The sequence below is a fragment of the Thermobia domestica genome, chromosome 3, assembly GCF_964235325.1.
Source record: "Thermobia domestica chromosome 3, izTheDome1.hap1.1, whole genome shotgun sequence".
Classification (NCBI taxonomy): domain Eukaryota; kingdom Metazoa; phylum Arthropoda; class Insecta; order Zygentoma; family Lepismatidae; genus Thermobia; species Thermobia domestica.
In genome coordinates, this window is record NC_137456.1 from 176,885,537 (window position 1) to 177,029,715 (window position 144,179).

Genomic DNA, 144,179 nt, shown 5'->3' on the forward strand with positions numbered 1-144,179 from the left:
AAAATTGAAACATCATTTGACCACATCTAAGGTTTTCTCAGGTACATCTCCCTTAATTCAAAATGACTTAATACAAAGTGTCGGTGCAGTTATGGTTGAAGAAATTAAATCTCAAATCAAAACAAGTCGTTTCGTATCTATTATGATCGATGAAACATCAGATGTCACCAATCTATCCCAGTTATCTACTGTGTTGCGTTACAGTCACAACAATAACGTTGTTGAAAGATTTTTAGGGTTTAGTGACGTTAGTTCTGATCGTAGTGCTGCAGCATTAACAAATCTAATTATGAAAGTGTTAGAACAGTTTGAGTGCAAAAATAAACTGATCGCACAAACTTACGACGGGGCTGCAGTGTTAGCAGGTGACATAAGTGGGGTCCAGAGGCGGGTAAGGGAAATTGTTCCGGAGGCGATTTTTATACATTGTTACGCGCATAAGCTAAATCTTGTGTTGTCACAATCCGTTTCCTTTATTAGTGCTTGTCGCATATTCTTCGTTACGATTAATGGAATTGCTGCATTTTTCTCTTCTTCAACAAAAAGAACTAATATGTTGGACACATTTGTTAAGAAAAGATTCCCACGACTTGCAGCTACGAGATGGAACTTTTCCAGCCGATCAGTGCAAACTATTGCTAACTGCAAAGATCAGCTCCAGGAACTATTAGAAGCCATCTTAGAATCTCCTGGGGATTGGGATAGTATTACCGTACAAGAGGCAGACGGATTTCTTGCAAAGTTAAATGACTTTCAGTTTAATTTTCTTCTAAATTTGTTTCAAGACATATACACTTTCACCGATGTAGTGTTTAATATCTTACAGTCCAAGTCTTTAGACATTGCGTATTGTTCAAAAGAAATACTGACACTGAAGGAGAGACTGTCATCAAAACGCAACAATGGTTTTGAAGAAGTTTGGCGCGACACCTTACTATCTAATGATCCGCCGACAAAACGCCGAAAACAAGCCAATCCCTTATCAGTAGAGGAGGAATTCAAGAGGCTTTATTGTGAAATATATGACACCATAATATTGCAGCTGCAGCACCGTTTTGATTCACTGCCAGAAATGTCTTTTTTGGAACTTCTTGATTGTTCTAAATTTTCAAAATTTTCAAAAGATTTTCCAGAACAACAGTTTGTGCAATTGGAGAAAATGTACGCAAAGTTCTTTGATTTTGTACGATTGAAAGCCGAGCTTAAGGGTGTCTATAATTCTGATCATTTTGTGGGAAGGAGTTTGGGAGATATTTACAACTTCTTAGTTTCAAATGGTCTACAGACTGGCCTTCAAGAACTTAACAAACTGTGCGAATTAATTAGAGTTATACCTTCAACTACATCATCAGTGGAACGTTCATTTTCGGCCTTGAAACGCATAAAAACATTCCAGAGAAATTCTCAAGGACAAGAACGTCTTTCGGCTTTGGCGATGATGTCTATAGAGAAAGATCTTCTAATAGAAATGAAAAGCAAAGATTCATTCTTTGACAAAGTCACCGAGGAATTTTGCAAGAAGACCAGAAGAGTGGATTTTCTTTTCAAGTAATTGGTGAGTATTATCATAATTCTAATTATTTTCTGATAGTCTACTCTTTTTGAACATGCTATATTTACAGAGAATGGTGGGTACAAGAGTAACGCAAAAGAGCATTGAACCCCCTTCTTTTCCCAAACATTTTTTTTTTTAAGTATTAATTCCGCATTACTATTAGGATGCGCTTATAGATGTGCACACCAATGTAACAAACAAACTTTGGAGTTATATACATGCTTGAGAAACCGCTGGAACGTAGCGAGGAACATATATAAGAAAGTATCCATTAGTTTCGTAAGTTTCTGGGAGAGAGGGACAAGAGGAAATGCAATGACGACTGGGACTTCATTACAGTTTTACATGGGCGATTGGAGCATCCACATTCTTTTTGCTCTTCTGTCAAACGAAACAGAGAGAGAGGGAGAGAAAAAAAGCACAATGTGCCTGCCTGCTCGAAGGTGTCCCTCTTTGAGAAAGGGGATGATTGTCCTCGCTGACAATCTTCCTCATGTCCTCATTCACATTTGCCAACTTATTTGGTTTACCACTGTCTCTGTTTTTTTTTTTTTTTTTTTTTTAAAGAGCTTAAATTGGAGAAGCAAATTCAGCACAGCATTGGACTGATTATTGGGTGGATTATATTAACCCTTGAATTGATTATATTATTCCTTAGTTGTGTTTCCGAGTGAATAGTGTGTATTTTCAAATCGTTCAATAGCTACCTAGTAAGAATATATATGAACTACGTTATTTTATTAGCGGGAGAGGAAGTGCAAGCATTTTAAAGCATAAAAGTGATTTTGAAAACTAGTTAGAAATTGACGGTGGAACATTCGTTTCTCGAACAGTGTACTGTTTGCACTTGAACAAAATATATTTCTTTTCATCATTCAATATTGTGTCCCCCGTGAATGAGTGGTTACGCTCGTCGCCTTGTAATCAAGGGGTCCCGTGTTCGATTCCCGGTGGAGACACAAGTGGTTCGGATCCCACGTTAAGCTGTTGGTCCCATCCTTAGGACGTCATCATCATCCTATGGAAGGCAATGGAAAAACACCATGGGACCTTCGGGTCAAAGACTTGCCTTCGGGCAGAACACCAATCATCATCATCATGATACTGAAACAGATGTAAAGTTTGTTCTACGCCGCAAGGTAGAATGTTCCACCATAAAGGAGTGCTGGAGCGTTTTACAAATAATAATAATAATAATAATAATAATAATAATAATAATAATAATAATAATAATAATAATAATAATAATAATAATAATAATAATAATATCATTATTATTATTATTATTATTATTATTATTATTATTATTATTATTATATAGTGGTAGTAGAAGTAGTGGTATTGGAACATTGCATGCCCAACCTCAAAACTCAGGATACGCCACTGGTTTCCATTCCTTCACTTCATAATGTTTGTCATCAGCTCGGCTATCCCATAAACATAAAAAACATTGGTACTTCGTGTAACCGCACTGCAGTCCTAATAAAATACCAACTACCTTGAGATCACAACATATTTGCCAACAATGGTCCTTGTAATTTATAAGATTTAGCAAAGTTGACATGGTGTCATAGGATTCCTTAATCTTCACTGAGCGCGCAAGTGGTATAGAAGGTTTTTTATTTCCATTATGTAAAAGGACAGCTTTAAGGCTGACCTTTGACGCGTCGATAAATAACCTCCATTCTTCTGGAACGTAAGGAATTCCTAGCTCCGCCATCAACCCATTTATATCCGTACATACGCACACATTATCTTGCATTGAGAAATAGCTCGAAAATTGAACATGCCTTTTCCTGTACACTAATATGTTCGTTTCTCCATCCAATAAGTTCCACTGCTGAAGCCTTGATCCCAGAAGTTCCGCCTCTTGTTTTGTCAGGTGCAAATCACAGACTAGGTCATTAAGTTCACATTGCCGGATGAAATGTGGCTCGCGAACACAGTCAGGGATGAACGTTGGATCCTTGGATGTACATGTTGATGTCGATGGTTCATCAAGGTCATGATCATCATCAGAGTCTTTTGGCCATATCTCTTCCCAGTTGGTAGGGGGCTCGGGAAGTGGAAGTTCATCCCCGTGCGGAATAGGTCTAATTGCGGATTTAACGTTGGGATAACTTATTGTGTATTTGCTTTTTTTAGAATGTCCCTTAACTACTGTGAGACAAAAATAACAATCATCCAGATGGTTGGTGGGTTCTCTCCACACCATTGGTACAGCAAATTTCATGAACCTCCGTTTCCCTTTGGCCCATGCATGTAAAGTGACGTAGCACGACGCACAAATTATGTTGGGTGCCCAAGTTTTGTCCTGATCTCCCACACGACATCCGAAATATATATAATATGCTAGTTTCACCGATGGCGTAATGGATCTACACTGTCCTTTAACTACAAACTGGCCACACACATAACAAAAACTATTTGGTGAGTTAACACACGAACGCCGTCCTCTTGACGCCATTGTACTGATCACAAACTAAACTTCTGGACTTAGTTGGGTATAATGCCGTTAAGATCAAACATGAAAGCACTCTTAGCAGCAAAGACAACTTTGAAAGTGAAGTAGTGTTAAACCACACGTCAATATAAAAATGTACAAAACTCCCTCACCAGGTGTCAAGAACACAAGAAAGAAAGAAATGCGCGGGGGGAGGAGGGAAACGATACCATAGTGGAAAATTCAGACTGCATTAGTTCATTGTTGTCAACAATGAGTCTGTATTCCATTCTTTCTTTCTTTTGCATTCTGTTACATTTGATAACAAATATTGATAACCATTTCATGAACAAAACGAAAAAACTTGGAGAATTGTATATATATATATATATTAAGATATACATATACTGTACGTTTAAAAAAAATATACGTTGGAAGTACATTCTATTTTTATACACGTTTCTAATTTACAGAGAGCAATACAAGTGTGTTGTTGACTATTGTAAATATTCATTTTTATGTCTGTGTTTGTAGTAATAAAGCAAATCGTTTTTACCCCAACTCAGGAGATCTGAAAGCATTACTATCAGGTGCAATAAACAATGCACACAGTATACTTACAAATATATTTATTTCTCTAGAAAGAACAAAGCGATTTTTACGAAACTTTTAGGGTTTATTAAATATAAATCAAGGTATACTAGGTATAATTTCTATTTACTATATGTAAGGGGACAGGAGCTAGGGGAATAAAATATCTGAAAAAGGGAAATTTTTGAGGGAATTTCCCGAAAATCCTCTGTTACGGGAAAACTGTACGTGATGGAGAGAAACCGAGTGCATATTCGAATTCAGCACAAAAAGTTCCTTTAAGATCAGGTGATTTTTTTCATGTAACAAACAAAAAGTTTAAATTTGTTAACTAGTGTTATCAACACAATATGAGGATCCCCATTTGATGTACCGGCTAGTAAATTTGACTTTGGTTCTTGTGGTCCCGAGTTCGATTCTCTGTGGGAGGGGGGGGTAAAGTTGAACGAACGAAGTGGTTCGGATTCTACTATAATTAGTAACTCCACTTCTCATTTAGCCGCCCCAGCATAATCATGGGACATCAAACTAAAACAAACCAAACCAAAAATGAACACAATATGTATTACTAACTGTAACTCCTTGAATACTTGCATATAGCTATATGGTAGGGAAGGTCCTTGAATAATTGCATATAGCTATATCGATCGAGTTTTAAGTGGTCGGTGGTCAAACTAGCAGTTTTACTTAATCTAAAGTCTACATCAGGCCTAAGGCATAGGTCGGTCAAGATGGAGTTCCACATCGCCATTTTAAAAAATAATTTATACCAGAGTGTTGTACTAGTTTTGTACTGTTTTGTACCAACAATAAAAAGTTTTGTAACAGTCCCAAAATGTCCCAAATTCCACATTCTAATGCGGAACACTAAAGTCAAGTTGGAGTTCCACATAACCCGATTTCTTTCAAAATCGTCTCATTAGATACAGAAAGTTTTGTACTGTTTTGTACCAACAACAGAAAGGTTTGTACCTGTCCCAAAATGTGCCAAATTTCATATTCTAATGTGAAACACCAACAGCCATATCAGTTTTCTAAATAAGTATTTACAAATGAAAGTTGTACCAGAGTTTTGTACTAGTGTTGTACTGTTTTGTACCAACAATAAAAAGTTTTGTACCAGTCCCAAAATGTACCAAATTTTAGATTTTAGTGTGGAACTCCAACTTGACCTCTGAGTTCTACATTCGCCAATTTGCATCGAAGTGGCATCATTACATAAAGAAAGTTTTGTACTATTTTGCACTAACTATAAAACATTTTGTACCTGTCCGAAAATGTCACAAATTCAAACTTATAATTTAGAACGCATAAACAAATATGTCCCATAAACACATATATCAATGATAATGGTCTCATTAGATAAAGTAAGTTTTGTACTGTTTTGTACCAACAATAAAAAGTTTTGTACCTTTCCCCACATGTCCCAAATTCCATCTTCTAATGCGGAACACTAAAGTCAAGATGGAGTTTCACATCCCTCGATTTCTTTCGACATAGTCTCATTAGATAAAGAAAGCCTGAATCTGGGACATTTTGGGACTGGTACAAAACTTTTTATTCTTGGTATAAAAGAGTACAAAATTTTATGTAATGACATCACTTTATTGCAAATCGGCAAATGTGGAACTCTGAGGTTAAGTTGGAGTTCCGCACTAAGATCTCAAATTTGGGACATTTTGGGACAGGTACAAAACTTTTTATTGTTGGTACAAAACAGTATACATAGAAAGCTGAGATGACTGTTGGCGTTCTACATTAAAGGATGCAATTCGGGACATTTTGGGACAGATACAAATCTTTCTGTTGTTCATTCAAAACAGTACAAACTAATACAAAATTTCGGTACAACTTTTATTTGTAAATTCTTATTTGGAAAACTGAGATGAGTGTTCACGTCTCACACTAAAAGATGAAATTTGGGACATTTTGGGACAGGTACAAAACTTTTTTATTGTTAGTAGAAAACAGTAGAAAACTTTCTTTATCTAATGAGACGATTTTGAAAGAAATCGGGCTATGTTGAACTCCATCTTGACCTTAACGTTCCGCAATAGAAGATGCAATTTGGACATTTTGGGACATGTAAAACCATTTTCAAATACTAGAAAAGAGTTCAAAACATTCTGGATATAATGAAATATTTCCAGTGAAATAGGTGTGTGTGGAACTAAGAATCGTTTATGCGTTCCAAATTAGAAGGTTTAAAAGTACAAAGTTTTTATTGGTACCACAAAACAGTAGAAAACTAGTACAAAACTCAAATATATTTTTTGTAAATTGCTACGTGGAAAACTGAGATAACTGTTTGCGTTCTACATTAAAAAATGAAATTTGAAACATTTTGGGACAGGTACAAAACGTATAATTTTTGGTACAAAACAGTAGAAAAATTTCTTATTCTAATGAGACTATTTTGAAAGAAATTGGGGTATGTGGAACTCAATCTTGACCTTAGCGTTCCGCATTACAAGATGCAATTTAAGACATTTTGGGAAAGTACGAAACTTATTTTAGATAGTAGATGAAAGTAGATAGGGACTGGTACAAAACAGTACAAAACTTTCTCTATCTAATAACACTACGTTAATGCAAACAGGCAAGTTTCGAACTCATAGGTCTAGTTGGAATTCTGCAGTACAATTTAAAATTTGGGACATTTTGGGACAATTACAAAACTTTTTATTGTTGATACTAGTACTAGTACAAGACTCTAGTGTAACTTTTTGTAAATTAATACGTAAAACAGAGTTGACTGTTGGCGTTCTACATTAAAAAATAAAATTTGTGACATTTTGGGGCAGGTACAAAATTTCTTATTGTTTGTACAAAACAATACAAAACTTTCCTTATCTAATGAGACGATTTTGAAAGAAATCGGGCTAGGTGGAACTCCATTTTGACCTTAGTGTTCCGCATTAGAATGCGGAATTTGAGACATTTAGGGACAGCTACATAACGTTTATTGTTGGTATAAAACAGTACAGATCTTTCTTTATCTAATGAGACCATTATCATTGATATATGTGTTTATGGGACTGAGATTTGTTTTTGTGTCCCAAATTCAAACTTCTAATTTGGGACATTTTGGGACAGGTACAAAATTTTTTATTGTTGGTACAAAACAGTACAAAACTTTCTTTATGTAATGAGGCTACTTTGACGCAAATCGGCGAATGTAGAACTCAGAGGTGAAGTTGGAGTTCCACAGTAAAATCTAAAATTTGGGACATTTTGGGACTGGTACAAAACTTTTTACTGTTGGTACAAAACAGTACAACACTAGTACAAAACTCTGGTACAACTTTTATTGTAAATTCTTATTTAGAAAACTGAGATGGCTGTTGGCGTTTCACATTAGAAGATGAAATTTGGGACATTTTGCGACAGATACAAAACTTTCTATTGTTGGTACAAAACAGTGCAAAACTTTCTTTATCTAATGAGATGATTTTGAAAGAAATAGGGCTATGTGGAACTCCAACTTGACTTTAGTGTTCCGCATTAGAATGTGAAATTTGGGACATTTGAGGACAGGTACAAAACTTTTTATTGTTCGTACAAAACAGTACAAAACTTTTTTTTTATCTAATGAGACCATTACTATTGATATATGTGTTTTTGGGACTGAGATTTGTTTTTGTGTCCCAAATTCAAACTTCTAATTTGGGACTGGTACAAAACTTTTTATTGTTGGTACAAAACAGTACAAAACTTTCTTTATGTAATGAAGCCACTTTGATGCAAATCGGCGAATGTAGAACTCAGAGGTCAAGTTGGAGTTCCACAGTAAAATCTAAACTTTGGGACATTTTGGGACTTGTACAAAACTTTTTATTGTTGGTACAAAACAGTACAACACTAGTACAAAACTCTGGTACAACTTTTATTGTAAATTCTTATTTAGAAAACTGAGATGACTGTTGGCATTTCATATTAGAAGATGAAATTTAGGATATTTTGGGACAGATACAAAACTTTCTATTGTTGGTACAAAACAGTACAAAACTTTCTTTATCTAATGAGACGATTTTGAAAGAAATCGGGTTATGTGGAACTCCAACTTGACTTTAGTGTTCCGCATTAGAATGTGGAATTTGGGACATTTGGGGACAAGTACAAAACTTTTTATTGTTCGTAGAAAACAGTACAAAACTTTCTTTATCTAATGAGATTATTATTATTGATATACCGGTATGTGTTTATGGGACTGAGATTTGTTTTTGTGGCCCAAATTCAAACTTCTAATTTGGGACATTTTGGGACTGGTACAAAACTTTTTATTGTTGGTACAAAAGAGTACAAAACTTTCTTTATGTAATGAAGCCACTTTGATGCAAATCGGCGAATGTAGAACTCAGAGGTCAAGTTGGAGTTCCACACTAAAATCTAAAATTTGGGCCATTTTGGGACTGGTACAAAACTTTTTATTGTTGGTACAAAACAGTACAAAACTAGTACAAAACTCTGGTATAAATTATTTTTTTAAATGGCGATGTGGAACTCCATCTTGACCGACCTCTAAGGCATAGGGCAAACAACTAGTATTACTGAAAATTTATCAGTTATATTTAATTTCAGTTACAATTTGTATTTATATGCATTGCTTTAACGACAACTTTGACATTAACGTTATAAGTAGCCCAAAGACTATGAATAATGTCGTCTTTTGAGAACATTTTTGCAGAATAAAACAAATTACGAGTAAATTTAAAATATTTTGCAGTTTAGCTACTTTATTTGCACTATACTTAGAATAATATTTAGCAATTTATTTAAGTGGGTAACACTGCTTAAAATAATGTAACTGCGACTTGTAATTAAACCACCAAAAACTGTTGTAATTTAATAGAAGCAAAAGAAAGCAACAAACATGATAAAAAATTTAACACAAACATGCCATTTTAAGCAGTATAACAATCACTACTAATAACCGATAATCTCCGAAACGTTCGAAATACCAATTGTAAATGGCATTATGGTCTTTTGGAAGCATCTACATGATAAGACGTGATATGTTAGCACGTTTTCGAAGTAAAGTCTTTAGAAAAATTTAAATTTTCCATTTCTTGTAACTTTATTCCTTCCCTCATTCGAAAAACATTATACCATAATTATACTAGCTATTTGACGCTAAGATGCAATTAATGCGCACTGCATTTTCATACCTTTTGAGTTATTAGAAATCTCCAAAATGCTGATGTTAGTGATTCTGTATTGTCCTTTGTTACACTGAATAATGTATGTGGTATTGTGATTTTATTTAATATCTAAATTAGAAATATGAAATACTTTGCGTGGTGCAATTTGAGAAAATACAATTTTATGTTGCGTTAGCAACACTGCTTGTTTACCTACTGGTATTGCAGAATATCTAGAAGAACTTCCTCTTCAATATTTCACACAACTTGGTACAAAATTTCAGCGTTTTTAATATCGCGGATCCAAGGGGAGGGTTATAGGGTTATATATACTTTCTTTACACTAGATAAAGGGGCAAACTTTGGTTTAGCTCCTAATTGATCATATACTGGATCCGCGTCTCTCTCTCTCTCTCTCTCTCTCTCTCTCTCTCTCTCTGTATAATTGATCATATACTGGATCTTTATATATATAACTTTTACTAGATAAGATAGGGTAAAAATGGATCCAAAATTTAACGAAAGTCGTATAGCAAAAATAATTTTAAAAAATTGACTATTCAATCCTTCATGTTGCAGTAAAATTAAAAGGAAACGAGAAAGTTAAGAATCAATTGTTTTGGCGAGAGAGAGAAAACAGATACAGACAGCTCGAATTACCAATATATGTATATATGTATATATGTATGTCTATGTTTCGTAAGTAATTTTCAATCAATATAAAATTTTAACGTGATGAATGCACGATTAGTTTTCTCGAATGAAGATAGCATTTACCGCTGAGAGCGCAGGAATGAGCTTAATCTATGTTATGCACTGGATATATGCTTATGTAATGCATTACGACCTATGAACTTGTATAAGAAACAGAATGTACTTAAAATTAGACGCGAACTACGCGAAACATCGGACTTTGAATCTAACTTGTCTTGCACTTCTACCGGAGACCACATATAGCAAAGATAAGTGTCGTAGCTCCCACCACAAGTTTCAGGAAGTTTGTGTTATAAAGTGTCAATTAAAGACGAAGATGTGAAACAGTAATAAACCATTTGATCAATTTGAAACAAAATATACTGTAGTAATAATTTACCTATTTTTTAAGATAATGAATGTTATATTCTGTTTTTAAAATGAGTCAAAGCAGAATATATTGGATAATAAATGAGAAGTTGTAAAATTTAATTTCGGTATGATATATCCACTGATGATTGAACCTGGAACGCACGCATGGAAAGTATTAGCGCTAGCAAATTAGCTATGAATCAATTATGAAGCAAAAAATCAGAAGGGAAACGACAAACTGTACAATAATAATATTTTCACAATTTTAGTTTCATACTATTAATTTCAAGTCTTTCGAGACGAGACCGAGACTTGTTCTTCGAAACCGAGACCGAGATCGAGACAAGCATCTGTTGACCGATACGAGACCGAGACCGGGACGGCGACTTTTTACTCGAGACGAGACCAAGACCGAGACAGCTATTTATCTACCGAGACGAGACCGAGACTGTACAAAGTCTCATCTCGTCTCGATACATTCCTAGCTGAATTCAGTGCTAACAATCGTTTTGACCAATTAAATTTACCAAATTGGAATATTCCTTTGTCAGGAAATCAACTCAGTATTTTGCTGTGCCAGGACATTTTACAGGACTGTCATGAAAGGGAATAACATAGATTCCCATTTCTTGCTTCATATCATAATGGAATCGGAGTGTACAGTTCCACTCTCTATCCTCTCTGTTCATGAGAATTTGTTAGTGATAATGATAGTGGATATTTAGTTTAGAGTGTTGTTCAGCAACGAGGCTATATAATAGTGGACCTACAGTTTAACGTGGAATCCAATCCACATGAGCACCCACCGGGAATCGAACCCGGATCTCCCACGCCAAAGGCGCTCCATGAAAATGTACACCGTACCGTAAAAATGAGGGATATTTTACCGGTAGATTGGGGCCATTTACACTTGAAACTGCTTTGGAAAATGTACACTAACTTTGATTGGACGTTTTATACACTGCCATTTCGGAAGAGTTATTTATTGAATTAGTAAAACCGTCTCATTTAGGAAGATATTTTTGTTATGTTTGTATTGATAAACTGAATATTTAGAAGTTATACGAGTATATCTAGACTCGGAGAGACAGGAGAAACAGTAGAAGTCAGAAATTGGCCAAAATGAGATAAATCAAAATTGAAGATCTATGTGTCATGCTCCACCTCCGGTTAACTTGGTACAAGTCAATTCTAAACGTGAGTTGAATAATCACGTCTTGGTACTGTTAGTAGGCCTATAAGTGATTCATGCTTGTACTTGGTGAAATAAAATATCGAATCCTGAAAATCTGTTTTCTGACTTCTACTATTTCTCCCGCGCAGTCTAGATTTACGGAAATATTTTGTATTATGCTTATTATTCTTGAATAAGTACCGTTTTGGAAAGGTCTCTTAAAATAGCACATTCGTAGCGTTTCTTTTTAATGATCACGATTTGTAAAGATGTCTAAAGATGAGAATATTCTATATCTTCAGAAGTCATAATAGATTTCTGGAAGAAGACAGTCTACCTTCATTATTTTGTTTTCCACGAGACGAGACGAGATTAGAAATAACGTTTCCTTGTCACATCTTGAATCTCGAAAAACTTGTTTCGTTTTGATTTGAAATTTAAGTATAAGGTGCCATCAAAAGAAAAGGTCCATTTCAAAATATCCCGAATAAGTGTTACATAGATAATTACTTTGTGCTGTATATACCCACATATGTAAGCGACATTCCTTTAACAGATTACCAGCACTCGCGCATTATTTTCCACTTAGCACAGGAATGTAGAATATGAATCCATCTCTCAGGCAGAATATTTCACCACATTTTTTCTAACGTGTAAATCAAGCTATCAGACAAAACAAAAGTTTCCGATAATCAACTACAGTGCCCGAGAATTATCCTGGCAGTGACGTAGACTTCGCTCTTGTTCAAATGCTATCTATCCCACTGGTTAAAGCAGACGCTTCGTTCAATTTAACGTCCAATCCCAGGAAAGAGAAAATGCGCGAACACAAATACCAACTTAAAAGCACGCTCCGTTCTCTACAACAGGAAAGCGAAAGGAAATGAACCGAAATGGGAGATACGTTTCTGATAAATATACTTCTCATCTTTGTATAACGATAACTGGAGTTCGAGGAGACATAAATGCTACATTTTTTGCTTTTATATTTATATAACTTTCATGAAGAACATGGTTATTTTATATTTGAATTTTATATTATAAATATGTGGAAAATAATTTTAAATGATAGCCATTTATGTTTATTCTGTTCTAACAACACTCAGATTTCAACATGCTACAAACTTTCGTGCTATTAAAGATAGACACAAACATGCTGTGGACGAAATGGAAAGGGAAGTCCAAAGTTTATTTTAAAGAAAGCCCCATGTCTTTACCTATCACGGTTCTTGAGATAGAGGATGATATATATGAACGTGAATGCTGGTCGCGGAAACAGCGTGGGGGTTAGTGAATGTAGCTTCGAAAAATTTAACATTTGCCAATAGGACATAAGACACTTCCAGGAAAACTCACAAATTAAAAAACAAAAGCGAAATTAAATGAACTGTAAAGCGTGTGTTTTCTTTGTGTAGGGCTGTACAGTCTGTGCTGACTGGTGAAAGTTGTCAATCCTTTGTTTTATTATAGTACCTTAAAGAAAGGCAAGTCGTTGCATTGTGATGCAGGAGACATTGTTTTTAATGTTTACAACTTTTCTTGCAGCAAACAATAATAAATCAGACAGTGTTCATGAAACCTCCCGAGCAACATGTGTCAGTGAGACATCCGTGTGGCGAATTGTGAAAGGGAAGGAGTAAAGTCTGGACAACCCGTCGTAACACCCTATAAAGCAAGGCCAAATACACAAAAAAGACAAACAAATTTAGATTCTTTCGATGAAGTAGTAGTTCGTAGAACAATTCACAATCTCTATGCTGAAGGCATTGTTGCCACCTTAAATTGTTGAGCGAACTTAAGAAAAGCATTGACTTCAAAGGTTCTGAGTGTGCATTACAACAAATACTGCGCAAGTTGGGATTTAGGTTAAAAAAAAAATCTACTGGAAATAGAAAACTGCTTTTTAAAACGAAATATATTGTGGTTTGACGACATAAATATAGGGTCTAATCTTATTTTTTTCTTTCTTTGTCGTAACAATGCACATTATATGCTAGTATTATTCAAATACATTGTTATCTAAATTCTCTCTAGTTCGCTACCAGCATTATTTTAAACTGTAGTTACGACGTGACTTGCTAAGCGTTCAGTGTGCCATCTAAGCACTATTTGTGAATTGCGTAAGTTGGTAGCCTTGCAACTGAGAGCGTTGACGTCACTGCCAAGATAGTTCTCGCCGACTGTAAGTATGGACCTGAATCTGAATAATAATAATTTTGAGTGCTCTCTGACCCGACTTCCCTTTTAGAATTAAGACTTCTATTGTGTTTTTATACCATAATCATACTTGATATTCTGATAATGTATGTATCCGAAAAAGGGGTACCCGAATCCAGAACTTCGAATCGGGTATCCGGTTCCGAAATCGAGAATCGACTACCTGGTACCAGAACTGAGGATCTGGTACCGAATACATTATTAGCTAGAGAGGGGCGAACGAGGCGGTTGCCCCGTGCGCTAGTAGCAAAAGGGCGCCGAACGAACAAGAAGAAAGAAGTGTTGTGTGTTGTTTAATGAAAATTTTTATAAAATTTTTATAAAACAATATAGTTGGAAATGAGTAATCGATGCAGCGCCCCGAAAAAGTATTGACGCCATATTAAATCAATATTGTTGTCGGTTTGCAAAGAAATAGATTTGTTAATTTTTTTTTCCTCGCAATTCAGTTTCAATAACAGGCACAACAAGTTTTTACTTATTACTTAAAGAAAGTGTTTATATATGATTTCTTAATGACCATGTCATATACATGCTGCCAAGTAATGACTTATAGTGTACGAGTACGTAGGAGAGTTTTCAAAGTCAGAAACGTTCAAAGTCCGAAATACGTGTTCTGCGTTTTGATGATGATGAGTTTGCTTAGTTAATCACTTTTCTACTTCTGTTCAATCTTTTTTTACTCAATCGAATTAATCATGTCGGTGAGATTGAAGGCATGAAAAGTAAGAAGAGTGAAGAGACACACGCAAGTTGCTTTTTGCGCGGGAATATTAATAATAAAGGTAAACAATTGGAATAATAACATTTTTGAACTTGAAGCAGTTGTAGAATAAAGGCTTAACGGGCCAGAACTTAACCCAACGAATTTCGTCTTTTCAAAATACTGATCACCGCCAGTGATTTTTTTTTTTTTTTATCCCATTGACATATGAAATACTTCCAATTTGAAGGAATTTATTGGGATCATTTCTCCAAGTACTTGTGTCGTCAGGATATGCTTTGTATACACATACGTATCTAGTTGTGTGATATTTTTATCTATCTATCTATCTATCTATCTATCTATCTACACAGAGAAAAATCCGTTCTCCAGACAGCGGTATATTGTATATACAAATATACGGTATCCTCTTGCTTACTATAGAAATCTGTACGGAGCATACGTTATCCGTATGCTACATAGGCACTGTCCTTAGATGTTACATCATGCCGTTGCAGGATGTCTGACATCTAACAGTTTTCCGTATATCACATGCATATACTTGTGTTACCTTCGTCAGCTATATGTTATATACATCCATTTGTATGTGAGATCCTGACCACCTGCATTATTTCATACGGAAAGTACGTATAGATGGAACACTTATGCAGAAAGTATTATAAAACATGCGTTTTCGTTTATATGTCTGCTGTATGTGTGTGTGTGAGAGAGAGAGAAAAAGTGTGTGTTTTGTGTGATTCTAATAGACCTTTCCACGTAGAATTCGAACCTGCAATCAGTTTTTCTCCACCACCCTCAGTTTTCCCGTGACAGAGGGATTTTCCGGAAATTTCCCCTCAAATTTTCCTTATTTTTAAAACCATTTTTATACCTGTAGCTCGGTACCCTTAGGTATATAAACACACAAATTGTATTGTATGTTAGCTTGATTTATATTTAGTAAGCCCTCTAAGTTTCATAAGAATCGCCTTATTCCTTCTAGGAAAATAAACATATTTATATAAAAATATGCTATGTGTACTGTTCATTTTACCACATTCATTAGTGCAGATAAAATCAGATATAACTTCCACGAAAATTACAATATAAGCACGGTTTATACCTCATTGGATTTCAAATAAAACATATTTTCAATGGTGTATATACCGTGTCACCATTTTATGTCTACTTAATAAATAATACAAAAGAAGTGAGTAGTATCTTCTTAATAAATGAACACTTACTTACCTTAACTAAAATGTTTTAGTTGCCGACTTTCTTCTGTGTTTGGCTCTAGGAACCTCTCTTTTGAGTGTCCAACAGTAATCAGCTAGCATTTGTGAACTCCATTGTCCCTGGTATATCTTCTCCATGGAGGAAATGTCCTGTGAAAACGTTCCCCATGCTCATCACAAACAGCACCAAGGTTTTCAGGAAAGAAATCCAGGTGGGAGTCTAGAAAGTGAACTTTAAGGGACATGTTGCAACCTATTTCTTTCAATGATTGCAGGAAATCACTCACAATTTCACGGTAATTTGGGACTTTCTGGTTTCCTAAAAAAAAATCTCTGTTAAACATTTAAATGAACACCAAGCTGCTTTCTCAACCGCAGTTAAGAGATCCTCAAATTTTTGGTCACGAATCAAACATCTTATTTGGGGGCCTACACTATCTGCTATCCGCTATCTGATTTTAGCGTCACTAACCCGAGGAAAGTTTTCCTTGAGGTACCAAAATCCTGCATTACTTTTGTCCATTGCCTTAACAAAGTTTTTGAAGAGTCCCAACTTTATGTGAAGAGGAGATAGAATTATCTTATCAGGGCTCACCAGTGAGGAATAAACAACGTTCTTCTGTCCGGGAGTTAATACACGCTTTGACCATTCCTTCTTGATGTAATGTTCCGCTTTGTTCCTGCTGTCCCATTCGCAGAGGAAACAACAATATTTCACATTACCAAGCTACAAACCCATTAACAAAGAAATGACTTTTAAATCACAGCAAACGGTCCACTTGTATTTCTCATACTGAATTCTTTCTAATACTATTTTGATGTTTTTATAGGTTTCCTTCATATTAGTTTCATAAGCCAATGGCACTGAAGGAGATTTGTTGCCATTGTGCAAAAGGACAGCCTTCAAACTAGTTTTGAAAGAGTCAATAAACAATCTCCACGCTGTACTTATATGTGCATGTCCGAGAGTGTATCCATCACAGCACATACATTATTACAATACACTAAATCATTTTCTTGAGAATAGTAGTTTTGAAACTCTGTATGACGGTTTCGAAAAATACACACTTTAGTGTCACGATGGAGCAGATTCCAGCCTTTAAGTCTAGAAGCAAGAAGTTCTGCCTGTATCTTAGAGAGTTTTAAATCCCGTACGAGGTCATTGAGTTATCAGATGGGGATCCAATGTAGATGTGCTTCCTACATACGTAGGATCATCTTCTTCATTTGGAACTTCAGTAGTTGCCTCAAGTACGTAATCCTCATTTACCGTAAGATGAGCAGGAGGTACTGGTACAAGTCTGCACTGTGTGGAACTGGTCTAATTGCTGATGGCAAATTAGGGTACTATACTGTGTGCTTAGATTTACTGGTTATTCCTTTTATCTGTGTCATACAAAAGTAGCAGTCTGAAGAATGATATTTTGGTTCCCTCCAGATCATCGGTACTGCGAAGTTCATGACTCGTTCACCATTTGCCCACCCAGTCAGACGTTTGACGCAAGTACAACAAATGTAGTGAGGAGCCCAATTCTTATCTTGGTCTCCTACACAGCAACCAAAATATAACTGATAACACTTCCTCACAAATGGAGTAAAACATCGACGTTGCGATTTAAATATCAGCTCCCCACATACATAACAGAAATTGTCGGGGTGATTTACGCACTTCCTCGGCATCTTGTATCCTGTAAGGTATCACACACACATACACACACGAATCTACACTCCATCAATCATGAAGCAGCACAAACGTAACCTAACTCAGTGCATCATCACACAACACAATCTATTCGAACTCCACAATGCACAAACACTTCAATTTACACGCGGACACATCTAAAACACGTCCAGCTTGGACTGTCACTCAACGCTACTAACAGTCATCAGGCTTAGAGATGTAAATGAGCGACCTTTTCAGGCGTACTTTCATTTTCGAAAGTTCGTTTCCGAACTTTTCATAAGCAACTTTTCCCGAACTTTCGTTTTCTTTTATTTACTAATTAGCGACACTCATTTTTATAATAACTTATTCTAAACATAGTGTGATGACTGTGAGCTACCTATGTGTTATACAGTATAGTTATTTGCACCATAATGATACAAGATGAACTGACACATATTGACATTATACATGATATGGATAAACACGTAAAACACATTATTATAACTGAATCAGTGCTTTCCACAAAGAAAAAAAATATTAAATAAAATGATTAATTTTGTATTGGTAATGCGTGAGTTTATGATATAAACTTGTTTGTGCAAGTCAAATTTAAGTTTTCGATTGTCAGCATCATGTAAAATTGAAGATTTCTGCCGAAAACATATTGTTTTATGATATAGGCTTGAAATTTGAAATACATGCTTGTAACGCTCCGTAGCGTCTTTTGAAAAAATGTGAAAATTATGTACTATTAGAAAGAGAAAAAAACTAAAATAAATTTACTTCGATTTTTAATATAGCCATGTTATATACCAAAATGTTTGTAATTTTACAGGGATTTTTTAAATGGACAATTTATGAGCCGAACTTTTCAAGTTTGAACTTTTCATGAAATTTTCCATCCCAAACAGGCTACGTGAGTCATCAATTTTCTTATGCATTGTTGCCAGATCAAAATATTAAAAAGTGACTTCCCACAGAAAGCATGCATGTATTTGTGCTTGTATTTGAGTATCCATCTATGTGCCGACAATAATACGTCAACGTTAGGTTTTTGTGTTTGGCAAAAGTCTTGCATAGTGTATTCTTTATTACCTATAAATAGACACAATAGTTTATATCTCTAGACAGAATAATGCAATTCACATGAAATTAACATTATTTATTAAGTAGAAATAAAACTATGTCTTAGTGCAGTTCCTGTTTCTGTATCACTATATACAAATAGCAAGTTGAGGCAAAAAAATCTTATAAACTACTTTTTGGAGGAAATTTCCAACAAAATCCCTCTAGAAATTCCCTCATACAAACATGGCGACATGGTGTACACATTATTGAAAATATGTTTTATTGGAAGTCCAATGAGGTGTAAACCCTGCTTATATTGTAATTTTCGTGGAAGTTATGTGATTTTATGTGCACTAATGAATATGGTAAAATGAACAGTACACAACATATTTTTATATAAATATGTTTATTTCTCTAGAAAAAATAATGCGATTCTTATGAAACTGAGATGTATTACTAAATATAAATCAAGCTAACATACAATATAATTTGTGTGTTTATATACCTAAGGGTACCCGAGCTAAAGGTACAAAAATGGTAAAAAAAGAAAAGAAAAAGAGGGGAAATTTCCTGAAAATCTCTCTGTCACGGGGAAACTGAGGGTGATGGAGAAAAACTGATTGCAGATTCGAATTCTACGTGGAAAGTTCTTTTGGAATCAGGTATTTTCATTTCTGTGCCAAAATCTTGTTGACTAGTGATATTTTTACCATAAAAGAATCGAAATTAAAGTACTATTTTTGTAATAACATACAGAATAAAATTACAAAGGTTTACAATTATTACTGGAAATTGATGCTGTCACCCGTTTTGAACATTTTAAAAGCAAAAAAGTTTCTATGTGTTGAAATTTCATTTCTTATAGATAGTATGAAACGTAAATTTCCATAACTGTTCTTTAAGTGGGACTGTTTCCCAACCAAAGATAGTTTCTTCAACTTAAACAAAAAGTCCAAAATGAGCCTCTTGAAAACAGCTGTTACACGTAATGATCGCTTTTGATTGTTACAATGGTCTGTCCAAGCAGATTGATAAAAATTCTGCGTAACATAACAAAAGCTGCTTCTCTTATTTGCGAAAAAAAGGCTTGGAGGTGAGTGTAGGGAGCACCGAACTCTACTTCGCTCCGGGCGCCGAAATCTCTAGCTACAGCTCTGATTATTCCCGGAACTCAGATATTTCAGGAACCGGCTCTGGTTATCTCTAAACACGCCACCTGGCTCCTGCAAACGGAGACACCAGACTAATTACGACCCCCGTTTTCATGTTTCTGGCGCAAATTCGTAGCTGACAGCAGCATTCGCAAATCCTTCGAACATAAAGCAGTCAACAGTTTTTTTATTTGCTTTTCGATATCCTGCTTCTAGTTTGATCTGATTGTCATAAATCCTCAAAAGACAAAATCAACGTGGTCAAGACTATATTCATTCGAAATCATGCAGACCTTTGGATATGTAGATAGATATCAAGGCAAGGCAGCACTTGCTGACTGTGAAAATACCCATTCTGATATTTGAATTAGATCTAAGAAATAGTATATATGTTTCTATGTCATATTACATAATCATCCTGCAAGACAACTGCAGAAATATACTCGGACGTTGTCTTCAACAACGGTACTTAAAGTATCCAATAAGAACTCAATTAAAATAAGTCTACTAATTAAAAAATTAAGCATTTCATTTACATATATTGAAGTTAGTATGAGTACTAATTCGTGCTAGCCAATTTAGCTTGAACGTTTTCAAATTTTGACAAGCTTTAAACAAACGGTTAATATATTTAAAGAACGTTGACGGAACAAATATTGAGATTTACAACTAAGAAACTATAAGTAAAATTAAGAAATGACGGAGACAACCTCAATAGAGGATCCATTGTATAACGCTAACAGCTTCTGAAAACTAATTTTCTGTTTTAAAATCTTCACGTTTTTCTAGTTGTTTTATTGAAGAAATCAGAAACTAATTCAAAAATTAGACTAAGCCAAAGGAGAATTGATCATCGACAACTTACTATTATTCCGAGGTTGTTAGGCACTCTTAATAAGTTCTGATGGATTTTGACCCTACGAAGAGGAAGGTGATAACATGAATTAAGAGGGATGCTCATCTCAGAGACAGAATATACTAGGGAACATTGCATCTGCAGTCCTCATAAATTTCCTAGGCAGTTCTGTTTTCTTTCCAGTGAAGCCATTTTTCCAAGAGTGATTTGCGTATCATGAAGTAATTGCATACGACAACGAAACAAGTTGACGAGAAGGTCATTTATGTTTTTCGTTATGTAACAATTTTATAAGCAGAATAGGAGCACGTTGCAGAGCATGTACGCTGTCCATGAAATTACACACCTTTTTAAGGACCACTTCACTTCTTTTGTAATATCAGGGGACATCATGAGTCGCAGTGCTTTCGGTGATTTTTGTTCTAATCACGTGTTTCTTTCTGTTGTTTCTAGTATCATACTGAAGCACTACTTTTCATGTATGGTTCAAGTTTTCACCAATCTATGCCATTTGGGAATGACACAGCATGTGAAACTTCTTCTCGTTCTTAAGATTGCACCCTAGTATTACAGTACGGAAACAGAAGGTTGTTTGTATAGGGCTGATCCGTTTCCATCGGAACAAATTAAAGTTGTTGTTTATCTAAAATATTCCACTCTGCCATCAACGACTATTCTCAATGTGATAGGCACTGGTATGGACGATTTACGACATCACAGTTTTCACTCCAGTACACTTTGCTGCAGTTGTATCAGGAATATATTGCCACACTCCTGCTTGCGGGCTTTCAAGAGAGCAATTACCGCGCAAGCCCGACATGATGAAAAAAAAAACTGTATGAGAGGTTCAAACCATAGTAATTCATGGAACTATTATCTAGTTCTGGACTCTTAAGGGAATATTCCTGAACGGAATAGCATACTATATGTTGGTAGAAGGCTAAAGATCTTCTTGCTATATGACTTGAATCTGAACTATTGCAGTTTCACACGACTGCTCTCGTCACCAAACAATGATGGTATTTTGTCTTTGTAAATCAGAATTTGGACAGGTTCTTGGTAATGAGCAGGCATTTAAAATTTTCTCGACTTTATGAGTCTTGACCTTCCATCTGTGGCAAAAGCCAGTAACAACCATAAAGCCTTTCTAGACTTTTTTTTTTTTTTCATTGACGCTCAAACTTATATAGGTCTTAATTGAACACTTCTGTGGTATAGCTCGAACTTTTCCACAGTCACTTACGTAGGTCCATGCTTAGTTTATTGTCCAAGTTTTAGTGGCCACTATAGTTAGATTGCGTTCATCTAGCCTCTGCCCTTGCTTTTTCGCTCCATGATATGCAGAGGAGTTAAACGCACTCACGTTGACCTTGCGGATAGACTGTAGCGTCAATTTGTGTGGATTCCACCACTCGCTGTTGTTTGGATCATTTGTAACCATTTGATCATAACACTCTGTGTTAATGAATTCCCAAGGTCGCCATATCCCGCATCTTCCTTAGCGAGTTTCAGTGGATGTGATTTCGTTGGTGATGCGGGTTATGAAGTAGGCAGCTGTGCATAACGTTTAATTATAATGCTTACAGTGGCTCGTCATACCACAAAGGCACTATTCTGCTCCCGTCCGTTGTACCTCTATTCTACTATCGGGAAATACTGAAGTTGATATATTTTGATATACAACTTTATTAATATATAACTACCTTTAACTACTTCTATTACCCCTTTTGGATGTACACTGGGAATATTAACTTTTCATGCCTAACGTCAACAATTCTTGAAAGATGCCCCTTTGTGGAAAATTCAGACCAAATAAAACAAGGATAATAGCAAAAAATCTATTACTATAACAGTTAGCCTATTTTAAGTTTTCATTGTTGTTTAGTTAGTAATCATGTAGCTTTTACATTTATCCTTGTTCAGTCAAAACATTTCCTATCAATCTACGACGGACGTGCGGAAAGTAATGCAAAAATGGTCGTAACTCCTAAATTAACTGTTATACATCATTCAAATTGTTCAGTTTAATTAGAGTGGTTCTTCCTCTATACAGGTGTTTCATGTTTTTCCCTTGTAAGTAAGTAATGTATTCCAGACAGCAATAACGTGTTGTTATTAAGTTCTTAACGAGGGGTTAAGCCAGTCGACATCCACAAAAATGCTACAGAATGCGTACAGGAATGACGTCATTGGCAATTACACATGGAAAAACCAGTATTGAAGTAAAATCGCGCAGTGCAAGACCTTGAACTTCGATGACTGAATGGATGAGTTTTTTCGTGCGGGCAGAGGTATCACTATCAGTGAGGTTGCTGGATAAGTGTATGCTTCAACAACTAACACCCGATTTGAAGGAGAGAAGAGTGGATGTCTACTCTGATCTTGAAACGTAGGTATTTTTATAAACCAGAAGTGAGGAATCAGCCTGTAAGAAATTCAAGAGCTATCGATGCGCACCTGAGTTGTTTCTTTTTCAAAGATACTTTGAAAGTTGAGTTCAACGTTGACGCGAGGGCATCGTATTTAATATAATCTGCATTCTATTGAAGAAGAGTTAGTATAATTACCAGAGCGCTTTGATGACCATATTTGCATTACTTTTGGTACGCTCCTCGTATATGTAGGGCTTCCTTTAGGACATATTTCAAACTGAATGATCTGTGACATCACAGTTTACTGCTTCTCTTTTCAGTAAACTACACAGAAAGGGAAAAGAGCACGCATGTAATCTATCGTTGCTAAGACAAAATAGTGATGACAGTCAAAAAGAATATCGATAGAGTAGTCGATCGATGTAGTACATTACATGTGAATTCATGATTTTGTAAGAGTACACTGCTTATTTCATTGTCCTATAACATTCACTCCGCTTCTTTGCTTTAGTGTTCGCCTCTGCTATTTATGTTACTGCCAACGTGTGTTCTTACGTAATATATCGGCCAATTGGAAATGACTGCTCTAGGCTACCGCATTTTTTATAGTGTGTTATTTAATTCGGCCTTGAAGAGACTCGTAGGATGCATTGGAACAACTTCCGACATTGTAGGCTTGTGAATAAATATATTTTAGCGAAAGCGAATTAAAAGTGCCAATGAGAAAGTATGTACTCGTATAACATATTTGCGAGTGAATTTGTCCAAGTAACGTTGCAAAGGAGTAGCCAAATACGTACAATACCGACGACGTATCCGTCGTATCCGTAATCTTATATATATACGACGTATCCGTAATCTTATATACAGGGTGGACCATTTGTCTTGAAACTCCCTTGTAACGTAAGACAAAATAAATCATAAAACACGCTCAAAGTTTGTACGATGCACTTATCGACAAGGAGAAATCGTATAGCATACTTTGTAATACCACTTTCATTAACAGTGTTTTCAATCGAACAAAAGTTATATCGTTTTTTAAATAGCACTAAATGAGACTATCACATATTTCAGATCTATATACTAACATAAATTTACTACGATATATATTATTCAGTGTTACAAACTGAAGATGCTACATAAAAAAAAAAGATTCAACAGCAGTAATAATGAAAATGAGATGAACGATTCAATTTATATACAAAGTACTTTACTGTGATCATGACGTGGTGTGTTTCGAATGAATGAAGAAAAGTTACAAGGAATTCGAAATTTGACTTTTTTCATAAGTTTCTATTTCGAAAAAAGTTCTTATATAAGTATTACATCTAATCATGCAGATAATTTTCAAAAATTATAATGCGTTTACAGCAATTTGATACCTTAAATCATTCTGAAGATATAAAAAGCACGGATAATGATTGATATACTGCTTCAAACGGCATATTTATGGGAAATATTTGTAATGGTAGTGGCTTTCTTTTGATTCTGTAACAATAAAGCAGGCTTCGTCACAGGGTGCGAAACGTTAACTAAGAGAAATTTATTGTCTCGGGAAACAGATCTAGAAGAACTACATCAAAAGACTAAACAATGTTGCCACTTGCAGTATAATTATACCAGACAGAAAAGAGGAATCTATAGTTCTTTTCATTACTCATCAGATAGGAGTCATTAACATATTGCTTCATAGACCTTTCTTGCCAGATAAACCCATTAATGGTACAGAAAATTATAGAGAGTGTAGCAATGCTTTGGTTTTGAATGCATCGTATGAAGTACTTGTAATTATTTAAAATTATCAAAACTTTTAATAATTTTTAATTAAAAGTTCTAATTATTTACATTTAACTTTTTTTTAGTTTGCCTACAATTAACTTGTGATTACATAAATATTAATGTTCCAATCTAAATATGACTATGGCTCGTACCTTAAATAGCGAAACGTTCATTCAGCATCATCACTATTCATTTTCAAATAATTAAATCTAATTAATATACCTTACAGTTTAAGTTGTAATTAAATAGTCACAACTTCTATTGCTGAACTCTAAATATGGTTACAGATTTATTCTATTTCGAAGTAACTAAATTCAAAAATGTAGTTTTCAAATTGCAATTAAATCGTCACAATAGTTTTAAATCTGCAAATTGCCTCCGTGCTAGCGCCATCTATTGTCGTCAAACAGGCAACGCACGGCTAACTTTAACTACTAAGAATTACCATTACTCATAGACTGAGACACTTTCCTTTTACAATAAGGATAAGTCGTAAATAAATGGTTTCTGGTAATGCACAACCACGTTAACATTACAGTTGTTATTGCTTTTGCAACTGCGACAACTGCTTTCTTAACGTGGATTTAGATCACACAAATCAATTAAAGCATTCCAATGCTCGTAGTGTTACATAGATAGAAGTCTGCACGGAAGTAAAATATCGTATACGCTTCCGCAGATAATGAGATAACAAACACTTATCTGCTCTATGACAATTGTGATTTTAAAACTAGTTTTAAACATAACAATTGTAAATACCTTCTTCATATTTTTCTGAATCTTATGATATTAATGAAATTCAAGTTGAAGTTTAAATATGGTCTTTTCTTATTGCAAGTCAACTACATAAACAAAATGGAGTAAATTTATGCAGAAACAAATTGCGAAAGAAATGGAAAACACGTATTTAACCCTCCTCAAAAGCAGATTAATGGGAGGAAAAATGTCAAGTTATTTTAAGTATAGCGTAGCTGACAATTAATTTCAGAGCAAACCGTTTTCTAATAATAATAATAATAATAATAATAATAATAATAATAATAATAATAATAATAATGATAATAATAATAATAATAATAATCATCATCATCATCATCATCATCATCATCTCCATTTCATTACTTGTAACGTTATAAGACATGAGCATCTCTTACAACGAAAATGTGAAATGTAAATAAAATCAAGTGTTCTTCTGAAACAAAAACAAGCCACCCCAAGCTCACATAAAATTACATTGCCACTTTATATGTATGAGTGTTATAGGCCTTTGAGAACAAAGAAAAATCTGGGGAAACACAATTTTACCCTGGTTATTTGCTCCAAAACAGATAACTACATTTCAATACACGAGGTCAATAATTAATATTATTTATAACTACGAATTTTACGACGTACAGTAATCTCGAAAACTTAAAACTGGAAATGGATAAATATAAAGCGAACCTGGTGAATTTTAGTTAAGTGCGATGGCCAGAAAAAGATTAGATAATATCGGGAAATTACACAGTATTCTATATGGGTGGCATTAAAGCTGACAGTGAGAATGATGCCGCAATAGCAGTGAGGAACGAAATAGCAAAAGCGTAACCAAAGGGGAATACTGCACTGGGCGTGCAGAAAATCAGTGGATATTGTGATAATACAATTGTATATGCCAATAAATCGACAATGACAACGAAGTAGAAGCGTTGTAAGACGATATTAATATTATATCAGGAGATAAGAGGTAAGGTCAACGACATAATAGTGGGAGACTTCAACAGGGTAGGGGAAAAGGAACTGCGAGTAAGGTGGACCATTTGGATCAGGTGGAAGAAACGTACTGGGCTAAATGCTTATCGACTTTTGTAAACAACATGATATGGTGGTGACGAATACGTGGTTTAGGAAGAGAAATTCCAATCTGCATATATGGAAAAGTAAACGAGATAAGAAACACTACCAAATCGATTACATTTTCATACAGGAATAGTGTACGAGACGTGAAAACTTTACCGCAAGCAGAGACACTGATTCGGATGTCAACCCTTCAGTGGCTGAAGTGCAAATCTGGCTAAAGTCAATAAAGAAAAATGATAGAAGAAATCGAAAATGGAACTTAGAGCGACTAAAAAGTATGGACAGTGATGTGAGAGGAGAGATTGAAGAAAAATCTGTGCAATGAGCGATATAATAGGCGGAGAAAAGTTTATAGAAAATAGGCGGAGAAAAGTTAAACACAGAGCTTCTCCGTGGCTAAGCGGTTAGCGTACGCGCCTTTGGCGTGGGAGACCCGGGTTCGATTCCCGGCGGGAGCTCATGTGGTTCGGATTCCACGTTAATCAGTAGGTCCACGTCTCATATAGCCTCGCTGCTGAAAGGGACGCTAAACTAAAATCAACTCAACTCAACTCAAAGTTAAACACAAAATCCACAAAACATTGGAAGGATGGATGAAGCACCGAAAAGACGTGGTAATTGAAGCAATGTTTAACAAGAAAATTTAAAAATACACAAGTCGTTATACAATATACTTTAATAATAAATATGTTTTAAATGTTATCATCAGACAATTCGAGAACCTACCGTGACACACAGCTCTATGATAACTTTTAGATAAATTTAAGAAGCATATCAGGACATAAATTTGTGAATAAATTTACAAATCGAAACGAGAAAACCTTTAAGAGAATCTAAAAATGAGGAAGAATTTTTCAAGAATCAAAACAAGACTACGATTTGGCACACACAAAAAAAAAAAAGAAAAAAGAAAAGATAAAAACGAGAAGAGATGAGAAAACTGTACTTCTCTTCTCATCTTGAGGGCAACAATTCTCACGAGACTCCAGAAATTTCTCGTCTCATCTCGGAAACGAGTCGAAGATTGTCTTGCTTCTCGTCATGTTTCGAATTTGGAAATGTATTTTTTGTGTCGTTGTCGTAACGAGAATTGAGAAAAATATAACTTTTTTTCTTAATGTGGGCAACATTGGCTAGGGGAGGAGGGAGTCTTAGCCAAATTAACTGGTTCTAAGGAACATTGCTTTAGATGGTTTGCATAATGAAAATATTGGACTGCTCGAAATTTATATATATTTCGGAAGAAAACAAGCGAAGGAGAAGAAAAGCTGGGTAACATTGAAGCAATTAGTACAGTGAATGCAAATTGATAGAACACTTTAGCAGTGAAGGTTTATTAACAAACTTTTGTTGTATGTATAGGAACTTACGATGAGGCATAAAGTGTCAAATTGCTGAGTAGTGTAGTGTAGTAATATTACAGTTTAAAAGATTTTAATAAACGAAGTATAGTTAGACTATCATAATACTTAAAGCCGCTGGGCCATGGTGGCTTAGTTGTAGAACGTTCATTTCTGGTGCGTGGGGTCCTTGATTCAATCCCAGTCCACGCCAAGATGTGGACGTAACTTCGTGGTGGACAAACTCCGTATGCGTGGGTTTTCTCGGGATTCTGTAGTTCCCCTCCCCCATTTTATTCATTTCACCATTTCATTCATTTCTCATTATGACCGTTTCCATTAGCCTAGCCCTCATAATTGTGGGACGTAAAACTGAAAGAGTTTATTTCATTTTCACTTAAAGCCGCATTTTATCCAATGTGTAAGTCTACTAATATATACTTTTAAATTTTCAATTTGTAGTTTATGTTAATTCCACAATTAAAAATAAGAGGAAAGATTATGTTGATACAAATAGCATGTAATAGTGATTTATTAATAGGTTTTGACTTTACATCCTTGTGTAACATCGATGTTATGAAGCGTACGTGAGCTACGAACTACAAGAGTTGAATTTCTTCTCGTTGGCGGGTGAACGTTAACTGTAAAATATAAGGATCAAAATATACGTAACATGCACGAAGCTAATTAAAATTTAAGTACATTGACGAATAACGAATTAATTAACGGTTTTTGTCTTTGTTGAACGTTACACTACAGTAAATATTCTGTGTTAAGCATACTGATGTTGAGGTACTGGATGCTTAGACCATTATATTGCTCCACGTAGAAAGGTGGATGGTCAGGAGTTTTTGAACAAGACTACTTTATTAATACGAATAATCATCTCAGCATGACCGAAAACGAGAGTCTTAATGAAAATGTATCGAAAATAAAAGTATACCCAGAATGTGTATGGTATGCATGCTCAAAGATGAAGATGGGATGAATATATAAATAAAAGAAAACTTGAACATTAACAAAAAAACTGGATTTTCCAGCGTCTCAGTTCCAGTTCCGTCTCGCTCCAATCATGCTATCCTAAGGTATAACTCGCAAATTTCCTCTACGCCTCCCTTTCCTACTCATGCACTGAACCTTAATTATCAGAGACCGGTAGGATGTCGACCTTGAGATTTTAGTCACATTGGTTTATATTCAGAGGAGTGCGTTTCGCAAATACAAGTTTGCAGTCTGAATCTTGGTTAATAAAGATAATATTTCATTTATGTTGGTAAGAATTTGAAAGCGGAAATAGAGGAAATGCACTTTTGTCTTCCATCTTGTATTAATTGCTGTTCTAGCATTTTTGTGCTTCTACTGCATCAACAGAAACTAAGCATAATGCTGTGTTAGTAAAAAATGCTAATTATGTGTTTAGTGAACATGTCAGTGAACTGAGGAAGACGTTCATGTCAATAGGCAGATGTGGAAATTATACGATTCACTAGTTCCTGATCTTCTGAAAGAAGAGCCACTTCGATTTTCTTTAGTGTAATTGAAATAAATATCCATCAATTTTCTGTGATCATTGAAAAAATAATTCTCTTTTGGATTTGCAGCAAAGTTACGGTAAGTTTATAATTAAATAACTATTCTTAATCCTTTATGTTTTAGGTATAAAAGTATTGAAACAATAAATATATATCAAGGTATATTTAACCTATATCAGAAACCAACAACTTATTCTCTGAAATTTAATGAAGTGCTTCCCAACCAGTGTGTCACACATTTCCAAGCGGTGTGTCGCGAAATTTTAGAATTTAAAAATCATGATGGATTTAATAATTAGTTAAAATGAAATTTGAGACAGACTGTACTATAGCACGGCGAACAAGAGATGGTCTCTGACGTCTCCACGGTGGGACATTGCAGCCCCTACTTTGACACCAGTGTTACCAACCACGATCACTCTGGCTTATACCATTAATTAAATTGCCACTACAGTTGCACCGAAAAAAAACCTTGACACGCAAGTAGTGGCAATGTCACTGCGAGATGTCAGAGACGTTCTCTTACTGGACGCACTTTAGTCAGCGCTTTCACTAACAGCAACAGTGGTCAGTTCTGCATAGGATACTATTTTATAAGAAGTTGTAGTCTCGCCCTGGGCCGCGGTGGCTCAATGGTAGAGCGTTCATCTCTTCCGCTTGAGGTCCCGGGTTCGATCCCAGCCTCCGTCAAGTGAACTTTGTGGTGGACAAACACCGTGTGCGTGGATTTCATCGGAGTTCTCCCGTTTCCTCCCACTTTCTTCATTTTACCATTTCATTTATTTCTCATCATCACCGTCTCCTTTAGCCTAGAACGGTATAATCATGGGACGTAAAACTCAAAAATTTTATTTCATTTTTCATTTCGTTTTAGTTCCTCCCTACATAGCTTAATATATTGTCAAAAAATTAGACAACATATCGCAAAGTCGTGGGCGCCCAGTGAAGTGTATCATCAGTTAAAAAGAAGGCGGGAACCACTGATTTAATGTATAAATGTAGTTGGAGGAAATTATGCTTATTTGTATTTAAAATATTGATTTCTTTTCACTATTAATACATACACCTGAATACATTTAAAGTAATAGCCTATACATACAGGGTGTCTCAAAAGTCCTCTGACATAAGGTAACTCGGTTATTATCAGAGCTACAACAAAATGTAAGAGGGGAAACCGTCTCCAAATATGACGTTTTCAATCTAAAATGAAGGATTTTTTAAAAATCGGACGAGCTGTTTGGGCTGTACACTCTTTATGCGCCCAATGTTAAATGAAAATTAAACGTAGCCATTTACCTGCATCAACAACTTAATTGAAGTTACTGTCTGTTTTCATTTAACATTGAATGCGTAAAGAGTGTATACACCCCAAACGAGTCGTCCGATTTTTTTTAAAAAAAGTCGTTCACTTTAGATTGAAAACATTATATTTGGAAATAATTTTCCCTCTTACATTTTATAGTAACTCTGATAATAACAGAATTACCATGTGTCAGGGGACTTTTGAGATATCCTGTATATTGATACATAGTACTATGACGATACCATGCAGTAATGATTTCAGCGGGAGGCCCGGGCGAGAATTTCTTCCCGGAGCTACGAAATTCTCCCCCGGAGTCATATCTCCAATCGTCATCAATGTAGATTTATATTATTTTCGTAATACTACTTTTGATCTTGCATCGTTTGGCCTAATCCTCGTTTCGCCTAACCAATTATCTTACATTTTTATGGCAGATGAATGATAAGATTTGTGTCCGCCATTTTAGGCGAAATAAGTATCCTCGTTTGGCCTAATCCTCGTTTTGCCTAAAATGGCGGACTATAAAAAAATTTGCGGAAGTAAGACTGGAGGTAAATTTCGAAAGATTATTCCCTACTATATGAAGAACAGAAATATTTTATTTCCCCAAAACTTATTTGTAGTACGAGCATTTGCTTTAGGAAAATGCTTCGACATTTGTATTATGGTTATTTTTCCTTTCCATTTTGAGAACATAAACATTCGATGTACCATTCATTTAAACTTGACGCCCTCACAGCATCTATAGTGGCTATATTTCAGATGAGAAAAAAACAAGTTACGCATACTTTAATCCCTATTATTAATTTCGTTTAAAGGTGAGTGTTTTAGTTTGCAGTTTGTTTCCAAATATCTGATATTGTCAAATGGTACTGCTCAGTAGCGAACCCAGGAATTTATTTCGGGGGGGGGGGGTTCCAAAATAAATATGAAGGTATTTTATATTAAAATTCCTAAAATTGCCCCTAAAATTAGGCTAAATGTTAAAAAAGTCGAAATGTCGGGGGGTCCGGACCCCGTGACCCCCTGCGTACGTTCCTGGTACTGCTAATAAGCATCTTAAAGGAAATATAGTTTGCATGAGTATTACGAATATATGGATTTTATATTTCTGTTTCGTTAATGTGTATGCAGAAGTTATATTATTGTAGGTTTTGCTGGTTTTTCAGAGGATTTCATTCCAGTTTCAATGCTTTTTAAAACTGTTAATCTATTATAAGATATCCTATTGTGATTCTATATTATTTTAATTAATATGAAATTTGAAAACGTTTCGAGCTAGATCTGACAAGAGATATCTAAATTAGCTCATAAAAATGGACAACTGTGATTGAAATGAGTGGTTTGGACAAATCGCTCTACTGATGGCAAGTTGATCTTTGCATAATTCCACAATCCAAATATCTCAATGTGTTACTAGGGGTTTCGGTGGCTCAGTGGTAGAGCGTTCACCTCCAGTGCTTGGGGTCCCTGGTTCGATCCCGTGGACTTTGTGGTGGACAAATACCGTGCTCGTGGGTTTTGTCGGGGTTCTCCCGTTTCCTCCCACTTTCTACATTCCATCGTTTCACTCATCTCTCATCATCACCGTCTTTAGCCTAACCGGCATAAGCGTAGGACGTAAAACTTAAAGATTTCAATGTGTTACTAACAAAGAAAAAATAAATTTGAATTCTAAGTAACCATTAGCAAATAGCTATTAAAAATCTGTTAAGGAAATAAAATTGTATAACCAAAAAATATATATAAGTACTCTTAGACATTCCCTTCAAATATCGTGAGCAGGCATTCGCACAATCACAGATAAGGATTTGTTTACAATTTCCAGTTTTGGCTAATCAGAAGCAAGTATTTGTTTACATCTTTCAGGCGTGTCTATCATGTATTCAAGTAACTGTCCTTTTACTTTTCTATAAATAATCCTTATATTTACGTTTAAATCTTAATTACTGTTCTTAGGATCTATGAAAAAGATTTGTTATATATTGTTATTGTATAGATTGTTATTTAAAATTATATTAAGTTTTAAAAGTAATAGTATCAATTACTGATGATACTATTATTTATTTTCTTATTTGGATGAATGTTTAAATGAATCCCAAGGTAAAGTCCGGGTAGGAAATTTTTTGTCCACGAGCTTTCACGTCGAAAATGACCTGAAACAAGGAGATGCTTTTTCGCCATTATCATTCAACTTTGTTCTGGAATACGCTATAAGGAAAATCAAAGATAGCAGCCAGGGCCTAGAGTTGAACGGTATTCACCAGGTCATGGCATAGGCTGATGATGTAAATTTAATAGGGGATGACAGGAGAACAATAGAAAGAAATGCAGAGATCTTATTAAAAGCTTACTGGAACATGGATTTAGAAGTAAATGCAGAGAAAACTAAATACATGGAAATGCGTCGGGACCGTAATACGGCAAATTATGGATGCCTTAAAATATTAAATAATACTTTTGGTAAAGTGGATAATTTCAAATATCTAAGATCAATATTAACAGAGGAAAATCATATTCACGGAGAAATTAAATGCTGATTAAAAGTAGGGAATTCGTGTTATTATTCAGTTCAAAATCTCTTGTCGTCGCGAATTCTGTCGAGGAATTTGAAGTTTAAAATATATAAAACGAAAATCATGCCTGCTGTTCTATATGGTTGCTAAACATGGTCGCTTACTCTGAGAGAAGAATATAGACTGAAAGTATTTGAGAACAAGATCCTGATATGAATATTCGGACCCAAGAGGAACGGAAATGGGGAATGGCGGAAGCTTCATAACGAGGAACTACATAATTTATACGGTTTATCCAACATTGTTAGGGTCATCAAGTCTAGGAGGCTTAGGTGGGCAGGTCATGTAGCTAGTATGGAAGAAAGTAGAAACGCTTTCAAAGTCTTGACTGGAAGACCAATCGGGAAACGACCATTAGGAAGACCTAGGCGCAGATGGGAGGACAATATTAAGACGAATCTCGCAGAGATTGGAATACAAAGTAGAAACTGGATCCAATTGGCTAAGGATAGAGGTCGGTGGAGAGCTTTTGTGAACGCGGCATTGAACCTCCGGGTTCCATAGGCCATAGAGTTAGTTAGTTTCTTATTTGTTTGCTATGTCGCATTGCATTCATTTAGAATTTTAGATGACTGAAATGCTAAGTTGTGTTTTACTTGTTTACTTTTAATGCAAACTTTATTTTTTAGTTACTCATTTTACATAAAATTTTGGGAAATAAAAGTAACGTTCATTCTGAAAAAATAGGTTTCTCATTTTCCTTTCAACATTTCTGAGAATTCACTATTGAAAATAAGCGTAATATTTTATGTTTTTTCTTTTGGTTTAAATCTCATTTTTATGCTCCAAGGCTGAGAGGCGGTGATGATGACAATGAACGAAACTGGTGGGGTGAAGAAACTGGAAGGAAACGCATGAAGCCCAAGATAACCCTTACACAAAATTTGTAACGTGCACTTGAACATGGTATTTCATTCGATTCAAACATTTGTGTAATTATTTAGTCATATGATGTTCCGTTATAGATTTTTTTGTAGCAAGTGAATTTCACATGATACTGGAATATTTCCCAGTACAGTATTTGCTCAAATCTTAGAAATTCGAATGCAGGAAATGACTACAAAGCTCTTCCACTACTTTTTTTTCAACATTTGTATTTTTTATTGCAAAATATTCTGAAGTACATTATGGTCAGATGTGCAAGAACACATCTGAAAGAAGCTCAAGATAAACAAGTATTCTTTATACTCTAGCAGTTTTTTATACGTCTCTGCTTCATTTATAGTTTTGTCGTCCCAATACATTACAACTTGAATTTTCTCAAAGCACTTAATCAACTAGTTTTTTTTATTTGCATTGGTGAAATTATAACTTTTGAATTCAAATTTTACTCGTTTGACATACTACTGGAACGTCCATAGCATAAGTCTCTGATTAAGATTGCTACGTCTCGGAGATGATGTAAAAATTGAACAAATTTTAATGATACTAGTTAAGGTTAATCCGGAATTGAAGACACACATGATACAATCAAATTTAACTGGTGTGCATAATAACGAATCTAACATTCTTATTGCATAGTAGTGATCTTTTTGTGGCCCGGGCGGACTCACTCTGTCTCTCATACAGATACACATATGTATACACATTATTTTTCTATATATACGGACATGGTAAATACATAAAGGAGTTTTGCTAATCCTAACTGCTTGAAAATATTGACCGCGGGTTAATATAATATCAATATTAATTAAAAAAATTACATTTCTTTCTAGGGAATTTTCTTCTGTAATTTCCCTCTACTTGAATTTCCGTGATTTTTTTTATTGTCCGCCATTTTAGGCATAACGAGGATTAGGCCAAACGAGGATCCTTTTTCGCCTAAAATGGCGGACTGAAATCTTATCATTTATCTGTCATAAAAGTGTCAGATAATTGGTTAGGCGAAACGAGGATTAGGCAAAACGTGGCGACACGACTAATTTTTACCCCCAGCGTATTGAAATCCCCCTCCAGAAGAAATCTGAAATCCTCACTGATACCATGTATCAGCCAATTACTAAAGAACATATAATTAGTATGAAAATTAAAAATCTGTGTTACGCATACTAAATGTTAAAAGACACTTAAAAAATAAGAAGCAATTTCATCTGTTATTGATCCGAGATGTTTACTGCAAACATCAGTAATAAGATAATTTATCCTATCCCTGTCATGCAACACGAATTATGCGAAGTGGTGCTTTTTCAGATTTTGCTTAGGGGGGTAAATCTCCAATATAAGTAAATTTTCATATTTTTCATTAGTATATTATTACTATTATACTATTAACCAGTGTGCGAATTAGATGATCTATATTATGGGGGATAAAATTAGTCCAACAGGACGTAAAATCTGAAGGTGCTATAATTCAAAATAAGACACTAATGCCTTATCTTCCCCCACAAACACACATAAATATGGCATCTGTAATAAATAAGAGATTTATTAATTCAACAAATCTACCTACAATAACTAAGTACACAGTGGTGCTATTCAAATTTTTTAACAACCGGTTCTGTATTATATATATATGGTATTCCATCAGGAAAGGGGGATATTTTGAGAAATGATAGTATGGGTCATGACAAGAATCGGCAATCGATCGAGATATCGGTGAAAAAAACTACCCTATTTCGTACACATTGTTTCCAAGGCGCGTATCTCCGAACTAATGAAGATATCGGAGTCATTCGAAAACAGGTAGATAACACGCGTAATAGGCATTAGGTAAGCATCACATTCGTTACACTCACAGATCTCAGTATGCTGGAATTCAATATTCAAATTTCTATCTGCCAAAGAACAGAGGTGTTTTGACAAGTATGTTTGAACCCCGAGAAAACCCACAAGCACGGTGTTTGTCCACCACAAAGCCCACACGACGCGAGCTGGGATCGAACCAGGGACCCCAAGCACCGGAGGTGAACGCTCTACCACTGAGCCACCGCGCCCCCTAGGCTACAGCGGAGTTGATTCACTATATGCTACGTTATCAAATGAAGTATAAATAGTATATTGAAGTTTTCCAGACAACACTATTCGCGTGGACAGCAAACTGTACAGCGAAAAGGAAGATGGAAAAATGAAGGGTCAACTTTAAAAATCCCGTTCCAGTTGAAGTGCTTCTACAAACACAGACGGATAATGATACGGAGAACTAGTCGTATTAGCAAACGCTGAAACAAATCTTCAATTATGCGCTTACTCACCTTCACTAACATGTCTGCTCACTCGGAGCGCATCCCCAGCGTGTACGTTAACATATAGACACGAGAGAATATATATCAGATTTTGAGTACAGTTTCAAAGTTCATTTCCGTAAACTATAAAAGGCAGTGATTACTATGCTAACTACCACTTCTTAAATGCAACTTCAGAGTTACATACACGCAAACTAAGGTGCGTTGCAAAATGATACGAACGATACCAGATATCGTCATATTATGTGATCGGAGAGGAAACGGAAAATAAAAGTGAGGGTGAATGAAACAGTGTTGTATTTATGTTACACGAATACAGGTACTGTAGAAATATACACGTATTGAGGACAGGACGAAACAAAAACGAAAAATCAGCTCAAGAAAAGTGTTGCAAAATGATACGAACGATGACATGTTTAGTGTAATAACATGTAGCTAGGTCTCTGCTACGAACATAGAGGGCGCTAGACGAGAAGGCAAAATGTATAGCAGACGAATGATAGAAGTGTAGGCTAGTTTACTACGGCGAGGACATCTGTGTGAGGTGACGAGTAAGAGAAGCATAATGGGCCCTGGCAAAGTATTATCTGAGTGCGAAAATTGCCAAATAATGGCATATAAAGAAGAAGGTGTATCTGTTAATGAAATCGCACGTCGAATTGGGCAGTGTGCTTGTGCCCTGAACAATTTTCTTAAACTTGGGATGCGGTATGAAGTAAGGAAACCATCAGGAAGGCCGCGTTAATTAACGCCACAACAACAAAGACAGGTTGTTCGAAAGCTAAGTTGTGCTGGAATATCCCTTACACAGTTTGCACAAGACCCTAACATTCGTGTACATAAATCTACCCTATGAAAACCTTTGAAACGCTGTAATCATATCTCTGATATAAGAAGCATAAGCGTCAGCCACTACTCACCGCGCAGCACAAGGAGCGACGGGTGATCTGGACCAAAATACATGTGACCTGGAAGCAGATCGCGTCGTGTCATCTTCAGTGACGAAAAGAAATTTAATTTGAATGGTCCCGATGGCTGATGATACTATCGACACGACCTGCGGAAGTAGGAGCAGATGTTCTCCAAGCGATAGCAAGGACAGTCGGTAATTATGTGTGGGGAAGGGCTTCGGTTGTTATGGTACAACAAGTCACGAATTTCTTACATCTCATATGACATCAACCACGTACTAAACAGTACTTAAAGACAATTTGTTGTCATTTACCTCGCGAATTGCTGGTCCCGAGTGGATCTTCCAACAGGATAATGCTACTATCCACGTTGTTGGAACTACCAAGGAATGCTTTCGGGAGAAAGACGTGGTTGTACTTGATTGGCCTTTCAATTTCCCAGACCAAAACTCGATGGGAAATCTTTAGGAAATATTGTGTCGCTCAGTGATCGCCATCGGTACCCAGCACAACAATGTTCGTGAGTTGCAAGATGCCATCATCGCTGCATGGAATCAAATTGATGTGACTCTGCTGCAAACGCTGGTAAACATCATGTTTAATCGAGTGTTCAAGCTGGTCTTATACAGTGGCTCATTTATTGTCTATTAGAACTACCTTTTGTATTGCGTTCGTATCATTTTGCAACGGTCATTATCATGTTGTTTTGATTGTTTTTTGTTTTCAATTTGGTTAGCCGTGGAAATGAGTGAACTATCCATGGTATGGAAACATATTCTCCTTATACATCTCTACATATCACGTATTCCATCCGTGACGTGCACTTACTAAAGCTGTGCGACATATTTGGATCGTTCGTATCATTTTGCAACATACCTTACTAGGGAATGAGGACCATGCGCTAACAAAGAATACACTGGAAAATGAAATATAACAAAAATTAAAATAAGATAATAATCGATACAAATGTAGAGGATGAATACATGTCCGACCATCGCCAATTATGGTGGAAGAAGCTATTTGTTTACTTCTTCTTGACCAACCACTAAGAGCATTTATAAATCTATTAGAGCAATTAGTACATTCAAATTCACGAACGACGACGAACCGAAGGGTACGAAGGTATGGTTGCAAGTAACAACCGTATTCATAATAATATAGTTCAACTAAACATCGGTGAAAATATTGGGGATATTAGAAATGATCCAAAACTGAATAGTTTATAGATTTTGAAATACAGATAGAAGATTAAACTTACAAGAAACGACAAAAATCAGTGAAATTTGACGTTATACTAAGCATAGTTTGGGGGGAGGGCGAGCATCCCCGGTAGTGATACTTTAGCTGACTTCTTTAGGGGGAACAAAATGTGATTAAGGGGGAAAATCCCTCATCACCGGTAATTCGCACCCTGCTATTGACTCGTATATTATTGACTTTATATATCGAAAAAGTCTATTTTTCTATTTCCGGAACGCTATAGTGCGCAAAAGTTGCCGTTGTTGTAGACAAGAAAAAACCCAAAAGGAAAAAGTTTTATTTACATATCTTCCGGTCCCGCATCGCCGTTGAAATTTGAAGAATCCGGTAAAAACAGTAAATTTTCAATATTTTTAAAAAACGACTAAAGAATATAGGACGAGAACCCTATACGACATAAAAGTTTCTTCCATTGTGTAAAAATAACCTTGAAATAAATAAACTATATTTATATGTTATCTTCTGGTCACGCATCGCTATCAAAAATTTGCAAAATTTGAGAATTTAACAAAATTTGAGAGATTAACATGTTTTTTCTTCTTCTTAAAACAAGTAAGATAAGAACACTACTCACCACGAGGAGGTGTCTGCACTTGGAGTTCCACTACCAACCAGCTATCCAATGATTAGGGTGTATTATTTACAATTGTATTTACAAATTTATAATTTCACATAATTTGTCCCCTACAAATTTCCCTTTGCCACTTATTTTTTCCATTACTAATAACTTTAAACTCTGATTTATGCGGGGGCAGCGGTGGCACAGTGATAGAGCATTAACCTCTTGTGCATGGGGTTTTTGGTTTGATCCCAGCTCGCGCCAAGTGAGTTTTGTGGTGGACAAGCACCGTGTGTGGGTGGTTTCTTAGGATTTTCCCATATCCTCCCACTTTCTTCACTCCACCATTTGATTCATTTCACATCATCACCGTCTGTTTTTGCCTAACTAGCATGAACGTGGGACGTAATACTTAAAAGATTCCATTTTTTCATTTTTTCTGATTTATGCGAAAATGTAGGCGTGGTTGATCTTGACAAAAGTGTACCTCACTTCCGACTCAAAAGTTCCGTGCCCCGCTAACCTATCCCTATACCTGAGCGCATTACTTCATATTTGGACAAGGTGCAATTCGGATGTTGATCTGTACCCCCAGATATTAAAATTAAACCTAAAAAAACATTTTGGAATCGATAATAAGATATAACCGGATTGATTATGAATACGTAAGTTTTGTTATTTGTGATCGGTAATTTTAGATTAAAATATGTGTCTGTAAATACATAAAACCTCGAATCAACATGTCTAATGCAAAATTCAACTATCTCAGTATTTATAAATGGGTAACTGTGTTTGAAGTAACTGACAAGATAAACATTTAAATATTAAACTATTTCAAACCCTGTTTCAAAGAATGGACGGATTGAGTATAGCCCGTTCCCCCCAGTGATTTTAAACGAATCATAGTAATTCTGACGATTCATATTAGTTCATAATGAATCGGAATCGCTTGTTATAAAGATTTAGGATGTAAATCTTGTGGTAAGGAAGTTTTAGTAGTAGTAGTAGTAGTAGCGGTAGTAGTAGTAGTAGTAGTAGTAGTAGTAGCGGTAGCAGTAGTAATAGTAGTAGTTAGTAGCAATAGTACTAGTAGTAGTAGTAGTAGTAGGAACGGGTTAGAAGCCCCGCAGGGGTAGGTTGGGTTCTGTTCTCGATATAAGTAGTAGTAGTAGTAGTAGTAGCAGCAGCAGTAGTAGTAGTACCGGTAGTAGTTAGTAGCAGCAGTAGTAGTAGTAACAGTAGTAGTAGTAGTGACTTCCAGTTCCGGTGACAAAGAACTGGGGGAGTGGCTATACACAAACCGAATGGACAAGTAATGTGCATATGGATTGGGAATCGATTATGATTTGTAATTATGACTACATCAGACGTTTAATGCTAACTTTGAAAACAGCTTCAAAGGAACCTAATGGAAATGAGTTAATATTAAGAAATATGAATAATGTAATGAAAAGTATTTTACGATTATGTATGTATGGTGAATATTGAAAGATAAGAATAAGAATACTTAATGAATATGTTCAAAGGTAAAGCTATTATTTAGTTAAAGCTGTTAAAAAGTTAGAAGAAACAGGATAAAAGTCAAACATTCATATGTTGTTCTGTATGTACTTGTCTGCATAATCTGATTAATAATGCACAGCTTGATGTAATCACCAGTTATCCATATGTATGTCGAGAACGGCATAATCCTGTACTTCACTGTGGGAGTTTCTTATCAGTACACCGAACCACCAATTTGTTTACAACTTAAACACGTACCTGTGTGAATAGGAATATTACAATCGTCATCGAACAAAAACTACCATAGCAACAAGCGGCTTTGCAATCGATTCAGTGTATCAAGAGATTACATCACACCCGCAACACTGTACCAAAACCGGAAGTGGTTGAAATTTACCAATACTTTCGGTTTCAATGCTGATTTCCATAGAGCAAAAACTGTAAGAAATATGGAGAAGTTCTTTCTTTCCAATCGATTCAGCGTCCCAGACTCCTTGGTTAACCAACTATTCAAGCCGGAAGTAGCAGAAATCAATCATTTCCGGTTCCAACTTTATCACCATAAGACAAAAATAGTAACAGATAGCCATAAGTAGTTTCATGCAGTGGATTGAGCTCTTCAAGTAAACATATCGCCATTCACATCATTACTAAAAACGGAAGTTGTTGAAATTTGTTATTACTTTGGCTGTAATATTGAATTCAGTATAGCAGAAACAGTAGGAGATACCTAGGAGCAGTTTTTGCAATCGAATCAGCGTCCCAAGGATAGGTTTTATCTCCGCTAACCTTACATTCAAACCTGAACTGATAGAAGTCAACTATTTCCGGTTTCAACGTAAATCGCCGTAGAAGAAAAGGGTAATATATAGCGATAAGCGTTTTTTCTAATCGACTCAGCGTCTCAAGACAACATACTATTATTACCGATAACAGTCTGTTCAAACCTGAAGTGGTTGAAATTTACAACTGCACCCGATTATAATACTTATTTCCATAGAGCAGAAACGATAAGATATATTAAAAATCTGTTTTTGACACAGGATTAGCGGCCCGAAAAGTCATTTTGTGTTGAGTTTTATGTATATATTCAAAAAGGAAGTGAAGAAAATATGGGATTTCCGGTTACAACATTGATCGTATAATGGATAAAACGGAAATAGATATAGACAAGCAGCTTCTTGATGTGAATTCAGTACCACAGGAATATTTTTCACCTCTTTTGTAGTTGATCACATCATTTCCAGAAGATGTGATTTTATTCCTCTATTGTAACCGGAAATGATAAATATCAACCAGCTCTTCCGGTTTCAATATTAATGTCTACAGAGCGAAATCAATAAGAAACAGCGAGTAATGAATGGTCTTCTGCTATGAATTCAGCGTCCGAGGAACAGGTTCTATCTTTGATCTTATTTCTATGTTTCAATTGTAGTTATCAGGTACTACTTCAAATTTATGTATTGAATTCGCGTAGTTTCACATAATGAAACGAAACACACTGGGGCATATTTACTTTCGAGCAGCAATAGGAGAGAAGAGAGTATAGTGATCGTGAAAATAGTCGAATTCGAGATATCGTCGGATTTACACGTTTCATGAGTTTTACATATTGAAGAAGTAATTTTTTGATGTTTGTCCGTCTGTTCATCTGATGTACTCATCTACAAGTCATATCGTTAAACACATCTGCATCAAATTTTTAACCTTTAGTTTTTTATGTGATTCTACAGATGCTTTTTATTAAATTTTCTTCCTACATCCTAAAATAAGGGTAGTACACTGAAGGGGAATCTTACAAAAACGTTATTTTCTCAATAACGACTCTAACGACTTTGTTCATCTTTCCTAAATCAATACTTCGTTACCAACCTTATACTATACTATAGTATAACTCGTTCCTCTGGGAAAGAAAATCAGAAAAACTCTTGGAGATGAATTTTTCAAAGACGATTTTCTCAGAAATAACTCAGCCAATTTTGTTCATACTTCATAAATAAATGTTTCACTAACAATCAATATGGTATAAATGATTTACACGCTTACACTTGATCGTGCATTGGGCAATGATATTGCTATTGTTGAGCATGTCTTCTCTTTTGTGCACGCTTGAAATGTTTTCTACACGTTACACGTTCTCTGACATTTTCAGCCCTTTTCTCGTGTATTTATTATAGCAGTGCTTTTTATCTTTTATTCTGACTTTTTCTTGTTTTTTCACTATTTATTGTTATATTTATATATTTTCTTTATTCCTACCATCATTAGTATTTATTGTTATCGTCATATTTTTATTACTTATTGGTATTGTTCTATCTTTACTAATTATTGTTATTGTTACATACTTACTATTTATTGTTGTTATGTATTTGTTATTCTCATATATTTTTCATTTTACCTCTTCTTAAAGTCTTTTTCTTCTCTTGTTTAGCAGTATTTTTGTTATATTTGATATTTTTGTTTTTTAATTTTATTTATGACAGTCGTGTTGGTTGTGACGGGGACAAATAGCCTCGATACTAACGTCCTCATTAAACCACAATCAATCAATCAATTACTGGATTTTCTGTAAAACGATTCCCGACTTAAAACCCGAAGATATTTTTCCGATAAAAATGGTTCTGGTTCTAGAACCGAGACCATAGTTTTGAGAATATACTGTATATAGGTTCTAATTCTGGAACCGCAAGCGGTTTTTTTTTTTTGTTGTTTTTTTTTTTTAAGATGGGTTTCTCGTTTCAGTATGGAAATTATTAACTTTTTTCTGAGAATGTCGGCTCTGTTCTGGAGCTGGAACTCATTTTTACTTTATTTCCAATCACGTTAAAAGTATTATTATATTATTTAATAAGGGCAGGTGTTTAAAAGGGTTCTATGAGGCAGGCTAACGCAAGTAATATCCAAGCCAGAACACCTGAATAGAGGGAAACATAAATCGCCGTGACCTATGCTAAGTTCTCAAGTCTCTCACGTACATCAGTCAATATTAGAGACTCCATATTAAAGTGACTAAATTTTTTGTTCAATCCATCCTCATTCCCATACAGAAATAATTCTTCATAATTATTTTATTAATCTTTATTTTAGTATCAATGAAAAAAAAGTGACTTTGTGACTACCTTACAGAGTTAGCCATTCGTATTGCGTTTCTATCCTTCTGTTCTTCGAATTTTAATAATGCCTACAATTGTGAAATGCAAGCTGGAGCTTTATCTTGAAGCGGCATTATGATCTTTACCCTGAATAAAAAACGTTGAAAAGTTGTACACTGCAAATATCAAAGGGGAGACATAATTTTAAATACCTTGTAATACGATAAATTTAACAGTGTTGCAAACCAATTTATAAAATTGATTAATTTCAATTAATACTTCGTCATATTATTATATATTTCAAGTCTATATATTTAACTAACATTTATTATTCACTGGTCCAAAATAAAAACTCTGTAATATCACAAACAGTAAATCTTGAAGGCTACGCAAGTGGAACGTATAAGTTAATACACATCCACAGTTTTGTAGTGTCAAATACTTTGATCATGACATGACATATTTTGAATAAATAAGATCAAAGACAAGATATTGAAATTTTTATTTTTTTCTTTTTCTTAAACTTTATTTCGAAAAACTGCTTTGCTCTTCAGACCTGATTGTATTTTAATCGACGAAACAAATATTTCTGTATTTCAAGCAATGTAAAAGAAAACCGTTAGATGATTAGTTATCCAGTTAAGAGTACAATTTAGTATCCATCTAATTTACCAAGTGTTGTCACCTAAATGATTCAATTATAAAAATAAGAAATAAACGAGAAACTACATGTCTATTGGAATGGACATTGAGTCTGAAAGGGTTAGTTAAGTATCATTTCGAATCACGTAGACGATTTGCTAAAGGCGTAAAGAACATAACGCTGTTTGCGTTAATTTGATATCCCAAACCGTTCCACAGATATGGAAAACATAGGTACAGATTACTATACTGCTTAAAATGACATATTTGTGAGAAATTTTTATAATACTCGGTGCTTTCCTTAACTTCCATGGCATCGCAGCATTAATTTTTGATAGTCATGATTACAACAAGTTCTCACAGTTGCATAATTTTAAGCAGTATTGCCAACTTCATCTAATTGCTTTGGACGGCATTGTGATTTTTACATTTGTTGTATACAGTCTACCTGATTGGGTGTGATATTTATATAAGCACTTTTTCGAAACGTAATCTTTTGATAAAACTCAAATTTTCAGTCAATTGTGATTTTGTTCTTATTGTATGGGAGTACGCTGGGTTCGTGGTAGAATGTTTATCTCTGTTGCGTGATGTCCCTGGTTCTATCCCCTGCCAAGTAAGTTTGTGGTGGACAACACCGTGTTCATGGGATTTTTCGGGGTACTTCCTTTTCCTCGTACATTCTCATTCTACCAACTATTCCATAATTATTCACTTGTCTAAAGAGCATAATCGTGGGACGTTAAACTGAAAGATTTAATTTCATTTGTTCATATTTATTCGAAATATGTCATATAATGGTCATAGTACTCAACACTTTGAATGTGAACTCAATATTTTGAATGTATATTGCCCTGTCCGCCTTACGTTATTGCTGTTGTATAGGCCTCCAAAATTTGGATATTTGTGACACTGTAAAGTCCTTAGTTTGTAACACTGAATAATAAATATGGTGTGGCAAGTTTTTTGTTAATAATGTAAAATTGAAAATATGGTATATGATAACCTGATGCAGTACCGTTTGAAAAAAGTAAAATTTTACGTTCGTTGGGCAACACTGTAAATCTGGTGGTGTTGCTAAGCATATTAAACAAAATTCCTCTGTCGATATTTGCATTGTACAAACTTTCAGTTTTTTATCTATTAATTTAATAGTTATAAGTTTAAAGGTGTTTCGAGATAAATAACTCATCCTCTATATACGACTTCTTCGTTCTAACACCTAAACTATGTTTCCAACTTAAGGTTTAGTTTATGTAAATATTGTAAATAACAATTCCATGGAATAAAAACTAATCATTATATTTTCAGTACAGTTATGGCCAACACTGTTCATATTTTTACTAAAACATTTCTTAACATTATCTATTAGCTCTTCAAACAATTACAGAATCCATGCTCCCATCTTTTTCCTAGCCTACTTTCTTTCCTATCAAATGATCACTTTTCTTTAATTGTTGATTTTTTTAAAAATATTTTTTCTTCAGAATATATCAGTGATTTCTCGTATTATAATGGTAAAGAAAAGTGAAGAATATTATTATTTCTTAATTAAAAACAAATTGTTTTTAAAAAGTCGAAAATTTTCAAGGCAAAATTGCCATGAAAGAATTTTCCTTCTTTTCTTTTTAAGCAGAATCTGTTTTACGGAGGTATTGCCTCTCTATCTGTGATCTATATTGGCACGGTAGAAAGAAACAAACATGCCAGAACAAACAGAAAGTAAAGAAAATGATAGAGAGTGGCGGTGAGGACTTTGCTGTTCTTGGATTATATAAAGGTGTGACTGTATAAGCTGCACATATCGGTGATTAAAGTAAAGAATATATATCTACATTTCCAACTGAAATATAGATATATACTATATACAGTATATTTCTAACTTCCATGTAAAAAAAAAAAAAAAAAAAAAAAAAAAAACCATATAATCAGAATTAGGCAACATGATTCAGTAATAATTCTAATTTATTTGTAATTTGGACCCAAGTCTGACATATACGCAAAACTTTTCCTGCAAAAAGTAATAAGGATTTTTTTCTTAATAGTAAAAGGAAAAATGCTCATAAAATGAAAAACAAAATGAAATTAGGAGAAAAATATATTTGTAAACACAAATTTTAGTGTTTTTTTTTTTTTTTTTGGTTATTTGTTAATTTTTATTAATATGTTACTTGTTTAGTTAACTAGTTAAATTATTTTCAATTTTCTCCAGTCAATCTTCTTAAATAATATGTAACCCACCAACTTGGTGTTTGTATTCCTAACAGAGCAAAGCAGTTGTACATGCAACCCGAGTTTATTTTTCCTCCATTCACAATGCTCCTAAAGCTATCTTAAAGCTGGATTTTCGCAACGCATTTAACGAGCTTCGCCGGGACTCCATGCTCACTACAGTGTTGAATGAATTTCCTTCAATCTATCCATATGTTTACCAATGTTACGCTCAACCCAGTGATCTATTCTTAGGTGAAGACACTATTTCATCCCAGAGAGGAGTACAAGGCGATCCCCTGGGCCCAGCACTCTTTGCTATTACCATTCATTCCTTAGTGAAATCAATCAACACTGAATTAAACATCTGGTACTTGGATGATGGGACTATCGCTGATGAACCTGATATAGTTCTTTCAACTCTAGCACAAATAAATGAGAAGGCATCTGCACTTGGTCTACATTTGAATTTTTCAAAGTGTGAAGTTGGATTTCTTGGGTCAGATAAAGCCAAGTTCGACCTATTATTTAAAAAAAAATTGACGAAGCTGCCCCAGGAATACGTCTTCTAACTAACCAGGATGCTTGTCTTCTAGGCGCTGCTCTCACAAAGGAAGCATTTACCAATGTCCTGTTAAGCAAAATATCGAAGTTAGAATATTTTTTGTCTCGCCTCGCCTCGATTTCTCTCCATGCAGCTTTCTTTCTTCTACGTGCCTCTTTATCGATCCCTCGTTTAAACTACTTCTTAAGATGCTTTCCATCTTGGAATGAGACTCCACTACTGGAAAAATATGATCTTATCCTTAGAATGGGTCTGGAGTCAATTTTGAATTGCTCCTTGAGTGACGACTCTTGGATGCAAGCATCCTTACCTGTTGGATTAGGAGGTCTTGGTATTCGACGAACCGTTGATATGGCGATTCCTACCTTTTCAGCGTCCTACCACGGATCTCTTCGTTTAATCGAGGCTCTCCTTCCACAAGGTTACCACCTGGACCCAGATGAAATAGTTCAAGAAGGCTCAAGTAAATGGATAAATATAACAGATACGGACCTTCCAGAAATCAGCAAAAGAGGTTTTCAGGCATCTTGGTACACACCAATAGCAGCACATTTTCATGAACTTCTTTTACAATCCGTTACTGTTCCAGAGGATAAAGCTAGACTGCTTGCTGCGTCATCCCCCCATGCTGGGACATGGTTAAATGCGTTAACGTCCCCCCAATTAGGTCTTCACATGTCTAATGAAACCTTTCGAATCGCAGTAGCCTTAAGACTAGGTTCAAATGTTTATGAGCCACATCGCTGTCCAGCCTGCGGGGATCAAGTTACCCAACGTGGCCTGCATGGCCTCTCATGCATGAAGACCATTGGCAGGAACACCAGACATTCATCTGTGAATGACATCATTTTGCGAGCCCTCACAACGGCAAGAATTCCTTCCATTCGTGAACCGTCAGGCTGTTGTCGTTCTGATGGTAAACGACCTGACGGCATGATATTAATACCTTGGATGAGAGGCAAATCACTAGTGTGGGATTTTACATGTTCGGACACATTTGCCCATTTAAGCCTCCCATTGACTATTATGAATGCTGGAGAAGTTGCTAGACGTAGAAAGGCAGAAAAGGAAAGGAAATACAACAATCTCATCGACAAATTTATTTTTGCTCCAATAGCCATCGAGACCAGTGGGGCATGGGGTTCTAGAAGCCTTGATTTTATCAGAAAGGTAGGCAGACGCATATCTATCGTTTCTGGAGATGTTCGTTCAGCATCCTTCTTAATACAACGTATATCCATTGCGGTCCAACGAGGCAATGTTTCGTCAGTTCTTGGTACGTTGCCTCCTGGAAGGGAACTGGAGGAGATATTTCTTCTCTAGTAGAGTAAAGCTGGGCAAAAGGCCGCACTTAATGTTCAGCGGGGCAAAAGTCCTTCAGTTAATGGGTAAAGAGACGCATAATTGTGTTTGATAATATCATAGTGTAAAATGCAGACTTTTTTCTATTACAAACTAAAGTAAATTAGCGATATGAATGTTACCTTGAAATACTAAAACTATTTCTTATGTTTGTATCTGGTAGTTTCATAATCTGATGTACTTTCATTTATTTTCGATAATGTGTGTATATATTTTAATTTATAACGCGTTAGTTGTGAAGTCCATATAAATATGCAACCCATTATCTTAACTTTGACAGATGAAAATATTCTGATGATCGCAATAATAAATTGTTTCATTATTGAAAGTTATAATCTCATTGTTTTATACAGTATTTTTCTGCATATCACTTAAAGCAAAATAAATAGGTAACGTTGAAATGAAACAAGTAACCACAATCAGTTATATAAAATTCTTACATCGGTTTGCTTTCGAAGTACACTTTCTAGAATTTATTGAGCATTTAAGAAAGAGAAACAAGAATTGTTGAAGTACAATCTACAAATGGAGATAATTTGAATTATTTTGAATGTTAATTATGAGATTCATTCCTATAATCATAAATATCATAATATCTTAATAAAAGACATATGATCAGAAAATTGAATCTGAAAACTCGCTACTGACTGGAGTTCTCTTTCTTGGAGGGCAACTCAGTATTTGTTTATTGGTATACATTGTTTTCAAGTTCTAAAATTTCTCATTAATATTTTTTGAATAAGTGTTTACATTCTTAAGAAGTTCTCTTCTGTCTTAAGCAGAATGTCATTGGGTTTTCGAAAGAAGAAACTGAACTGCATTAGTGTTTTTATTTCGAAGTAAAATCAGTAGCTTAATAGACATTACTTTTTGTATGTCTTTAGGTACTACAAGCAGATACCAAATAAAGAGTTACCTATCAGAAATATTCTATGATAAAGGAAGAAAAGGAACTGAACCGTATTCCACGTAAGTTATTAAATTTCTTTCCAAATAGGTAATTAATGGACTTCTTCTTCATTACTGAGTCACTAATAAAAATAGTTATTTCTTTTAGGAATTATATTTATTTTACACCACAAATTTAGTCAGAGTCTCTGTTTCATCTCTTTAAGAGCACATAGATCGGAATGAGCTTCTTAACAAATGGTGATAACATTCACACTAGTTAAAAATGTTATTAAGAGAACAAATAATGTGTGCATGGAATGAATGAAACTTTGTTTCAAGGAAGCTCGGTATTTATAAATTTCCAAGTAATAAAATTAAGATTCGCAAGTTATAGATAGTTTAAAACAGTTTCAAAGTTTTCTTAAAAAAAAAAAAAAAAATGTTTATGTGTAATAATTTTAATGAAAAATAATTATCATATATACAGAAGTTCATAAAATATCTTTATACTTTTAAAACAATTACTACAAAGGCAATTAATGAGATGTTAATGAAATTCTTCCTATATGTTTAGTCGTTATCAAGGTTTGGAATCACATTGCTTTGGTATAATTTCAAGTATCCTGTTGATGAAAGATTGGCTGTTGAATGAATTCCTAAACAATGATTCGTCCTCTACAAAAGGCAAAGTGTTTTATTGAAACAAAATGCAAAGTAAACGAATACATAAATTCAGCGAAACTATAGGATTAAGTACGAAAAATGTCCATCGTTACGTCCATTAATTCGTGCATGATACAAGACATTTATAGGGGCAGTATTGGATAAAGAAAACAGTGAATGAGATAGAATATCGGAGGCTATGTAAGTCAACCTTTTGCTTATTTTCCTAGAAATTCCATCTGCACTGCTAATAGACAGTTACAGCTACCACATTTTAGCAGGGCACAAGGTCGTACACAAGAACTTGCGATCGCACGCATATAAAATACAACTCTTACGCGCTCTTGAGCCAAATAATGAGCCAATTAACTATAGACAATTAAAGTAGAAGAGTTTATACTTAACATGCTGGAACAAATGTCTAAAATTGCAAAGAAACTGAACACACATAACGCAATAATCAGGAGCTCAGAGAAACTCCATGTGACAAGAGAACTTTAGCGAGATAGATCATATGCAATTGAATCATACATAAATCCAGTTTGCTACAACCCTGGCCACCTCATTCACCAGACGTCACTCTCCTGGACATCCTTCTATGGAGTTATGTTAAAGACATTGTGTATCCAACAAAGATATGCTGACAAACGGCCTGAAGCAATAAATCACAGGTGCCATTGTCATTGCCACCATTGATGACGTCATGCTAAAAGAATGGCAAGAAATCGATCACCATCTTGATAAAATTGTATTAAATGAGGCTAATTAAACTTCAATATACATGTATTCTTCATTTTATAATAATTTCCTCAGACCTACATATTCATTGGTTTATTAAACAAAATCTCGAAGTTGTAAACAGATGTTATGAATACCCATATGTAGATAAGTAGGTAGGTAGATAAATAGATATAGGTACATGTAAATGAAAATGGAGTGTAAGTAGACATATTGCTATCGATGTTAATTTCATTATCATTTTTATTTCTTGACATCTATTAGATTGCTTTTTTTATTTTTAGGTTATAGGTAATATCGAAAATGTTAACTGCAATACTTATTGTGATTCTCCTAGCTATCTTAGTTCTCCTGTGGCCAAGAAAACCTAAAGATTTTCCTCCAGGTATGTCTATACTTATTACTTATACCGTTTAAACTTTAATAAGACCATAAATTGCTCACATGATTAATCCGAAAAATGATAAATTTTATTCAAATTTTAAGTTATATTTTAACTTTTAGAAATCTTAGCCCTTATATTTTAGAACCTCATTTTCTGTAAGTTATCATGATATTCTAAATATACGCTGTTTGTCTCCCCCCTCCCCCTATGCATGTGTATTTACAAAACAATGTACTTCGGTTCTTTGTGACTCTGCAGCGACCTTACTAAGTAATCCTGGCTAAAAAAGTTAGTATTGATCGTTTTTCACTTCACATCCCAATTTAAAATATGTATTACGTTGATGTTATGACCAGATGACCTGAAAATTAAATTTTACTATTTAGTTTGCAACACTGAATACTAATCCCCGTGTTGCTACACGATATGTCCCATTCTTTCTTGCTTTCAATACTATTGAGTGTATTCTTGCACAGCGCTTTTTTTGTTTGTTTGTAGCCAATAATAGCTAAGAAACATAAATTAGACTACTCCATTAATATAGCATAATGACAGAAATTGGTTAAAAGCAATAATACAAAACAAAAGAAAAATAATATTATTTATAAGCTCTACCATTGAGCTTCATCGGAAAGGAAGGGAAAAGTAGGAATAAAAGATGGGCTAGGAAGAGAAATGAAGAGCAGCAACTCTAGCAGTCAGAACTTTCCCCTATTTCTATCTGATGAAATATCAGCGAAAGCTTGTTACAGTAAAATTACATTTTATTTGAATTTGTGATTGTATTTTAACTAATTTCTGGTGTATATATATATAATAAATAATTGCGTTGAATAATACATTAAATAATAATATATATGTCATTCAATCATTATATGTATATAAAGAGCTCTTATAAAGTCCTTGCTATAAAACAAATGGTTATAACTTCTTTTTCTTTTTAATAATGATATTGTGGTGAAATACGTTTTAAATTGTGCGATGATCTGTAAATTTTTGGTTGGCAACACTATCACAATGACGAGGTTGATAACACTGGTAACAACAAAGGTCATGGAAATGGTACAAGATAAAGCACAATGAATGTGTTGGTATGAAGAACTGAAATCAGGTGTGTTGGTGCAGGGAAACTTCAGATGAATGAACAAAATAGTACTTCCTGATGTCAGGAGTATAAAAAGTTGGCACAGCAAATTTCTGGCTAAGGAGGAGTGTTAGAGTTTTGCAAAGAAGTGGTCGGCCGCCAGTGAGCCTCAAACAGGATGCGAAGGGTTGCCGGCAGCCTAGAGAGAAGTCCAAGAAAAGCTATTCCGCGGTGGTCACTGGAGTTGGGAATCTCTCAGTCAACAACGCGCAAGATAACGCGTAAACATTTGAAAACTAGATCGTACAAGATTAAATTTGTACATGAACTAACAGGAAAAGATCAAGGCACGAGACTGGAGTTCTGTGAATTAATGCTTAAACGACTGGATGATGGCAGGGAACTTCTGCAGTTACTCATGTTCTCAGATGAGGAAACTTTCCATGTTTTTAGGGAGGGTAAACAGGCACAACTATCTTGTTTGGGGAACTAAAAATTCTCATGAATATAAAACGCATGAAAGAGACAGCTTGAAAGTGAATGTGCTGTATCAATGGATTACTTCATAGGCCTATTTTTCTTAGACGAGAACACTCTGACAGGGAGGACATACCTTCAAATGCTTACAAATTTCCTGATGCCCGAATTGGTTAGGTTGGGAATCAAGGATCACATCCACCACCAGCAAGACAGAGTGCCCCACATCTTGCACAAGTCGTCAGGGACAATCTTGACCGTGAGCTCCCTGACAGGTGGATTGGACGCAGAGGCCCTATCCCTAGGTCTCCCAGGCCTCCCGATTGAAAACTCTGTGATTTTTGGAAATTTAGTCACGTTAAGACACAGGCGTATGCGGAAAACCGAAATGACTTGCAGGACCTGAAAGCTAAGATTAGTGAAGTGATCCATGACATTGCTGACTACACCAGACGGAATAGCATTCACTGATTTCGTAGTAGGTTGCAGGAATGTGTGGATGTCAACGGAGCCCAGCTGGAGGTATGGCGATGATGGTGGCGGTGTATATATGGATAATGATACAAAATGTAAGTCTCAATAAAGATCTTAACATTTATTTCACTGCAATATCATTATTTTAAAAAAAGTTATAAGCATTTGTTTTATAGCAAGGACTATAAAACAGCCTTGTATATATATATATATATATATATATATATATATATTTTCTTTAAGTCAATCAAATAACGACTCGTATAGCATAAAAAGAGACTAGATTACAGTAGCCTAGTAGCAGTTCCATAGAATAAGATTCACAAAACTATAAAACAATTGTGAGGTAGGTAATTGCTATTTCAGTATAATACTTTTCCTTTTTGTTTAGGTCCGCCTCATTTTCCATTTGTTGGAGGTTTGTTTAGCATTCTGTTTGGCGGTTATCCAAGTCAAATTGACCAAAGAATTCAAAAGTTTACTAAGCTTTACGGAGAGATTTCAGGGTTATTGTTGGGCCCATTGTCGCTGGTTGCAATAACAGGGACATCAGCTGTAAAAGAAGCTTTAAATTGTGAATTCTTTAATCAACGTCCATCGTATGCACTAAATCAATTAATTAAGAATAGGAAACAAATGCTGGGTAAGTTTCAGTTAAAACAATATTCACTATAACTTATTTCAGTTTTAGTCTTATGATTTTTTATATATATCGTCTATTCCTTTAGTGTATAAACTATGTACAGTAGAAACCCTTTCATCCGCCCTCGGCTGGTCCGCCACCCCGGTTGATCCGATCGTGCTCGAGCCAAACTTATTCTGACTCGTCAGTTACTCACGAGTCCCATTGTCATTTACTGCCGTCGCGGCGTTGTTCTTTACTTGCTATTACCTCATATCCGGTTTAGTGCTCCATCATCTCTTGTATCGTATCTTTCGTTGTACGTGTTTTCTGTACTGTACTGATAATTTTTTAGTGCTTACTGTTTGTTTGTTTTTACCATAGAGAACAATACAATCATTTGTGAGTTCAGAAGTTGATTATTTTACTGTAAATCTGTATTTTTCTGTATTTTCTGATAATCCGACCATTTTTGCGTTCCGACCATACCCCCAGTCCAGAAATGACGGATTAGAGCGGTTCTACTGTATATTATTGATATTCGATAAAAAATAAAATTTAAAAAATACTTTTAAATATATAAATATGTTCTCTAAAGACTTGGTATACATATCTTTCAGCTACAAGATATAACTTACTATTGAAAACTATCACTGAATTTCCAGTATAAAAAAAAAAAATCCTCTTTGGACATATTCAATTTTAGTCATAAAGTTTACATTTTTATAAATAAAATTATACTATGATCAAAACAGTTAATTACTTAAAGTTAAAGGCATTGCAATGTACTTTCACTTATCAGAACAACATATTCTCACTTCTTTTCTGGTGGTTTTGATTATACTAGGTAGATCTTGATGATTTTGGTGTGGTCATTCTAGAAATATGATATAACTTCTTTTTAATATTATGTAAGCAGAATGAGGTTGGAGTTTCAAATACGAGATGTAGAATGTATTAAATAATAATCGTATTTATCTTATCATCGCATCAATCTAAACATTATATCATTACTTTTAACGTATTACCAGCTTATGATATACAATAACAAAGAATAAGAAAGTACGAGACGCACGGGAGTTTTCAGAAATGTATGTTTATTATAAACAATATGTTTCTGGAAACTTTCGTCTGTCTATGAACATCGTGGCTCTCAGTGCTTTAAATGTATGTCTTTGTATATTAGGTGAAATTTATCGTTTAAATAAATGTTTGTTTAAGTGTAAAAACAACAGATTGGTCAGAATAGTACTTATGATGTGTTTTGATTATAAAGTTAAGTACCTTTGTTCAAGTTATTATTTATCGAATATAGCAAATTTACTGTTAGTGTGAGAGCAAAGATGCGAACTTTTGATACATTGATAATGCTCTTTTTTTTCTTTCTAATTACCACATATTGTGTAAGCGAAATTTACGTGATATTAAATGTTATTTAGGATTAATTCCTATTTATGGAAACGAAGCGTGCCAGGCACTTAGAAAGTTCGAAGAAGGCTGAAAGAAAAGTGCCTACATTAGTCAAAGTATACCAACGTAAGCGAACTTATGTCTAATTTCATCCTACTTTAAAATGCATATAAATTTGTTTGGTAAAAACAATGGATCACAAACAAATACACAAAGTGGTGAACATGAGCAAGCGGATTAGGCCAGGGTGTCATTACTTTACTTTGTAACCCTGTGTCATATGGTAAAGTACAGCACTTGTCAGTATTAATTTCTCTTGTAATTTAAGTCATTCAAATTAGAGTCAAATAAATACTTTTCTCTTATAGAACGATGATATTCCATTACTAGTTTTAGCTGAAAAGTTTCATTTTGCCAAAAAAGTTTATTTTATTTTACTCATCCGCAGAAATGTTCTTTCTAAAACTGATATTTTTCTTTCAAAGAGTTCATTTCTTACAATCATAAGTACGATACTTCGACACATAGACTTACAAGAGTGCACATTTCTTCACTTGATTTTACTCTTAACAGTATAGTAAAAGTCGGTTAATTGGTTATTCTATCATTTTAGAATTTTACCATTATTCTATCATTTTAGAATTATCTAATTATTAGAATCTATCTAGTTATTCTATCATTTTAGAATTCTATTCGACATTTTAGAATATAGTAAGAATTATTATAATAAAGGAAAATAGGAACGGGGCGGATGTGGAAATGTCGAGTACTTCTGCTTAACGGTAGAAGACATCTTTAAGAACGTGAAACGAGACTATTTAGATGGGACTTTCAGTTTAACAAAATAAAATAAAAAAGTAATAAAAAACAAAAGAAAGAAGGATTGTATTGCAGTTTGCTAAAAATATGTTGTAGTGCAAGCATGAAGTGAGATTGTAAAAGAACGATGAAAAGCATGAAGTAATTTAGAGAAAGATATCGTGTTAAAATCCCCTGGTGTGAGCATTTGAGAATGACTCTCACTAAGTTTAAAAACTAAAATTATATCTAATGTTATAATTAGTAGTTTGTCGTTGAAGTAATATTTTATAATTGGTTTTGCAGGAATAAGTATGGCAAATGGAGAATTCTGGCGAGAACAACGCAGATTCACGCACAGACACTTAAAGAATCTTGGGTTTGGAAAAACTAGTATGGAGGGAATTATTCTGCAGGAGGTGGAAGCTGTTTTGGAAGCTATCAAAGAAGCAGCAGGTCCAGACTGGAAAAATCCTGTCTGCATGGACAACATTATAAAAACAGCGAATCTCAACGTCCTTTGGCACATTATGTCTGGTATAAGATATGACTACCATAATCCAAGACTGTGGCGGTTGCTTTATCTGGTGGAGGTGTGGAATAGTGTTTTCACCAACCGACCAGTAACAAGTTACATTATACCATTCTTGAAGAGTTTTGCCAGCAAAGACTTGACTTTCCAGGATATCAAGAAAGAAATTCAGGAGTTTGTTATGGTATGTATGGGATACAAATAGTCTAATACATTTTTTACTCGATTATTTGCATTTACTATACAGACAGTAACAAACGCTCAATAGAAAAAAAGAAAAAGAAAAGAAAATCTTTATGGTGATTGGTGATCCATATTATACTATGCGATCCAATAAGCGTTCTTGGAATATGCCAATATTACTGAAAATGATACTTTTGTGTGCTTATTAATTTATGTGTCTTTAGCTTAATTCCTTATGTGTTCTTTACTTATGCCGTTCAATAAGCTGGTACGATATTAATTTGAGTGATGGTAGAATAATTGGTGAAATGAAGATAATGGAAGAAGTAAGAGAAATCCAAGAAATTCACAGACATCATATTTACGATTACAAATTCACATGGACCAGGATCAAACCATGGATTTCTTACACTAAACGCAAATGCTCTGCCACTAGAAATATAGAGCTTAGGACTTTGGCTATACCCGCAACACTGCCAAAATTAAGCAAGAAATTTTATATACGGAGTTTCTAAATGGATGAAGTGTTGCCTAACTTGTAACAAAACAAAAAATTCACGAATCAAGATAGTTGAATTATTCATGCATGAATTTCTAGCAGAAATAATTGTTAGAATATCGTGTCTACATTTAAATGTCTTTTCGTTTATAACAAAAACTGTATAGTTCATTCATAACAATATTATTTCATTTTTTCTTTAATTTTTCCCGCTTCTCTTTTCTAATTAGTGGTCCCGCGTAGCGTAGTCGTTAACGCTATCGCCTTCGGCGCTAGCGGTCCCAGGTTCGACTTCCGGTGGGGTGCTCGGTCGAAAAAGTGTAGAAAGTTTCTTCAGGCCAGCCATACTGAATGAGGTTTTCCTAGGTAAATGCTGGGGTGGTACCTAACATATAGGTCCCACGCGCCTCTTCCTTCTTTCCCTTTCCCCAGATTGTATGCTCGCCGAGGGAGGTCATCCCTCCAAACGTGACGGGCTAACATGGCCATAGATGCCGAAAACCCAGAAATCTAAACCCTAAATCCTAAATCTTTTCTAATTAATCCTTTATGTGCATAACGTCATGTCACTTTGTTATATTTAATTTTGCTTCCATTGATTATTTTGAGAAATAAGAGAGATTATCAGCTGCAAATACTTCATTTTTATCACTTGAAGTCACTTCTCTACAAGAAATATATATATGTATTGACCTATTGACCTCTATTGGGATCCTTAACATATTTATAAAATGAATATGTCATAGATGCAGTGATTAAATTGGGCCAGTATGCATTCCAATAGCACATTAATATGCCAGAAATCATATGAGTTGTAAAGATTTAAAAATAAGCTCCATTATATTGAAGTATGCCTAAGAAAGGTCTACGCATATGAGCATCCCGGTTGTAATTTACCTAATTCTGAGTAGATGATCAAAGTCGAACAGGCTAATAGTAAACCTCAAATATTGTTATTTCTATTCATAAATGACATAAGCGGACATCGATCTAGTTCATCAATCAGACATCAACTATGTATCCTAATGGAAATGAATTGCGTATGTATGTTTAATTTTCATGATTGCTTTCATTAATAAATGCATAACACAGATTGATTTTCTAAATCTATGACGCAATATACTTAAGATATACGTGCATACACACATATAAATGAATGAATACTGTGATGGATATATAACTTTAATATTGCATAGTTCTCTTTTCTAAAGTTAAGAGGCACGTGTAGAAACCATACAACTAGTCGGTACACAATATGTAGAGAAACCACATTAGTCCGTTTTTTTCAGTTACTAAGTATAGAGCCACGAAAAAAAGTGTACAAAGCAGCAGGGCCGTGCTGGGATACTAATGAGGGCGGTGGACAATTGTACTAAAAGGGTGCCGATACAAACGGGAATATACGGGAATATATATATATAGTATGGATGCCTTTCTATATCAAAATCACCAACAAATTTGTTTTAGTATTAACGTAAATAGCTAATTTGTGGAAACCTTGAATCAAAATCTTCTTTACTAGAGAAAAAACTTTTTAGTTCCTCTAATAACATTTCTGTCAAATAAAAAGAAGCTAAATGTATCAACAATTTAATATAGCCCTATGGACACAGGAGGTTCAGTGCCGCATTTACAAAAGCTCTCCATTGATTTCTGTCCTTAGCCTACTGGACCCAGTTTCTACTTTATATTCTAATCTCTGCAGAGAACCATTTTAATATTGTCCTCCCATCTGCGCCTCGGTCTTCCTAATTTTCGTTTTCTTATTTGGATTTCCAGTTAGAACTTTGAAAGCGTTTCTAATTTCTTCCATTTTGGCTACAACATGCCCATTTGAGCCTCCTAGACTTGATGACCCTAACAATGTTTTTGTAAACAGTATAAAATTATGCAGTTCCTCGTTATGAAATTTCCGCTATTCCCCATTCCCGTTCCTCTTGGAGCTCGAATATTGGTTTAAGAATCTTGTTTTCAAATACTTTCAGTCTGCGACTTTCCCTCAGATTCAGTGACCATGTTTCGCAACCATACAGCACAACAGACATGATTATCATTTTATATTTTAAGCTACAAATTCCTCAACATAATTCACGACAACAAAAGATTTTTAACTAAATAATAACACGAAATCCCTGCTTTCAGTTGACATCAATTTTTTTTAGTGATTATGGTTTTGGTCTGTTAATAATGATTCTAGGTATTTGAAAGTATCTACTTTGTCGAAAGAAAATATTATTTGGTATTTTAACGCATCCATAAAATGCAGTATTACAATCCCGACAAACTTTCATTTATTTAGTTTTCTCTGCATTTACTTTTAAGCTCATATTTCTGCAAGCATTAAGTAAGATTTCTGCATTCCTTTCTATTGTTCTATCATCCCCTATTAAATTTACACCATCAGCCGCCATAACCTGGTTAATACAATTCAGCTTTAGGACCTGATTCCTGTCTTTGATTTTCCTTATAGTGTTTTCCAGAGCAAAGTTAAATAATAATGTCGACAACGCATCTCCTTCTTTCAGGCCATTCTCAACGTGAAAGCTCGTGAACAAGAATTTCTCTACTCGAATCTTACTTTGGGATTCATTTAAACATGTCTTAACTAATCTATCTTTTTCGGTATTGCAAATTCTGTAAGCATGTTGTACAATGTTTCCCTCCTACCCTAGTCTAAAGTCAATAATTGATGTGCCAGAATATTGTATTCCCATTTCGTTTCAAGTATTAGTTGAATAGTAAATATGTGGTCGATAGTTGATCGATTTTACCTACATCTGCTCTGATAATCTCCAATAATTTCATCTGCGTATGGAGGTAATCTTTCTAATAGAATGTTTAAGAGGATTTATTGGATGTTGACGGAAGAGAAATGCCTCAATAATTATTAAATCAGTTTTGTTGCTTTTCTTCTGAACTGGAACAATGATTGATTCTTTTCACTGTTGTGGTAATTCCTCCTTGTTCCAGATAAGGAGAATGAGTTTGTGTATCTTGCTCTACAATTTTTCCCTTCCAGCTAAAATGAAGTCAACCAGGATTTCGGAGATGTGTGTTTCTTCAATTTTTTAATTGCGATTTCTATTTCTGTCTGGTTAGGTTCTGGAAAATACGGTTATGCTGTATGCATTTCACTTTCTCCACGCACATTATTTTTTGGCTATGTGTTAAGCAAATCGTCAAAGAAATCTTTCCATCTATTTAAGATGCTATCTGATCAGTGAGAACGAATATGTAAGCACGCACGAATATATAAGCACGAAATTGATAGCCTTTCTTAAGTCCGTTAATGCATTTATACATGTCCCGAATGTTTTTATTTTTACTATTATCTTCAAGTTAATTAATTTTAGCTTTCAAAAATCGCGTTTCTATGTTCTAAAAGTTTTGGAAGCTTTCCGTTGGCGACAGTGACATTTTATGTAGTTTTTTCGTTCGGATTTGTAGCCAACGCTGTTTCTTCTCTTTTCTCTTCTCTGCTACTTTAGTGCATTCCTGGTTGAACCATGCTTTGTTCCTACGTATTTCTGCTTGTCCCAATATTTCTTTTGCTGAAATTTTAATATTATCTCTAATTTTAACCAAGTATCCTGAACACTAGTGCACTCCGAACCTAATAAACCGAGAATCTATTCGACACTTCAATCTGGCTCCCCTCTCACCTGACTCTCCTCTAATTTCTTTAAATTAAACCGCTCCGTTTTCAGATATTGAATATTTCCTTTATTCAACGATAGTCTCTCTCTTATTATCATAATCAACTCCTCTGGACGATCTAACATGAGTTGTGCTAGACTGTTTTCTTCTATCTACTAAATCATGATCGATTTGATTATGTATTTTGCCGTCTGGTGAGGTCCAAGTATATTTATGAACGTCGCGATGTGGGAATTTTGTAATCATCACGATAAGGTTTCTGGATTTGCAAAGTTCACGAATCTTACGCCGTTGTCACAACCATCCTTATGCAGACATTTATTCCCTATAATCTGTTTGAAAATACCTTCTCGTCCTACCTTCGCACTGAAACCATCTAACAGAAATTTCATATGGCATTGCAGAAGATGATCAAATACCCGTTCTATTCTTTCGTAAAAAACTTTTTTTAAATTGTCATCCTTATTTTCTGTTCGGGTATGCACATTTAAAATAATAATATTACTCCACCGACCCTTAAGACAAGTAAAAGAAAATCTATCATTAACAAATTCAACCCATGTAATTGCTGATATTACGTATTCGTTTGTGAACGAAAAGTCTTGATCCTAGTTGGTAATTTTTAATTCGTTCCCCGTAAAAGAATGTAAAATTTCCCGACTTGACTCCTCCATTTCCTTATCATCTAACTTCCTGATATCCTACTAGGTCTATCTTCTATTTCTAAACTCATTCGTTACACATTTTAACGCGCCTGTCCTATAGAAACTTCTTATCTTCCATGTTCCAATTTTCATGTCGATTTTACTTTGCTGAGCGCGTGCCAAGTTATCAGTTCTGACCCGAGGATTCTGCGAATATATCTGAACAAGCCTTTTTTTACAGGATGAGTTGTTAGCCTCACTTTAATCCCCAAGCTGGAGGATCACCCCTTGTCTGTCCGCGACTGTCCAGTATATTCGCAGCTAACCTCTATATTCCAGAGGCCTTCTCGTCGATCCACAACCTGAGGACGCGCCGTGCCGTGGAGACTGGAAGACCACATTTTACGGAAATTAATATAGCTATATTTTAGAATTACAAAAGATACTGATTATCCGAACAATGATTTAAAACACATAGAAACAATCAATATGCTCGGATATATGGATGCATATTAAGACTGTGAAAGCTTCGATGTCGTAAAAATCGTAAATTAGAGACTAATGTCAGTGTAGTATTTCATTAATGCATCGTACGTTTGACTATCCGAACTATTCTTGATGTATTGCATTGTTTCGTTTTATAGCTACATAACTCTATAATATTTATGTATGTGATTATACTCTTTACCTGTTCTGCCAATAGCAACTGTGTGAATTTATAATACACAACTGAAATACAGAAAAATATTTTTTTTTTAATGTGATATTTCGCAAGGCATCTCATTGAAAGGGCGCCTTGTATTCTTCACAGCTTCTTTATTAACAATCACTATTCGAATTTATTATACAAAGCTGGCACACAGGATAACTAAAACCACTTATCTATAATGTGATGTTTCGTAGGGCGCCTTATGTAGAAGGCGCACTGTACCTTTCACGGATTCTTTACCAATAGTAACTGTATGTATTTATTGTACAGAACTGTAGTATACAGAAGAGTAAATAATCGTTCATCTTTCGTGTGGACTCGCAAGGGCGCCTAATGTAAAGAGCGCACTGTACCTTTCACGGGTTCTTTACCAATAAAACTAAGAATTTATTACTAAATCTTGTACCTTTATTTATACTGTGATGTTTTGGAGGGCGCACCGGGACGTGTCCCGGTGGGCCAGCACGGGCCTGCAAAGCAGAAAGGGTGAATAGTTTAGAAGTAGTTGTACATTTTATTGTTCTCCTGTTGAATTTATGAACTAGACTTACATGATTTCCGCAACTTCAGGCTCATTGGTTGCAAATTGATCAGTTTTGTTTTGCTGGTTATGTTAATTCTTCCTAACAAAAATCACAAAATATGTCAATAACAACAAGCGGTATTTATAAATGACAAAAATAGACTCCATATAATCTCTACTGATTTAAGTTATAGAGTGCATACCACTCTATATACTTCTATAGATTGAAGGTATAGAGTACGTTAGATCTACCTTTGCACCTCGGAGATTTTCATTCTTAATGTATGACTTCGATCAGCACTGTGATCTTTATCGCCATCACGACCGCCTGTTTTACTTAATACCTGGTCACTCACATCAGTTTATAATTATGAGGAGTTTTGGGATTTTATAAGTGATGAGATCTGAAACTTTTTATTATCGTCGTAAACGAATCATTTCCTAATTCCAACAATCCACTAATGAGGTAATTAGGAAAGTGAACACCATATAAGGTGAATTGTGGATTACGGACTCGGTGATAGCTAAATTCTTAAGATAGATGCTTCTTCATAACCACTTATTTTCGGGTCTTCATAAAATATATCAGGAGAAAGTTCCATTAAGACCCATCATTTCAAGACTAACATCCTACATTTCAGAAAACACGTCCATTGTTAGACACGTCATCAAGAACAGTATGGAAGTTTTGCCAGACACTAAATCCCTAGTCAACACAGACAACTTACACTTAGCTTTCATATACATTATTGATATGCTCAATTCGATCCCAATCAATCTAGCTACAACATGTATTCGGTCAAGATTACGATAATACAAAGTTTCAGGTCTCATCACTTATAAAATCCCAAAACTCCTCGAATGTTGTCTAAATAACAGTTATTTCTTATTTGAAAAAAAATCTTCAAATGAAAAGACGGTCTAGTCATGGGCATCTCTCTGTTACCCTTTCAGCTAATATAGTCATGAGTCAGTATGAAACAAAAGGCCTCAGTAAAAAGAAATTCAAATTCATTACTTATTTTCATTGATTATATTTATCTTATCTCATACTTTATCTTATCTTTTATAAGAATTTAGCTATATCTATGAAAGTATAAAATTAAGTGTGGAAAATGAATATCCAAAGAGATATTTGTAAATACTGATGCAATAACAAATTTTGAACTTCAGTCTATAGAAAGAAAACTACTTCTGACTCCTTTTATTAACATTCTCATCGGCACGTTCTCATCTAAAGGCATTATTTTAAAATAAATAAATAAATATTTCTAAGAGTTTCTAGTTTATCAAAGATGAGACAGATTTAAAACAACGTATATATATTCTGTTTGTATAACTCATCACATACTGGAAAAATGAAGTACAAAAGGTCAACATGGAATATAGCAACACGTGTCTTATAGTTACTTTAAAATGACAAGAAATGGGTTTCTTTACCTCTTTGGCAAGGGATTTCAGAAAAGTTAAGAAAATAAGCAATACATTTAGTATCAATTTTGCAGTAAAATCGGCAACTAGCTTTGAAAGGCTTTCGTCGACCTACAGAAAACTCTATAGGAATCAGTTAGCGTCTCCAGTGGTCTATGGAATTTCTTGCATGTTTACTAAGTTCTCTATAGGAATGACAAAGAGGAATATTTTCATCACAATAAAATAATATTAGAGACACTGGGGTGAGAATCTCCCCCCTCCCCCCCACACACATCTGCATTGTCCAGGCAGTTACAAGAAAGAAGAATAGTTGGAGTTTTATAGTTCTGTTCTAATTATATTGACAGAAATGGCTTTGAATCATTTTTCCAAAGAGCAGAAGAATCATTACTCAATTTTGATACTGGTAATTTAGTTCATAGATAAGACAACATAATCACCAACTTCAAAAAAAAAAAAAAAAAAAAAAGCATGATTTCTGAATTATTTTATTTTATTCTCCACAGTACATCAATTCCACAGATTCTTAACTATAAAATTCATTTTTGCACACGTTTATAAAAGGTAAATCAATTTTTATTTCAACAACAATTGTCATAGTCCGATTATTCTTGAAGATATTAAGTCTGGACCTGATAACAATGTTCTCAACGCGGAAGTGGCTGTCACTTATCTACCTTCGCAGTTCATATATCTGATATAAAGCACTAGAAAATACATTATTTCAAGTGCAAATTTGAAAAGAAGCATATTGAACATAACTTTATAAATTTAATATTGTTTAAAATGTTAAGTCTTTTTCACCTGCCATAAAGTAAAAGTTTCTAATGAAACATTCTTAGATAGTTTAAATCAAAATAACAAGTCTGGACATTCCAATGTACATTACAAAATGACTTCCACGTTCTTTAAGTTGTGAAAATTGTTTTAAAAAAGTTTAAAAGTGACATACATTTTGTTGCTTTCAGATGATTGTGCTGCCACATTTATTTTACTTGAAATAACGTCAAAATAATTATAAACTGGTTTGACATGACTAAGCACCAAGTGAAATGAATGTACTACCCTTCAAGATCACAGTACTGATCGAAATGACACATTAATAGTAAAAATTTTCGAGGTACAATGAGAGGTCTAATGGCCATAGAATTTTCTTTAACACCGAGAATTAATGTTGTATTAAATTAAAAAATAAAACATGGAAACTTGACATGGATGTAAGCATTATCTGTAATTACTACACGATGTTTCAAACTTGATATTTGTAGTAATCATATCAATAACTAAATTTAGTGCGTCATTCGCAAACCTTATCTATACACCAAAAGCGATTATATGAAAAAAAAAATGTTAAAGTCTGTTGTAATTCATAAGATTACTTTCTGTTAAATATTGACAGAAACAAATAATTAAAATCTATATTATGCTTAGTTATGTGACGAAGCCACCTACTGCATGTAAAAAAAAATTATAAAATATTTTGAATAAATTTGTGGTATACTCCATACTTTCAGAGATACCTGCGTAACCACCAGTAGAAATGCATGCTTTATCTTTCCTTGTTGTTTTATCAGTAACTACGAAACATATGGACTATATTAAATGATTTTCAGTTATTTACAACTACGTCTTCTTTACGACAAAGTGGACCACCCCAATTGGTCCTGGAAGTTGATAGAAAGAAATCAAGAAGAGGAGAAGATATATAGTTCTGTTATTTTTTATGTACATGAGCTAAATAATAATAGGCAAAATTTTATTTATACTTTCTTTATTAATAAATGCATTTACGTTCTTGTAGGAAACAATTGAAAACCATAAACAAACTTTGAATCCTTCCGACCCACGGGATTTTATCGATGTTTATCTGATGGAAATCGAAAAGAATTCTGGAGACCCACAGTCATCTTTTTCTAGTAAGTACACTTTTCCAGTATTATCACTCGACACTCGAGACGAATATATTTTCATTAGGAAACCGCAGTTGAGGTACTGATTCCTTAACATCATAAGTTTATATGTAACTCTGAATTAAGAGCGGAATAAATTTCTGTCGCTGAGCTATTTGAGATAGGAAGATGTAAAATTATATGTTCTTCAACGATACCAGAATGACGAAACATTAAACTTGAACTTCCATGCAGATATCAAGGCACAGAGCTATTAGCTGAAAGATATATATAATACAAAATTAGCAGAGTTATATAATACAAAATTATGATTTAGAAACGAAGATGGTAAATTTTTAAGAGAAAAAATCAAATTTTTCTGTTACCTTTGCTAACTTTATCTAGAAGGTTTAATTGACTCTTTAACTTATTCAACAACTACCAACATTATAAATAGTAATAAAGATCACAACAGTATGAAAACGTTAAAATAATAACAGAAGAAAAAGAAGCTGAATATGTTTATCAAATGACAAAATGATAAAATTAAATTTTTGTCAAAAATAGCGTAAATAAAAGGATATTGTGTATTGACTTACTAAGGGGGGGGGGGTTAAACCACGAAACTTTTCCCTTTCATACACCACTGACTGAAAATAAAATTATTAAGTTCCAGGGATATAAATAATCTGTTCTTAGCCAATGACCAATTTTTGAAAAAGATCTAAACCTACCAATATATAGGGTTATTCAAAAAGCGCGCCGATTTTGGATCGTCTGGCAAATATTTGTTTCTTAGTTGCCGACATTGTTTTGTATTGTTGCTCTACCCACAAACATTCCGATTGTCGCCTTAATGTGAATTTCTCGCATTTCTTCAGTCTGTGTTTAGCCATGGAGCAGTTTACTGTAGCGCAACATGTGCTAACTGTGAAAACTTTTTATCAGAACGGAGAAAGTTATACAGCAACTGTCAGGTGACGTCGCGCGGTTCTAGGGCGAAATGAGGCATCGAATGAATCAACAATTCGCAGACTTATGAAAAAAGATTATTGAAACGGGTTCAACAGTGAACATTTAAAGTCCTTGGCGTCGTCGTAGTGGTCGTTCTGAGCAAAACTCAGTCGTCGGCGAAAACAAAGTGGACACTTGTCAGGTAATCATAGCGAATTTCATGAACAGAGTATTGCATGCCAGCGCAGTAGTGGAAGTCATATGCCCGACGTCATTCACCATACCTTAAATCGGAATGTGTGTTGAACATGTTTGTGAATTTTGTTGATGCGTTTTGAAAAAATAAAATTCATAATTTGATGTAACAGAACAGGCACGCTTTTTGAATAACCCTACTCGACTATCATATACATTGTAACTATTTTATACGTATGTGAGACTGAAGTGAGGTCAAGTAGATTTCATTAACTCGAATTGACAAGTCCTTCCCTCTAGTCTAGTAGCTAGGGTGTGCGCTTTCGTTGCACAGGATCGATATCCTATGGGGAAGCATTAAAAAGCGTGAGCTCATTACGGTGTTTCGGTTTCCATTTTAAACTGTGGGTCCACGCCCACATTATTATTATTATTATTATTATTATTATTATTATTATTATTATTATTATTATTATTATTATTATTATTATTATTATTATTATTATTATTATAACAAGATTTAAGATTTCAATCCTGTATCTGAAGTCAGAAAAGAGTCAAACCAACGAGCGATAAGGAGGGGTATGTGAAGTATGCAGGGTTTATGAAGGGAGCACCAAGTAAACAAAGTTGGGAATCACTATTATAAGTTGTTTATCTTTGTAAATCCTGTATGATAATAAGCAACTAAATTTCACTGGTCATAGAATTATCGACTTTTGTCCTTCCTCTTGGATTAGATTGTCTTACCTAATTCACTTTTATATTTATTTATTTCTATTTGATTATTTCGGTTACTTGGTGCATGAGCTCACCACCAGGTTACTTTTTTCACAAGTATTGACGGGTGATTCACTTTGATGGCTTACCGTTACTATCCAGATGGTAATTCTTTTCTTGGTTGACCGTGTATGCTAATATTCAGACCTCCTTTTATTGAATAGATGCTGATACCTGGGATCACAAAAATATTAATGGATCTAGCTGTGCTATGTAAGTAAAAGTTCAAGGATGGCAACATTAGTGACCTCCTCAGCGGAACCCACACCACAATTCATTATCGTCATGAACTTAATATTAGTGCCTTTCACTGAAATTTAGTACAAGTTTTTCAAGATTCCACCCTCAAGGCAACCTTGCTCAAACACCATAAGCATCTATCCAGTCTCAAAGGAACAAAAGAGTCCCACAACACAACTCATTACATTACTCGAAATAGGAATGGTCTCCTTCGAGATTAACAGCTACAAGATTCAAAAATCAAGCTCCTTTTCCGCCCCTTCAGGATGGGTGACAGTCATCGGAATGTCATACATGGCACCCGATTATTGGAAACCTCGACAGCCAATCACAACGCAAGATTCGGTTAGCATATAAATCAAACTTTCTCCGTATATACAGTATGAAGCTAATACCAAGTCAAGACAACACAGTATGACCTGGCTGCTCCTTTCTTATCCACTTCTATACTGACTTTTCTATTCCAATTTCATATTCGATATAGGTTAAGTGACAATGGCTTCCTACTTGCAGTTACACATTCGTTGCGGGAAATTAATCCGTTTCGTTATACCATTTGAGTACGTTACGGTCTTCGCTCGTTATTACTTCATTTTGCTGACGCCCCCAATCAATCAACTACTTCATTTTATTGTGAATCGCATTCCATTGAGACGTCATTCCGTTTCAGATTTGGAGACAAGGGATGTTTATCCCTTTATTCCATAACTCGAAAAATTCTTCATACTCTGTCTGTCTGTCTGTACACTGTCTTCACAATTAATTGTAACACGCATACAAATATTTTAAAGTAGCACGTGCATAAAAAGTATGTGTGTCAAAGTTAAGAAAAGACAAACAATAACAGATAATCTTCTAGTTAACACTGTGTTTTGCTTCATATACAGTACTAAATAAATATTTTTTCCAGCATAATAAAAACTATTTATTACTAGCGTCAATTATCCGCTTCGCTGAGTTAAAATAAGAAAATTTAGTAATATCATTCGTTAGTCACTTTTTTCTATTACTGAAGCGCCTTTAATATCGGCCATTTTCGATCATTTTCTATATCTCCCCCTCACCCAAGCTGCAAGGTTGAATTTGGATTTAAACGACATCGGGATATTTCGTGATATTATAAGGTTAACAATGTTGCCAACCCAACATAAAGTTATTATTTCAAATGGCACTACGTCAGCTTGTTACATATTTCAAATCTAAAGCATCTGAGTTTTTCTGTTGTGGAAAAAATAATTATTCTTCATTGATTTTAGCAATTTTTTATTATAAGTACACAGTACAATTACAACGTAGCTAATCGACACTCTCATCATTTACTTTTTTTTTTCTTTTTTACATCCAATTAATGTTTAACTGGTTTGTTCTATGTATTGTTCTTCTAAATAGCAACTACAGAACATTTTCCCTAAAATTCAACCAAGTTCAGACCTCAAAATAGCACATGACTTAGTGAATGAACGTCATCATAGGAAAATGTATAACATGTAGTCTACCATTATCGTATTTCGGCTGAGTTCACTTAGGACTATGATATACATGGTGTTAATGAACTTATTGTCTCAAATTTAGGAGATCATTGATAAATGAAAAGAAAAAAGTTCTAGTAGTAGTCGGGAAACGCCTTAATTCAGAGGTATAATTCGCCTAAAATGCGAAACACCACGTTTTAAAATGCTCTTGCTTGAAAATTATGGGACCGCTCGGGAAGCGGTTCAAGATATTCTACAGGAACCAATGTGAACTCTGTCTAAATATCTAGGTTTCGCAATCCCTCGCTACCGCTGTAACGAATTATATAAAGCATTTGTGTACGGAGATACTCTTCTAAATACTACTCATTGCGTGGGAGCCAGAGATGGAGTGGGTCAGTGGGTTCTGGGTCAAGTTTTGTGTTTGTCAGTGGGTCGTGGGTCAACAGGACTCATTGCGACCCACCATGACCCACTCTGCTCAGTGCATTGGACAGTATCTTCTTAACACTGGTGAATTTGTCTACGTTTTGCTTTCATGGTCTCCATTTTTCTTCCTTTTTCACTTGTTTCTATTTACTTAACCGAAATGACTATATCTACGTGAAGAAAGAACTTCAGGCACTTTTGGATTTTGATATTTGTAATTGTAATAATAGCAACAGTAGTAATACTTGACTTTCGAGGGACAGTCGAATTTTACACTGTTTTTTTTATTTTCCTTTACGTTGGCCTACTTTACCTTGATTTGAGACCTTCAAATTTCATCCTATTTTCCACTAAAAAGTATCTACAATTCAACAAGGAAATAATTATATATGATAATTAAATTGAAATTCATCGTAATAGGACTTATGACAAACACTTTACCATTTTAAATCGTGAAGGTCAGATCCACCGTTATTGTAACAGAGTGGTGCTTGAGCAATTGACCATAGAAATTCAAACTCCGATTAGTGGTAATTTCACAGCCTTGTTTTATTACAAGTGTAAACTCTTTATTCAGCTGAGAGAAGGGCGTAGGTCATGGGTCAGAGTTGTTGACGATAGTTTCTGGTGGATCAGAATGGGATATGATAGGTCATAAGTCAGAGTAGGTCATGGATCAAGTTTTCATTGACCCATGCCATCTCTGATGGGAACCAAAGGATTGTGATTCAAGGATACTTAGATAAAGTGCATACAAGTTTCTTCGTAACTCCTTGAACCGCTTTCGAGAGATCTTATGATTTTCAAACCAGAGCGTTTTATAACATGATGTTTTGAATTTTAGGCCCTTTACAACACTAAAATGAGACGTTTTTTGACCCATGTTTATTAGAATTTTTTCTTTCATTCGATATGGGAATTACCTCTTAAACTTATGACACTGAGTTCATTAACTCCCTGTATACTGTCAATGTGACAATTATTTATTTTATTTTATTTTATTTTAAGAAAAATCAAATAAAAGATGACAATAGCTCCATTATATGCTCAAATTTGTCCTAGCTGGGACAAACGGAACACGAATGAAATGTTAGAAATAATGAGGAAGAAAAGTACAATTTTAGATCCAATTAGAAAGAAGAAGGGGAATTGGTTGGAACATCAGCTGACATGAAAGACATGTTACAAAGTACGATGGAGTGAAAATTTGGACGGAAGAAGCAAAACAGGCTACAGTTTATATAAGGATTAAACAGAAAATTCCTAAGATAAGACAAAGAGGTTAGCTGAAGAGCGTATTGCATAGAAGCTTCTTAGTTGTAATAAGTGAACTGCCAATAACATAAAATATTTATGATGACAACACTGCAACTGTATTCGAAGTAATAAACACAATTTAAGCGGCTTGATGGCGAGTAATGTTAAATCTTTCTTCAAATACCGCACTTATTCATCAAAATCCTTTCGTTTTTGTGATTTCCCTTAAGTTATTAATATAAATTGCATATCTTAAAGCTTATTAACTCAGTTAACACGTTGAACAGGAATAATTATCTGAATGCTTGTTTCTCCTGATTACAGTTAAACAACTTCGAGGAATATGTTACGACTTGTTCATTGCTGGGCTTCACACTACTTCAGGGACCTTGAGCTTTTGTCTCCTGTACATGATACACCATCCCGAAATTCAAACGAGAATACAAAATGATCTAGACAGAGTACTCGGAGATAGTAGGTATCCTTCCTTACAACATAAAACAAGGTATGTAAAAGTATTGTCTTCAACTGAGATACAGATTTAATGTGTAATTAAGAAAAAGTTACATATATCCTTCTCTTCTTCATATATATATATATCTATATATATCTATATATGGTGCCTTCCATTTCAATTCAGGCAGAGCATGTACCATCACCATCTCAGATATTGTTGAAACTTTTTTTATAGCAACTAGACATGTTTTTAAGAGACCCATATTTTTTTGTTTTGTCGAAAAAAATTTTCCCGCCAAGTAATGGGCCATCAAAGACGGGGAGTACAATTTATGAATTGTGGAAGACATGGAAAATGGTCAACTTCAGAGCCTCACCATTCGGCTATGGAGACAGGTAGAGTTATAATTCTTGTTGTGGTGTGTACATAGGGATATAAATAAACTATATTTTATTATAGTTTGGTTTGCGCGTGCGTATCTTTTTGTACATAAATTAACAAATTAACGTCAATTTATCTGAAAAGTCGAAGTTTGCGAATTTTTTTCGAGCACTTCCGGTTCGAATTTTAAAATTCTGTTTTCACGGTTGGTAAGACCTAGTTACCCACTTACCGAAAAAAATTTTGTATCGCTTCTGTGTGCAACCGTTTTGTCGCAAAAAATTCGAGAAATTGTAAAATTTTCAAAAATCGCCATTTTCGGGCGCCATTTTCTCGAAAACACCATCTTTTAAAATTCTGAAATTTTGTCAGAAGGTTCAACTTTACATGAATAGTAAACACACCAAATACCATTCTCGACCAATGCTTCATGAATTAACTGCAGCCTTTTAAAGTTAGCGAAGTTTCGTTAACTTTGATGTCACAGTTAGCAACACTGGGAACAATAAAAGTACAATGATTTGATGATGTTTGTGGTTCACATTCATTAAATGAAGAATAAAAGGTTTTCTTGACTGGCTTTTTATTATTTTGATCAAAAAGGCTCTCTGAAATAGTAAAATGAGCCTCCCCCTACTCGTCCGTTTTCTTAAACCGAAATAATCTGAGGTGGAAATTACGATTACGAAACCACAAATTTTAAGTTTACTTGAAATGGCCGTCCAATAAATCCTGATGATCTATAAAAAGCCTGAACTATTACCTCAGTATGATTTGGAATGCTCCAGACAAAGTCTCAATTAAGTGCAATGTCATTACAGTGATCGAAAAAGGACAAAAAGTTTAAAAAATCTAAACGTTTTCTTACGCGTTCCAAAGAAATTTACTGACTTTTCAAACAGAACAATCCCAGCATAAGAATGGGTCACTCGGAATTTTATAGTATTCGACTAAAGTGTGTCAGTCCGCAACCTGCGAGGGAAGTGTGTGTGTGTGAGTGTATTGTGCAAATTTTAAGTTAGCTGCTACAAATCAAAGGTGCAGCCTGTATTGAAGCTGTCATAAGTGACCTATTTCCTTTAGTAGTATGATCCGCAGAAAATGACTGCTGTCTTCAAGAATGTGGTGAATGTCCTGGAGTGGAAGGAATAAGTGTGGAGTCTTTAATTATTGATCCTGATGAAAATGAGTGTTACGTATGCCATGTGGGAAAACAATAATCTCGTTAAAATCTGTGTCACTTTCTGTTTCCGTATCGTACATTGCTGATTTACCTGTACTTAAGAATTGTAATTTATGACTACATCAAGAAAATCCAAAGAGAATTAATTGCTACCGAAAAGCACCGTATAAAATTTCAAGATACAAATTCTATTTTACTTTATGTGGACTTCGTTGAAAAGTGGACTGTTATTCTGCAAAGTGAAATTCAGAGTTATCACCGGAATATGAAACAGCTGACAGTTTTGTTGTAATGAACGACGATAAAACACACGATTCGGCTCATGTACTCATAGTCATAGACAAGATTCTAAAAATACTCGAAGAAAAGCGAAAATATATTTTATAGAAAAAGGTTTGAATACGTGAAAATATGTGTCTACAATTTCCCAAACCGTGTAAGTGATTTCTGATGGTGCTGCATCCCACTTTAAAAATCGCGTTCAGATGTTCGAGATGCAGACAGGTCCGATAAAGCAGTGGTTTTGCAGTGAACCGGCCATGCAAGGGTCTCTGCGACGGTATTGGGAAGGGGGGAGGGGTAAAGAATGTGGCAAAGCGACATAGCCTTAGGCTAAAACAGATACACAGTATTAAAACCGCAGAAGAAAAAAATGAAATGAAATATTTAAGTTTTACGTCCCACGATTATGCCGGTTAGGCTAAAGGAGACTGTGATTATGAGAAATGATTAAAATGGTGGAATGCAGAAAGTGGGAGGAAACAGAATAACACGGAGAAAACCCACGAGCACGGTGTTTGTCCACCACAAAGCCCACACGGCGCGAGCTGGGATCGACCAGGGACCCCAAGCACCGGAAGTGAACGCTCTACCACTGAGCCACAGCTTCCCCACTAAAACCGCAGAAGAATTCGTGAGTATAGTGCAAGTACAAACTCCGGGTATTACTCTCGTTTTGTTGCCTGGAACTGAATTCGACGACTTCCGGAAGAAAAAAAGGGAAAGTATGCGACCGGTAACTGGTATTCAACGAAGTCATCTTCGGAAAATTGCGAAGTTTTTATGGCAGTAACGGGTCACCATGAACTAACTTCATGCTTCTCCCAAAATCGAACTTTTGCAATTAAAAGTGTAGATTTAAGAAATCTGCAAAAAGGAACTTTTGTTATATACATATATGTATGATAACCAGTGGTGCCTAGCAGAAATATTATGAATAAATCATGAATTATTTGAAGTTGAAGTGCTGTTTATGCTTCCACATGGACCTTTAACAGGATACAGGTTTCCAGGAGACCATAAGAGAAGTGAAAATAAGTGTTTTGTGACTATTGACAATGTGCTACGCAGGGGCGGATCCAGGACGGACTTCTGGGGAGGGGTTGTAATACTGCTACTTAGAGCTACTTTTAAGAGCTCCAAACTCTGGGATGAGTTTTATTTATATATAAAATAAGAAAGCTTCTTCTTCTGCGGGGGAAGGGGCAATATTCCCCCTAGATCCACTCCTGGATGAGCTGTGAGTGAACCAAGACCTATTGAAGCACCTGCACGGTTACATGCTATTAGCGAAGAAGACACCAACCAAGCAAATGATTGGTCCATGCAAAAAAAAAAAAAAAAATCAGTGAAATTTTGTTTCTGAAGACCATTTTAAGTAAGTGAACTTGAAATTTGTGTGTTTCGTAATCGTAATTTCCACCTCAGATTATTTCGGTTTAAGAAAACGGACGAGTAGGGGGAGGCTCATTTTACTATTTCAGAGCGCCTTTTTGATCAAAATAATAAAAAAACAGTCAAGAAAACCTTTTATTCTTCATTTAATGAATGTGAACCACAAACATCATCAAATCATTGTACTTTTATTGTTCCCAGTGTTGCTAACTGTGACATCAAAATTAACGAAACTTCGCTAACTTTAAAAGGCTGCAGTTAATTCATGAAGCATTGGTCGAGAATGGTATTTGGTGTGTTTATTATTCATGTAAAGATGAACCATCTGACAAAATTTCAGAATTTTAAAAGATGGTGTTTTCGAGAAAATGGCGCCCAAAAATGGCGACTTTTGAAAATTTTACAATTTCTCGAATTTTTTGCGACAAAACGGTTGCACACAGAAGCGATACAAAATTTTTTTCGGTAAGTGGGTAACTAGGTCTTACCAACCGTGAAAACAGAATTTTAAAATTCGAACCGGAAGTGCTCGAAAAAAATTCGCAAACTTCGACTTTTCAGATAAATTGACGTTAATTTGTTAATTTATGTACAAAAAGATACGCATGCGCAAACCAAACTATAATAAAATATAGTTTATTTATATCCCTATGTACACACCACAACAAGAATTATAACTCTACCTGTCTCCATAGCCGAATGGTGAGTCTCCGAAGTTCACCATTTTTCATGTCTTCTACAATTCATAAATTGTACTCCCCGTCTTTGATGGCCCATTACTTGGTGGGAAAATTTTTTTCGACAAAACAAAAAAATATGGGTCTCTTAAAAACATGTCTAGTTGCTATAAAAAAAGTTTCAACAATATCTGAGATGGTGATGGTACAATTTTATTTTTTTTTGCCTGAGTTGAAATGGAAGGCACCATATATCTATATCTATCTATCTATCTATCTATCTATCTATCTATCTATCTATCTATCTATCTATCTATATATCTATCTATCTATATATATATATATATATATATATATATATATATATATATATATATATATATCCGGTATATATATATCCGGTATATATATTTCTGTCGATATGTATTTCCTGTATGTGGGGGTGCCACAGCGGACGAGGGAGGCAAACTACCTGTTTGTTTGTTTTTTTTCATTACGTAGTTACTCTCCCCCGTACGCCGTTGTACCCTCCACATACATGAAATACATATAAGTTGAAAGCTTCATCCTTCAGAAACATAGATACAAAAATTATCTTCCTAGCTTAATTAGAGGGTGAGCTATTGGGGTTTAAATTGTGTCACATTAAGAAGCAACCAGAATGTGACTATTTCACAGCATTAGACGGCTCAATGGTCGTAATTCTGTAACGATGCATTTTTTGACACATAACCATATGAACGTTTTTGCTTGTCTACCTATAAAGAATCCACCCCTGAAATTTTGCCATACCTTTTTGTTACACCATATATATAGGGTGTTCATTTATTATGTAGCCAAAATCCACATGTGAAATTCTCACATCTAAACAATAAAAGAGTCCATATGAACATAAGGCGAAAAACTCGTTGTTTCAAAGTTACGAGATGACGAAATCGAGAAAATTGTAACTTTGAGGCTGCCTAGCTCAAAAACTATGAGAGATATCAACGGCAGTTGAAGAAATATTAGAGGAACTACTATGTTGTCTATCTAAATAACCATGTTTCAGAATTGGGTTGTACCGGCGCATATGGTTTTAGAGAGAGAGGAGGAAGAGCGGAACCTATACCGCAGCTCCCTCTATAAAATACGTTGCGCCGATACATATCAACTCTGAAACATGGTTTTTTAGATAGACAACATAGTAGTTCCTCTAATATTTCTTCAACTGCCGTTGATATCTCTCATAGTTTTTGAGCTAGGCAGCCTCAAAGTTACAATTTTCTCGATTTCGTCATCTCGTAACTTTAAAACAACGAGTTTTTCGCCTTATGTTCATATGGACTCTTCTATTGTTTAGATGTGGGGATTTCACCAGTGAATTTTGGCTACTACCCTGTATATATATAAGGCGTGTTCCATTAGGTAAATGCCGTTTTGAAATTCGGTCGGCATCTCGCGCATGCTTGTGGCAAGCCACGGTCGCCATTGCAGAAACATTCGACCTTGTTTACGTTTGTATGTGAGTAGTTAAAATGCCTCCGCCGACTATGAAACACACTCTGTGATTCGTTTTCTTAGTGCTAAAGGCATGAAAGTGACTGAAATTCATCGCCAGATTAGAGAAGTGTATGGATGAAACATTATGAGCTAAAGAATGATACGGAAATGAGTTAGAGCTTTTAAAGCTAGCAACATGTAAGTTTATGATGAGGAACAAAGTGGGAGACCTTCTGTCGTCCCTGAAGACGGTGCAGAAAGTTGACGAAAAAGTGAAAAAGAACAGACGCTTTACGATCTCGTCGTTAGCAGATAAGTTTCCTCAAGTTTCAAGAAGTGTTTTCTATAAAATTGTGACTCAACGCTTAAATTATCGAAAGTTGTGCCTACGCTGAATACCGAAAATGTTGACTGAGCTGCGTAAAACTAAACGTTTAGTCAAGGCGTTGATTTTCCTTGAGAGGTACACTGAGAAAGGTGATGATGACTTTTTAAGCAAAATTGTCACAGGCGACGAAAATTGGTTGACTTACGTTACACCAAAATCGAACCAACGATCCATTGAATGGCGGGATTCAACATCACCTAAGAAAGTGAAGTTCAGGGAAACAATTTCAGCCCGAAAAATCATGTGTTTGGGGACAGAAAAAGGTGTTACTTGTGGATCTTTTACCTCGTGGTGACACAATAAATTCTACGACGTATTGTGAGACCTTACAATAACTGCTGCGCCGTGCAATGCAAAACAAAACGTGTGGTACGCTGAGTAAGAGGATTGTTTCGCTTCATGACAATGCCCATCCACACAGGCCAACTCAAACTCAAAACCACTTCGCATTATTTGACTGGGAACAATTTGATCACCCCTTCATATAGTCCCGATCTAGAGCCTAGTAACAACACAGTGGCGTAGCCAGGGGAGGGCAAGGGGGGCCAGGCCCCCTTGCTCAAATTCTTACCCCCCTTGTGGCCTCCCACACAGGGTGATACTGCTATACGTCGACAAACGGAGTCACCACAAGTCGACTAGTTGATAGTCGCCACAAGTGAAACTACTACCGAAACAGCAGAAAGACCAACTGCAGAATACCATATGTTGCAGTAGTCTGCGTTCCGAGTAAAAAACTTCAGGCAGCTCTTTTGTTTGTAGTACAGCAAGATCTAATTCATCGAAATCTGTATCGTACATGCATTGACCTCACCATCTGAACGTTCATTTTAACCTCTGTCCCTTATCTGGTTATCTTCTTTATTTTCAACAAAGAATCAGAAAAAAAGCAAAATCAGTCAGCATTCTCATTCACTTGAATGTTGAAAGTCATATAAATGCTTGCTTACAAGTAGCATACACTACAGTAAAACTTGACATTTGCGTTGAACGAAAGAAGTCTTCGTACGCTACTTATTATAATTCGTACACTAAGTAATTAATTTCCATTGATTATGGCGACAAAACAAATGCATAGCATCCATTAAATAATTTGGTATTATTATTATTATTTTCAAAGAATCTTAATATCGAGCCGTCTTGTTTAATATACAGTAAAAGAAGAGAACACAAGTTTTTATCAGGTCCTATTTCTGCAATAATCATTTTCTGTTGTTCGTATCCAGATCGCTTGAGAAAAATAAGATACTGAATACTACCTACACCTAGTACTTGCTACCGATAATGATTCTCCCTCTCGACTACCTTCTGGACTTGTCTCTAGTATGTCTTTTTTCCTAACGCTCTTAGCCGTTGGCAACTCTGTAGAAACCTTCTGCTATGACTTAGCTAGCGATACTAGCGAATTCCAAGGAAAAGGATGACGGCGTTTGGTGGACCTATATTACTAACTAAAGCCTGGGGAAATGTAGTAAAAATCAGTGATTTTTAAAAATAAATCGTTCAGAACTATTTTGTTTTAAACGATTTTAACTGTACCCTAATCCCAAAAATACTACTACTAGAGAAATTCCGAAGCTTATCTATGCCAGTGCTACAATCTCCTGATTACTAACCATCAGGTAAGATACCGAGATGATACAACTTGGTCGCGGCAGTAATGCTATTTTTTTTGTAAAAGTGGTAGTTAGTCCCGTAACCAGGTTGTTTCATCCCGTTTTCTAATGTTTAGTAATCAGCGAGATATGTTGAGTTTGTGGGACTGGTCCACAGATATTCCATACAGTGAATTCAGTCAGTGAATACCCAATTTTATCGCAGATATATATTTGTTCTTTGTCAAAATATGAATCTCTAAGAAAATTAAGCATTCAGCATTTCTGAGAAAATTACATTGTAGGAATTATGCAGAACAGTAAATCAGTGGTGACGAATTTTTAACAGGGTACTCTAACTAATGGCCCTCCTTCAAATCTAATCTGAAAACTAACAATATTAATTTAGTATCGACTACAGGATAATAGCATTAAGTTGCTTCAACTACATTTGGATTCATTTTAAGGCTTTGAAACATTCGAAGCTCAAAGGATAGAAATGAGGGAAATGAATCGATATGGCAATAAAAATTTCCCTACTGCCGCCGAGGAAGAATTTTGGTAAACTCCTCAAGCGAAATATTTACCCACGAGGGATCATCACATCATCTTCTGAATCTTAAGTTGATGTTCTACTGCTGAGATTTGGCCATTCGGTATGACTGTGAAGTGTTTATGTATTTGAATTCACATCAAATTCTAAAAGCTAGTGAAGGTAAACAAACGAAAGAAAGAAAAATGCCACGTATGCTTCTTTTGGTATAAGGAGTCCCAATTGAAATGTCTGTTCTAACATCCTTTGATATTAGGAAAAGAAAAACACATTTCCTCTTTTTGCTTCAAAGAGTGTTTACTTTATAACTTTCATGAAGTAAAGGGAAATTCATTACTTAGTTTTAGATGCGGTATTATTATGCGGCATTAAACCAAATCTGAAACATGTGATATTTATTTACTTCCATCATTCCATCCGGCAAATTAGTGTGACCTGCACAAGTGGGAATTTTTCGGGCTGATAAAATTTGAGATGACTGCTGCCATACTATAACATTGAGATTCGCCTTATCTCAAGTAGATGCAGACATGTCAGAAGGTTTGATTCTTGTAGACTAACTAGTTCACAAGCTGTCGAAGATGAAGTCTGGAGAATATGACTCAACGAACAACATTCGAACAAATTTATCAAGAATGTTTGGAAACATGCAAAGAAAATGGTTTTGAAATTCCAGAGCCGGAAACAGATAAGCTATAAGGGTTCCTCGTGAAAACGAATTAGACATTTGCCTTCAAAATATTACAAATTCAATTTGGATGAATCTCTTCCTTCATTGGAGGCAGAAAACGAATTTTCTAAAGATAATGTACTAAGAGGCATTTTTCTGCCTACTATTGATAAGGCAATCACTGAGACGGAAAAACGATTTGGATCACGTAGCAAAATCATTAGATCAATCACCGCTTCACATCCAAAAAGTAAAAACTTCCTAAATTACAACATTGTCGAGCCTATGGACCAGCATTATGGAAGTGATCTGGAAATATTCAAATGTGAACACAAAATCCCTATAAGTTGTATGAAGACGAGAGTAACCCAAAGTTGATTTCTTGATGAATTTAGATCGTTAGATCTTGATGAAGTTGTTGATAAGTTTGCTGCTGCCCACAAGAATAGAAAGATCCTCTTTTAAGTAGAGGCATGAACCTATAAGTTATTTTCTTTCCTGTAAAAGTGTATTTCTCTGTTTCCACTTAAATCAACAAGCCACACTTGTTTTAAACGCCGTGATTAAATAACTAGTTCACTTACTTATATTAGAAATCAATTGTATTAATATACCCTAGTTGTTTGAAGTAGTAAATTCTTACATTTTCACTGTAAAAGAGTAAAATCATGAACAACAAAGATAAAAACATTCACACACTCACACACACACACACACACACACACACACATATATATATATATATATATATATATATATATATATATATATATATATATATATATATATATATATATATATATATATATTAATGTGAATACAATTTTTCATTAATTGGAGATAGCCCCCTCAAAATTTTCTTGGGCTCTTCATTGGCCCCTCCTGGAAAAAATTCTAGCTACGCTACTGCAACAACATGTTCCTGTATTTGAAGAAGCATCTGGGTGGTAAGTGCCACGACGACGATGATGATGAGTTCAAAATGATCGTGTTGTACGATTGTCAAATCAGGCAGCAGACTTCTATGAGTATGGTATTCCAGCCTTAATATCCGTGGAAACTGTAAAAAAGTAGATTAAGATACAGTGTTTCATGTAACAATAAAATTGTTACAAAAAGTATACTTGCTTTTTATTTTTATTTCAAAATGGCACTTACTTGAAATACACGCTTAGTATAGAATATTCTTCAGGTTAATTCGTATAGAATAGTTTATCAAAATGAATTTTTACATCAACTTTGTCTACTTTTGTTCTGTTTGGCACTTTGAACCAAAATTTTGCATTTTCCCCACTCATTTATTATATTAACCGTTTGAGGATGGTTATCGAGTTATGTTCGGCAACAAGAATTTTCTTCACTGCAAGCATGTCTAGTATTGTTCGCACAAATTTATTCTGCGAGATTGGTAACTTGAGTTCGAAAATATACCGCTGTCCGACTGCAAGGAGTTTCTTTCAGTTTCACTAGGCTGCGCTATCAATTTATACACTCGCTACTGCCATCTACTGTGAATTCACTGTTTCTGGTACGTTCCAAGTAGATAATTGTGGTACGTTTGAAGCAGATGGTTGTAGTGTTGTACCGTACAAGTGCTACAGAAATGACAGAAGAAGGCGTGTTCCCAAAGGTATTACATCAAAAAGGCCCGGACAAAAGGGCTAGGAGAGGAAGTCCCGAGTTGAAAGGGCCCTGGTCATAAGGGTTCCACGTCGAAAAAGCCTGAGATATAGCCTGAAAAGTGTAAAACGCACCCTTGCTACAAAAGTGCCACAACTCAAAAATTGTCAACTTTAAGTTATGTATATATTCGGATTAGTGAGCCTATCATCTATCCGGCAATATAAAAATCATGGTTCCAGCTTTTCTAGAATCTGCATGAGAGCCCTAATTTCATTAGTGAATAACATTAAAGTGAATGTTGGGAATAGGAGCTGGCAACATTGTGCCTTGTTTGCAGTCCAGCTGCTAGAAGAAGAAGAAGGACTAAAAAAAAAAAAAAAAGGAAAGAGAAGTGTGGCCGCATGGTGCTTGTAGAAGCTATTTTTCTTGTGTTACGTTCTTTTGTGGAAATAAAAGTGAATAGCTGGAAATAAAAACAAGGTTTCATTCCTCTAAAGTGTAGATCTTTTGATTTCTAACAACTGGCGACTGTAACAGGATACAATAGACCATGGAGGAAATGAAAAAACAGCGTAAAATCTTGAGAGCAGCATTCACTAGGTTGCATACGAACTGTTCGGAACTGTGTAGCGCAGAACTTAAAAACGAAAGTGATATTAGTGGTACATTTCAAGTGTTAGAAGAGAAATACATGAAAATGAAGGAGATAGATGAGAAGATAATGACATCAGCAATAGAAGATAATTGGAGCGAGAAAGAACTACTAGAAGAAACGGAGCAAGCAGATAAGTATTCTTTAAAATTCTACCAAATTAAAAACAAGGTTGAGGCTGCGTTGCATGCGTGTAAAACGAACGAGAGTAGTGGTAGCACGAGTAGTGAAAGAAACTTTAAACTTCCAGAAGTGGAAATTAAGAAATTTGATGGTAATTTGAAAAACTGGCTTCCGTTTTGGTCACAGTTTGTGCGCATAGACGAAGATAAACGGATTCTTAATGTAGACAAATTCCAATATCTCATTCAAGCTATTGTACCGAACACACGTGCACGTCAGTTCGTAGAAAGTTTTCCCCTGTGTGAAGATAACTACCCGAAGGTTATTCAGGGTTTGAAAGCGCGTTTTGGACGTGACGATATGTTAGTAGAGGTATATGTTCGTGAACTTTTAAAGTTAGTGTTTCATAATCTAAGTAACAATGGTAATCTAGAATTGATAGACCTGTATGACAAGTTGGAATCTCAACTTCGCGCTTTAAGTACTTTAGGTGTCACAACAGATAAATGTGCTGCCATGCTGTATCCCCTTGTGGAGTCATGCTTACCTGCTGAACTATTGCGTACGTGGCAGAGGGACAGTACAAACAGTGCAGACGCAACTTTAGAAAAACGTTTGGAAGACTTTATGTCATTTTTGCGGAAAGAAGTAGAAAATGAAGAAAGAATAGCTCTTGCTGTGTCCGGGTTTGATATACAAGACACCAGTAATGTGGGAAAGAAAAAGAAAGAACGCAGTAATCGTTCCGATTTTGTACCAACTGCCGCTGAATTAGTTAATTGTAAAAATAGTGCAAAGTGCATTTTTTGTGATCAATCGCACGCAAGTGAAAACTGTGTAAAAGCCTGTAATTGGACATACGAGGAAAAAATAAACATTTTGAAGGGAAAGGGATGCTGTTTTCGATGCCTTAAGAATTCGCACAAGAGTTCAAAATGTTATGCTAAGTTGACTTGTAGTGCATGCAAGGGGCGTCACGTTAGTGTTATGTGTAGTGGCAGAAATAAATCTAAGAATGCGTCAAGTAACGGTGATAAACAGACTCATGTGAAGCATGTTATCGAAAACACACTGACAAACAATGAACATTCCGAAACATTTTTACAAACATTGGTAGTAAAAGTGAGAGGGCGGAATTCAGAAAAGAACGTCAGGGCGATTATAGACACTGGTTCACAGCGATCTTATATCTGTACTAGCTTGGCGCAGGAAATGAACTATGAAGTATTACGAAAAGAAACTGTAGCGCACGCTCTTTTTGGAGGTGTATTTTCAGAACCATGTGAACATGACTGTTTTCGAGTTAGGCTAACCAACCTCAATGGTGATTATGCATGTAATTTTGAAGCACTGAATCAGGATGTTATTTGTAATAGTGTTACATCAATCATAGATGGTCCTTGGTTATCAGAGTTACGGGAAATGGGTATAGAAATATCCGATAATCAACCTGGCCCAATCGCAATTTTAATAGGAGCGGACATTGCCGGTAAACTTTTCACAGGTAAGAGAATTGCTTTGAAAGTTGGCCTGATTGCTATGGAGACATTGCTCGGCTGGATCTTAATGGGAAAAATAAACAGGAAGGATTCTGTTAGGTTTTCTACAATGCAAGTCACAACGATGTTTTGCAAATCAACACCTGTTTCAGACTTGTGGAAATTGGATGTTTTAGGCATAACTGATCCAGCGGAAAAGAAAACGAAAATGGAGGCGCAACAGGAAGTAATGGAATATTTTAACCAGACAACGACCATTAACGCTGACGGGAGGTATGAAGTAAAAATGCCTTGGCTAATGGAACATCCATCTCTCCCCAACAACATAGATACCTGTAAAAGAAGACTGAAGAATGTAGTTGCTAGATTGAAGGCTGAAAACTACTACGAAATGTACGAGAAGGTTCTGGAAGAGTGGGAAGATGAAGACATCGTAGAGGAAGTTCCTGCGGAAGAGATAGAGAAGAAAGGCTACTACTTACCTCATCGTCATGTTGTTAAGATGACTAGTAGTACGACGAAGATCCGTCCAGTATTCGATGCCTCAGCGAGAGAGAAAAATCATCCATCTTTAAATCAGTGTTTAGAGAAAGGAATCAATTTGATAGAAATTATTCCAGCGATTCTGACACGTTTTAGATTGAACAAGTTGGGAGTTGTGTCTGACATAAAGAAGGCGTTTCTACAAATTTCCCTGTGTAAGAGTGACCGAGACTATTTACGATTTCTCTGGATAAATGGAGAAGGTGGTATAAAAATATATCGTCACAAAAGAGTAGTGTTTGGCGTGAGTTGCAGTCCTTTCCTGTTGGGAGCCGTAATAGAGCATCATCTTAGGCGAGCACTACAAAAGTGTAATGAGGGTCAGAGTAGTTATGCTAAGGAAGTCATTTTGAAGTTATTGAATAGTTTTTATGTAGATAATTGTGTCACTAGTGTCAAAAATGAAGATGAGCTTCGTCAGTTTAGAGAAGAAGCCACGAACTTAATGGCGGAAACAAAATTCGAACTTCGAGGGTGGGAACATACCTCTTTAGAAAACACACTAGAAGAGAATAGAGTTCCTGTACTTGGCCTACAATGGGAACTGTTTCAGATGTGTTGGAATTACGACCAGAATGTTGTGAGGGTACAAAACCTGCGGTTGTCACGAAGAGAATAATTTTGTCATTTGCTAACAGAATATTTGATCCTATTGGTGTCACGTGTCCAGTAACGTTAAGCCCGAAAATTCTTTTACAACAAGTATGGTCATCGAAGGTAAATTGGGACGAAGCGGTACCAAAGGAAGTTGAGAAGAAATTCCTACAATGGATCAAAGAGTTGCCTCATTTAACCCTTTCCGGCCCAGTGGTTTCAATGTGAAACCACAGTTTTAACACGTTTCTCCGTGCAGCCTAGTGGATTTAGAAGGAAACCATCTTTTAGTATGAACTTTGCAAGCCATCTAAGGACAGGAGTTTAAATTATTTCCAGGATTTTCATTCGCGCTGAAACTGTAAAGCCAATTGACGTTGAAAGTTTTTTGTTTTCTTTCTCTTCATAAATTCATTCTTTGGGAAACAAGACTTGTCTTTCCAAGATGGGCTGCTGGAGATTGTAAGAATTGGAGCCTACATGCATTCTGCGATGCTAGTGAGAGATCGTATGCTACGGCTGTCTTTCTCAGAACTGAAGAAAAAGGACAAGTAAAGGTGCAATTGATACAGGCGAAATGCAGGGTTGCTCCGATGAAGAAGTTAACCATTCCTCGACTGGAATTACTGGCAGCTACAATTGGCGCAAGGTTAGCTACTACAGTGAGAGAAACATTGGATGTTGAAGATGTACCAATTTATTTCTGGACAGATTCTACCACCGTTTTAGCATGGATTAAGCGGGATATGCCATGGAATACCTTTGTGTGGAATCGAATACAAGAAATAAGAAGATTAAGCAATTCAGGCAACGAGTGTTGGAGATTTGTTCCAGGAACCATGAATCCAGCTGATCTGCCCTCAAGAGGATGTTCACCTGAACAGTTAGTTGCGTCAAAGTGGTGGGAGGGTCCAGACTGGTTAAGACGACCAATAGAAGAGTGGCCGGAGCAGAAGTACACTTATCAAGAAGAAATAATCTCAGAAGAAAGAAGAAAAAACATTGTATCTGTAATGATTAATGCCAAAGAAGAAAACCGTGATTGGTACTACCGCCGTTTTTCAAAATATGAACAGATAATCCGCATGGTTGGTTGGATCAAGAGATTCATCTTCAATTGTCGTAATGGAAAGAAGAGAAGACAAGGAGAATTATCGGTAGAAGAAGTGACAGCTGCTGAGAAAACAGTCCTTAAACTCGTTCAGAAAGAGTCATTCGACGGCGTAGAAGACCAAAAGTTGAAGTCACTATGCCCATTTGAAGACAAAGATCAGATCATTAGGCTGAAGACGAAAATTGTAGAGCTTTCAGATTCAGAAGTGTTTCGGTATCCTGTTGTATTGCCAAACGCACATCCTGTGGTCAAGCGGTTGATTCATGACAAACATGTAGAATCTTGTCACGTTGGAGTGCAGGGTCTGATGAGTCTTCTCAGAGAAAGGTACTGGATTATAAGAGGAAGGCAAGGCGTTCGATCCGTTGTTAGAAGGTGTGTCGTCTGTAGAAGATACAACGCCAAGAAGATGGAGACCTGTCCCGTGGCCTTACCAGAAGATAGAGTTAAGGAATCAGCAATCTTTGAAGTTACAGGATTGGATATGGCGGGTCCAGTAATACTAAGAGATGGCAAGAAAGCATGGATTTGTATCTTCACATGTGCAGTGTATAGAGCGGTACATCTAGAATTAGTATCTGGATTGTCAACGGCCGATTTCCTTCAAGCGTTGCGGAGATTCGTCGTTAGAAGAGGACGTCCATCAGTAATCTACTGTGATAATGGTACCAATTTTGTCGGTGCAGAGAGCTTGTTAGACAAACTCGAGTGGGAGAAGATAGAAGCGTACACCACTACGAAGCGTATCAAATGGAAATTTATTCCTCCCACATCACCTTGGTGGGGCGGCTGGTGGGAACGTCTGATTAGACTAATGAAACAGTTGTTGAGAAGAGTACTTGGAAGAGCTTCCCTGACTTATGAAGAATTTAACACAATTCTTTGTGATTGTGAAGCAGTTATAAATTCCCGTCCTTTGACATACGTTTCGGAAGAAAGTTCTGATTTTGTGCCTTTAACTCCTCTAATGTTCCTACAACAGAATGCTGAAATTGGAGTACCTGACATTGATGTCATAGAAGCGGGGAGTCTACGAAGAAGACTGAAATACATTCAGGATATACGGAAGATTTTACGCAGTAGGTTTCGAAAGGAATATTTGGGACAGTTGGTTCAACATTGGAGAACCAGAGTAAATTGTAAGAAGATAGAAGTAGGAGAGGTTGTTCTAGTGGGAAACGACAACTTAAAGCGGTTGGAATGGCCCCTAGCACGTGTTGTGGAACTTATACCTGGCCGTGATGGAAAAGTTCGTCTGGTGAGACTAAAGACCGGCGCGGGGATGATGGTGAGACCTCTTCAACGTATCTTCCCTTTGGAAATCAGGTCAGAAGAAGCTGTTGAACAGAATGTACTTAAGAGAAGACTGGTGGTACGAGAACCGAGAAGTGAAACGGATCAATGTGAAGGTGGGAAGGAATCTCAAATTATCACTACTAGAACTGGAAGAGCTGTGAAACCTCCCAAAAGATTGTCTCTTTTTACGTATTGTAATCCACAGTTTTAATGATGGGATGGTTGAGTCACTAGTTCCCTTACGTGACTCAAGGTGGGAGGATGTTGGGAATAGGAGCTGGCAACATTGTGCCTTGTTTGCAGTCCAGCTGCTAGAAGAAGAAGAAGGACTAAAAAAAAAGAAAGAGAAGTGTGGCCGCATGGTGCTTGTAGAAGCTATTTTTCTTGTGTTACGTTCTTTTGTGGAAATAAAAGTGAATAGCTGGAAATAAAAACAAGGTTTCATTCCTCTAAAGTGTAGATCTTTTGATTTCTAACAGTGAATGTATTACCAACACCTTCAAAATTGATTTACTCAAAACTAACATTTTTGAGTTGTGGCACTTTCGTAGTAAGGGTGCGAAAAGTACTTATTAAATGAAAAATATTTTGTGGATATTACCTGATTTATTTGTGTTGAGAGAACATATATGTGGATCGGTATACCGTGTTAGTCAAAAGTATTACGGCAGTCCAGTAATAACGATATGTGTGGGCGTAATAACGATATGTGTACGTCTTCCTGTCCCTCTCGCCAGAGACCCCTGTGTACTTTACATGCGTAATAACCATATGTGTACGTCTTCCTGTCCCTCTCGCCAGAGACCCCTGTGTACTTTACATGCGTAATAACGATATGTGTACGTCTTCCTGTCCCTCTCGCCAGAGATCCCTGTGTACTTTACAATCATAAAGTAAAAATTAACAACAAATATATCTACTTATTATTAAGGTATATGATATTGGTAACTCACTTCACAATATTTTACAAACGCAAGCAAACGAGCAAAAACATAAAGAACACGACTAACATCCTCCGTTATTATTGCCTGCCCTGATAGTTTCTTCTACTAGAAACAAATGTCAATTATTATCAAACATAGCACACACTATCTCACAGATGAATGGCGGTCGGTCAAAAATCAGTTCGGATTCAGGTTTGTAGGAAGATTCTAACTTTCGTTGGTGGGACATACATGCCTCTTTCTATTTAAAAATTTTGTGATATACAATATGCAGAATTCAAGATGGTTGCCATGATGTACACACAATCATTCAACGTATTTTCTACACCAATACCAACTTGTAACATTTGCTTTTCTTCCGTCCAAGCATCTCTTTGTTACTGTCCTGTCATGAAACATTTTTCTATTAAATACATGTCAAAGGTAGGACAACCTGTTTCGTAAATGGATAGCGCTGGGTTAAAAATTCGTCATTCTCATTTGTGGGAATATTCAAGCCTAAATTGAAGTGTAAAAATATACCCCTTTCCGTTATATATATATTTTGTGATATGCAATATGGCGTAATTCAAGATGGCTTCCACGGTGATCACACTCCTAATCAATGCAGGTTTTGGAATGATACCAATTGCAACATTTACTTTTCCTCCGTATAGGTGTGTCGTTATTACCGGCCTCTCCTAATACTTTTTACTAACCCTGTAAACATATCCGCATGTATGTTCTTACAACACAATTAAACAGGTGCTCTCCACAAAATATTTTTCACACTAAGTATTTATATGCTGTGATCCAGGGATGGAAATGGAATTCCACAACTAAGGGGACAATCATTTCTAGACATAGTCTGATCTGGCTACGTAGTGATGAGCAAATGCAAGACCAAGACCAAGACCGAGGTTGTCTTGGTCTTAGTCTTGCACATCCAGTCTTGGTCTTGGTCTTGCACCGGAACCCTTGGTCTTGGTCTTGGTATTGTACACCCAGTCTTGGTCTTGGTCTTGGTCTTGGTCTTGCTTGCAAGAGTCTTGCAAGTCTTGCATTTAAGAAATCTTATGCTTTTCATAAGTAAATTTTACTCTGGATATAAGGGATAATAAACTCTACAATGCGCTAATAGTAACGGAAATACAATGTATGTTTCTAAATGTAATATTGTTTTACCTTCGTCTAAGTATGATGATAATGTACAACATAGGTGATGATGTTTATTTTTTTAATAGGTCCCCACGCTTCACTACTTATAAGATAAATCACAACGTTTCGTAATCTGTTTATATTTTTTAAGAGATCCAACACTTCATTGGTTCCCAAACTGGGGAGGCTACCCCTGAGACTCATGAAAGAAAATTAAGATGATACTGATTATTGAAATTCCATGAATTACAAAATTATTTTTACACTCTTAAGGCGTCAGATGTTTCTTTTTCAACCACGATTATCTAATCCTTATTAAACAAACTTAAAATCAAATATTGAGATTTTGTTTTACTGATTCCAGTACGTACTCCATGGGGCAGAAACATGGACATTACGCAAAAGCGATGAAAAAGTTTCAGGCTTTCGGAACATGGGCATGGAGGAAAAAGGAGAGAATTAGCTATGTTGAACGGAAAATGAATGAGAAGGTGTTAGACATATTAGCAGTAGGGGGAAAAAGAGGAATTTTAGATATTGTTAAGAGGAGGAAGAGGAACTGGTTGGGATATTGGCTGAAGAGAAACTGTATTATGAGGGACGTGCTAGAGGGTATTGTAGAAGGAAAGAGAGGGAGGGAGCGAAAGAGACTGTAGTTGAAGGAAGGTTTTAAAACAAAAAATTGCTACGTCAAAGAAGAAAAGACTAGTTGAGGACCAAGCTTCTCAGATCAGTAAGTACGCCAGAAAGTTTTACTTGAAGGGGGTGTTCAAAATAAAAGGGGGAGTGCTCTCAGAATAGTGATATAATTTTTAAACAAACTCAAACAAGAAAACAGTATATTTTGTTACGCAACTATTGCAATACTATTATTATTATTATTATTATTATTATTATTATTATTATTATTATTATTATTATTATTATTATTATTATTATTATTATCAACTCTTCGCAGTGGTAGGTTCAATAAAGTAAGTTCACACATTTGAACATTTATTATTGTTATTATTAAACTAAGTAATACAGTGAAACCTCTCAAAACGGACATCGGTGGAACCGATTATTTGTCCGTAAATGAGAGGTGTCCCTAAAAGGAAGCGTTCTCTCTCATAACATACACCACACATATTTATGGCATGGAAGAATAAGAAAGATTGCCCTCTTATGAAGACGTCCACTATTGAGAGATGCCCGTTAAGAGAGGTTTCACTGTATTAGGAATTAACCTCCACTATTTTACCCAGTAATTACATGTGAATTGATTACTTACGAATTATTGTAATTATTTTGCAAAATTCTGCTATTATTTCAATTTATTAACCCCCAGCAAGTTTTAGTGGGTGATTTTTTTTTTCAAAATATTAATTGGAAAAAATTCCCTCGTCCCATGCTGAAATCACATTCGTTTAGTAATTAATACTGTACATAGTTCAAATTTCATTATTTTAATATTCTAACCCTGTTGTTAACGTTAATTGTTGTAATATTATTTGATCTCTTAATCTCTGTTCCTGCACCTTCCTGACTACGTTATTGGCTCTGAATATCTTTCATAAGTAAATTATTCATTGATTTAGTTGTTTTCCAGAAATCCAGTTTTTCAATTTACAAATATTTTGTATCTTTCTGTTTTGTCTTCTTTAATGTACCCAAATTTTAATAATCCTAGGGCTCATAGTGGTCTGATCTCTTGTAAATAGTTGAAAAGTGACAACAAAAATGGCCAAAAACACACGAAGAAGTGACCTAAATCTCATCATGCCCCTTTTTTCCTTTGTCAATTTCTTTATCACCTCTCTCTTTGTTTGTTGTTTTGTTTTCTCTTTACTTCTTCTTTTTGAGCTTCCTCCTTTCTTAGGTTTTCAAAGTATGCTTGGTAGTTATGGTAAGCTCGGTACGTAAACTTACGCCAGGTCCCATTGACAGCTGCTAACAAGACGAGTATGAAATTTTATGGTTACGACTAAAAAATACGTCAATGTATGGCCGACTTTAGCAGATGTAAAAAGCTTCTGAGTAAGTGGAACCAGTTCTGGTCTATTTTCGAATTTCTTCATCCCAGACATTATATTTAACTTCACATTAAGAGTTCTCAAAAACCTGAAATATTCAAATTCATCACCTACTCTTAAGAAGAACATACAAGAAGCGTAACACAAGACGAACAGGATGAACCACACAAATACACACACATAACGTTGAGCGGAGCGTTAACTATTACAAGAGGAAACTAAAAGATTATTATGATAGAAGAAAGAATAGACACAGAAGGGTTCTCAACCCCACCTTGTTGCTTAAACTCCAAGCATCCACCAACCGTCCACTGTGGTTTAGAAAGAATAAAATCTGAAGTGAGAATAAAGCTGACTATTTCACATGTGGCAGCAAGTACTGAAGCTTTCAGAAGAGTAATGAGTAACATGTTTCTGCCTTTTTCCATTTGTTTTTATATTTTTCTTAGAAAACTGCCAATGCAAAACATAAATCACACGAAAAAGTCATTTTACCTCTTAAAAAAGTAACTTTTAGTGACAAATTTGAAAAAAAAGTAACTTATAATGACCAACTTGAATAAAAGTAAATTTTACTTTAAAAAAGTGACTCACTATGAGTTCTGTTCCGCTCAATGAATTTACGTGAATAAAAATATATTTTCAAAAAATTAAGCTAGCGCCAAATGCGTTCCTGCATAACACTAGACTCATTCGATCTCTTCATTTCTAAAAACGTTTTGACTACTCCCTTCTAACGTCCGTCCGTTGATAAAAAACTTGCAGAGCAGGCTCGAAACCAGCCACAGAGCTTTGGGGGTCCATGAATATGTTAGGAGGGGCCAAGCCATTAAAAATTCTCCTACAAATATCTAAATTGTGCATTTTGTATTGGAGTCTGAGGGGACATGAAAAATTTAGGGAGAGCCAGGCCCTCCATTGCCCCTCTTTGGTTGCGAGCCTGTTGCAGAGTAACACTTACCAACTGAATCTGGTATACGCTTATTACTATATTGCCACACTTTTCCTTATTGAGGAAGAGGTAGGTGAATGACCGCTCAAGAAGTTGCCAATTTCAGTCATCTGCATCTGTCCATCAATCTCTTTTCTCGGAAACGACCGCGGAGCCCAGGAGGGTAGGTATCAGCGGCCTGTTTTGTCAATTGTTTCTATCGAAACACCACCCGAAGTGAGGTTATGTGGTTCTCGAAGCCGTACATGAGAACGAAGTCGCTTCGTAATTTGAATTGAAATAAATAAATAAGAATATTACCTCCTTTCCTTTTTTAACTTTATATATTAAATAACCTATATGATACTGATTGATACAATTAGATTTGGATGAGTATTCCTTTTCCATCCAGGGGTGTGAGTAAAGAAATTTGGAGGGGTGTTAGGGGGGTGCTGGGGGGTGTAGATTACTCCCTGTCTCAGATGCAGCAAGTTACCTGCCAATAATGGTAGAATAGCTATGATGATGATGATGATGATGATGATATGTTTAGCAATATTCACCAAAAAAGAGAGAAAAATTAAAATAATAATTATTATAATCAAACCTCTTCATATTTTATAGTAATTTGAGTGAGAACTGGAAACGACTAAACTGTCTATGTCTTTTGTTTAAACTCAATTTATATAAATACTTTTGACCTATATTAGAAATGCAGAATAACGGCATAAAATTCCAAGTTATTTGAATCTCACTTGTGAATATAGATTACTAGCATCAATTACCCACTTCGTTGGGTTATTATTTTTTTAAATAATATATTTCGTTAGTCAGTCATTTTTTACTATTAGTAAAGCACTCTTTGATATCGGTCATTTTCGATGATTTTTATATTTCTCTCCCCTCCTCCCCCCAAGTCGCGGGTCTAAATTTGGATTTAAACGACATCAGAAGTGTCACTGTTCGTTTCACAGATCCCGAAAACTGTAGATTCGGCACTAATATCGGTCATTTTCAATAAATTTATATGTTCCATGTTGCGAGGCACGGCATCGGAAGTATCACTGTTCATGTCCATGATATCGAAAACCATGAGTTCGACATTGATAATGGTCATTTTCAATAATTTTTATATATCTCCTTCCTCCCCCTCCCCCAAGTTGTGATCCTGAATTTGCATTTAAACGGGATCGTGAGCATCACTGTTCACCTTAGCGACGCTGAAACTTATGAATTTGACAGTAATATTTGGTCATTTTTTAAACATTTTTTGTATTTCCCCCTCCCCCAAGTTACAGGTCTGAATTTAGTCATAAACGGTATCGGAAGTACTGTATCAGTATTCAACTCAATGACCTCGAAAACAATGTATTCGACTCTAGCATTCGTAATTTTCGATCATTTTTTTTATATCTTCCCCCGTCCCTACGCCAAGCTACGGGGCTGAATTTGGATTTAAACAGCATCGGAAGTGTCGCTGATTATCTCAGCGACCCCCAAAACTATAGATGCCACTTTAATAACGCGATCATTTTTAAATATCTCTCCCCTCCCCTAAGCTCCACTGTCAAAGTGATATGACAGAAACCATCTTAGGTCCGAACCTCATCTATGTTGAAAATGTGATCCAAATCGGTTGGTCGCTTCAAGAGTTATTGTTTTATTATTGTACATTTTCCATCTCCCTCCCCTAAGTTCTACCGTCAAGGTGATATGATAAAAACCACTTCAAGTTTGAATCTCATCTATCTTGAAAATTTGATTTATATCGATCGGGTGGTTCAAGAGTGATGAAGTGACAAAGACAGTCACGGTATATTTTTATTTTTATCTTTTATTTATGTCCTTCCTCCCCCTCCCCTAAGCTGAACCATCAGAGTAAAATGATAAAAGTCGTTCCAGCTCTGAACTTCATCTATGTTGAAAATTTGATCAAGATTGGTCGTTTGGTTCAAGAGTTATTAAGTTTTATTTATTATTTTATAACTCCCCCTTCTCCCCTTCCCTAAGTTTTACCGTCAAAGTGAAATGATGAAAACATCACAGGCCCAAATCTCACCTACGTTGAAAATTTGATCGAGATCGGTCAGGTGGTTCAAGAGATTAGGAGTCACAAACATAGTCATTTTCAATTCTATAATATAGATTTATTGTTGTAGTATAATGTTATATCGCTCAATCCTCGATGTGCCGTATACCGTATACCTAAGGAGGCTAAAAGTTATATTGATAAATAATTATTCAAGGTATAAGCATCCACCCATGAAATCAAACTTGCGGTCAAATGCACTAAGTTTTTGTCAATGTCATGAAAATGTTATTTCGATATTAATTTTATGAGACACATTAAAAATTTCCAACGGATGCTTGAGTCTCGGAGCCAAAGCCATACCCATGTAGTCGACACCTATGGTGTACGAAATTACTGATGTTCAATACTACATTTCTCTTTAGGTTTGGAAGAAGAGCACCACTTATATGTTTTGAAAGGAAATGAAGTGTCTAGTTTAACGTCCCACGATTATGAACCAAGGCTAAAGGAGACGGTGACGATGAGAAATGACTGAAATGGTGGAATGAAGAAAGTATGAGGAAACGGAAAGACGCCGAAAAAATTCACACCTGTGAGGTTTGAAAACGAGCAATATCTAGTAGAAAACGCGAACAACCAATTCAGAAAACGACATACTGCAGCTATATACTACAGAGCAAATCGACTACACTGATTGCATAAACTACTGGAAACTCATTTACTCCAGTAGCATTTTTACTGAAGCCAAGAAACCCAAGTAAAAGATGTAATGATATTTTCCCTTTCTTTTTTTTCATTCTATAAAAAAATCAAGTAGTGTCGGTTTATGCAAGACTCTTCCGCAAGAGTCTTGGTCTTAGTCTTGCAGGTATGATCTTGGTCTTGGTCTTGGTCTTACACCCCTTGGTCTTGGTCTTGCATGCAAGACTCTTGCAAAAACTGCAAGACCAAGACTCTTGGGCTCATCACTATGGCTATGTCACCAGAATACAAGCCTAAGGAGATGGGGCACAATCAAATTTTCAGGAACCGACTAAAGCGACAACGTTTGTTGGAAAATAAGCAACGACCAAACAAAATTAAGATTATCATTCAAGTTTCCATCCTCTTACTAATAACCACTGATTTTCTTCCTTCATTTGGACAAACATTTCAGCTTATTAAAGGGACCCACCCGGTCGTGTCCCACTGATTTCTACTCCTGCTTTGATCTGACACGTGTGAGGCTTTTTGGCCGTGAGGGCGTTCTTACCCAGGTGCTTTGATCTGGGCCCTTTTGATCAAGTCTCTTTTGATGTGGGGTCCCCTTGATGCGGGTCTTTCTGTCCTCACCTTTTTGACATGGAATCGTTCCCAGGCATTTGTTGTGATAGTTTGCTGAGTGACAGTTCGGTCAGTATAGATGAAAATGAATCGTCTTTCCATACTGCACATTATGAAGTTACAAATAGATTAATCTTTTGATGATAATCCAGCTTATTTGGAATATATCATCCGTTATCGTCATCAGATGGTTCATCTGTGTCATCTGTCATCAGCAAATCATCATAAGAAGTACCTGGCAACACTTTCTCCTGTCATGACTATAACACTTCTACCATACAATGCTACGACCATAACAATTCTCTGCTTCAAATGTTGTGACACAAAAAACAAAAATGGAAAAAAAGAAAACTGTTTTCTACCGCCAGACATGTTTGAATGAACCAGCATTATGTCCAGGACAATGTTTCTAACGTTATCACACGGTTGTTGAGTTCAAAAAGTAGTAGTTTTGTGAGGTGCACTTGAAAGTTCCATTGACATACAGTATTAGTCGATAAATGATGCGACATAGGACATTGGATATGACGTTTTGTTGTAGGATATCTAATACCCATTCAGTACTACTGGTTAGTATCTATAGCCCCTAATCTATATGTGAAATTGTAATACTAATACATAAAAACTGGACTTTTAAATCAATAAGTAAACTGTAGCATGAAAATGTTTCTAGAAACACTACCTGTGCTCGTCATCAACCAAAATATTTTGTCCTCTATATTCAAATGTTAAGACTAAAGTTGGAATCAAATATGATATTCAAAGTTTAAATACAGTTTTCTACTGCAGGAATATACAATAATGAACTCTTGTTACATACAGTTTTATAATTAACATTCTCAAAACTCTTGTTACAGTTTGCCATATCTTGAAGCCACTTTAAACGAAGGCCTGCGTATTAGACCAGTTGTTCCGACTGTTCCAAGATGTCCATCGACAACAAATTCCTCCGTCACTTTCAGAGGTTTCACAATACCAAAGGTAAGAGAACTCATCATTCTATTGTACACTTAATTTACTTCGATTTTTTTTGTTTCTTTGTTTATTTGTTTGTTCTGCAAGTAGCCAAGTTTGAAGTATGATTATATATATCTACTAAGGTTTGAGTACAAAAACTCGCGACCGAAATCATGCAGCCAAAACTCATGGTACAAAATCTCACCTGGACTAAATACCGGCCTTCGAAACCTCTTGGGCCAAAATCTCACCTAGACAAAATCTCGTGGACGAGATCTTACCTGGTCAGAACCTCGAGGGACGGAATTTCGCCATAGCAATTTCTTCAGAGTAGAATGCTCAAAATATCGCTATATGTATCTGTTAAAATTGCTTATTCAGTTAAACCTCCATTATTGGACACCTTCATAATAGGGGCATTTTTTTGTCCCGGTATGAATATATGTATTACTGCGAGACAGAGCCTTCAATTTCACGGATACACTCAAATATGTACACTGACAATTTGTCCCCCACACCCAGCAACATTTTACTAATATGCTATTTTATCTCTTCATAATGAAAAGAAACTATTCTCAATTCAAATATATTTAAAACAAAAACTTCGCCTTTCTGCATTTTCAAAATAAGTCTGAGTACAATACAGTACACGGAAAATTCATTTCAAATGATTCAACCGTTTGCAAGTGATGATGACACAAACAGTGTCGATTTGAATATGAAGAAAAATGTAGAAATTGCCTCTTTCACCTTTAAAAAAAGAATTTCCAAAAGTGCTGGACAGGTTTCTACGTATTTTTAATAAGGATATATATACCTGTTGGTCATCGGCATGATGAAAAAGTATTGCCTTAAAAAGTAAATACTTTAATTCTTGTGAGTCTCTCACTTCATGCTTTTTGGTATGTATCGTCCTGCCAACGTCAGCAGCTCACTAGGAAAGCCTGGCTGCTTTGTGTTGTACAAGTACATGAAGAAAGTACATTGACTTTGTTAATGTCAATTTGGTAATTAACCACATTCATGAAATCTTGTGGGTATCACCACCATCTGCTCACTCATGACGTCAGAGGGACAGTCGGATCAAAGCAATTAAGAAAGCTCAATTATGGTTATTCTCGAATTTTCATTTCTTGATCATTCGTTGATCAGTCAATGATAACTTCGTTGTACACTTCTTAGTTTCTTGCAACCTTTCGTCTTTTGATATCTTGGTCGATTGACGGTTAATTCTTCACCAATGGGAATCTACGAAACGCCCAAATCTGCGAATCTCCAGATGCGAGGACAACGCTCATCATCGCCTATGGAACTTAACATCTTGGGTGAGATTGTTCGAGATTGGTTGCTTCCTTTGCTTTATCATTTTCCCCCTTTTATACTCAATTGTTACCATTCATTATTATCAAAATTATATATTTCATTTCAATCACATTGTCAAAGTTATCCCACCTTTGGTGAGCCTCTCGCTACGATCCCGACCTCAAGTCGTGTCGTTTCAATATGTACGATATAAACTATATATATCTAGGTATATATATATACATAATCTCATCTTGATACGTCATTGTAACTTTTAAACTAATAGTCAAAAATACTGAAATTTTATACCCTGCAAATGTTGGTAGGAAACATTCTTTGATATGCTATATATTTTTTTAAGTAGCACTACATTGGATTATTACACATTTCAAATCTATATGTTAAACAAAAGGTTACAATATCAGGTTTGTTATTCAGTATTACATACTAAAGACGCTACAGCATCACACATATCCAGATTTTGGTGGCCTCTATAGCAGTAATAACACAATGAAGACTCACGGAGCAAAGCACATCCAAAGTACTTCAGTCTCCAATACTATGATCATGTGACGGATTTCGAATGAATATTAACAAAGATACAAGGGATTAAAAATTTGAGTATTTTCAAAAGCCTGTATTTCGAAAGGGAGATTCTAGTTCGATTCTTGGAGTTTACAATAATTATTGTACTTTTCATTCATGTCAAGATCACTTGTTTCTTTTATTGTCTTAGAACAATCAGTTTACTTTTGTATGGTTACGAGTAATGGATGGTAACAGATTTGCAATTTAATATTGTTTACATATATCTATATATACCATTATCTATCTATCTGTCTATATATATATATATATATATATATATATATATATATATATATATATATATATATATATATATAGCGACTTCCGAGCTTCTTTGAATCTCACCCTCTAAAATGCTTTCATATCAGACCAAAGTATCTCATGAGAAAAAATAATTTAATTGAATAATATTGAATCGTGTCCCAAGCAACCTCAAGTTTTAAACGATTTTACAGTATGCAATATGAGGCAAAGGTATTTTGTAAGTTCAAAACAACTAGAAGGAATGACAGCATATCTTGGATAGGGGTAATGGAGATTTAATCTGAACTCTTAATGTAGAGTAAAATCATGGTGGCTACCTTGAAGCCCGCCAACTTGGATCCAGGTTCAAAATTTTTAATAGGAAGGGTGCATGTTATATCGATTTGGGACAGCTTTTTATAACAAACACGAATCCTACGTTATTTTCAATTTAGCTTTAATCATTCAGTAGTTCAGTTCAGATGTTCATTAACTTACAATTGTTTTCAGGCGCACGCAATACCTTTGCTTTATATTGTATACTAGCATCAATTACCCGCTTCGCTAGGTTAAATTAAGAAAAAATAATAATATGTTCCGTTAGTCAATCACTTTTTACTATTACTAAAGCGCTCTTCGATGTCAATTATTTTCGATGATTTTTATTATATTCCCTGTTCATGTTTCGGGACACGGCATCGGAAGTGTCATCGTTTATCGCAGCGAACCCGAAAACTATGGGTTCGACACTAATATAGGTTATTTTCGATCATTTTTAAATATCTCTCCCCCCATGAAAAAATCCATCTCAGGTTTAAACTTCATCTAGGTTGTAAATTTGATCGAGATCAGTCCGCTGGTTCAAGAGTTATTAAGTTTTATATATATGCTATCCCCTCTCTTATCCCCCTCCCCGAAGTTCTACTATCAAAGTGAAATTATATATAAAAAAAAAACAAACATCTGAGACACGAACCTCATCTATGTTAAAAATTTGATCGAGATTGATTGTTTTGGTTCAAGAGTGATTAAGTTTTAACTCCTCCCTCACCCTCCCCTAAGTTCTATTGACAAAGTGAATAGATAAATACCATCCCAAGCCCGAATCTCATCTATGTTGAAAATTTGATCGAGATCGGTCGGGTGGTTCAAGAGTGATGAAGTCAAAAAGACAGTCACTTTCATTTTTATTTTTTACATATATATCTCCCCCTCCCCTTGTACGTTGCACTGTCAAAGTTAATTGACAAAATATATCCCAGGCTTAAACGTCATCTATATTGAAAATTTGATCAAGATGGTTAGGTGGTTCAAGAGTTAAATTTTATTTTTATATATAAATCTCTCCCTCTCCTCCCCCTCCCCTATCTTCTACCGTCAAAGTGAAAATATACATATAGAAAACTTTCCAGGCCCGAACCTCATCTATGTTGAAAATTTGATCGAGATTAGTCGGGCGGTTCAAGAGATTAAGAGTCACAAACATAGTCACTTTCAATTTTATAATATAGATTGTAGATGCATTCAAAACTTAAGGTCGTTTGGGGCACTGTTTAATATTACTTAATGAAGCTAATTTTTCTTATGAGTTACTTTGATCTGATACGGAACCATTTTAGGGGGTGAGACAAAAAAATCGGAAGTCGAAAAGTAAGGACCACCCTAATACGACGAAAGGAAGTAATTAAAAATACTCTTGGAGGAAAGTTAATCTTTGCATGGAATACAAGTTAAATTTATATTTATATTGAAGAATATCTGGAATTTACAATTTGAGGACAAATATTATCTTGCAAAATTACATAGTATAGATAAGATTAAAGATGACGAAATTGAGTTGTGATTAGGGAAAAGAAACACTATGCCTTATATTGATAATGTGTGTGACAAGCTTTGTTCAAGAACACAGACTTACACAAGAATTATAGTAAGATACAAACTCATATACTACTAGTTATCTTTTGTGATTATCTGTTGAAACAAATAAGATATCTTTACCTTTACCTTTGATTTTCCCCTCTCTTTTTATTATTTCACTACCTTATATTTTTAAAAGTTATATGATTGCTTGGAGTTCAAGATTCGTTTTCTGCATCGAGACTACCTAAGTATATATGTATTGAAGCTGGTGCAAGTGTGAAATCTGAATCACATACTGTATAATCCCAATGAGAGTCCCAGCATCAAAGGATGGAACAATATATATATATATATATATATATATATATATATATATATATATATATATATATATATATATATATATATATGTCCATAGCAAAGCTTGATTTGTTATGTATTTAATATAATTTCGAACGATAGATACATTAACATCTAGTTAACTCAAATATAGTATAATGCAAATACAAAATAGTAAAGTAGCTAGTAACATCGTGAACAGAGGAAGGGAGTAGCCTATAAGCAATTCATAAAAAGCGAAACATTCAAAGTGTCTTCGTGTCATATCAGTTGTAAGTTCAAAAACTATCGTACACTAACCAAACGATGTTACTACAATAATTGATCCTAATACTCAGTTATGACAATTTCAACAGCGTAAAACGACTAGTATATATATATATATATATATATATATCCATTATTGAGAAGTTCAGTTTCACTCATATTTTGCTATATACTTTCTTTTTTAAATATGGGACTATATACAGTACATACAACCATATTTTCAAAACTACGGCGGAGAAATTGTTATATCCAGATTTCGTCCCGCGACGTTTTGTCCTAGGAGAGATTTCGTTTCTTCCTACTAGGTTTTGAACAGAGAAGTTTTGGCCAGATGAGATTTTGGCCCATAAGGTTTCGAGCGCCGAATATTGGTTGTGAATCTCGAAATTCTAGCTATGCCGTTTCGGCCGCGAGGTTTTCTACCCAAACCAAACTCCGTACCACATTTATGGAATTATTCAAAAATACCGTTATAACAACATTCTGTTGATTTAAGTCATTGAGTTAACAACTGATAACACACTATTGTCATAGGTATAGTACACACTATTGTCATAGGTATAGCGATAAAGCAGGTAGCAACACCTATTAGCATAAACGTTCGATAATATTATTAGATTTTAGTGTGACGCGCAGAAGATACGACTGAGACGTACGCTGTTTATTATAAGAATTATTTTTATGATTTTTTTTGAAGAATTGGAAATAAGTAATGATGATAAACATGGCTGTATTACGGTATTTCTAAAAAAAAAAAAAAAAAAAAAAAAGATGAGACTGCATAAATTAAAGTTACGTATATGATGTTCGTAAGCCATTAAGTTGAAACCATGTATATCATTTTATAGGTTCTAATACCCAAAACAATACTTTCAGAAGAGCTTTTTCACACGAGATTTTCTATTTAGTTTTTATTTATTTATTTTCACTATACGGTGAAAACATTCTGCTGTTTAAACTTAAATGAGTTTTATGAGTGAGCGATTTTTAATATTTAAAGTGATCTCAGTGATATTTTCTAGAAAGTAGTTCAATTTTCCACATTTATTTTTATGTAAATATAGTAATCTCAATACTAGTGTTACAAAGTTTAAGTCAATTTTTGTTATTGTATCCTTTCTTAGGGTTCTGCTGTTGGAGTACAAATATTATCAGCTCACATGGATAAGAACGTTTGGGGAGATCCAGAAAACTTCAGACCAGACAGATTTCTTGACGAGACAGGTCAAGTAAAGAAAGTGGATGCGTTTATGCCTTTTGGTGCAGGTAAAATATTTCAAAATTCTATTTTCCTTTCCGATTTCGTTTCACCCTATTCCTGAAGTTATTGATATTTCGTAAGATGCTAAATCAAAATATACAAGAGTGTAACAGTAATAAATAGTCAATATACATTTGACTTTATTATTATGATTATGATGATGATGATGATGATGATGATTATTATTATTATTATTATTATTATTATTATTATTATTATTATTATTATTATTATTATCATTACAGTGGAAACTTCATTTAAATGTGTAACATTTTTTCCAAATATGGTTTTAGGCAGTTTTGGACACGCCATATTTCGTTAATACTGAAGGAAAATATATGCGCAAAATGCTACAATTTTCAAGAAATATAATTGTAATAAGAGTTCATATATGTTGGTGTTAGTAAGCTCCAAAGTTTCAAAAGTGAAAGTACATATTTTAGGTTATATCATTTAACATTGTCATAAATTCTAACATTAAACATATGTTTTGTTCATGTGATAGAAAGAAGATGGAAAAATATTGAAGATTTGGTAGAGTAATCTTCAAACTAAGAATGTGTTACTTTTATAATGTGAACAAGAAGTTGTGTTTACCATTTTTGTTAAATGGAATTTATTGGGTGTAGAAGGCTTAATCCATGGATGAAATACGAATTACATTATTTAATCTGTAGTATCCACCTGAATAATTTCAGTTTCCTCCTTTCCAGATGCATTTCTGCAGCATTTAAACTCTAAGTACGGAAACTCTGCAATTTCCTCCGTCACAATATTTTCGCAAAAGCTTCCCAAGACAACTAATATATCATTTCTCTTTTACATACATGTATTGCTACGTGTTAGTTGAGTGTTTTGGATGAATATTTTGCTAAATACGATACACAAAAATTACATCCAGAAGATATTAGAATTTTCCAACCTTTTAGAAATATCTGCAGGAACATACACATAGGGCCTTATTCCGTGAAAGCATTCACTAAAAATGCGGAACGTAACGCAACTCAAAACATACAAAAATCAATTATAACTGTTACGCCTATTATCGCAAACTAAAACGCAAATGTTCGTTGCGTATGACATAATAATGTCCAAAGTCCAACATTTCATTTCTTTAACTATCGCTTCGATCACCTCGACTTAGTTTCAAGGATTTTCCTTAACAGGTGAATGCAAGACGGAACCTTTACTAAATATAATTTCTTTCGGAGTTCATTCTTCCAAAGTTTTATTTTCCTTGTCGTAAATGTTTCATTGTAAAAACAAAAAAAACCCTTTCGAATGCAAAATGTTTAAATAAAAATTAATTATAAATCACATGCTACTAGTATTTTAAATATCAAAATATTGTGAGTTGGTTTATTTGTTCGAGGTAACCTGCAAAACTGTTGAACTGACGTGGGTAGGTCTTTCACTCCATACGGTAAAGGCTTTTTAACGCTTTTTTCCTTTCTTTTTTTAACCAGAGATTTGAACAATAGCGTAAAATGTGAAGCAAAGGACTAGAAAAAAAATATTAAGTCTTTTCTTTCTGTTTATTTCTTTCCCTGTGCTTGACTTTTTATTAATTGCCCTCTCAATTTTAATAAATTTTAATTGCCCGCTCAACCTAGTGCTAACTAATAACATTAAAAAGCAGTGATATCCTGTCATAGGGGCTGCTTTAGTAAAACTCATTTTGGGTAAACGTCATGAAAACATAACCAATGAAATGGAGTGAAACAACATTATTTTTGGTGCACTAGAGCAAGTTAGTTGTATTTCACCTTTGGAGAGTCATGTAAGGGAATTTTTGAAATTTATCTCAGATTGCGAGAGAGGGAAATGTACAATAATCACACGTATCAAACCTTCGGACCTTCGGTAGATGGCCATCTTATAGGTAACATTTTTAATTTTTGTCAAAAAGTTGGGGGCAATGCCCCTATGACCCCCGATAACTCCGCCCATGGTGGATAATACATAAGAAGTGGATATAGTTGGAAGAAATAACTCAATTGTCCACAGCAACATACAGGCCATTTCTGCATTTTCATTCTTCAGTATTTGGTAGCGTTTAACGAAAAAAAAAAAAAAAGGCCAAAGATAAGATATTTGATAGATGTAATGGAGCTAATCAAAATTAACATGTGTAGTTTTTGAGAAAGTTCACTAAGTGTAGGTTCACATTTAAAATTACATACGTGTGACAGTTTCGTCTACTAACATTTCGCATCATCAAACGTATATAGCATTTTAAATACATACTGTGAATATACTGTTTTTGTGAATATATTGTTTTGCTCAGCAAATAGTTTGTGTTTAATTATATACCAAGTAAAGCTTCTACTTATGGAAAATATTACAGGAAGTGTAGGTATTTGTCAAACACACAAACTCATGGCAAAACATCAGCAAAACTCATACTGAACATATAAGCAAACTCATGGCAAAACTCGTGACAAAACATGTCAGCATGACTTGTGAAACATACAAGCATCGAATAGACTATTGGAAAGCATAAATTCAAATCAGTGAAATAGCTGAATAAACGTGGCGTGATAAGACCTAGTGAAGAAATAAAGTAATTGCAATTAAGGAAAATAGAGGTATTTGTTATCTGGTCTAAGGTTTATCACTATAATTTAAAGTTAATCGAATGCTTTCTTGATTTTAGCAACAGTTGAATTAGTGCATTGCAATAAGCTTAATTAATACAAAGCAAAGAGGAAAGTGCTGTTTATCCTTGGTGTTACATCACGGAATCGATGTTAGTCCAAGCGACTAGGAACTCCAGAGTAAATTACCAAATGCTTCGTTGTTGAAAACGGCTAGGCTTCCATGTGTAGCTGAGCTCTTGTACATGGCAAAGACGAATTGATGAATAGTTTCAATTCCTTCACTCGGGCCCCAGGGGATATTCATACAATAGTATATATAAGTTTAACCTGGACAAGTAATATAATATTGTGAAAATTTGGAGATCCACCATCTCTTTTCTTTGAATAGAAAACATTGTCTACATTAGAATACACTAAATGCAACCATTTTTTTTTTTTCAAAAATCTTCTTACTAGTTCGTCTATAGAATTTAAAAATAACATTTCACTAAATCTCAAGATTCAAATATAGAAAAACTTGGGGAGTAGATGCGCTTGCGTCAAATTAAGTTTTCTGACATAGGATTAAGAAGAATTTATCAACAACAGTCAGTATTCTAGCTAGTTCATCTAAGTGATACTTGTTTTTCATCTGAGATTTCGTAGCATAGACATTTTAAAATAATAATTGATACCGCTATTTCCCTCCTCCTCGTCAAATTTTGAAAATACTTCTTTACTGATACATTCATGGCTTCCGCCAGGATTTCAAAATCAGGGGGGTATTCAAAAATTTAAAGGGTGCTTGACTTTTAGAAAACTTATATTATTATTTTTACCTTTCTTGTATTATCCTAAAATTCTGCAATTACATAAAAGATGACACCTTTCCACTGCAATCCTAATTTCAACAAAGTAGAAAATGTTGAATTGGTCTACTTTTCGTTTTTTATTTATTTATTTTTATTTTGCGTGAATACCCATTACAATCAAGGGAAGTTACGGTATTAACGAACTAATTCACTTGACTGATGTTGAATAAAATCCGTCGTAGTTTTCTTGATTAATGTATGAATGGACAAATAAACGTCGGATGTTCTAAATTTTTCATTTCTTTTGTCGTTCTTAGATTTCTATGCCTAAAATGATTTTTTTTTCACGACTAAGACCAGTCAGTGGTTAGGTCAGGTTAGATTAACTCGATCTGATATTTGAAATGCTAAAACAACAACATGATATACTAGAACATTTATTGCTAATTGCAGATATTTTACATTTATTGCAATATTGGAAGTAACTTAATTCATTTAAATTTATAGCCAATGTAATTTTGTACTTTGTAATTTTGTAATTTTTTTTACCAATGTGACTCATATATTCACGAATGTATTAATAGTCTTGATGACTATCATATGCATATTTTGACAAACTGTTCTCTGAAACATCATTAGGCTTCTTCACATTTTCACACATTGTAACACCACTTTATAACCTACACATGCCTTATGCGGATTCGTTTAATAGTCAAGTTAAATGCTTCTTGTGTTTCTAATACAAAAAAAGTATTGGAAATATACTGTATTTACAAGCATACTTGTGAACCGCGGCGCAGTCTTACAAAGATTGGAAATCACTGTTCCAAGTTCTTTAATGTTCTTCGAAACGCAAATTCATTTATTTTGATTCACTCATGGCGCAACTGAACTGATGCCACTCGTATAGAACTTCTCCACCATTCCTCGTATGCATAACTTATAAAATTTTCAAAATCAGCCACTTTTATTTTCACTTCAAACATCAGGTAAACAATGTTCTTTCATGGACACCTTCATCAAATTATTAACGTGTTCTGAAGTGAGCCAGCACCGTTCGGAAATTCAAATTCTATTCATTGTTGAAGATGATCTCTCTACTGAAGCGGTATCGATTGGAAGAAGCACACATTTTGTTGCCAGAGCTGACAAATTAGAAAATATAATGCATTTATATTCTTCACAGGAAAGTTCCAATTAGAAATTCCTTGAAGAAAGCTCTTCTTTTAATCGTTTGAGAGTTCCATATTCAAATAGGACTTCTTCGCACAAAACATGAAATAATAGTGAAAAATTCCCTATTCAGGCCCGGGTCACGGCAGAAGTTTGGGGCAGTGTTACTGGAAGCTTAGGGGGCTGACAGCCCCCATTGGGGGGTCTGGCGAAATCCCTGGTATATTCCTTCAGAAATCCTATAAACGAGTGGTTTGACCTGGTGGCTATTCGGTCAATTAATCACTCAGGACTTTTTGTTTCACACACACACACACACACACACCACACACACACACACACACACACATATATATACATATATATATATATATATATATATATATATATATATATATATATATATATATATATATATAACATCAATTGATATATTATTAAATAATAGAGTGTATCTATTGTTTTCTGTTGTTCCTAAACGACCACATAATACTCTAACAGTGACACGTATAGCCCTAACAGTGACGCACTTACTCTTAATAGTGATGTGCGTATGCCTACTACTTTAAAACTAGACCGAATATATTTTATCTCTGCACTTATGAATAACAATTGTCGAGAATTCGCAGATATATTTATTGATTAACTGTATAAAATTATGACTATCTTCTATAATTTTTCATAAACGTTTAGTTATCAAGAACATGATAAAACGGTCAATTTGCATATTAAGCTACATTGTATAAACTACACGTATTGTACTGAAGCTAAGATTTTATCATACATATGATTGTATTCCTCTCTTTTTAACTTTGTATTTTCAACTTTTGTAAGACGTGAAAAAGTCCCAAATTGTCATTTTTTTAAAAATAAAATAAGTGAATAATGTATCCATATGTTAGTACTCCAAACATAATTATCTATTATGAATACTTTTCCAGGTAAGCGTTCTTGTATCGGCGAGTCCTTGGCAAGAAACAACTTATTTTTACTCTTTGGAGCCATCTTGAAGAACTACAGACTGTACATTCCAGAAGGACAGGAGCTTCCAACCACTGTTCCTTGTGGAGGGGTAACAGTTGCTCCGCAGCCATATAAAATCTTGGTCAAACCAAGGTTTTAAATCAAATATATAAATAATTTTTCCGAGAAGGAAGATTTTTTCTGCTATTGAGAGGAAGTCATAACATTGTATCAGTTTCTCCTACTTGGATATAATGATAATATGTTCCTACGTTCAGTATTGCATTGCTTCTACCGTTCGTTGTTCTCGCATTTATTGTAATAACTGTTCCTAGTTGTGCTTTAAATTTTTAGTATTGTAGGTAATTTAATAGTATAGTGCCTCAGTAGCATTAAACATGTTATCCTGTATGATTTAAGAAATTTAGTTAACGTTCTATCTGTGAATCTATGGCAATGAAACTATAGCTACCAAATGGAAAATAAAATAATTTTACATTAGCATTTTATTTATTTATATCGGGAAAGTTCCTTGGAAACAGAATATCCGGAAGTCTGTTTAAAGATTGTATTTTGAACGTATTTGCTAAGAATTATATATCTTCGCAATTCTGATGCAAAGATTGCTATGCATAAGTTCTATCTGGTCATAGTAATATTTATATCATTACCATCGTTGAATTTAAATTAGGGATGGCCACAAAGTTTCGCTTCCGGCGGAACCGGTTCCGCGAGAAACCGGTTCTTGGGGATCTGGTTTTCAGAACCGGTTCCAGATCTGGATCCGAAAACCTGGTTCTGGAATCGGATCTTCTAGAACTGGATCCGTTCAGAGCCGAAAACCGGTTCCGGCCATCCCTAGTTTAAATGTTTCACAATTAGCGAAGTAAATTATACGAGCAAACTATGGCATACAATAAAGCGTAACGAATGCAAATAAACGACGAATAAGAAATATGTAATATGAGTTAATCTCTGTATGATTACTAGGTTATTTTCTCAATTGTATTACAGATTTTCAGATATATTACCATTATAATTTATATCATTGCTAAGAGTTACATGATTAGCTTATATTCTCGGTGTGAGAGTCATTTGATTTTGATCCCATGTTAACTGAAGTTCCACGTGCCACACAGCATTGGAACAAAAGAGAATTTAAAATCCAAACGAAACCAAAAAAATAATATCTACTAGATAACCAACTTTACAGTAAACAAATACCCGGTATTGATTGATTGGGACTTTCTCGAACTTGTGAATCGAATACTCTTATCTAACTGAAATTAATGTTTTTTCTGCATTATGAAGAATGTGTTGTCCCCCGGAGTATTTGGCACATTTTTTGTAATAACCAGACCTCAGAGAACGTTTAGAAGAACTTCCTAAATTGGTTTTCGAAGGATAATTTTATTTTTATTGCCTGTTTCCATCCTCATTCGTGGTACTGAGTTTATCAACGTTCTCTCAGGTTTTTCGTTATTATGTCCCGCATATGTAAATCTTTTAACTTTTGATTTGTCGTTTTTGTGTCTGATTATCATTATTATTGTGTTAATTTTATTTATTCTTGTTTTATTTATTTTATCTTGAACTATATAGTATTTTACTTTGTGCTATTTATTGTTTTTTGTCACAAGATTTTTATTTTGCTTTATCGTTATCAGCTTTTTATGTCATTTTACCGTTTCATATATCAATATCAGAGATGAATGATAACAGCACATCTTAAAATCACAGAATAAAGGAAAGTAAACTGAAAGCATAATTTCGAATATCTTCATTTCAGTTAAATCCTATTTAAACAAGATGCAGTGCATAAAGTAAAAAAAGAAAAACGGAGAGAACTCAGAGGTGTGATGGCCTCTTAATAACAATGATAATAGAGTACATTCTTTTATGATGCTGCTGAATTTAGTATAGTAGATTAAGAGGGCCGAGGACATTGAATTTTGAATGTAGAAAAAGGGAAAGTGCGTTTTAAGCAATATGGTGATTAGCAATAAGACACAAAAGTATATGACAGATGGATTGCACTAAACATAAAGAAGAGTAAATGTAAATAAATAAATTTTAATAACTAATAGCCTACGATAATATATAACAAACGCCAATATATATTTTGCTATAGGATTATTATTATTATTAAGTATTCTGTGTTTCGGCAGGTCCTGGGGCAAAAGAGTTTTTCTCTTTTCAATTTTAGATTTAAGCCTGGAAATGTTTCTTCCACGTTTTTTGATCCTTAGCTTCCTCTTTTAACTCTCAATATTTTCTTTTGTTTCTCAAATCATCGATCAGTTCTGTTCTTCTTCTTCCTATTCCTCGCTTTCCTTCTGTGGCGGTATGAAGAAGACAATTTCTTCGCAAGATATGCCCAATTCAATTGGCCTTCCTGCAAAGGATGCTGACTAGAAGTGTCCTCTTCTCTCCTATCCGTTTTAAAACATCTTCATTTGTTGCTCTCTTGCTGTCCATTTTATCTTCTCCATCTTCCTGCAACACCACAGTTCGAAGCTCTTTAAATATTTCTTCTCTAACTTCCGTAATTTTCAAATCTCTGAACCATACAGTCCAATGTTCCATATATAGCACTTGACCAACTTGTTCCTAAGTCCAATATTGAGCCTGCAAGTTAAGAGTGATCTTTTCATGTTGAATGCTTCTTTGGTTATGACAATTCTTAACTTGATCTCTTTGGCATTCTTGACGCGATTATATGTGTTTATTTAATTTTCATACCGGTACTCTTAGAAGCAAACACCTGTAGCCCTACCGGTAAATTAATATTGTTCATATGGGTTTAAAATTCCAAAATGAAACAACCATTATCGTATTTTCATCAAGTTTAAGTAAAAGAAAAACATAGAAGTAGCTGCAAATTTATTTGTCGATATAAAGATACTTGTAATCCTATTATGTAAAAAAAATCTCTGTGATTATTGTTGGTTGAAGGAAGCTCAACTTACGTCTGTTAAGTAGGCATTCTCCATTTTCAAATTTCGACTCGGAACCTGATTCAATTATGTGTTTTTCTTTGTTATTGAGTGTTTTGAAGAAAAAATCGTTTGTTTCGAAAAACTTTAAAAAATATTTACAAAATAAACTGGAGAGGGCGACTTCACACTGGCCCCACCACTTTCAAATTTTGATTCGAAACCGAAGCCAATTTTTTTTCTTATTGATTATTCTCAAGGAAAAATTGTTTGTTTCGGAAAATGTAAGGAGATATTTACAAAATAAAGTCAGGGTGTAGCTAACGTCAATCTGACCTCTCAAATTTCAATTTCGATTCCAAATCCAAATTAATTGTTTGTTTTTCGTTTGGTATTGATTCTTTCGAAGAAAAATAGTTTGTTTCATAAACTATAAAGACATATTCACATTTTCACTGCCTTCCGTCCACCATACACACTTCCAAATTTTGATCCAAAACCATAGCCAATCGTTTGTTTTTCGTCTGGTGTTTCGAAAGTCATAAAGTGATATTTACAAAATAAAGTTGTAATGGGGTCAAATTTACTCTGGTTCCTCCACTCACAACATTTACAAGTTTCGATTGAAAATCAAAATCAATCGTTTGGTATGTTTGTTGTTGATCATTTTGAAATAAGAATAGTTTGTTTTGGAAAACATAAAGAGTGTTTACAAAAGAAATGAGTAATGCAACTTCACACTAGCGAAACTTTCAAATTTCGATTCAAAACTGAACTTAATCGTTTGGTTTCTTTTTCCTTTGTTATTGTGTGTTTTTAAGAGAAAATAATTTGTTTCAAGAAACCAAAAGATATATTTACAGAATACATTTGATAGCAAACTTCAAACTCTTTATTCTATTTTTAAATTTATCTTCAAAATTCAAGCCAATCGTTTGCTTTTCGTTTTTTATTGATTAGTTTGAAAAATATTTTGTCTCGAAAAATATTAAGTCATTTACAAAATAAAGTTGGATGGGCAAACTTCACTCTGATCTTTCAAATTTCAAATTTGAAACCGGAAGTTGCTACAGAATTCTAACTTCAGGTTTTAAAACAGAGTTAAGGATGGAGAATTCCACAACTTTCGATTTAAAAATAGATATACATATAGCAAAAATGATAACAGGTAGAAATAGCAGTTAAGCGTTCTAAACGCAATTACGAGAGTTGTCCAGAAAGTCCCAGACGTTTTGAAATAAAAAAGTAACAGAATGAACAAACCAAATTGTATTACATACATTTGAAAGGTACATTTTAAAACTATTTTTCCACGTAATCGCTATCAGGAATGAATTCAGGGGGTAGCCCGGGGGGAATCTCCCCCCGAAGAAAATTCTCCCCCCTCCCCGAGAAACTCCCAAAATTTCAGTCACAAAATGTAGAAATTACTTCATCCAATTATTTGTTTTTCTTTCCGTGCACGTGCAGATGAAATCCGATCTCTCAATATACATATAAATGACGCAGACTCATTCTATATAAATATTAAACATGCAACATCTAAGGTAGAATACCAAATAGTCAATGAAACCTGTATTTCTTAACGCTATGATCGAGTTTGGCAGAAAATGAAATTGTCAACTGTTGAAGAAATGTTTGTATTTTAGTAGGTACTATACTCTCGCCCTATATTATATATTAGTAAGTCGCACTAGCAGAGATTGAGATAGGAAAGGAAAAACAGGGAAGATCTTTCGATCATTTTATATGATCTCTGATGTCAGCAGACTTCATTTCTTGAATATGTACAGCTCTTGCATTATTTGAAATAGAGCGCCTAAATCCCATTTCTCACATCGGAAGTAACACACGTAAATGTGTTTTACGATTGTTAAAGTAAACACACCTTTCTCAGTTAAAGGGTGAGATTCAGAGGGTGTCATTTAGAGGGATCGGGGAAGAACAGTTATCTCTACTGGGTTAGAGATTTATATAGAATTTATCAATATAATTATATACCTCTAAAGGCGGAAACACACTTAATTGTTTGCATACTTCCACAAAACATACAAACAACAAATTTTGCATACTTGTTCGTCATGGGATGTGGGTAATGGGAAAATTCCGATATCACGAAAAAGGCGACATTTTCCATGTAAATGAAGTGTCGAAATTTTTCGTCGTTTCGAAATGCTGGTTTTTAGAGTAGTTCCGCACACCATAGGAACGTCATATTTTGTCAGGCAGTGAAGCTAGGAACATAGTTTATGATAGAAAAAAGAGCATTAAATTTTGTTTTCGTTTCGCGGCGCAAATCGAAAAAATGTGAAATTTGTAATGGCTGTATCTAGGATGTAGAAATTTCGAAGTGATGTTTATTCTGATGTGTAGTTTACGAATCCACCCTTAAACTTGAAAAAAATAGTCATGTTCGGTGTAAGAAAGTGCTAGGAATGTTATAAGGGGGCGTCTAATTCTACACAACTTGTAGATATGGTGGAATCACGAAATTGCGTTCAAGTGTGTAGAGTACAGCACATGTGTGGGGAAACATCGGACATGTTGGAAAAGTCGTCATCTTCGATTCAAAATGGCGGCTCAAAAATTTGTAACCATGAAAATTGTAAGTTGTGTTCTTGGTTGGTAAGCCAGGTTTCGCTATGTTATTAAGGACGTAGTTCAGTTTAAGGGAAGAAACAAATCATTGGAGAAGTCGCCATCTTGAATTCAAAATTGCCATATTTTTGAATTGCCTTCATTTGGCTTCTTATGTGGTATATTGAGGAGAATAGAACAAACAGAATTCAACGTAGTAAGTTAGCTCTGCGGTAAAATGTCTGCTTTCTGAGTAGCAGGTCTGGGTTCGAATCCCCGCCGACCTTGTTTTATATTGCGTTTGTTTTCTTATCACGTTGCTTCGTTTTATGAAAATAGTTTCTGTTGGCATTGCGTGAACAAAATATTTTCGTTATTACAGACATAGACGGAAATTATATATTTATACGCTAACTGTTGAAATGGTCTCGAAACTATGCAGTATGTTCGTGTAAAGTTTCGAGACGATACTGAAGTATTTAAAATCAAACATATGCAGCTTTGGAAATGGAGCATCACCAGTGTCTCTATTGGAAGCAATGTTCGGGGGGGGAGTATTACCCCGGGGGCACTGCTCATAACATTCTATTTGTTACTGTATTATAAACGTATTATTTTGATCTCGCCAGGGGCGCTCTGAGGAGGCAGTGTCCCCCAAAAAGAGTCTGAAAGAAACATTGGGCATCATTTTCACGATATAGTGTCCATACAAGACAACAATACATTTTGTCTCGCGACAACAGTGTCTACTTCAAACCGGAAACGATTGCAAAATATATCTCTCCCCTTTTATGCCCCTCGTTAAGATACATGCGTATACCAAATTTGAAGTGAATACCACAAATGGAAAGTATAAAATATTAATTTTAAGGAAATACACACACACACACACAGGGACGTATGCAGGGGGTGGGTCCTGGGGTCCGGACCACCTCCGAAATTCCAACTTTTGTGTAAATTTAGCCTAATTTTTGGGACAAGTTTAGGAATTTCAATATAAAATACACTGATATTGAGTTTGGACCCCTCCCGAAATAAATTCCTGCGTACGCCACTTCACACGCACGCTCAACAACACACACACACAAATGGGCACCTCTTGAAAATTGTCTCGTCGGCAGCGTACATATTTATAATATATAAGATACGTGGAAAAGTGCCCCTTTCGATTTAATAGTTTTAGTTGCGGGTCCGGTTGGAATGAAATGCCGTATATAATAGAGTCAAGCTTATTTTCAATCACCTATGCTATAAAAATAAAATTTCAAAGAAAGAAAAAGTGAGAGAAAAATTTGTTGGGAATCGAACCCAGGTCTTCTACACAGTGGGCTCAAGTTGTTCCCCTACACTACTCAATTCCTTAGATGTTCGACTTCCTACTTACTGCTCACATAGTACTGGTACGTAGCGGGCCCGCGTCTGTGGAATTACACTTCTAAAATCGGAACAGTAATCGTGTTATATATGTGTTTTTTAGGATGATTAAGGAAATGATGTCTTGTTATTTGATTGTAATAAGAAATTAGAAAGACACGATTCTAGTACAATGTTCTACTACAGTGTAGAAAGTGGTGTTGTTTAAGTTGCTATAAACAAATTTTTTAAAAGCCTCCAATAATATTCATATTCTAAATTACCTAGTAAATAAACGTCTTCATTGAAAATATAAGAGTAAAGATACAGGAAGACTGTATGTAATTGTCCAGTATAAATAAATCTTTCAACAAGTCCTGCTGCCCAATAATAACTTTTGTACCAAAGGACAGTATTATAATACAGTGTACTACGTTACTGTGCAAAAACTGGTGTTCAATCAAATGTTATGAACTAATGTTTAAAAAGCCTTAACAAAATTCATATTTGTAAATTACGAACAAATTTAGTCTTCATAAAAATACAAGACGAGAGATACAGGTAGACTGCAAGAAATTGTCCAGTAAATATGAAATATTTCAAAAAGTCTTGCTGCAGGTAATATGTACTACTATGCCGAAGGATTCCATTATAAGGGACTCTTCTATATTACAGTGCAAAAGTAGTGTTCTCTCAAATGTTACCAACAAATGTTTAAAAAGCATCCAACAATATTCATAGTTGTAAATCATCTACAAATTGTAGTCTTCATTGAAAATACGAGAATAAATATACAGGGAGACTGCAAGAATTTGTGCAGTATATATGACACTTTTCAAGAAGTCTTGCTGAGGTAATATGTACAACTATGCCCAAGGTTTCCATTATAATCCACTGTACTACATTATAGTACAAAAGTAGTGTTCACTCAAATGCTATGAAAAAAATTTAAACAATCTCCAACAATATTCATATTAGTAAATTATCTAGTAAATTGTAGTCTTCATTGTAAATACAAGAATAAATGTGCAGGAAGCCTGAAATATTTTCCCACCCTTATATCACAGATATGAATTACTTTTCCTGCAGGTAATATGTACAATTAACTACAACGACACTATTATAATACATTGTACTAAATTACACTGCAAAACATAATATTAAAAAATGCTACGAATAAATATTTGAAAGGTTGCAAAAATCATATTTGTAAACAGTGAGTGTTTTCGCAAAATGCAAGGTTTAATAGGTAGGCTATTGGAAGACAGTGTCCGCTGTTTATGTTTGAGAAAATAAATTCTGTTATTGTCTCTAACATGTATAGGTGTGCGCAAACTGTACATAATAAGCCATGCACATGATTGCCAGAGTAGACTTAGTACTAAGATCTATTCCAGGCAACCTGATAGGAAACTCCCCTTCCTCCCACCACTCTCCAGTACGGAGGGGAAATCAAGCCGTTGACCTTCACAGGGAGGGAAGCTTTTCTAATAAACAAAATCGTGTACACACTAAATTCGTACGTCAATTCGCTCGCACCTGATGGCGAAAAAGCACTGACTGCTGTTTTTTACCTGTCAACCCCAAATAACAAACAATTACTGTTTTTAATTGTTGTCTTTAAGAAAAGTATTTTTTACTATTTATGCATTAAAGTTTTGGCTTTAGTCCTATTTATTAAATTGCATTTCTAGAAATAAGAACTAATTCGTTATAAAGTTAATTTCCATCATTGTTTCACTTAAGAATCGGGGGTCGACATTCTGTCTTTATTTACAATTTCAAGGAAGGTAATCTTCTGGCTGTCTGAGTATCGAGTGCGCAGACTATCGACCTGTGCAAATATTGTATGAATTTAGCGTGTGTGGTAACTATATTATATATAGTGTCGTGTGAAATTAGTGCATATTAAATTGTATTCTGTATTCATTATGTTTTGTATAGTTTATATTATCTGAAACAAATTTTAGTGCATATTAAATTGTAAATAATTGCGTATTTAGTGCTTTGTGAAGCGACAATTCATGATGCTTGCAGTAGTTCTGCGATAAAACATGAGCCCGGGACAGCGTTACGAAGTGGTGAGAAGCGTTGCATTTTGAATATCTTCCATGCTTTAAGAGAACAACACCCTAATTTAACTGTTGAAGAATTCGCCGACATGACTGGGAAACAGACAAGTGTAGGAAAGGCAACTGTTTATAGAAGTAGGCGGGAGGCTAAATTTAATGAAAATAAATTAAGAAGTACCAAAAATACGCGTACAAGTATTTCCCCTCTCGGAAAACTATGACGACTTCACGAAATCGGCAATTCGATCAAAGGTACATCAGGTCTTTTCCCGTAATGAATTGCCAACGTTAAATAAAATTCTGATAGCTATAAATACCGATGATGAACTGCCCTGCTTTTCTCACTCAACTCTCCATAGACTGTTGAAAATAATGAAATTCAAGTATGTATAGCACCCATTAATTGCATTGACCTCCAGACAAGAGTTCTGTGCGAACTAAAAACTTTTGTTGGGGCCATGGTGGCTCCGTGGTAGAGCGTTCACCTCTGGGGCATAAGGCCCTGGTTCGATCCCAGCTCGTGCTTAGTGGGCTTTGTGGTGGACAAGCACTGTTTTTGCAGATTTTCTCGGAGTTCTCCTGTTTCCTCCTACTTTTTTCTTTGCACTGTTTCATTCATTGTCGTCATCACAGTCTCCTTTAGCCTACCCGGCATAACTGCGATACGTAAAACTCAAAGATTTAATTTCATTTCCAAACATCTGTTACTCTCCCTCCCCCTCAACGGTCGTCAGGACTGTTGACAACTCCGTTTTTATTAAAATAGTCAAGTAACAATTCAAAAGTGAATTTCCTCTATTATCAATTGGCTAAACTCAAGGCCAACGAAAGGGCTGGGTGAGGATTGCAACCACACAAGGCGCCAAATTTTAGGGGATTTTAGGGGCATCAAATTCACTGTGATGGTTAAGCTCCAATATTATAATTTTGCTTGAAACGACAGACTCAGACATGGGCCTGTTCAAATTACGTAGCATCTGCAGTTACTATTTCGTGTCAGGCTTCAATCAATCTGGGATTGTTTTTCTAAGTCCACCATAACAAATTTTCCCCCTTAATAAATTCAGAAGACTTCAATGTTGATGAATCTTGTATGTATGATGCTTTACCGTAAATTTATCGCCGCGTATTAATAAACAACAAACAAAAAAATATACTTTGCCACCATCACATCAGGTGTACGTACGAAGAGAAAAACGTAGGAAAATGATTTCATTGAAAAATAATCAATAGAAACCAGGGCATTTGCCTGAGTTGAGGCGCCCGGGGCGAGACGCATTTATTCACTATTATCAGTGTGTATACATTTGGTTATTTTTCTTCTGGTTCTTTTTAATGTAAGAACACATGTATATAAGAGAGGAAACAAGAAGTGTATTATTATTATTATTATTATTATTATTATTATTATTATTATTATTATTATTATTATTATTATTATTATTATTATTATTATTATTATTATTTATATTATTTCAGGTTCTATTGTTATTATTTTAACGCACTGATAATTTACCCATACATATTGTACTTGGTTTCCGATTTTATATTATAAAATTCATGTATCAAAGCAGTAAATACCAATTCAATTACCAACCCTGACATCCCTTGCCATTCCAACATTATGTCATAACCCCGACTGCCAAAAAAGAAGGAAAATAAACAATACAACTGTTCAATAAAATTTCCATTAAAATGACACATGTGCTACTTACTCACTAATGCAGGTAAATGTCATTAAGTGTTTTAAAATACTCAATGTTATTATGAAAGTTGTAGTTTATTATTTAGGCCTAGACATATTTAAATACACTCTATACCTCTGTGTGCGGGGGCTGATGGTGGAAGACGGAACACCAACATTCACCTGTACTTGAGCGTTGTGGGGGAAAAAACTTCTTCTTTTTCCTATCCTTTTATGTGAAACAGAGAATAGAGTTCTTTCTAATAAATTGTGTGCTTGTTTTTTCAAAGTTACATGGAAGGAATAATACCGGTTGAATTGAAGTATGTGTTGGTAACAGGTGTCTGCTGTAAAGGGAAGTGAATTCCTGAAGGAATAGTTTTCTAGAACATGACACCTCATGGCAAAGGCCTGACCGGGGGTCTGGGGGCGGAGCCCCCAGCGAGCTTTAGCGAGTAGTAGTATATAAGTGAATGATTACTATTGAAGGTGACGAAGGAGGGGCACGCGGGGCGACGGCCCCAGGCACCGAAGTAAGGGGTGCACGATTCGGGAGGGAAAAAGAAAAGAAAAGAAGGAAAGAAAAAAGAGGAATGAAACATATGTGCACATATATAAAATAAAAGGAAAAAAGTAATAAAAAGTGCTCAAAATCAAGCAAAAGCAGGGTTTACTTTTTAAAATTTTCTCACCTTTCGCTGCTGGTCTGTCGACCTCACTCATATGTACGGGGGGAGACCGTCGTATAGTCTTGCGCGCGCTGATTTTTCATGACACGGCACTAATCCTACTGAAGATTCCTAAACTAAACTATTGATGTGTGTGCAGTGAAGAAACCAAGGCTAATATACTTGATTTAGAATCAGAAGTGTGAGAAAAAATGATTACTTTTTGTTAAGATATTCCTATGTATGTTTGTTTTAGGACAAAAATATTTGAGTTAATTTAAATCTTTTTAAAAACTCCTACATTAGTAACAAACAGTAACTACTGAATATAGGGAAAAAATAACCAAAATAACTACTGTAAATAGCAGTTAAAGTTTAGTCTAAAAATATATTTGCCAGTCTTTATTTAATGTTTTAGATAAAATTAAGGATTTTTTTTTTAAATTATAATCTCATATCGAATATTTATCAGCAATTAGTCTCAATATTAGCTAAGATGTGCATGTGAATGGGTTGTTAAATATGCTGCTTTCTTGCACAAATACAGAAAAACAACCCTTCCCCCGAGGAGTTCAAATTCCCCCCGGGTGAAAATGTCTGAATTCAACACTGATCGCTATGCAAATTAAGGCACTTATCGTACCGTGGCACAAGTCTTTCAATACCGTAGCGGTAGAAATCTGCCGCCTGCGATTTCAACCACTGGCTTACACCGGCATGCACTTCGGCGTCAGTATCAAAGCATTGTATAGCGAGCCATGTCTTTGTCGCTGGAAAGAGGTGGTAGTCGCTCGGCTCCAAATTCGGGCTGCATGGTGGATGATCGAACACCTCCCATCCAAAACCATCTAAGAGCTCTCGGGTACGCTTGGCCGTGTGTGTACCATTGCCTCACCCGGCCTTCACTCATTATTCGTACACTCCACACAGTTGGTGATGGATTTCAATTGGCTTGTTGCTTTTTTGCCAACAAAAACATAATCACAGAACACACCTCACAAGAGGTGGGATTTTCTGTTGCAGCGCACGTTGTAACACGTCACAAAAAACACGGCAAGAGCGTCACAGTCCTTACGCTACCACAGCTGGATGCGTGCTGAGTGTGGTAGTGTTCTAACAATAAGATTGCGACCTTAGCCCCTCCCACTCCCGCATAGGAAAAAACGTCTGGGACATTCTGTACAGTCCTCGTATAATCTTTTCTCTCAACCCTCTGTTACAACCGGAAGTGACAGAAATTAATCACATCCAGTTCCAACATTGATAACCATAGAATAAAAACTGTAATACAAATATAGCAAGAAGCAATTTCCTGTAATCAATTAAGAGTTCAAAAATATACGAGAGCTGTCTGAAATGTATCCGACCTTTGGCCAGAAAAATAGTTGCGAATACCTGACAGATTAGGGGCCCTAATCCCCTTCAAAGTAGGCCCCTTGTGCTTCCACACACTTAGCCCACCGATCCTTCCACTGCTGGAAACACCGCTGGAAGTCTTCTTTTGGAATGTTGTTCAGCTCCGTCGTCGTGTTCCGCATTATGTCTTCTCTACTCTCAAAACGGGATCCCTTCAGAGGCGTCTTCAATTTTGGAAACAACCAGAAGTCACAAGGAGCCAGGTCTGGAGAGTAGGGAGGTTGGCGAACGGTTGTAATTTCATGTTTGGCTAAGAACGTGTGGATCAATTGGGATGAATGTGCTGGGGCGTTGTCATGATGGACGTGCCAGTTCTTCGCTGTCCACATGTCTGGTCTTTTGCGCCGGACTGCGTCACGGAGTCGCCTGAGAACATTTTGATAGTACTCCTTTGTCACTGTTTGTCGTTCCGGTGCGTACTCGTGATGCACAATTCCACGGGCATCGAAGAAAACAGTCAGCAACACCTTGATTTTGCTTCGCACCTGCCGCGCTTTCTTCGGCCTTGGAGAATCGGGATGCTTCCATTGAGACGATTGTTGTTTTGTTTCTGGGTCGTACCCGTACACCCATGACTCATCTCCAGTTATCACGGAATTCAGATACCCAGGATCAGTGTTGGTGGTGTCCAGAAGGTCCTGTGCAACGTCAAAACGGGTGTCTTTTTGTTCCTGAGACAACAACTTGGGAACAAATTTAGCAGCCACTCGTTTCATGTTCAAATCGTCACGCAAACTTGCATGTGCAGAATCTTTACTCACTCCAACATCTCCCGCACTGTCAAACGGCGATCTGCCATCACCAAATTTCGCACCCGCTCAACAACAGCTGCATTCCGAGCAGTTTGGGGCCTGCCGCTACGCTGCTCACTCTCGACTGATGTGCGGCCATCTTTGAATCGGTTGAACCATTGTTTAATTTGTGTTACATCCATCGCATCTTTTCCAAACACCTGTTGAATCTTACGAATTGTTTGGCTTTGAGAATCACCCAGCCTTTGACAGAATTTGATGCAGTATCTTTGCTCAATTCGTTCAGTCATCTTGCGAGAAAGACTAAATCCGACGAACACTACCAACAGCACATCACTTCGCGACCACTAGCTCACGACTGGCACACGCGAACGCGGTGAAAAAATTCAAGCATGCGCATTAAGGTTCCTCCTTCCACCGTGCACGGTGGCGCCGCCTGAGAATCACTACTTTGCGTGGAAAAAATTAAGGTCGGATACTTTTTAGACAGGCCTCGTATTCTTCTCCACTATAATTTCTCTATTAAATCAATCACTTGCGAATTTAACATTGATCGCTATAGAGTAAAAACAGTAATGAATAGAAACAGGCTCCTGCAACCGAATAAAGACTTCAAGAACACCTATCATTTCTATCTGAAGTATGTACTAAAACCGGAACTGGCAGCAATCCACTATGGTTGCAGGTCTCAATATTGTTCTACATACAGCAAAAATAATGAGTCCGGTTTCAACATTGATCGTCATAGAGTGGAACGGTACTATATAGCAGAAAGCGGTTTCCTGCAATCAATTGAGCATTCCAAGGATATATTCCGTCTCCACTCTAATATCTCTAGTAAAACCAGAAGTGATAAAGAAGAAATAATAGAATGTATATATTTTGATTAACTAAATTGATTTCCTTTTTCTTTTGAGCATGTCTATTAATATAAATATATAAATATAGGTGTATATACTACTACATTACTATTATGCAATTTCGTATATGAATTGACCCTTGTAAATGTATACTTATTGAATGTTTATGAAATTCTGCGTCTTAATTTATTAGTAAATGTAACAAAAATCTACTAATTCTTATGATTTCAATAATAATTGAAAAAAATATCACGCCATAAAAACCAAATTCCGTCACGTAGTGTACATGTGATACTGTTACTTGTTTGATGTACTGTATAACAGGAGGATGAAGAATTATTTATGATCGATTCAAATAGTATTACTCCCTCGCTTCTCAGTTTGTGATATATAAAGCAATTATACAACATTGCGTTATTATCCAATCTATATTCGTTGTAGATATTAAGATGGACATTATTAAAATGGAATACAAAGTAGAAACTGGATCCAGTTAGCTATGGATAGAAGTCGATGGAGAGCTTTTGTGAACGCGGCATTGAACCTCACGCTTCCATTGGACATAGAGTTAGATAGTTAGTATTCGTTCTAGTGTTTCAATTATCGTTTTCAATGTTTAAAATAAAATAATGAAATACTGGCTTATTATCGAATCTGCATTCTGCAGTTATCTCAGGTATTATTATTATTATTTGTCTGTTTCTTTTTTCAATTTTTAAAACAATACAATGTATTACACTATCAAATGTTCTCCTTTCAAACAATATTATTCTGTTCAGTGGTGTATGCCAAGGGAGGGATTTTGGGGTTTGAGAGCCCACATTGAGCAAGGTTACATGCAAAAGTAAACACTTATCACATTAAAATATACCGTATATACAAACACTTGAAATTATACGAACTTGGGAGCCTGAAACCTCCTTGACATAGTTCTGTGTATGGTACTGATTGTGTTTGTCTTCTCATTTTTAACTGTTTTCTGCTTTGAACAAAATTCTGAAGTGAAGGCAAGCATAAAAGTGACCACTAACGTTATTATCAAAATATCTGTAATGCTTTTCCACTTTTCTTCAAAATAATCAATTAAGAATGAAAAAACAAATGATCGAGTTTGGTTTTGAATCGAAATTTGAAATTTGAAAGATCAATGTGAAATTCGCCCATCCAGCTTTATTTTGTAAACAACCGTTAATATTTTTCGAAACTAACTATTTTCTTTTCAAACTAATCAATAACAAACGAAACAAACAAACGATTGGCTTGAGTTTTGAATCGAAATTTAAAAGTAGAATAAGCAGCGTAAAGTTGGCTACCAAATACATCCTTTAAATATTTATTTTTGTTTCTTGAAACTTTTTTCTTGAAAATAACCTAAATAAACCACATTCATAAAGTTTATTTCGTGAGCTCCTTCGTGGCTAAGCGGCCAGCGTACGTGCCTTTTCGTAGAAGACCCGGGTTCGATTCCCGGGGGAGTTCATGTGGTTCTGATTCCACGTTAATCAGTAAGTCCCGTCTCGCTGCTGAAAGGGGACGTTAAACTCAAAATCAACTCAACTCAGCTTTATTTCGTAAATATATCGTTATGTTTTCGAGATAGTACTTTTCTTGAAAATAATCAACAACATCCGAAATTTATTTTGTAAATCTCTCCGTTTTGTAAATCTCTTCAAAACAATAAATAACAAATGATAAACAAACGATTAGATTCGAGTTTGAATCGAAATTTGAAAGTGGGGCCAGTGTGAAGTTACATCACTTTTTTTTCTTTTGTAAACACTCTATGTTTTTCGTAACAAACTATACTTTCTTCAAAATAATCAACAACAAACATATATCAAACGATTGATTTTAGTTTTAAATCGAAATTTGTAAGTGGAGGGACCAAGGTAAATTTGGCCCCATTCCAATTTTATTTTGTAAATATCCCTTTATGATTTTTGAAACACATTTTTTCTTTAAAACGATCAATAACAAACGGAAAACGAATGATTGACTTCCGTATTAGATCGAAATTTGAAAGGATGTGGTGGGGAGAAGACAGTGAAAGTGTAAATATCTCTATCATTTTCGGACAAATGATATTCTTCTTGAAAGGAATAAATAACAAAAGATTTATTTGATTTTGAGTCGAAATTGAAACTTGTGAGACCACACTGAAGTTAGCTACATCCCAACTTTATTTTGTAAATATTTCCTTACGTTTTTCGAAACAAACTATTTTTCTTCTAAACAACCAATAACAAGCTAAAAACAAATGATTGGGTTCGTCTTGGAATCAAAATTTGTAAGTGAGGGAGGCAGTGTGAAGTTGTCCTCTCAACTTTATTATGTAAATATCTCCTTATGTTGTTTTTTAAATAAACTATTTTTTTTCTCAAAAACAATCAATAACAAACAATTGACTTCGATTTCAAATGAAAATGTGAAAGTGGGGGCCAATGTAAAGTTGGCTCCCCAACTTTATTTTGTAAATATCTTTTTATGTTTTCAAAAAATATTATTTTTACTTCGAAATGATCAATAACTAATGACAAACACATGATTGATTTTGGTTTCGAGACGACATTTGAAATTGTGTGGCAACTTCACAAGGATATTCAGCTTGCTACGCATAAAGAACCCCAAAATAAAATAACAATCTAAATATCTTTCATTGTTGTATTCAAATAGAATGTTTTATTTTGGTGCATATGCCCCTTTAAAACATTTTCAGTCGACTACTGAAAAAGGAAAAGAGCAATTAATAATCTCTTGTCTGTTTCTAAAAGTGAACTTAGACAATGCAACAGTAAACACTAAAAGGAATCAAGAGAACAAGACGAGTGCTGCTGAGTAAGTTGTTTTAAAAGTTGAAAGCGTAAATTCTTAACAATTACAAAAGCGTTACTAATCAATTGAATACATTAGATAGGTTTGTAATTAAAAAGTGTAAATTAGATTAATGAATATAACGCTAGTGATTTACGAGGTTAATGACAATGAGATTCTAGTGATTCGTGTGATTATGTTTCAACAGACAAAAGTGATAATCCAAGTCAAGTTAATATCAGTAGTTCGAGTAGAGGTAAGAGTAGTAACCAACTTACTGAACAATAGAACAATGATTCCAGAACTTAAAGGAAAACGAATGTTAGTTATATTCTTAACGGAAAACTCGGATTTGTAAGAATGTCGGATCTTCGAGTACGCCTAAATACACAACATCTCTGTGATGTATCTTGTAAACTCCGCTTAAAAGAAATTGCGATAGAAACGCCATGTAGTTATGCCACCCAGATGACATTTTCTTATGCCATAACCGTGTCTGGTAAAGATACATCCTCTCTATCCTCCCTTCTTCTATCCTATACTAAAATCAGCAAACAACATGAGCATAATTTTGATTTCAAATTATACATGTATTAACATCGATAAAATGAAAGTATAAAAGCTAGAAGAAACAAGATTCATAAGTTAATGGAGAAAGAAATTTAAACACGAAGACAATGAAAAATTGAAACCGATAGATGTCTGTGAGACAGAGGTACAAAAGTGAGAGAGAGACGGGGAAAAGAGGAGAAGAAGAAGAAAAGGGAGCAAATAAAAAAATATGGAATTTAAATGTTAAGCGAACCTAACACTATAAAGTTCCGTTTTCAGAAATCCAACACCAATATAGAAGTAATGTTTAAAATTTATATTTTTTTCAGGCTATTCGAATATATAGAGGATGTTTGGAAAATTCATTAAGGCACTTTTAAAATGAAGACCAAACTTGGTCAAATTAAGTACTCAGTTTCCAATGGAACTGTAGAGTTCTGTCATACACGCAGGATAATGTCAAAATTGTAACACGCATGCTTTGTTTGGGTGTGGTTCGGTTGCAAATTCGGTGGTGTTCATCGAACGTACTGATTCGAAATATGTAATAATAAACCCAGGATGTAGTGTAAGTCATACTGTTCATTTCAGACTATTAGGGGTCTAATGCAAACGGGAAAAAATTGAATAAGTGTTATTATTCTGCTATATTTCAATAAAAAAGAGCCAATATTAGAAGTCGAACTGTATCATAATGAAAAGTTACAAATGTTCAAAAGCAAAATCGGATGTCCGTTTAGACGTAGCAGACATTGGATGTTTCACATTTTAAACGTGAATACATTGAATTATAGGATATTGAGATAAATTATAGAATGGAAACGAATTTTGTGTCAAACTAATATAAATAGAAGCTTCTCTTGAAATAACAAAAAGACCATTTTTTAGTTATCTCTGAAGATTTATCTGTTCTAAACACCCACTCTCGATTTCATTTATTGCGAATATAATATTTTAATTTTCACATATAGAATGAACACGGCAGAGTTGAAACGGATTATAACGTGAGACGGTTGATATGGGTTAGGTTACGGACTGCCACTGTGTAGAGGACTCGTACTGAGCTGTCGTCGAAGAAATTAATTTCGGCGTGCATTTTGATGTAAATAACCTTACAGGAAGAAGGTTCATTCCAGCGATTAGCCCTGAACATCGTAATATTTGGTTCATGCTTTAGGTAGCAAGATAGGGTAGGGGTAACGTGGTTAACATCTCACAAGGAGACTTACGGAAGTGTCATTCACCGATTTGAATAAAACTTTGCATACTTGTAGAACATCGAAAAATAATCGACACGTATTTTTTGTTTTGGCAATGGTGAAGATTTAAGGGTGGAAACCGCCTTTTCAACGTTAGGGGTAGTCTGTAAGTATAGGCAGAAAACAATCATTTAATATAGAAGAAAACATACTGCCAGGGGGGGTTAAGACAGCTGATTCAGAATCTGATGTGAAAATTACAAAATCCAAAATGGCGGAACCAAAATATAGTGATTACAATTACAAAAATGTCTTCTGGTTTGAAATTCTCTGCAGTTAGCCAAGAACAATTATAGTTAGCAGGGGTTACTACGAGAAGGTTGCAGACCGATTTGAAATTCCTTTCTATTGATTTGAAAACCCCTCTCTTTTAACGTAATGCTTGATTAAAGTGAGTCTCTACAGCTCTGGCTATTCGGAGTGTTTATGTAGGGTCTATAGTGAACCCCTCACCTCTTACTATGTTAGAACTTCACATATTCACAATTGTTATAATTGTGAATCTATTGAGAACATGCTTCATAGTAATGATATTTCGTAAAATAAAGTGTGTGATGCATAAACATTGTTTACACTAAGCTCACCTTATTACGTCAATAACTGTGACAAATCTCATAATACAGCACAATCTTCTTCCAAATAACTGTTTTGGTATCATGCATATCTAATAAGATTTGCAATTCTGGGAGAAGAAAAATGATTATGAATCAGTGATTTGGATCTAAATTATATTATTACGGATATGTAAATGTATGTTATAGTTGTAGAGGATAATATCGGTAAAATGTCTCAATAAGTTTTTCCATGGCCTAAAGATGAACACATCAAAAGGCTAAATTCTACCAGTTGTTAGTGGTTTCTATTTTGAAAAACTCTTTTGTTCGTAAAATAGATTGAAAATTTGATTCATTATGACCATTCCACGAATCTAATAACAAAATGAACTTTGCATTAGATGTTGGGAGAAAAACCTCTTGAAATCATAATCTCACAAGATTTGATGTTAATTTTCCTCAATTTGATGCTTTCAGAAGGTTATTTTCAGATTAAAAGAGGTTGTTTTGGACTATACGGCCAAATGTTACATTCTTTTCCTACAAAAACAACGGTGATAACAAAACACCATTTTCAGAAATTAAAGGCTGTATTCTGTAGCTGTGAGTCATAGAATTTATTGACTGTGCCACACTTTCTACTGTTTGTGTCTCTGTAAACACTATAGAAGAGGTGCAGAGACTCGCTTTAATCAAGCATCCCATTAGGTTGAATGCATAAAAGGGTTTCAAATTGGTCTGCAACCTTCTCGTAGTAATCTCTGCCAACTATAAATGTTCTTGGCTAAGTGCAGAGAATTTCAAGCCAGAAGACAGAAGATTTGTAATTGTAACCACTATATTAGATCCGCCATTTTGGATTTTGTAATTTTCACGTCAAATTTTGAACCAGCTGTCCTAAAACCCCCTTAACAGTATGTTTTTTTCTAAATTAAATGTTTTTTTTTTCACTCTATGCTTAGAGACCACCCCAATGTTCAATGGGTTGTTTCCACCCTTAAATCTTCACCATTGCTGAAACAAAAAAAAAAGTGTCGATTATTTTTTGATGTTCTACAAGTGTGCAAAGTTTCGTTCAAATCGACGAGTGACACTTCCGTAAGTCTCCTTGTGAGTAGTACAGCTAGTCAACATAGGTTTAAAGTCTGTTCAAGGTGATCGTGATAGTAATTTTTTTTAACAAGGTGATCGTAAAGAATAAAAAGTGATTTTTTTCATAGTAAATGGCCAATCTTAAGAACGTATAAGTAACCACCTGTATCATGATAAGATGATTTAAGAATGTTGGTTGGAAAAGGCAAATAAAGTCCATGAGAGTTGCCAGGACGGTTCAAAACACATCATTGATCTGAAGCATCCACTTGTCGTATTCTTGCTCTTAGAAAGAAACACTATTTCACTTGTTAAACAAATCTGGGGAAGAGTATAGCGCTATCGTACTTGACTTCAAGTGAAAAATCTCGGTTCAATTGTCCATCAGGTAGTATCTTTCACATAAACTAATGGCTACATACAGAGATTCATCTGCGGTTGTAGAACTTGCTAGGCATCACTGGCTAGAATCCTAGTAAGCAGTGTGTGTGTGTATGTGTGTCCTTTATCATACAGTACATGATCAGTAGTTTTCATATTTATATACGTTTTTTCTCTCTCTGTCTTTCTTCATGTTTCTTTATCATGTCTTCATATCTTTGTTTTTCTCTTTCCCTCTCTAGTCATCTTTATCTTCGACTCTTACTTATTGCTTTTGTCTCTCTCTCTGTGTTTGTGCATATCTGTTCCAGAGATATATCCAAGGCCTATTGATGACCTGGTGACCAACCCTATCACAAACAGAAATTTTCCCGTTCCAATCTTGACCCGAATATCCCGTTCGACCTGGTCTGGAAATTCTCATTAACTAGGAATTTCGACGTTGTATATTTCTTGCTCTGCGGATAACATTTCCGGTCCTGATCACGCCTGAAAGAAGTACTGTTTAAACACAAGGAAATAAGTTTAAAAAATCATTGTCCTCAAGGTTACCGAGTCTCAATCGAATCAGCGGGTCAGTACGGGTTCGAATCATCGACATAGTGGCGGTCCGTAACCTAACCGATATCAACCGCCTCACGCTATGACCCGTTTCACCTCGGGTCACGTGTTTATTCTCTCTGTACAAATTAGAATATTATATTTGCAATAAATAAAATCATGAGTGGATATTTGGAACAGATAAATCTTCAGAGATGGCTAGAAAACAGTCTTTTCGTTACTTGAAGAGAAGATTCAATTTATTTTAGTTTGACACAAACTTCGTTTCCATTCTATAATTTATCTCAACATCCTATAGTTCAATGTATTTTATTCTCGTTTGAAATATGAGACATCCAAGGTATGCTATATCTATACGGATATCCGATTTTTCTTTTGAACATTTGTAACTTTTCATTATGATACAATTGAACTTCTAATAAAGGCTGTTTTTGATAGAAATTTAGTAGAAAATTAGCACTCATTCAATTTTTCTCAGTTTGCATTAATAGTCTGGAATGGACGACCGGGTTCCGGATCGGTACGTTCAATGCACACTACCGAATTTGGAACCGCGCCATGCGAATACAAAGCATGTGTGTTACACTTTTGACGTTACTGTTGATGTGTATCAGAACTCAACAGTTCCAATGGAATTTGATTATTTAATTTGACCACCAAGTTTTGTCTTCGTTTTGATAGTGATTTAATACATTTTTCATGCATCCTTTATTTATTTGAACAGCCCTGATATTATATACTTAAAACATCCATACGTTACCTTTATTGCTGTTGAATTTCTGGAAACGGAACTTCATAATGTTAGATTATATTTTTAGTACGTTTAAATTCCATATTTTTATCTGTGCTCGCCCTTTCTAGTTGTTCTTCTCCCTCCTTTCCTCTTTCTGTCCCACTTCTGTACGTTAGTCCAACATACGTACACCGGTTTTGGTCTTTCATTGTGTATATGTTTAAGTTTCTTCATTTATTACCTTATGAATCTTTTATTCTCTCATTTTATCGATACTAGTACATATATATTTTTAAATTAGAATTACGCTCATGTTGTTTTCTGATTTTAGTATGAGAGAGACAAAGCAAGAAGAGAGGGTGATCTGTTTACCAGACACGATTATGGTATAAGAAGGTGCCATTTGGGTTACCTAGCTGCACGGCGTTTGCTGTCGCAATTTTATTGATGCGAAGAGTACAAGGAAATGACAGTGTACCATTTGATTAAATCTGCGCTGCTCCTTCCACAATCCAGATTGTCGACGAGGATAAGGTTGATATTATAAGTGAGTGTCAGAAGCATTAAAAATTTAATTTCTGAAGTGATAATCCAACTCCAAACTAAGATCTCATAAACGGAGAGACTTTGACCTGACGTATTGCATTTTTTAAATGCTTCGCGTTGAAATAACAGTGATAACGTAGATTGGAAGAAATGTACAAAGATTAGGATATAGGAAGAGAGAAAGAACACAAAGCTGCAACTTCTACTGTTCAGCACCAGGGTGATACTACATCTTCTGAGATTTGTTCGGACGAGGAAATACGGAGATTGTTAAACACTGCACTGAAGGAAACATACAAGGAGAATGTTCAGCAGAACAACTGTAGATGCGATTGGAACTGACTGCTACGGCTTTAGTAAGTGAAAGGTTTGGTTTATCGACAGAGCGACCGAAGAAGTTGCTTTCAGGGTCTTACAAGACTTTGGTTTAATCACGGAACCGAATATGTCCTTGGTTATAGATAAAATTAAAATTAGAAAAGAAAAGCAGAAAATTAAAAAAAAATCATTACAAAATAGATTTGAAATGTTATCAAAGCTATACATTTTTATGGTAGGGAAAATCAAACTCTGGTACAAGAAAAAGTAGGCACTAAAATGTACCGTTGAATAAGAAAAGATCATAAATCACTACTTTGAGAGCGTAATAATCTTGGTCTTATAGCATCTAGAAGTGGATCTACAAAGAATATATCTGAGAGCATACTTTTTTATTTGAATAATAAAGGCTTGGGTTTAAATGATCATATTACAATCGGCTGTGATGCATAATAACTAATAGATGGGAAAGTGTCGTTATTTATATAATATTGAGGTCAAACTGGAGAGATATATCGGTAGCTCGTAAAATGCACTGTTATCCCTGCGGATAGCAATAGGAACTTTGAGCGAAGAAACTAGTACATAACTAAAATAGGGAACTACTAACTGTCTTCATAGGCTAGATTCTGTTCGATACAGTGGATGAAATAATAGTGTGCATATATATATATAAAACGGTTATACATGGGTTAAAGTGTCAGAAGAAATGGTAAGTACTTCTGAGTGTTAAGGAAGACAGTGTTAACAGCCACACTACATACCTCTTTTCTGGATGTAATAGGTTAGCTTTAAAGTCTTAATTTCTTAATCTATATAATTTTTTAATCGATGGTGATCTTCGTATTCTGTTCCAAATTGCATTCACTTTTAAGGAAAGAGAACAGAGTACACGTTCCAAGTAATAGTATAGCCGCAACAAAACATGTCTCAAGAACATTCGACCGGAAGTTTACTTATTTTAAGAAGTTGCGTAACTGTTTAACATATAAACGCTTGAATATATACGTACACATATAATTTCTTTAAAAAGTGAAGTAAGTGTACGTATTAGATGATTTTTTATCACCTACGTGGAAAGTGTTTCTTGATGATGAAACCAATCTTTACTAAATTTCCTCACTTTGAATAAGTTTTTACTTTAGTTTTGTTTGTTTTCTTCAACGGAAATAAAACTATATTTTGCCACGAATGTGAATCTGTAGATTCATCCTGATTTTTTTTGTATGAGTAAATGAAATAACCACTGTCTGTTATATGTCTCTCTTTACAGTAAGATAATGGTATGAAAGTTTCCTTGTGTTTTTGTTATGAACTCACCTTCCTGCCTATGCGGTATAGGAAGTAAAATATCAAACTTACTAGAAATACTATATATTATACAGGTAGCTAAAGTAAGGGAGAATTAAGGGAGCTAAAGTAAGGGAGAACATACAGAATATTTGGTTTTAACGTAGTTTGAAATGTTACATTCATAACCTCTTGGAATATACACGTTTTTGTTTAGAAATGTCAATCTCTTCCATACGTGATTTGCTTCTAGTGGTACCCCTATTGTAAATATACGTACATCCTAACGTTTTTGCTAATACGTAACTTCTTTATTTTTCCTATAAGCTACAGATTTTTTATGAAAATTTTTAGAAAAGGTTCTTATTCCTAATTTGTGGCTTCTATTTTGTATAATTCTCCTTTCCACTTTTTAATTTCAATAACTTCGTGAAAATGTCTCCCTTTCTGAGACATTTTCAATGCATCTTATTTTTGCAGTTACTGCGTGCGATGTTTATGCTTTATCAAAGTAGAACTGAGCATCGGAGCGTTACCTTAAACTTTTTTGACAAAATTTTAGCCTCACCTGAGGTATTGCTAGACCAACTAGCCTCAGTGTAAACCGTACTGTTGGCATCACTTTGGAAGCTTTGTGCAATGTATATACAATCAAGGGGGAGGTTGAGGTATCAAACAGGTACGGATCGTCGAGGGAATCTCTACGAAACCGATTATGCATATGGCCCTAAAAAATCCCAACTTGGAGGTTATTTTTCTTGTGAGCCCATGAACAGATGTTCAGATATAGTTTCATTGGAGTCAGTGTCCAAATTATTATTAAAAACACAATTAGAAATTTATCCAAGATGGACCTTTTTTTACCAATGACATTAGCCTTCGTTCTTTGGATAGAAAACATTTTTGTCACAAAAGCGATAATGATAAGAAGGGATTCTTTTTAAAATATGGATCTTAAAGAAGGATAAAGAGGATCCGAAGTTTGGCCAAGGATGGAGTATCTTACGAAATTCTGGAGATAGGGAGGTGAAACTAACAAGCAACGTACAGAACAAGGCAGGATCAGATCCGACTCAAACTTCGCCCAGAGAACACATAATAAAAAGGAAGAAAAAATGCCAAATTTCAGCTGCCCATATCCAGAAACACCGGAGATAATGCTCCGCAACATAACGCACCATGCGACAATATGATATAAGGTAAACGTCGCAAGATACCCATTTATGTCGAAAACGAAAAGGATGTGCGGCACAAAAATGATATCAAGATATTTAATATGCTATAACACTGACTTGGCAACCATCTTGAAAACCACGATCTTGGATATAGCGTAAGGTATGGAATGAGAAGCGGGATGTGTGATATATCAATGTAAGGTAAAATGCAAAAGGAAAACCAATGATGTAACCGCGAAAAAACATATGTGTAATGGTATGGATGGGATGAAGTGTGGAAGACTCGGGCAAAATAACGTGTAATCGAAGAACAGAATAACAGGGCAAGACCCCACGGCAATGGTACGCGACAAGTAACTGCAACAGCGACTGTGCATGAACGTGCATCCGCCTTGACTGATTATGCTTTTCGAGGATATTGGGATTCAGTTTGGAACAGTGGAAACCACAGTTGCAACCCGCGATACGAGCGCTCGTTTGGCGACTAACTACATAAACTACAAAGGATTATCTCTTATGAAACAGCAATTCCGCAGTTCGCTCCGGAATGCAGGAAATACATGGATTGGAGATCAAAAGCACGACCTATCTGGTATTGAAACCCACTCCTGGACAACGTTTTGAAAGTTTTTTTTTTTTTTTTTTTTTTTTTTTTACATTTTCTTGCTGTTTCGTATAAACAAAGGACATTTCGGCCCACGTTTGTTTAAACAACACTATCTGACGCAAAATGTGTACGGATGAGAAAGCCCAGCCATCTTCTAGCTTACATTTCTTTACGAATGTTTCTTTTCGTTTGCGCGATTTACTACACTATTTCGCGACATCCCCAAACAGTCACAATATCAGGGAAAGGCAGCATTCTGCATTGACTCGATGAGTTGTAGCTGTCTCCCATTAGAAGGCTAGTTTACCACAAAATGAAACGCCTCAAATTGTGTCTACTGGTTTCGAGAGTCTCATATACATTCACCTTTGTTACATCGTGATTGTTCAAAATCTCCAGCATGTGTTCAGTTGCTTGTCGTCCGTCCACTGTCGGTTCTGTCGATTAGACGTACACTTGTTTTGGAAGTACACTTTGCATCAGTAACACCAGATTGAGAGGGTTCGCCATTGCAGCTCTACATTGGTGTTTGTAGATGAACGATACTGCGGACACATTCACTACATAGAATATTGCGCATTTTGGCTTGCGTATGCCACAAACACACTATCACTTCTCAGTGGCCGGTCCCTGCTGTCACGTTCACTTCGTTCCATATGTGCAAGTGAAACCAGTAGACACAATTCGAGTCGTCTCGTTGTGTGGTAAACTAGCCTTCTACTGGGAGACTGCAACAACTCATGGAATTCATCGAGTCAATGCAGAACGCTGCCTTTCCCTGATATTGTGACTGTTTGGGACTATCGCGAAACAGTGTAGTAAACCGCGCAAACGAAAAGAAACATTCGTAAAGAAATGTAAGCTAGAAGATGGCTGGGCTTTCTCATCCGTACACACTTTGCTTCAGATAGTGTTGTTTAAATATATGTAGGCCGAAATGTCCTTTGTTTACACGAAACAGCAAGAAAATTGAACAAGAAACGTACAAAACGTTGTCTAGGAGTAGGCTTCAATCCCAGGTAGGTTGTTCTTTTGATCACCAATCCAAGATGATATCTTCTACACTCTGAAGCGAGCTGCCGAATTGCTGTTCCATAAGAGATAATCCTTTGTAGTTTATGTAGTAGCCAAACGAGCGCTCGTATCGCGGGTTGCAATTGTGGTTTCCACTGTTCCAAACCGAATCTCAATATCCTGGAAAGGCATAATCTGTCAAGGCGGATGTACTTTTGTGCACAGACACTGTTGCAGTTACTTGTCGCGTACCATTGCCGTGGGGTCTTGCCCTGTTATTCTGTTCTTCGATTACACGTTTGTTTTGCCGGAGTCTTCCACACTTCGTCCCATCCACAAAATTACACATGTTTTTTTGCGGTTACATCATTGGTTTTCCTTTTGCATTTTACCTTACATTGATATATCACACATCCCGCTTCTCATTTCAGTACCTTACGCTATATCCAAGATCGTGGTTTTCAAGATGGCTGCCAAGTCAGTGTTATAGCATATCAAATAACTTGATTTTATTTTTGTGCTGCCCATCCTTTTCGTTTTCGACATAAATGGGTATCTTGCGACGTTTACCTTATATCATATTGTCGCGTGGTGCGTTATGTAGAGGAGCATATCTCCGGTGTTTCTGGATATGGGCAGCTAAAATTTGGCATTTTTTTCTTCCTTTTTATTATGTGTTCTCTGGGCGAAGTTTGAGTCGGATCTGATCCTGCCTTGTTCTGTACGTTGCTTGTAAGCATACATACACTTCAGTAAAAATAACTGAATATGTGTTTCAGCATTTCCGAACATTTTACTTTTAATTATAGGAAGCAAAGTGCGAATTATATATACCTTATATTATAAAAATTTTACACTTTTTGTTCAGAAAACGTCTTTTTTAAGTTGGAAGTGTGAAATTCCGAAAGAAAACTCTTCATTAAAAATGAGCCAACACATGTAGCAGAGTTTTCGAAAAATTATCTTTTATAAAGTGGAAAAAGAGCACAATTTATACAGTTTCTTATTTATTTATATTTTTATATTAATTGAGGTGCAGAGTGGCCTCAGGTAGGGCAATCGCTAACACTCTCGCCTTTGGTGCAAGCGGTTCCGGATTCGATTCCCGGTCACAGGGGTGCCAATCCCCCCGAAGGCGGTGACGCCAATCCCCCCTAATTAACGTAGTAATCACCTCACATTTAATATTACACCTCTTCCTATCACATGAGATCATTGATAAAAAATGACCGAAGACACTTTATATTTAAATGTAGTTTATTTCAACATAAAATCGATTATTAATCTTTGTACAATTTAGGATCTTTTATTTTGTAAGGCAAAAAAGAAAATGTAAAATTTTGCAGACGTTGCTTATTTCCCGAGTTTCAGTGATATAAAAGATATATAGAACAAATTTCAAAAAGATTAGATAATATTCAGAGATTGCACACTTTGATCAGTTTTGTAAAAATATTCAAAATACGATTTTTCAATGTTAATTAGTTTTATTTTTAAAACTAGACATCACAAACTTAAAATAATACTAAAACTGATTAATAGGAAGTATGATAGGCAAAACATGTGTTATATTAGTCAACTTTAAATGATGCAGTCCCTTCTTTTGTTCGCTTGATGGCGACTTTTCTGTGATGTTCTTTTATCCTTGTCCTGCTCTTCCTTCATCTACAACGCAGACGTTATAGACAAAGGTGAGCCGGAAATAAATTTCTAGTAGTAACGCATCCAAGTTCTGAATGTGGAGAGCCCGCACCCTAGTGAAATCATAATTAAACATACCATGAAATCAAGATTATAAAATGATAATTAGGTTTCAACGTATTATTGTATTGAAAGCACCTATAATAAAATTTGTTATTACAAAATTTAAAGACAAGTATATACATAACATAATATCACATTATCTGTGCATATTACTATCTCTTCGCTCACTGACTATCTTTGATACGTTCATATCCAACAACATATAATCGCAAGACCATCAAGATAAGGTTAAGTTCTTCGTATCTTGGTAGTTAGCTAGTATTTCTGGAATATGTATATTTCCTTATAGATCTTAGGCATCACCACCATCATTGACCTTCTCATCGGGAATACTTGTTGGATCGAAAATGTGATAATGCACGTAAAGTCATTTGCTGATTTTGCTACAGATAATGGTTCAACGTATGCTTAAAATTTTGACCAAGCTCCAATAGAATTAAATTTCGTAGAAAAATATGAAGGTTTGTTAACGAGAACCCGGGACGGGTTCACTTATTAGAACTCTATGATTTCAAAAGCCATCTTTCACATTACAATCACAAGTACAAAATCATTTCACTTCAAAATTGTTTGTATCTGATTTAACTTACCGAATGTTTAATTACATTTCCTGATAATTAAAATAATTAACATTATGCTGATGTACATCAGTTTCCCTGCAGTTGTTTATTTTTTTAACAAAGGAAGCTAAATGTATCATAACTACCTTTTCTTTTTTTCATCAACACAATTTTTTAAGGTGCAGAATTAGAATATGTTCACCAATGCTTTGAATTAATATTGAATTACTGAACATTATAAAAACTTATAACAAAATCAACAACAAATTGTTAACTCAGAATAGATAAATAGTTGTTACAGACAATTCGCTTTCTTCCTTTCCTCAGAATTTGGCCTAGGTTGAATACTCTCCTGGGTACTGAAGGTACTCCAGGCTATCAAACCGTAACTTAAATTGTATTTGTGCAACGGGAAAAAAAAACTAAAATTTAAAATGAAAGAAAATAAAATGACACCTGCAATAATGAAGAAAGGAAGATTTGTAAAAATAAATAAATAAAAATAAAGTAAAATAAAAAAACTATACTTCGAATCAGGATCTTTCTCCTGTTGAGACCACTGCGAGAAGTACGGTAACTGTTGATTATATCCTTCAATTTTAATTCTTTCATTCTAAAGACCACTTGCCAAATATTATTAATCCAGCTTATAACTAAGGGATAAACAGATCTCATAATACAATGACTACTACTTTATACAGGACAAACTAAAATTTATTGTCAGAACAGAAAGAAAAAATCTAAAATAAAACTACAACGACAGAGCTCCCCTTCCCGCACGTGGAGGAAGAAAAGACTGAAGCACACATTGTAAGTGGTGGAAAAAAATAATAATAAGGGTTGAAAATTTAGTCTTAATTTTAGTTCTCAATTCTAAATTTTATCTTCATCAATCTTCACAACAATTTCCACGCGAACAGAACAATTTTTTAAGGCACCTCTTAAATTCCCAAAGAATAATTTTGTTAAGGTTATAGTTAGTCAGTTTCATACAATATAAACTCTGTTTGGCCAATCCGATTCTTAGTGCGAGTACATTCTTAAGGTTTTAAAGATTTCGAGCTACATAAAACAAAATACAATTTTAATTATATCGGTTTGACCTCTAAATAATAATGAATTATTGTGTTGTCCAAATTAAATTTTGTCACAGTTTAGTATTAAATTTCACAATAGAACTAAATCTTTTATCACATCACTCAAATAGAAAGGGGGTGGTAACATTTCCTTGGCCTGCTGACATACAATAAGAATTTAAAAAAAAAAAAATCCATTACAAGGTTTTACATCATCATATTAGATTGGTTCACAAATCTAAATACAATCTTCATGCAACAGCTTTCCTAATGGCGGAGCACCCTATGAAAGTGGCAGCGGTGGAGATAGAGAATGGCCGGGCCTACAAAAACACACTGAAGAAATAAAATATTATCTTCCTTCGAGCGGGCAACCTGTCTATCTCAGGTGGAACACGTCTCTAAATACACAATTTCTTCAGATATTTCTATTTCTTTTGCCCATGGCTCATTAAATCGCAACTTCTCTAGTCTCACTCGTGTATAGCACAATTTTCAACTACCGATTGTATCTGCCAATTAGTATTTCTTTAAGCTACAGGGTGAGCAGACAAGCTTCAGGTAATTCCACTATCAAAGGCGTTTATGTTAATAACATGTCAGCAGGGTAAAGAGAGAGAGCAGTGAACGTTCTAAACATCTTCCCGGATTTATCCTCGTATATGTAGAATTTACTGGTAACATCAAACAACAGAGCCAATTTTTGACTTTGTACGCAATAGTTAACAATACTAAAACTAACCTAACCACTATAACTAACGAACAAGGAAATAAATTCATACAAAACAAAAAGATTTAAATGCAAATTTGACATGGAGAGGTGCTAATCTATACGTAAATTTTGACATTTGAAGTTCTGACCGAGGCAAGTGGAAGCGGAAGTGAAGGGAGAGGAAGGACGAATTCTATCACCCAGGCGACTGAGGACCCATGCTTGACTGGAAACAGTTACTTTAAGAGATCATAATTTTAGATTTCATTACTCGGAAGAAACTTAACTCTTGTTACATTTACCATCGTAGAAATAATTTACAATAAGCAGGCCTATCTACCTTAACCTTTGCTCCCCTTTTCTTAAATATAAAAATAAATTCCGAAAACTGAAAATTTAGTTCATCACATGTAAACTTCGGAAACGGAAAATTTTAAAGGAGATTTATAGTTCTTAATTTTGAAGGTTTGTCACGATTTATAAAACGTCAGCCAATTCGTCCGAAACCAAATTTAAACAGCAGCAGTCACTTTTCCCTATGCCTGGAACCTTCCGAGTCGCATGTCCCTTCCAGTTTTACAACTGATCTTCTAAATTTACTTCAGCCGCATTATAAATCAAAAGAAATTGATGTTACCTCTTACTCCTGGAAGCCACCGGTCAAACCTTATAATTTGTTACGTCCACTGCAAACTAATCCATTACGGGTGAACCACGTGCATCATCACAAGGGACGAGGAAATCTGTCGAAATTTCTCGAATAAGTGCATTTTCACTTCATAGCTGTCTTCTATGCCTCCTCCTCACTTGCCGGTTGTGTTTTTCACTAGTAAATTCGACACTCACATATTGATGGTGTAGCGTTGTTAGGTGTTTTTGTCAAAAATTCCTTCTATCCCAGATGCCGAGCCTGCTATCGCTACACCATCGTGACCTGAAAAAGGACGTTTCTTCTTTTTTTCCCCGGCGAAGAATAGCTTCACTTCGCCCCCCTTTAAGGCGGCAGACTACTAAATATTTTTGAAAAACTAATAATTTTTCTTTTGCCCATTTTTCGTAAGTGGAAAGAGGTAATAAAATGTAACTTACTACATTAATAGATAATGTTATTCTACACCCGAAAATACGAATCGGAAGAATTTTCAGTGTTGCCATCCATAGAAATTACAGTGTGACCATAATTTGAATTACTCAAAAATCTAGATAAAGGCAGCGACTAGAAAAATGAACTCAACGGTAATTGATGACTTATCATGCTGTCTACCTTTCTTGTTTACTACTTTTTAAATAACATTTATATTTATTTTATAAAACTTACATAAATTATTACAAAATAAATAAGTTATTACAAAATAAGTAGAAACATTTTTTTAAAAAGTAGTAAACAAGAAAGGTAGACAGCATGATAAGTCATCAATTACCGTTGAGTTCATTTTTCTAGTCGCTGCCTTTATCTAGATTTCTGAGTAATTCAAATTCTGGTCACACTGTAATTTCTATGGATGGCAACACTGAAAATTCTTCCGATTCGTATTTTCGGGTGTAGAATAACATTATCTATTATTGTAGTAAGTTACATTTTATTACCTCTTTCCACTTACGAAAAACGGGCAAAAGAAAAATTATTAGTTTTTCAAAAATATTTAGTAGTCTACCCCCTTAATGCGATTGGTACAGACATTACTACCGGAAAATATTTGAAATTTCTAACATGCTTATTGTCCTATTATATGTTAAACAGTTACACTTAAAGTAAAAATATCTAAATTATAACTACTTGCCTGAATGAATCAGTTTACAGTTGCTGTATAGTTAAACAAAATAATTCTCTCGATTTTTTTTTTACTTATAATTTCTCTAACCAGGTAGCAGCACAATCATGTAGCTACAGCAAGGACTATAAACGCACTCTCCATGTTGCTTTGGATCGAACTCGAAGAAGGGCGCCATTTTGGGTCCTCAAACTCCCAACGATCTTTTATTAACTTTAATAATTATACATGAGCGGAAAAGACCGTCTCATAGTTAACAAGAAGTTACAAAGAATAAATTACACAAATTACAAAATTATGAAACATTATTTAACCCTTGTAATGTCATCGTGGAACACGGGGCATTACATTCTCAACAGGAATTTTTGTTGTTCGTCCCTAACTTTAAACATAAAAATTTTCATCAGAGCAATTTCTATTTCTCCTTTACACTCAATTAAAAATTATTTTTATTTTAGTCTTTAACTGACCAAAAATTCCGTATACACCTAGATATTCAACTGATTTATTTTTTACACGTATGTTTGTTAAAATTACCCTTTATTTAGGCATATTGTTATATTTATTTTGACAACCATTAACCAAAATCAAGGCTACATGATAAAGAGTAAGATATACCGTATTTCTTAAAGGAGCAGTTCGACTTAGAAATGCATTTTTTACAATTTATTTCCATTTGTAGAGTTAAAAATTCTAAAAGGAATGGTGTTTGTTTGATCGCGATACGTTCAGTCGTTAGCGAGTAACAGAGGAAGAAAGATTTTGTGATGATGTCATAGGTGGGCAAAGAGCGAGAGCAGGCTTACAATACACACTACACAGTGCCAAGCATTTCGATTGTGAGAGGTGCGGTGGCACGTTCTAAGTGCGGTTTCCTTTCCCAGAACTGATTGCAAAGACTTACAAATATCATCTGCATGTAGAACAAGATATCTGATGGTGGGCTGTACAAATGTTTTTGTAATATTATAAAACGTATCCTATAAAGCATGAGTTCAGCGTTTCAAAAAAAAAAAAAAAAAAAAAAAAAAGGAATAAAAGAAATCGAAACCAATATGTAAATAGATGGCGGACGAGATTGCTGCAACACCTAAGTACCTTTTCTTTAATCATTCTTCCGAGTCCCAAACATAAGTGTGTTCATTTTCACGTTTTGTTGCAATTTTTAACGCTGACCCTATAATTTTGTGCTTCAAGATATGTACAGGAGCGCAACATATGAGGCAAAAATGAAATAACATCTGTAAAGTTTGCCAGAATACGAAAAACACTTCACCGGTTAAATTTCTTTTATTCTCATAGCTGTCCGCGGAACAACTCTCTTCACCCGTTTCATCATCATTGTCACATGATACAGAGAAATTAAACGATGAATCAATGTCTTGAGGAACAGTCATCGTCACTGATTCCTTCTACAAGCCGATATATTTCACTCCCTAATTCACATTGTATAGCTTATTTCTAAAGTAGTATCTTCAGAATCATGAGTGACATTGTCTCTATTACCCTCTAATGCCTCGTCTTGACTACAACCGTCAATTGCGTCTTGTACGATATTTGTACGTTGGTAACTGGACATAGATCGGTGCTTGTTCAATGGCTCGGATTTTAAACCTTTCAATAATATACTTGGAACAGCATTCTTTCTCAGTTTGCGTGTAAATAATTCTCCTGTCATTAGCCATAAGTGGATCTAGACGGTAAAAACTCAGGGGGGGGGGAGTCAGAACCCAGACTATGATATGTATATCATGTTTACTAAAAACTTTCAAAAATATCTAAATAATAGCTTAAATCAATTTTGTCACTCAAAAACTGGGGGGCCTAGGCCCCCGGCCCCAGTCTAGATCCGCCACTGGCATTAACTTTTCTTTCAGTAAACTTCACTTCTTGAAGGCAGGCTCTTCAAGATGTTTGGAACACGAGTTAATATATTTGGTACATTTTTTTCCATTGATTTTCTTGAGCCATAATTTATATCGATCTGGTGATTTTTCACGACTTAGAAACGTAAGAAAAGAT

General features: G+C 35.1%; 2 protein-coding genes across 3 annotated transcripts in view; both read left to right on the forward strand.

The window, feature by feature from the left end:
* The window catches only part of LOC145682033 (zinc finger MYM-type protein 1-like), a 2,139-nt gene extending 587 nt beyond the window's left edge, over positions 1-1,552 (forward strand). The window contains exon 1 of the mRNA XM_081753634.1: positions 1-1,552. This exon is cut by the window's left edge and continues 587 nt beyond it. Within this exon, the coding sequence (XP_081609760.1) occupies positions 1-1,552 (1,552 nt within the window).
* Positions 1,553-23,125: 21,573 nt separating this feature from the next.
* Positions 23,126-109,569, forward strand: LOC145680882 (cytochrome P450 2J2-like). Of its 2 annotated transcripts, none has more exons than XM_081752030.1 (10): positions 23,126-23,254; positions 49,778-49,862; positions 51,470-51,570; positions 53,997-54,248; positions 56,742-57,151; positions 66,418-66,532; positions 72,157-72,337; positions 97,576-97,699; positions 103,399-103,540; positions 109,041-109,569. In XM_081752030.1, the coding sequence occupies exons 3-10, from the start codon at positions 51,489-51,491 to the stop codon at positions 109,220-109,222; spliced, it is 1,488 nt and encodes a 495-aa protein (XP_081608156.1). In that variant the 5' UTR covers positions 23,126-23,254; positions 49,778-49,862; positions 51,470-51,488; the 3' UTR covers positions 109,223-109,569. The 2 variants fall into 2 exon arrangements, with proteins under 2 accessions (XP_081608156.1, XP_081608155.1); XM_081752029.1 differs by lacking the exon at positions 23,126-23,254 and adding an exon at positions 40,056-40,183.
* Positions 109,570-144,179: the final 34,610 nt, after the last annotated feature.

Coding starts and splice junctions, on each gene's coding strand:
- LOC145680882 (XM_081752030.1), top strand. CDS start 51,489: ATGTTAACTGCAATACTTATTGTGATTCTCCTAGCTATCTTAGTTCTC. Junction 57,152..66,417: donor AAATTCAGGAGTTTGTTATG/GTATGTATGGGA, acceptor ACGTTCTTGTAG/GAAACAATTGAAAACCATAA. Junction 103,541..109,040: donor GTTTATGCCTTTTGGTGCAG/GTAAAATATTTC, acceptor ATACTTTTCCAG/GTAAGCGTTCTTGTATCGGC.